This window comes from Raphanus sativus, chromosome 6, assembly GCF_000801105.2.
Source record: "Raphanus sativus cultivar WK10039 chromosome 6, ASM80110v3, whole genome shotgun sequence".
Lineage (NCBI taxonomy): Eukaryota > Viridiplantae > Streptophyta > Magnoliopsida > Brassicales > Brassicaceae > Raphanus > Raphanus sativus.
In genome coordinates this window covers 35,416,545-35,538,440 of record NC_079516.1, presented here as the reverse complement: position 1 = coordinate 35,538,440, position 121,896 = coordinate 35,416,545, and the positions used below count along the sequence as shown (strand labels likewise).

The following is a 121,896-nucleotide window of genomic DNA, read 5'->3' as shown; positions in this document are numbered from 1 at the left end:
CTTTCTAAGATTTTATTACACCTTAAGTCACTTTAAACTACTAACGTAGTTTTTGTGTGGTTGTTTACCTTGCTATCCCCAATTTATCTTTTCCCTTCCCTTTAATAATTAACTAAATAATTACTATTTCCAAAAAGTATGATTTGACATGATTTTATCAAATTTTCTCAGCCTTAAGATTTTTAGATCTATATAAAATAGATGAATGAGATTACATATGTTTTAAAGTAATTATTTACCCCACTCTCTCCACAACCTCCTTATTTCTTTCATCTTGACAACGATAATTAACAATACAAACTCCAGTATTCATAATCTCTGTGTCTACTCCTTTTCTTTCTCTATCAACAATAATCTCTACTCCGTCATCGTTTCCGCCTTATTTATTGTTGCTCGATTTATCTCCGTATCTTCTCCACTTTTTCTTTTGTTGCCGGCAATTCTCGTTTGCAGTGACTCTTATTCCTTTGTCGCTGCTCTGTGGTGGTCTAAATCTAACTCCACTTCAAATTATATTGAACCTATGCGCCAGTGACTCTTATTCCTTTGTCGCCATAAAATTCCCATAACCATTGTTTATGCCTCACTCGTCGTTGCTTGCCATCGGTTTAAGTCTGATTATCAATTTGCAATATACTGCACCATTGGTCAAAGTAGACAGGCGTAGACGATGTACATGTGGACATGCGTAGACGGTAGACATGCATAGACGGTGTACACATGGACGTACGTAGATAGTGTACATCAGCTTACGACATTATACTCAAGTGTCTCAAATATATCAGTGAAAGTGTAAAACATACCAGACTTCACTATGCTTTACTCTTTGATGCTCTCAGTTGCATTGAGTAATCACTTTTATCCATATTGCATTCCAGACGCACACCTACATGTTTATCCATATTGCATTTGGACACTCATAGTTGTGTACACGAGTACAATGGGTGACATGTGTACACAATTATATATCCATATTGCATTTGTACATTATAATTGTGTACACGAGTACAATGGATGAAATGTGTACACCCATTTTAAAAGAATTATACAGAGGATAAAAAGAACTCTAGTATTTGATGTATGGAACACAAAGCAACAAAAAGAAATAGTAGTATAACAATGTCTATAGGTACATTTTGTTCATGTACATGGTTCGCAAAATGTTATGTGTTCGTAGATGTACACATGTACAAGTTGCAAGATCTGTTTCTGTTGTTTTCCATGAGAATAAAAAAGGCAGAAGAAGAATCTAAGGAACTAAACTCAATTAGAATAAGACAAGAAAATTCATGACGAGATGTTCATGTCTTGTTTTTAGGCTTAACAGAGTTTAGCTTCTTCTCTCATCTCCATGTGTGATTACTTTCTTCAAAGTAAACTTGAGAAATATTTTTAAACAGGTCAGAACTCCACCAGCTTCGAACGAGCACCAAAACTTTGAATTGAGAATATTTGTAAAAATGTTCATATTTGAATTTCAGTAAAACCCAATACTCAATCCACAAACCCTATATATGAACTCTGCGGCAGTGGTGTAAACTCGTCCGGAAACTTCAGGAAGAAAAACGACGTCGCTTTTTGGTGCAGTCATGATAAAGTCTTCCAATTTGAGCAGCTGGTTTACATGGTTCACCTTCTTCTTTTCCAATTGCAACAGCAAAATCAAAATCGAAAATGGTTCCTTTCCGTCAGTGGTGGTTTAGTCTGCAGTTTTACCACAAAGCCGGAGATCAAGATGGTGGGTGTTTCGCCGGTCTAACGGCAAGAAGAATCGAGAGGAAAACCATCATCATCACTGTCGATGAAAGATTAGATGAGATTTTTTTTTGTCAGGAAATGGAGTATATTTTTTAAAAAAATGGAAGAGAAACTTGGGTAGAGATAAAGTTGGTAGGTAACCATCTCTCCATTAATTTTGATTTAATACTCACCGTAGGATTTGAGAAAGAGTACGACGACAACTGTTTTGTAGTATTATTATTTTTATAATTTAATATCAGTTTATTGTTGGAACAAAATAGGGTAGATTTGTAATTTCAATTTCTCATGTATGTGCAAAGAGACAGCAAAAGTGCTCCAGTAGCACTAAGTGACTTTTTGTGTAATACTAAAGTAGAAAAGTGACTCCTAGTGTAATTCTTTCTCTATCTTATTAAAGTATAAGTACTTTAAACTTTTGTTTGGATACAAGGATATGAATTAACAAAAATTATTTGGCAACTTTGATAGTACACTAATAATTAATAAGGAATGAGCCTATTGGTATCACGATAGTACTTGATTATCTATCTTATTAAAACAGAAACATTCTCTTGGACCTAACATTTATTTTGTAAGTTTTTAAATTAAATACACATTTATACTTTATAGTTAAACCTACATTAAATCATTAATGTTCCTTTCTTTATACTACTATCCATGTTTCCAAACAATATACTTATTTCTTACTACTATCAATGTTTCCAAACAATATATTTTATACTACTATCAATGTTTCCAAACAATACAATAATTAATCTTAATATTTTATATCTATCATTTTCTCTTTAAAATTTTGTAGAAACATCATAATTTCATAAATTGCAAAATAATAAACTTTAAAATTTGGATTATAAGATTACAAATTATGAAACTATTACAATTTAAATCAAATTAGATTACATATTGGTCATCCATCAGTTCAATCAGTTAGTCTCAAATTTTAGTGATTTTTGTTAATATGAATATTTTAAAAACCTAAATTGAATTGTTAGATCTCCGGATTAACCGGTATAATCACAATCGGGTTGAATTTAGAAACACTGATTTAAATGCAAAAATATTTTAAATAAACTCTTTAAAAGTTACCAAAATATTTGTTAAGTTATTAGTAAAAAATTTCATCGTAAAATATTCCGCGCTTCCAAAGCGCGGGTCATAATCTAGTTTAGACATTAAAACGAGTGGGCCTATAATTGATTTTCACATTAAAACGAATGGGCTTTGCCGCATCTGCTTGGATTCAGATATATTATCATAATTATTTATCAAAAAAAAGTTTACATATTTGTTCCTAAATTTTAGAAAGATTTCACTTGGAGATCTTCTCATTTAAATCAAAATTCAACACTTCATCCCCACGAAAACAGAATAGAGGTTACTAACACTCAATTGCCATAAATTATTCCTAAATATTTTCACATCCATTTAAATCTAACAATTTTGAACTAATATACACTTTAGTATATCATAAAAATAAAGACCCGCCCAGTTGGACGGGTTAAGATCTAATATATATTTAAAATTTAAGACCTAATTTTGTATAATTCAACAAACTAATATATATTTAAATATTGTAATAAAATTGCGTGAAGTAAAATAAATGGCTAAAACTTAACCCTATGAAGTTCATGGGCTAAAACTTAACAACATATAAACCTCATGGACTAATTATGTTTAGCCATTTTAACCTTGATTCAAAAGTCATGGTTTATAGCTAATTTTTTTTTGATACCTGAGTTAGCGCTAATCATGTTAAGTTGAGCCCATTTTAATATATTTATCATATGCGCGTTATTTTAATCCCATTGCGATTCACTATTCGAAACATAAGTTTGTTACTAGGAGCATTTTCATGTTTTCTCCTAATTGAACGGTATTGAAAATCATCATATCTTTCAGATCATATGTCGTATAATTTAATGAAGGCTAACCAAGTGAGCTCTAGAGTAATTTTTATAATAAAGTTTGAAAACTCAAATACAAATTAGTAATATAGATATTCATGTTAAATCCAACTTAATGTATTATTGATTTACTTATCGGAATTTGGAGTCAAGGAAATAAGGTTGCGCTTGCATATTTGAGAAACATTGTTGGAAGAATGAATAAAAATGGACAAGACGTTGTAGCCCAATGGTTAGGACGGGTCCCCGCCTGCACCCAGGTAGGGGGTTCGATCCACGCCGGAGGGAACTACCTTGCAACGCTCTTGTCACCCACACGGATATGGGCCATGCTTTCGGCCCATTTGAAAAACTGGGAGGGGCGTCTATCCGTGGGCATTCCTTCCCCTTGGGGATTAGTCTGGGCCTTCTGGGCCTGGGATACCCCCAGGTTAAACAAAAAAAAAAAAAAAAAAAAAGAATGAATAAAATGACTAAGAATATCATGAGAGCCATTTATATCATTGAGTGGATATGTTTTAATAATTTATTTTGAACAATATTTTATAAGTATGCAAATAAATAAATAAATAACAGTCTTGGAAATGTATTAAATTAATAACTATCCAAAACTCTGTGTATTCTAAAGAAGTTTTGAATTTGCAGTGAAGTAAATATTATATACTTCAAAATTAATATAAAACGAGATACACACTTAACTACAAAGAGCCAAAGAGGAGAGATATACTACACACTATCATGCATTGTTCCCATAGGCAGTCAATTTTTTTTTAAAAGCATTAGAAAGAAAAGAAAATAACTTTCTTCTCTCTTACAACTAATGTATCTATAAATAAGAAATCCTCCTCAGCTTCATTTCATCTTCCAATTATTGAGCCGTGCCTTGGTCAGAATGCATTCCTTCTAATTCTACTCTACCCATAAAAAAAAAATATCAAATTCGATGTATTCTGTTCAAAATTTTAGAGATCGGTCATAAGGTAAAAGACAGTCTTCTTCGTCTTATAGGTCGTAGTTTTTCTTGAGATTATTGTGTTCATCACCGGCAATGGAAGTTGTTGAGAATTCTAAGAATCCAAATCATTCGCCGGAGAGGAAACGTGGAGGCTGGAGAGCTATTTCGTTCATCCTTGGTATGCTCTTTTCTCGTTTCTTCCAATATTTAATTTATCAAGGTATTTCTTCGTATAGATCTCAACATGGTAAACTAGTAAATGGATACGAACTTCATCATCCATTGTAAGCACGCAGCTTTGATCCCTTTCAATTGGCAGTGTTATATATATAGAGAATTTTTGTATTCAAATTAACTCTTTCTTTGTTTTAGAGAGACTAACTCCATATGATCGATGATTTTTTGGATTGGTATATGAGAAAATATTTATTTTTAACAAATGAACAAACGGTCAAATACATAAAGAGGAAAATAATTTTTGCTAAAATTAATACTGTCACCATGCTAATATCATGAACACACTAACCACTTTTACGAGTCATGCAATACAATAGCCACAGAAAATAGTACCAGAAGAAATTATCCAAATTAAATAAATTTATAAAATAATATATATGGTCGACCGTTTCATGCTGTTTTGGCGTAAACCTTTTGATCATTAGAAGCATGAAATACATGAGCCTCTTCAGACAGATCATGAGTTATATACATTAGTTGTACTTAACGGTCAGTCCAACTTAGGTAACCGAAACTGTTGGTTCATAAAAATATTGAACAACATGTTTTTTGTATGGTGATATCATGTAAAGGAAATGAGACGTTAGAGAGGATGGGAACGATGGGGTTATCGGCGAACTTCATGGCGTATTTAACCAAAGTATTCCACATGGAGCTAGTGGACGCTTCCAACGTTTACAACTTGTGGTTAGGTCTCTCCAATTTAGCTCCACTCCTCGGTGCAATAATCTCTGACGCCTACGTTGGCCGCTTCAAGACCATCGCTTACGCCTCCTTCTTCTCTCTTTTCGTACGTTTCCTCCCTTTATTCTTTTTTCTACAATAACATCGCAACTTAAAAATGGACTGTTGGGTCACAATAACAAGTGATGACTGATGATAGTCTAGTTGCTTTGGTTAATTTGGGTACAGGTTTGTTCCTTTTATTCACTAAAAATGCATCGGTTATATATCTCGTATATTAGTTTCTATTATGTTTTGAGATTTTCCTAATTATACTTTGCATTATATACATGATAAGATTGCATGTGTGAACTTTTCACAAGCTGAACGTCTATACTTTAGATTTTATTCATAATTTCAGAAAAAAATCAGACGGTCCATCAATATCGCTAAGCTTGACAACACTAGACAAAAAGTGCATGCATTATATGCCATGTAGTTTTCTTCATCCTTTTCTTTCTTTTTCAACTTTACAAGTTGCTTTCTTAATGGCTTTACACATCGTTTCCTATTAATGAACTTCCGTTACTCGATGAAATTGCAACAAATAATTCTAATGTGTTTTCTTAAAAAGTGTACTTCAAATTTTGTTACTGCATTTTTAATAACACTAGAAATCAGTCAAGTTTATAAATAAATCCAAACAGGGACTAATGACGGTGACACTCACTGCATGGCTGCATCAACTCCACCCACCAGAATGCAACATCCACCATCCAGATAGTTGCCACCGTCCAAACAAACTCCAGCTCGGAGTATTGTTCCTCGGTCTCTGTTTTCTCTCCATCGGCAGCGGCGGGATACGACCTTGTAGCATCCCTTTCGGAGCAGACCAGTTTGACCAACGAACAGAGAAAGGCCTCAAAGGAATGGCTAGTTACTTCAATTGGTACTACTTAACTTTCTCCATCGTTCTCATCGTTTCGCATACCATCATTGTCTACATACAGGACAACATCAGCTGGACCGTTGGGTTTAGCGTTCCGACCGGTTTAATGGCTTGCTCGATCGTTTTGTTCTTTGTTGGTACGCGGTTTTACGTGTATGTCAAACCGGAAGGGAGTGTATTCTCTGGTATTGTTCGAGTCATTTTGGCTGCTCGTAAGAAACGGAACCTCGAGCTTCCGGTAGAGGATGGGACAGTGGAGTATTATGACCCGCCACTTAAACATGGAGTGTTATCCAAGTTACCACTCACCAACCAATACAAGTATCAATTCATATACTTTTCCAGTAACGTTTTGATTGTTTCTTTATCAAATTAAAATGTATTGGTTTACGTTTAGGTTCCTTGACAAAGCGGCGGTGATCAAAGAGGGTGATCTGACATCCGATGGAGTGCCGGTGAATAAGTGGAGGCTATGTAGCATTCAAGAAGTCGAAGAGGTCAAGTGTTTGATCAGAATCATTCCGGTTTGGTCGGCCGGGATAATCTCCGTTGTTACAGTGTCCACACAAGGAACTTTCATAGTCCCTCAAGCTAGGAAAATGGACCGACACATGGGACCGCACTTTGAGATCCCGGCAGGTTCCTTATCCGTCATATCTTTCATTACAATAGGCCTATGGTTGCCTATCTACGACCGCATCCTAGTCCCGTCCCTTTGGCGAATCCGTAACTTCAGGCTCACGCTCCTTCAGCGGATGGGGATAGGGATCGTGTTCGGCATCATGTCCATGTTCTCTGCAGCGCTTGTGGAGAGAGTGAGGAGGACGCAGGCTTTGGAAATGACGCAGATGTCTGTGTTTTGGTTGGCGCTTCAGCTGGTTCTGATGGGACTCTCCGAGTCATTTAACTTCATTGGACAGATCGAGTTCTTTAACAGTCAGTTCCCTGAGCACATGAGAAGCCTTGCGAACTCGCTGTTTCCGCTCTCTTTTGCAGCATCTCACTACTTAACCAGTGTGCTGTTGACGACCGTGCATAAGTTGTCAGGCGGAAAAGACCAGCCGGACTGGCTGGACAATAACCTTGACAAAGGGAGACTGGATTACTTCTACTATATGATTGCTGGTTTGGGTGTTGTTAACCTTGTCTACTTCTGGTACTGTGCTAGAAGCTACCAGTACAAGACCGGTTCACAAATGGAAGATTTGGAAGAGGAGAAATCATTAGTAGACTAGAACGAAACCACATGTATGTATGCATGACCAATTTACAAGCTAAGATCACTATGCTAACTGTTCGTGATGTTTGTATGAATATGTAACGCCTTATGCTTGGCTACCTAAACTGGCTCTCATTTGAATATTATCATTACTTCATATGAATTGTCATTTCCACCGCTACCACTACGTCCCCTTCCTCTGTTGTTGTAGTAGCTCCTTTGGTAACCGTTTCCACCAGAATTATCATAAAATTCATACGGCCCATTCGAGTAACCACCTCGACCTCCCCGGGGAATGGAATGGCCTCTTCGAGCATCTCGATGACCTCTCTAGCTCTGTTGGGATCCACGTGGCACATACTGTTTCTGGTAATATATCTTTGACTTCCCTCCTTCCACCTGCGTGTATAGTAGGTTTGTTCCTGCTGCCCATGGACAACCTCTCCTTCATTCACTGACTCCATCCTTCAAACCCAAAATAAAAACATCAGATTGAGCCTCGAACAACTAATTCATTTAAAGATAATTTAAAGCTCCAAATTCCGCTGGATTTACCTTTGGTTGCACAAATTGATCATTAACAACAGTTTCTTCTTCTTTAAGGTTTGATGCATCTTCTTCCTGAAAACAGAATAACAATCAATTCCTGATGCAGATAAGTATTTGGAATTCCAAATATCTTATTATTTATTTTGTTAAATATATTGAATTAGATAATTACCTTTTATTTGTATTTTCTATATTTTAATGGTTTTCCTATTTTAGTTAAGATTATGATTTTCTAGATTTAAGGATTTATTATAAATAGGCATTCAAGCCTAAAATTGTATTCAGACTTTGATAATTAATAAACGAGCTTTTGCTTTATACCTTGAAAGAGATTTGATTAAATTCATCTTCTTTGAGTTGCCTTGTTATTGATTCGATTAAATTCATCAATACAGGAAGTTGGTCTCAAGACGCTATCGAAAGAAACTCTTGATTGATCCAAGAACAGGTCTCTAGAACCCTAAAAGTTCTTTGATCGACCGTTCACCCTATCGGCCGCTGCATCAGTTGGTATCAGAGCCTCGTCTCTTTGATTTCTTAATCGAAGACGATTCTGGATGTCATGGTGATTGCGAACATCTATCCTATCCAGGACGAAAGTCCCTTTGTCGAGAGAGAAGAAGGCCATGAGATCAACAAAGAGATTTCAGGTGATCCAATCTACGACGTTTATGAAGATGATGAGATCTACAAAGAGATTTGTGGAGATCCAATCTATGATGTTTATGAAGAATATGATAATTTCGTCCGTGCAAAATAGGGCGAAATCTCGTCTATTCAGAAGACTTCAAGAATAATCAATTCCGTGCAAAATTCGTACAGGACGAGTTTCGTGCGAATTTCATGCAAAGTCAAAAGATCAGGCTTGTGTGCAAATTTCGGATTTGAAGATACATATTTGAAGATTTCAACCACAAAAAACCGATTTAAGATTCGAGGACGAATCTTTTCCAACCCGGAGAGAATGATGCAGATAAGTATTTGGAAAATTTCCAAATATCTTATTATTTATTTTGTTAAATATATTGAATTAGATAATTACCTTTTATTTGTATTTTCTATATTTTAATGGTTTTCCTATTTTAGTTAAGATTATGATTTTCTAGATTTAAGGATTTATTATAAATAGGCATTCAAGCCTAAAATTGTATTCAGACTTTGATAATTAATAAACGAGCTTTTGCTTTATACCTTGAAAGAGATTTGATTAAATTCATCTTCTTTGAGTTGCCTTGTTATTGATTCGATTAAATTCATCAATACAGGAAGTTGGTCTCAATCGAAAGAAACTCTTGATTGATCCAAGAACAGGTCTCTAGAACCCTAAAAATTCTTTGATCGACCGTTCACCCTATCGGCCGCTGCATCAATTCCACAGAAAGAAAGAGAAAAAAGAAATTGCTCAAGAGAACATATGGATGATGGGAAGGATTGTATGTTGTCTAACTCACATAACAAGACACTCAGAACCATTCTAAACATATATATTGCCACGGTTTGTAATCACCAGCCCATAATATATTGACAACTGAAGATATAGTATATTACACTACAAACTAATTATAACCAAGACATAATTCTCAAAAAACCATAAGAACAATCAACCAAGGCAGATGCAAAGAAGATACTGCCGTGGACTCATCAGTAACAGAACCGTAAACCAAGCTGCATCCTCTCTCTCGTCATCAAAAAAATCAAGATCCTTCATGTCGAAGAGAGATCCAAAGTAGAATAGATTCACTAATAATCCTCCAACTCGGGAGTGTCCTTTACGACAGTTTTGATCGTAGCGAGGGTGACTTCTTCGGAGCAAGTAGCGGTTGAGGTTGATTTTGGGTTGGTAAAATAAAATAACAATTAATAAAAAAGATGTTGTATACAAAAAATTGTTATTGATGGTAGATCTGAGACAGCATGAGAATTTTAAGATATCTAAATTCGGATCCTTTTCCGGTAAATCCGTGATTTTACTAAAAAACTGTATCTGATTTTTTAGATATTCGGATGTTGGATATTTTTCTAAAAATTATAATATTTGACGGATATTCGAATTTAAATTTAGATTGTTAAAATAAATAAAAATAATATTAATATACATAAAATATTAACAAAAATTTAAATACAAAATGTATATAGTGTTGGTCTCTTGGAGAAGAAGTTGAAGCTGTGTAACCAATATATATACACACACCTATAAGCACAGAAATCATGTGTATTATGTTTGTTGTATACTTGTATGCATTATTAATCCTTTCTGCATATATAGTAAGTGTGTTGTACACATTTGAACTTGCAACTTTCACACACAAAAAAACCTGAATATGATTTTCTTCGGTTCTTAAATTTCTCCTAACCAAAATCTAAAATAACCTATTCTAACCGAACCGTATGTATATTGAACCTTTTATTTGTGTAGTAGGAGAGAAAATTAGCCGAAGATTTTTGTTACGATTCAAAAATAGTTGAAGGCCCGAGAAAACCATCTTTTTGACTTATCTTAAATTTTTTTCTTGCAAACTTGTTGTATATAAGTTAGTTTTTGTAGATTTGATTGCTTCTATACTATTGTGATATATGTGCACTTTTAGTATTGAATAAAGGGATAAAATACTAAATTATCACTCTCAATAAAAAGTTGTTTTAAATAAAAGGTTTATGAGTTCATTTTTTTAATTTGTAACTTCAACTGATGTAAAAAGTTTCAAATATACAAAATATAAATGTATTTGTTTACAATAATCTTAGTCATTTAAAAATGATGTAAGATAAATTTGTATTCGATTAGATTTGATAATAAAAGAATAATTGTGTCCAAAATAATTTAATATGACTCAAAATTTTGAATGTTCAAAGATGTAAAATATTCTAAGGCTTCTTTATAAATCAGATGTATCAATTTATTTTTTCATTATTGGATATATTTGACAACACATTTGCATAAATTTCTAATAATATTTTTATTTGCATAATATTATTTAGATTGTTTGGCAATTGATATAATTTGGTATATGATTATTTTCTATTTTCAATCGAGTTAAATAAATAAAAGATAAAAAATCACTCAAATGAGTTTTTTTCTAATATATGCGCATGATGTATTTTCTACCAATGTTCAAATGTTAATAAGAAAAAAAAAAGTTGCATACTTAACTACATATGGAAAGAATATGTATTCCTACCAATGTTCAAATGTAATTAGGTAAGAATTTTTTTTTGATTTAAATGAATGTTAAATTTATTATTCAAAATGTTTTTAAAATAAATGCATCTCTATTTAGAACATCTATTGACTGATAAATTGAGATTATACGTGGAAGATTTTAATCATGTGCGAAAATCAACCATACAGACATTACTCTCTCCTATCCCTTCCTCCCTGTATTTTGCAAGAAATTATTCTACTTGTTTTGTTTTGACTAAATCTTCTTTTTTTGCTAACACGTTTTGACTATATCTTATAAGAAATTAATGTAAAATTATATTCTTACTTTGTCTTTGACCATAACAACTATTTTGAACATTCTAATAGTATATATATATATATATGTAATCAGTCTAAGTGATCTACTCAACAAAACTATTAAGAACATCATAAAATGGCTATAACCGCAAAAACTTTAGTCTCATTAGTTTTAACTATCTTTTTATTCATATCTTTTATTGACTGTCGTACATTAACTTCTGAAGCTCCTTCAACTACTTCGAATTCTCCGGGTAATACTTTATTTTAGTTGTAGATATGTTTCTCATATGAATATTGTATTAATGATTTCTTTTATTGATAAATAGGATTTGGAATAGGACAGTATTGCTTTGGAGGATTTTGGCCGTGTAAGGAAGACATTCTCTTTGGTTGCGTTAGATATTGCAATAAATATGATTACAAATTTGGCCGATGTACTGACGTCGGAGGATGTTGTTGTTATTAAAAAAAAGTTTAAGATGAAATAAATATAATAAAATGTGTTGTTTTATAACATCAATAGTTTTGATATGTTTTGAAAATTTATACAAAAGATCTAGAGTAGAATACACAAATTTTACCAAATCAAAATTATTTTGATGAAATTCAAAAATAGGTTTTGCAATTTGAACGAAATCTAAAATAAAATCGAAAGTACAACTTAATGGATACTGAATTGGTTGTGTGTTGAGTTTTAAAGCCGTGATTAAGTATGTGTCAAGCCAGGTCTGGTCATATATGTTTCATAATGGTTTATGTGCATAATAACATACTAGAGTTTTATTTTTATTTATTAAATTTAAGATCAATTATCTATTTATATATCTTTGTATTGTGTTGTTTTTATCCTTATTTTCAAAGTGGATTTATTATTTTATTAAAATTTCATTTAATAAATATTATCTTTTTAAATTATATTATATATATATTATATATATATATATATTTATAAAATTTATGTGTTTTATATTTTAATCAAAATGTTTATGTTTGAATAAAAGTTTATATAAAACTAGGATAGACCCAACCTACGGACGGGGATACTTTAGTTGTAATCTAAGTATTAATTTTTTACTTTACATTGAACCATTGGAAACAAAAACATGCAAAATGACATGTAGACCAAACACACTAAATAGCTTTCTTCATATGAGACACATAGGTGTAACTAATTATTGTATATTGCAAAGGGAGCAATATGAGAGCAGTGTCAATATATCTTTTGCTAAGGTCCATAGGTCTTGATCTGGGCTTGTGCTGCAACAGTTAGGCTGAAAAATCACACAACACGGTGTTTGTTAATCAACCTGAAGTCCTCAACCACATTTATATTTTTTCTTTTGAAGCCTTAGCTCCAGCTTTTGGGGCTTTTATGGTTTTAGTGTCAAGGACAACATATACTACTCTAGCCTAAGCGGTCACATGTATCTTCTAGCTTATATGTTGGATAGTTCCTACCTTTTTTTAGTGAGAATAAGAAGATTTATAAAAATAAAACTCAAGTGAATAGAGAGAAAAGTGTCCATTTTTCAGACAGTTTTGTGCATTTCTGATTTTTTTTGTTTAGGTTAATGAAGTCTACCGCACCTATCATTCCTAACATTTTTCGTTGTTTCGTAATTTGTACTGAACTTCATAACACTACAAAAGGTATAAAGGGACGAAGAAAAATATTATCCACAGTAAATATTATAACCATACGTTAAACTTCTAAAACTTTAGATTACTTGTCCTCCTTTGTGATTCATCTCCTACTGATATCTTGATGAAGACTTTGCAGATAAGTGTAACAGTGTCTGATTAGTACTCAAAACTAAGTTCAATGTAGACACTCATCATTCAAACCCCAAGCTCCAAATTCAATCTCCCTTAATTGTATAGACCCACTGAAAAGAACATAAGAACTTAACTAAATGACATAAGGTCATAGCCTTAGCTTCTGAATGCAGAAGAAGAGACAATAGTTTTAACAAAAAACTTAAATCATCAAAACACCTGAGAAAGATGGTGAAAGTAGAACCCATTGATCAAAGCAGATTGTATTAAAATGTTTTTGATCATTAGAGAGAGGGTAAAACACAAATCAGAACTTTTGATGGGATAAATTAAAAATCAGATCTACAACAGCTAGGGATCCAAGCATTGTGGCATGTCAATGATGTCTAAGTTGTCAAGATTGGTATCAAATCTTTCGACAATGCTTTTTGAGTTTCTTATAAGTTACTCACCCGCTCTTCTCGTTGTCTGCAATCTTGAAGGTTTCTCCTAGACTATGAATCTTTTCTTCGGAAGGCCAATGCTCTCTCTTAACTCCAATCGTGGCAACCTCCACTTCTGTTTTAACAATTGCTCATCCTTCCAGAAGCTCGAAGACACAGCGGTTGCTCCTGCGATAGCAGTAACAGATGCATCCACAGCTACAGAGACAGCAGCATGAATTTGAGCCTTATGTGCTCGAGTCTCCTATTTCTTCTTCTCCAGTGAACTGTTGTTTGCTCATCAAAATTGTTGCGTAGAAAGTCCTACCTCTGGAAACCATTCCTGCAAACAGATCATTTAAATACAAAATGTATACAGTGTTGTTAATTATTTCTATGTAATAATATTACAAAATTTATATATACTATTATATAAATGAAAATATAATAACTAAAATTAGTTTTATATATAGATATTACTATTTTGAAATAATTATTAATAAAATTATAGATATGGATATCCAGACTATAAAATCAAAATATCCGAATTGGAAACCGGTTTTAGCGGATCTAACATTTTACTATCTAGATCCGGATTTGGTTCTTTCGGATATCCAAATTTTTAGAAGGATCCGGATTAGATATCGGATAATAAGTCTCAACCTAATTGATGGTAACAGTCTTCTTCTAAATGTCAAGAGTGTTATGTTCACCTTGTAGTTATTGGTTTCATGATTAAACGTTGTCGAATATATTTTTGAAGTACTGTTTTAATATTTCTGAGCGGTTGTTCATTTTTGTGTGTGAATGTAATTTTGAAATGCTTCTCTAGCTTTCAACTGTACTATCAAACTACTCTTGGAACATGTATGTAGTACCTGGACAAATGAAACCATTTTTCAACAGATCTTAAATGGGTCATTCCAATGTGCATCTTAGAGAGATGCGCTGAAAATTTTGCACACACATTACACATAGACTTTACAGCTATGCATAGCGAATGAAGCCATTTATGCTCTTAGATGACTTCGCGGAATATTTTAACTTTTCGCAAGATTAAATTCATCTTATAGTGACGATTATGCACGATGAAGCTCAAACATGACGAGCTCATTTCATGACTAGGCACTGATACACTCTTGTTCTTCAGGCGTTTTGATATTTTCTTTTCCTTGTGTTTCAGTGGAAGCTCATTATGTCATCTTGTGATGATCGTTGCATGTCATTTCTGTTCTTTTGATTCAATCTTGTAAGGTCAACATTTACCTTTGATTTGAATGGATTCAGTGTCAAAATATCGTTTTCATAGTTATTTAATAACAGTTTCAGATGATTAAACAACTTGTAATATATGATATTATCCCCAAAACTATATTCAAGTTGTTATGATTATCAAAATCTTATTACGTTTTTATCTCTTACTAAGATTGATTATTGCTCAAGCGCAAAGAAGACTTTTTTTTATGTCAGTGACCATGAGTCATATACCGACTACCAACTCTTATTATCTTATTAATTTCGTATAAGGTTCGTATCATATGATTCATCGAACACTTCACCACACAAAAAACCTGTCACTAATTTGCCAATGGTGAATTTTAACAAAAACAAACAAGCCAAAGTTTCAGTAACTCTATATACGAGAGCTTTAAGTTAACATTAATTCTCACGTCTCTCGTAGAGGCTACCTTTGGAGGGTATTAAAACGAGATGGAGTATTCCATTGTTAGGAGGAAGTTGCAAACGAAGAGGAGTCAGATTGCCACTTAAGGGGTTACGAGTGCACACCACAACATCTTCCAAGCGTGTTTCTTCTCGTAGCGTCTGAGTCAGCTCTGCCACACTATTTCCTCTAAACGTAAGAAAATATCCAACACTTGATTTGTCTTCCATGTGTTTTTGATCAGCGATACTATAATAGATTGTTCGCCCATTTGGCTTCAATGGAGATTCAACAGACTAGGAAATATAAAATAAAAAAAATATTATTACAACAGTATTTTTAACTTTGCAAAAATATTTTGGTAATTACACGAAAGAAAAAACACTTACATTTGCATCAGATTTGTCTGAAAGAGAACATGAAGTCCAAACTGGCGACAACTTTTTATGCAGCAGCGGATGCAGCATTTTCTTTGACGACATAATAATAGACTCCATCGCCACATTATATGGATGATTTGTATGATAATCGACAGTTTGCACATCCAATTTTGATATAGACTCATCAGACTAGTCAAAATAGAAATTTGTTATGGTGGTAATTTTAGAATGGTGTTTTGGTAATTACAAAAATAAAAGGTAATCACCTCTGAGTTCATCGCCCCCTTGAAAGGTGGATTAGTATGATAATCGATGGTTCGTCCGTCTGATTTCGATGGAGACTCATCAGACTGATCAAACTATAAATTTGTTACTACGGTAATATTAGATTTATAAAGAGTTTTGTTAATAACAAAAATATACTTACATCTGAATCTGATTTGTCAAAAAAAGAAGACGTCTTCGAATGTGGGGGATCAGATGGCTTCTTATGCGGTGACAAATGCATCATCTTCTTCGAAGATGAAGTAGATTTCATCTCAAACTTAAATGAATGATTAATATGATAACCTATCTCATCTGGAGACTCATCAGACTAGTCAAAATAAAAATTTGTTATTGTAATAATTTTAATTTTAAAAGCATTTTTTGTGAACTACAAAAAAGGATACTCACATTTGAATCTGATATGTCTGAAATAGAAGACGGAGTCTTCGAATGAGGAGAAGAGTGAGGAGGTGGATGTAACATTTTGTTTAAAGATGGAGTAGACTTCATTTTCGTCTTGAATGAAGGATTGATATGATAAACGATGGTTCTCTCATTCGACTTCGATGGAGACTCATCAGACTGCTTAAAATAAAAATTTGTTATAGTAGTAATTTTATATTTAAAAGGTGTTTTGCTAATTAAAAGAAAAAGTACTTACATCTGACTCTGATCTGTCAAAAAGAAAAGACGGAGTCTTCGAATGAGAAGAATTTGATGGCTTCCTATGTGGCGACATATGCATCATTTTCTTCGAAGATGAAGTAGATTTCATCTCTTCCTTGGATGGTTTATTTATATGATAATCGATGGTTTGCTCGTCCGGTTTCGGTGGAGACTCATCAAACTAGTTAAAAATAAATTTTGTTATAATAGTTATTTTAATTTTAATTTTAAAAAGGTGTTTTGTTAATTATTAAAAGTACTCACATTTAAATATGATATGTCTGAAAGAGAAGATGGAGTCTTCAAATCTGGAGAATTCGACAGCTTCCTTTGTGGTGGTGGATACAACGTCTTCTTCGGTGATAGAGTAGACATCATTGCCGCCTTGAACGGAGAATTAATATGATAATTGGTAGCTCGCCCATTTAGTTTTGATGGAGACTCATCACACTGATCAAAATTAAAATTTGTTGCAGCGGTAATTTTAATTTTAAAAAATTGTTGTGATAGTTAAAAGAAGATACTCACATCTGAATCTGATTTGTCTGAAACAGAAGACGAGGTCTTCGGATGCATAGAACTCAGTGGCTTTTTATGTGGTGTCAGGTGGAGCATCTTCTTCGATGATGGAATAAACTTCATCTCGGTTTGCCCATCCGGTTTCGATGGAGACTCAGACTAATCAAAAAAAAATTGTTGTGACGGTAATTTAATTATTAAACCGTGTTTTGGTAATGACAAAAAAAGTACTCACATCTGATTCTGATATGTCTAATAGGGAAGATAGAGTCTTTAAATGTAAAGAATTCGACGGCTTCCCATGCGGCGACGGATAAAGTGTCTTTGTAGAAGTAGACTTCATCTTCGCATTGAATGGATGATTAATGTGGTAATTGTTTGTTAACTCATTCGATTTTGTTGGAGACTCATCAGACTAGTCAAATGAAAATTTTGTTATATATAATGAAAAATTTAATTCTGAAAATGTTAATTATAGATAAAGTACTCACATCTGAATCTGATTTATCTGAAAGAGAAAATGGATTCCAAGATGGCTTTCTATTTGGCCTCGAAGGAAGTGTCTTCTTTGATAACGGAGTAAAATTCATCTCCACTTCGAACGGAGGATTAATATGATGATCGACAATTCGCTCATCCACTTTCGATGGAGACTCATCAGACTAGTTTAAATAACAATTTGTTACAGCAATAACTTTTATTATAAAAAGGTGGTTTGGTGATTAAATGAAAGAAAAAAGTACTCACTTCTGAATTAGATATGTATGAAAAAGAAGACGGAGTCATGGAATGTGAAACTGACAGCCGGAAATTTGACGGTTTCCTATGCGGTGGTGGAGACAGTGACGTCCTTGGTGATGGAGTAAACTCCATCTCTTCCATTAGTTGAGGATTAATCAAGATCTCAACTACATCAACCTCCCACAAGATCGACTCCAGAGTAGCTGAATGAGGATTATCATGTGTGACAGATTTTCTCCGTGGAGGAGGTCCATCGTTAGCTCGGAGGTAGTTACCATAACTCGTCTTGAGCAAGATTTTAGACCCTTCTCTCACTGGTTCCCACTCAACAGACGAATCAAGTCGACTCGGCTTTAACTGCATCACTTTCTTCCCCGTAGCTCCAAGCAAGAACCGCTCGTTAGAAGCGGTTAAGTATTTGCCATAACAGCTTTTAAGACGGATGACATGATAGGAATGGCTAACCGGTTCGACGGTCCATTGAGTGTTTTCTATTGATCTGTTTTTACCTTGAGACACCGTTTCTTCGTTTTCATTAGCTGTTAGATACTTGTCGTGGATGCTTCGCATTCGAACAGCTTTTGCTTTCCGAAAAAACTCCACTGCCGATACTGTTTCCTTTTCGTTGAAGCTACACATCTTCTCCTTTTGTTTGAAGATACTCATGTTCTATGAACAGTAAACGAATGGGAAAATATGTAAGAAAAAGTTATTGTGGTCAGTTGATGCAATGAATTTGAAAAAGTTAGACTTTACTGATTGTATTTACCACGTTTTAATTTCCACATCAGCACAATATGAGTTAAAGAGTTGTATTCTCTAATGAATAGTTTCTAACAAAATGTGAAGCATGACTACATGGCTGACCTAAGTCTCAAAAAAAAACATGGCCGGCCTTTTTCATCCTAATAATGTGACTATGCCATTGAAGTATGGACTGCAAAAGATGATTTCAAAGAATATTAGAGAATATATGTCTAAACTCTTTGCCCGCAAGAATGAAAATTCATGAGTGTGGGACTCCCCTATTTGAGACCCATATACTCCACCGATTCTACACAGGTATTGTGTTTGTTGGCAATAGTTTTATTTATATAAAGCCATTATGTATATCAGTATATGTTTTATTGTTGGCCAAAAAGAGAACTTATAGTCTTTTTTCTTTCTTAATCTGCCTTTAGGTGTGTATAACTTCTGTCTAGAAAAGTCGTTTTACCTAAACGCCGCTTAGACTATGTATAGAACATTGCACTTAATTAAGCAACAAAGAGAATCAATCAAAGCTAGCACAAGTAAACTGAACTTTTGATAGTTAAAGACAATCAAACTTACAAGTTTTGGGGACCATCTCGGAGACGTTGAACGTAAACCCAAAGAAGCGAACCGACCTAAACTCTTCTTTGGTCTGCCGGAAACGGGTGACCCAGGCGCTGACCAGAAGCCCAAACCGGGGAGATGTGGGGAAAGTGGAGAAGAAAGAGAGCTCTTATATCCATCAGACATGTTGTCAAGATCAAAACCATCAACGGTAATAACATACCAGAGCAACCAGTTCTTGGTCTTCGACGTAGGAGGCTGCTCGTGAGTAACTGACTTTCTCCACGGCGGCGTTCCCCCGTTAGCCCTCATCCATTTGCCGCACCATGATTTCAGCTTCACCGAAACCCCATATCCCTCCGGTTCCCACTGTGTTTGGCAATCCATAGGGTTGTTAGACGACTGCGTTTGAGTCACTTTCTCGCCAGTCATACCTAATAGGAACGGTTTACTGCTAGCCGTTAAGTACGTGCCGTGGCAGCTTCTTAACCTGATCAGCTTCGGCATACCAACGACCGTCTCAACCGTCCAAATGGCTAGCCGTGAATATCTGTTACGGCTTTGCCGGATTGTTTTTTGGTCCTCGTCCGCGAGTAAAAACATATTATGATGGCTCAGTAACTTAACGGCCTTGCCTTTGGAGAACAACTCCATTTCTTTTGAGCTTTGAAGAAGAGAAACGAAATCGAAACAGAGAGTTCTGTTTTGGTTCTGTCAAGGAAGGAGAGAGATGACGATGAGGACGGCTTCAAGGTTGGTTATATAGCCTGGCTGAGAGGAAACTATTGTAAATTAATATTCGGAGGCATTATTCAGTGTGTAATTATTGAGAAACTTCTCAAATGAAACTAAACGACTAATCGTAAACTGATTAATACGTCAAAATATTAACTTGCAATAGTTTCATTGACCATTCATAATAGCTCTAAATATTATTTCTAAACTAAAAATGTTGGTTTTCAATCTAGACCAATATTGTTTATATTAGGAGTATAAAACAAGGTGATTCTTAGGTATTCACAAAATAATTAAATTGTAATAATTGTCTAAATTTGTTAGATAATACTGTCTTATTTTCTTTACTATACGTAGGTTCGGGACAGATTGAGTACTCTGGGGAATTTTAAGGTAACCAGATCCGGATCCTGATCCGACGGATCCATAATTTTACTATTTTTATCATAATTTTACTATTTTTATCTGGATCGTAGTTCTTGGATATCTAGGTGTCGGATATCTTTCTGAAAATTATAATATCTGGCAGATATTTGGATCCGAATTTGGATTGTTAAAATAAATAGAAAATAATATATATATATATATATATCAACAATAATTTAAAAATAAAAATGCATATAATGTTTTAAATTATTTCTATGTATAATATTACAAAATTTATATATACTATTATAAAAATGATACTCTAATAAATAAAATTAGTTATTTATATTACAATTTTGAAATATTTATCAATAAAAATTACGGATCTGGTTTTGAAGGATCCAACATTTTACTAATCATATTCGGATTCAGCCCCTACAGATATCCAGATTTTTGGAGCGAATCTCGGATCGAATCTCGGATCAAATCCAAATCTCGGATAATAAGTCTGAGGCCTAACTATATGTTTAATTTTGGATATTATAATTATGACTAGATCAGTTAATCATTTTTGGCTATATTTAATTGCATCCCAAAATATTTTAATTCTACATAGGTAAAGATAAAATTAAATTTTAATATATTTATTTTAATTTTATTTTCTTATATTTTTACACACATATATATATATATATATATATTATGAAATTATCTATAATTTGATTTTTTTTGAAAAAAGTAGAAACAAAATAATGTTGTAACATTCCAATTTGTGATATATGTCGAAAAATTTAAAATAATTGATTTGTTACCTATGTCAGCAAATTTACATTTTCCATTATGAATACAAAAATATTTTTAGAGTTAAACATGCTTGATCTTGAGTAGAGAAAAGATGAGTGATCTATTATGAAGTGATTAGCGATATCGTGTGAGTGAAACTAAAGCACGGGAAAATTTATGATTGCAAGATTAGTAAACGACACTTTCGAACTTCCAAAAAGTTAATGCATCATCCGTAGTACAGTATGGGATCCACATACAAGTAAGTGGGTGTGAGAAGCTTATTAGCCATGAACAATCAGAGCGTTATAAAAGTATTGATTGCTTTTGAGCTGTGTTAGTTTATGCAACCAGTAATATTTTAAAAACCAATATTTTGAAGACTAATACATATATATAATATATATGAATATATTCAAAAATAACTAAATATTGCTTATTGGTGGCTTGGTTGTTGTGGAAGTCAAAGCCTAGTATGGCTATCGGGGGGTTTTTTTTTTTTTCAAAAATGGCTATCGGGGTTGTTATTGGATAGCATTTGTAATGGTTCTTTGAACGTTTCCAAAGATCAATATATATTAAGAGATGACAAAAAAAAAAAGAAGAGGTACATGTAAGTAATGTAACTGCGGGTGGCCTATGACATGGAGATAAGCTACTTTAATGTTCACGTTAATAATTTGTGAAAAATGGTCGTTTGAAAAAGAACGATGGAAAATGAAGATCATGAGGAGGTACATGTAATTGCGCATAGCCTATGACTTGGTTTAGCGACAAGTATAAAATGTCAACATTTGACTTTTGTTTTTAATATTACTTTTTGTGGTCGACGCTTCACCAAATATTGCTTTTACCTAAAAACATGAAACCCCAACCATCACTAGGGTGATGCATCATGCATGTAATAGCTAACAAGTCATAACATTATTTTTTGTATATTAATTGCAGAACTACAGTATTAGACATCTGGAAATTTTTTAATTAGGTGATGCATCATGCTGGAAAAGATCATGTAAGCTTTTACAATATGATCTTTACTAAAATGTCTGTATATTCAAGTGGAAAGTTTACAGAAAAATGTTCAGGCGCAGCTTTTACATTGCCCATAAACGATCCAAACTATATTCAGCAGGGCGTAAAAATCATTTCTAAGGGATAAGTAGATGGTGCTGTTTTTTTTTGTGTGTGTAATCAAGCAAACTTTAATATGAAGATTCCAACACCTTCGTTTTCTCACATGTAGCTACAACAGCTCCTGTATATATTGCGTTGATGTACCTCTTCTCTTGCCACATAAGTGACATAACGTCAACTTTTCATAAACTATATAAAAAGGTGCATCTATCCCTCCATCGAGAATAAACAGTTATGCGCATATAAAGTGACTTAAAAGAATACCAGCAAACGCCACAAGAAAGGAGCACCATCTCTCTGTTTTATGCTCCTCTATAGTACTTGACTGCTGCAAATTCAGCGTTCAAGATGCAGAGTTAGCAAAAAAAAAAAAAAAAAAAAAGTGCAGAGTTAGCTAATTAGCCGAGTAAAAGAAGAACCAACCTAAAGAATAGTGTATTTGGGAGTAATAGTAATTTGTACCAGATTTCATCAAAAACATCTAATTGTAGATCTGATGCCCCAATCACCTATTTCGAGCAAAAGAAAAAGGCCAAACCATCAATGTATTAGGTTCGATAAGTAGTGATTTGACAAATTATAAATATCTTATCAATCCAAGATCATGCGTTACTTTATAGTCAGCAGCGTCAAAGTTTGGACATAGCAGTTCTATAGCTTTTTTTGTAATTTCCTTTTCCATATTCATAAAAAGCTTAAGCAAGCTGATGTAAACTAAGAACGACTATCTTATGATATATTTAAAAACTCAAATAATCCCAATAGTTATAACGCATAAGTAACAAGAACGGACCTGAATCGCTTTCCCCATCAACTTTTGTATCTTCTTGCTCATATTACATGTTCTGTTATAATTAGATGAGTCAGATGATAAGTCAAGAAACAAAACTCTCATTGAACAAAATGTCAGAAAAGAGAAAGTAGTACTAACCGGGACTTGAGACCTTCGAGCAGTACATGTGCTCGTGAAATGTTTCCAACTTTACTCAACAACCAAATTGTTGTAATGTCAAAAAGCCACTCTTGGTACCACATTGCCTGAACATTGAAATCGCGCAAACTTTAGAAGAAGTGCAAATAAATGTATAAAATGCAAGGCAAAGATAGACATTACTCACTTGATTATCATATATTTCTTGTACTTCACTTATGAGATAACCTCCTACCAAGTAACAGACAGTGACATGCCACCAGTTGATGTGAATACCTAGTTGAAACGTTGCAAATGTTTGGGTGTCTTTAATAATGTTTCCAGAAGATGTTTCTGATTTGTCTGAAGGAAGAGCAACAATGCCATGAAGCTGAGCATCCTTTCATGAAGTATACTGCTTCGTTGAAGCGACATTCAGTTTGAAGAACATGACACAACTGCCCAAACACACACAAATGAAAAGCTTTCGTACTACCAAGTAAAAAAAAAATGTTTGAAACTCTCGCACTGATGCGCCCAAAAGTCGTTTTGTTGATCTCATTTCCTTTCCTAGCAGCCTTCTCAGCTTCAGCTAAATGTCCAAGGTCCAACAAGGGGAATGCAAGCATACCAAAAACATAGTCTTGTTCTTGATTCTCCGGTAGAATCTAATAACCAAGTGAAGTAGACAAAAGATAATGATTGAATCATGAAGTACCTGCCATTTTGATCAACATTTGAAAGACCTTCTCGAAAAGAGGCAAAGGGAGATCAGGTCGGCCCATATGTAGAGACACAGAATCTCTACTCTCTTCCAAGATAGAAAATCTTTGGGAAACTTTTTCATAGTGAACGAGGCCATTCATGCTCACAGATGACTTGTTTTAACAAGATTAAACTCGTTTTCATAGTATAGTGGTTTAGTGACAATTTTAGATGATTTAACAACTTGTACTTTGTTTTTTGGCACCAATTTTTTTTTGTTGCCAAAAAAACTATAAGTAACTTGTACTATATCCCCAAGTTGTACGTTTTCAAAGTGTTTTTTTTGTTGATTTAACTACTTGTACTATATCCCCAAAAATGTATTTGAACTTTTTCTCGTACTAAGATTGATTAATGCTTAAGAGCAACGCCGACTTTTATCTCCGTGACCATGAGTTCTGTACCAACTCTTATATATTATCTTATTAACTTCTTATAAGGTTCATATCATATGCCTCACCAAACACTTCACCACATAAAAGGCCAGTCACTCATTTGCCAATGATGAATTTAACGAACAAATAAACAAGTCAAACATTCAGTAACTCCATATGAGAGCTTAAAGTTAAAAATTGATTGACTCACGTCTCTCTAGAGGCTACCATTGGAGGGTACTAGAACGACATGCAGTGTTTCGTTGTTAGGAGGAAGCTGCAAACGAAGGGGAAGTAACTTGCCATTTAAGGGACTGCGAGTGCACACCACAACATCTTCCAAGCATGTTTCTTCTCGTAGCATTTGAGTCAGCTCTGCAACGGTGGTTCCTTTAAACGAGAAAACATATCCACCAGTTGATTTTTCTTGCACGTGTCTTTCATCAGCGATACGATAATAGATTGTTCGTCCATCCGGTTGCAGTGGAGATTCAACATACTATTCAAAATAAAAATAAACATTACTACGACAATAATTTTAGTTTTACAAAGATCTTTCGGTAATTACACAAAAGAAAAGTACTCACCTCTGTATCTGATATGTCCGAAAGAGAATACGGAGTGCTAGAATGTGAAACTGGCAATGAAAAATTCCTATGTGGCGGGGGATGCAGCTTCTTCTTCGACTTCATCTCTGCTTTGAACGGAGATCCTTTATGATAATTGATAGTCTGCCCATCCAACTTCGATTGAGACTGATCACACTAGTCAAAATAAAAGTTGTAGCAGTAATATTAATTTTAAATTCTCTTTCTGTAAGTTAAAAAAAAAAAACTTACTTCTGAATCTGATATGTCTAAAAGAAAAGATGGACTCTTCAGATAAGGATTCAACGGCTTCTTATGAGGTGGGGGATGCAGCGTCTTCTTTGAAGACAAAGTAAACTTCACCTCCGCCTTGAATGGATGATTGTCGACGGTTTGCTCATCCGATTTTGATGGAAACTCATCAGACTGATCAAAATAAATATTTGTATTAGTAATTTTAGATTTATAAACTGTTTTGTTAAATTACAAAAAAAAATACTCACATCTAAATCTGATCTATCAAAAAAATACGACGAAGTCTTCGAATGATGATAATTTGACGGCTTCCTATGCGGCAACAGATGCATCGTTTTCTTCGAAGATGAAATAGACTTCATCTCCGTCTTGAATGGATGATTAACATAATAACCAATCTCATCCGATTTCGATAGAGACTTGTCAGACTAGTAAAAAGTAAAAATTTATTATAGTAGTAATAATTTTAATTTTAAATGGGTGTTTTGTTAATTACCAAAAATACTCACATTTGAATTTGATATGTCTGAATGAGAAGATGGGGCCTTGGAGTGAGGGGGATTTGACGGCTTCCGATGCATCATTTTCTTTGAAGACAGACTAGACTTTATTTTCGTCTTGAATCGATGATTAATACGGTAATTGGTAGTTTGCTCATCCGATTTTGATGGAGAATCATCAGACTTATCAAAAAAAAAATGATAGTAGTATTTTAGATTTTTTTTAAAAAGTGTTTTATTAAATATAAAAAAGTACGTTACTCACTTCTGACTCTGACGATTTGTCAAAAAGAGAAGATGGAGTCTTCGAATGAGGAGAACTCAATGGCTTCCTATGCGGTGATACATGCATTATCTTCTTCGGAGACGGAGCAGACTTCATCTCCGCCTTGAATGGTTGATTAATATGATAACCAATGGTTTGCTCATCTAGTTTCGATGGAGACTCATCAAACTAGTCAAAATAAAAATTTGTTATAATAGTAACTTTAGTTCTAAAAGGGTCTTTTGTTAATTAAAAAAAAAGTACTCACATTTGAATTTGATATGTCTGAAAAAGAAGAAGAACTCTTCAAATGAGGAGAATTCGACAGCTTCGTGTAATGTAATGTTTTCTTTGAAGACGGAGTAGACTTCATTTCCGCCTTGAGTGGATGATTAAAATGATAACTGATGGTTCGTTCATCCAGTTTCGACGGAGACTCATCACACTAATCAAAATAAAAACATGTTATAGTAATAAATTTAATTATAAAAATGTTTTCTCAATTACAAAAAAAAAGTACTCACATCTGAATCTGAAAGAGAAAACGGATTCGAAGACTGCCTCCTATGCAGCATTGAAGGCGGTATCTTCTTTGAGGATGGAGTAGACTCCATACCATCCGATTTTAATGGAGACTCATCGGGCTAGTCAAAATATTAAAAAAAATTGTTATAACATAAATTCTAGCTATAAAAAGGTGTTCAAGTAATTACACCGAACAAAAAAGATACTCACATATGTATCAGATATGCCTGAGAGAAAAGATGGAGTCTTCGAATGTGAAACTGACAATGGAGATTTCGACGGCTTCCTATGTGGCGGTGGATTCCGCTGTTTCTTTGGTGACGGAGTAAACTCCACCTCCTCCATGAATAGAGGATTCTTCAAGATCTCGACGACATCAACCTCCCACGAGATCGACTCCTGAGTAGCCGAATGACGTTTATTGTGCGTGACGGATTTTCTCAACGGAGGAGGTCCAGTGTTAGCTCGGAGGTAGTTACCGTATCTCGTCCTGAGTAATATTTTAGACCCTTCTCTCACCGGCTCCCACTCAACAGATGAATCCAGTTGAAACGGCATTAACTGAATCACTTTCTTCCCCTTAGCTCCGAGTAAGAACCGCTCGTTCAAAGCGGTTAAGTATTTGCCGTAACAGCTTTTAAGACGGATGACATGATCGGAATCTCGAACCGGTTCGACGGTCCACTGAGCGTTTTTGGTTGATCCCTTTTTTTTCTGAATCACTGTTTCTTCGTCGTCAGCCGCCGCTAGAAACTTGTTGTGGCTGCTACGTATTCTAATAGCTTTTGCGTTCTGAAAAGTCTCCATCGCTGATACCGTTTCCTTTTCGTCGAAGCTCCACTTCTTCTCTTTTTGCTTGAAGATAGTCATGCTCTGTTTAAAAGTAAATGAAAATGAGATGTAGCATTTATGTAATAAAAAGTTACAATAGGTACGAACACAACAAACTAACAAAGGACTGTGGTTACTGGTTAGTGACGCAAGTAATCTGGAAAAGTCAGACTTTGCTGATTGGATTTACCACTTTCTATTCGCGTATTATGTCTATTTTAACATGTTTTTAACACCAAATCAAGGTTTCTGTTGTAATAATTCTTTTACTTCCGAAGAATATAAATTTAATGTTTTATTATGTTTAATTGTTGGAGTTAAATCTGAGTAGAAAATACATTTTGTTATACAATATGAAACTTTATTCCAACTGTTTTCAGTTAAAAATACCGTCAATCAGACAATCACTCATAATGTTTTTTCTTTGTTGACAAAGAATCATTCATAATGTAAGGTTCCGATTCTCAACTAAGCTAAATATTGGGAGTTAGTGAGATGATTATTCTAATAACAACCAATAAATTGTAAGGTTCTGATTCTCTTCTCTTTCTTTACGTTTTTAAAAAAAATTGTGAGCCCACTCAAAAATTTCCTCAATGCTAGTGGAGTTTCCCAATAAGCATCATGTTATTTTTTACAAATTTATTGTGGTTCTCTCGATGTTTATTCATGCAGTTTATATGTTAAAACTAACTATCAACAGTTGGTATTATGATATGAATAGTGTTTAACAAAATGTAAAGCACAACTACATGGCCGACCTAAGCTGCAAAAAAAAAAAACATGGCCGGCCTTTTGTTCCTTATAATGCCACTATGCCATAAAAGTATTGACTGCAAAAAGAGGATTTAAGCGAATGTTTTTTTTTTTTAACTTAATCCCTCATCTTTTTCCATCTGATGCATGCCAACCAATTTTTTAGATGTACAACTTGTGTAAGTTCAGCCAACAATAACAACTCTTTGTTATACTTAATTTAAGCAACAACAAAATCAATCAGAGCACAATACAAAATGAGCTTACGATAGTTAAAGAGAGTCAAACTTACAAGTTTTGGGGACCATCTCGGAGACATTGAATGTAAACCAAACGAAGTGAACCGACCTAAACTCTTCTTTGACTTGACGGCAGAAACGGGCGACCCTGGAGCTGACCAGAAACCCAAACGGGAGAGACTTGGGGAAACCGGAGAAGAAAGAGAGCTCTCATATCCATCAGACATGTTTCCAAGATCAAGACCATCAACGGCAATAACATCCCAAAGCAACCAGTTCTTGGTTCTCGACGTATGAGGCTCATCGTGAGTAACGGAGTTTCTCCACGGCGGCGACCCACCGTTAGCTCTCATCCATTTGCCGCACCAAGATTTCAGCTTCACGGAAACCCCATCTCCCTCCGGTTCCCAGTGCGTTTGCATATCCATAGGGTTGTTAGACGACTGCATTTGAGTCACTTTCTCACCGTTCATACCTAACAGTAATGGTTTACTGCTCGCCGTTAAGTACGTACCGTGGCAGCTTTTTAATCTGATCAGGTTCGGTTTACCGACGACAGTCTCCACTGTCCAAACCGATAGCCGTGTATATCCTCCTTTACGGCTTTGACGGATGTGTTTTTGGTCGTTCTCTGCGACTATAAACTTATCAAGATGGCTCCGTAACTTAACGGTGTTGCCATTGGTGAATAACTCCATTTCTTTTGAAAGAGAGTTTTTTTTTGGTGAAGGAATGAGAGATATGACTCTGAGGAGGATGAGGAAGGCTTTACGGTTGATTATATAGATTACTGATTTAAATGGGACATAAAAGACCTGGCTAAAAGGGAACTATTGTGAGTTAATATTCGGAGGTATTATTCAGTTTGCATTTATTTAGAAATTTTACAGAAAAGACTAATGTTAAGTATTAATCAAGGTGTGAACGTTGGAAGGAATGATCAGACAGTAAAGAAATGTAAGTCCAGACCATATAAATTAAGAATGAAAATCTAAACTTGTTTGATCCATCATGATTATGCAGCATTTTTGAAAGATAAGTGCAGCTAGTTAACTATTTTAATTGTGGCTCCCGAACATAATTGAATAAATGATATATTTTTCAGTTTTGAAATATACGATGTTTTAAATGAAAACAAAATATAAAAATAACTTTTTTTTATAAAAAGTACTATCAAATTATATAAATTAAAAACAGTTCAATCTACAATAAAATACGTTATAAAATATTATTAGTTACACTATATTTTTAATATTATAAAGTCATTATAGCGTTCATATTAGAATGTCGTGAAAAAGAATGTTCATATATATTATATAGTTTAACCAATAGAGAGAACAATGGATGATGAGAGACGATCATGAGGAGGTACATGTAACTGCGCCTGGGCTATGCCAAGTCTCTCTTCTATTAAGACAAAAAGTCAAGATAGTATTTCTTTTAATATTTCAATTTTTTGTCAGCATATCCTAACTTGAGTTTTTATTTTATTTAATACAATGGTTGGCTTGTCAGGCTTTCAAATAAATAGTCACGAAACAATATTTGTCTTACTTAAAACTCATGAAACTTCAAATGTTAATAGGGTGATGCATCATGCAGGTAATAACTAACAATTCTTAACATGACTTTTTGTATATTAATTACAAAACTAGTAGACATCTGGAAGTTGTATGGCTAGGTGATGCTTCATGCAGGAAAGAAGATCATGGAAGCACTACATTATGATCTTATGAAAACGTCTATTAATATTATTGGTCAAATTTTCTTTTCATTTTTTGCACCAAATTTTAGCAAAAGAAAAAATATTATTGGTCAAAGCGCAAATTTACATAGAAAGTTCAAGGTCAGCATTTACATCGACCATAACTATATTCAACAAAGCGCAAAAGCATGTTTAAAGAATAACAAGACAGTGCTGTTTTTATGGTGTAATCAAGCAAACTTGAAATATGAAGATTCCAACACATTGGCTTTCTCACATTTAGTTACAACAGCTTCTGCATTGCCTTCCATGAGGTAACTCTTCTCCTGTCACATAGCATCAACGATTCATAAACTGTATAAACACAGATGCATCTATCTCACCACATAGACATAAAATGTATAGCAGCAAACGCCACAAGAAAGGAGCACCATCTCTCTGCTTTATCCTCCTCTCCAGTACTGTGATCGCTGCAAGTTCAGTGTTCAAGCTGAGTAACCAAAAACCCACGTTAAAGAATAGTGTTTTGGGGAGTTTACAAGTGGAAGATTGACCGGTGAGTAATAGCAATTTGCACCAGATTTCATTAATTATAAACATCTAACTGTAGATCTGATGCCCAATCACCTAATTTAACGCACGAACGAGATAAAATCATTTTGATCAAAAAAAAATAAAATAAAAAATCATTACCTTTTTTTTTGATCGTCTAATTATATTAATAAAAGGGTCCAAGCCCAGTAACCAAAATACATAAGTAGAGCCTTAAAGCTCAAACCCAATAAAAGGGTCAAACAAACAAAAAGGCTTTAAAGCCCAACTACAAACCCACTCGAGAACCCACACGGCTCACCAAGACGCGAACCCCACACGTGTCTCCATCCTCATCACGCTACACACGCGTCGATCAATCTTCTCAACGAGATCCGATCTGAGGAAACTTGCCGGAGAAGACGCCGCACACACCGGCTCCATCACCATAACATCCATCTTCGCCGTCTACACTTTCCACGGAGAGCTTTCACAGACCTGACTGGAAACTCAACCGTACTCATTTCAAAGCCCTTTGTAGAAACGATGAAACCCTCACCAAATACCATCAGAGAACCTCAACACATCTCCGACTACAGATCAAACACCACAACCAACCCGAGACCATAAAAACAAAAGGAAAAAAACCCTAAAATTATAGGGCCCCAGAACCCGACAACGATGGAGCCGAGAAAGCCTCTACCTTCCAGGGACTTGCCGGCGGTGCAGAGCTTAAGACGCCTCTACCCCCAGAACCTTGACGGCGACTGGAGAGCTATTGGAGCCTCTCCATCCCGGAACTCGCACAAACTGAACTGAACCATCACCTGAAGCCGCGACCCGTCATCCTTATCCTCACCGCGAAACCAGAGAGAGGCGAGTAGCCACCGTCACCGGAGCCAAACCCTAACCCAGATCCGCCAGTATATCGGTTAGGATCACCGGTCGGAAAGGAGAGAAAACCAGCTAGCTACACAAACAAACAGAAAATAAAACCACCGTCGCCGACACGCGCTCGGACGCGCGGCCGTTGACGGGTTCGCTCAGATCTCACTTCTCTCTCTTCTCTCTCTTCTCTCTCTGACCCTTACTAGATTTAAGAGCTTTGAGAAGTTAAAAAAAAAAAAAAAAAAATTCATAAACTGTATAAACACAGATGCATCTATCTCACCACATATACATAAAATGTATAGCAGCAAACGATTCATAAACTGTATAAGATTCCAACACATTGGCTTTCTCACATTTAGTTACAACAGCTTCTGCATTGCCTTCCATGAGGTAACTCTTCTCCTGTCACATAGCATCAACGATTCATAAACTGTATAAACACAGATGCATCTATCTCACCACATAGACATAAAATGTATAGCAGCAAACGCCACAAGAAAGGAGCACCATCTCTCTGCTTTATCCTCCTCTCCAGTACTTTGATCGCTGCAAGTTCAGTGTTCAAGCTGAGTAACCAAAAACCCACGTTAAAGAATAGTGTTTTGGGGAGTTTACCAGTGGAAGATTGACCGGTGAGTAATTGCAATTTGCACCAGATTTCATTAATTATAAACATCTAACTGTAGATCTGATGCCCAATCACCTAATTTAACGCACGAACGAGATAAAATCATTTTGATCAAAAAAAGTAAAATAAAAAATCATTACCTTAGAGTAATGATTTGACAAATAACATACAAACTATTAATTCAAGAACATGTGTTACCTCATAGTCAGCAGCTTCAAAGTTAGGACCGAGCAGTTCTAGAGCTTTTCTGTTGTTTCCTTTACCGTATTCATAAACAGCTTCAGCAAGAGCTGATTTTAGTCAAGAAAGACCATCTTATGATATACAAAAAGAACTCAGATAGTCCCCATAGGTATAACTTATAAGTCAGGATCAACAAGAACGGACCTTCATAGCTTTCTGCATCAACTGTCGTTTCTTCTTGCTCATGTTACATGTTCTGTTAAAACTAGATGAGTCAGATGATCTGTCACAGAACCAAAACCCTCATTTGAATGTCACAAAAGAGAAAGTGGTACTGACCGGGACTTGAGGCCCTAGAGCAGTACATGTGCAGATGTGCTCGTGAAGTGTTTTCAACTTTACTCAATGCCCAAATTATCGTAATATCTTAAAGCCACTCCTGATACCATATTGCCTGATAATTGAAACCGCGCAAGCTTTAGAGTAATGCATATTGTATAATAGAATAGAATATGGATATTTTATTGTGCTTATTGGCGAGATAACCATTTTTCAGTGTCAAATTCAGAAACTAATTTTGACATAATTCATTGTTAGGTTTTTTGGCTTCCTTCCATCCGGTTATATCTCTTAACGCAAGCGTTTGCCGGTTCCATATTATAAAGCAAACAACAAGGTGGTTTTGTGTCGTATGGTAACACTCACGTAACTTAGGGAGCGCGTGACACAATTCTTCAACACATGAGAAAATGGGTATGCATCGATATGAGTGGATAACAACTGTAAGTAGGTCTTGGTATAAAATCCGGAACCCTGAAATCCGAACCGAAAAACCCGACCCGTTATCCGACCCGAAATGTAAAAATATCTGAGCGGGTCTTGTAGGGTGGTATAAAAAATATCCGAATCCGAAGTGTTATTAACCGTACCCGAACGAATAACCCGAAAAATCCGAAACTAATAGTTAATATAAATATTTTTAAATATAAAAAAATATTTCAATTATTAAATTCAATATTTATGGTAAATGATATAGTACAATAAATATTAAAATTTTTATAAATGCTTTTAAATACACAATTAGTTATAAATAGATACTTTATAATTTGCTCATTGAAATAACAAGTCTACTATCCATAAGGTAATGTATATTGTTTACAAATGATGTTTGTTTTCATGCTTGATCTAATATTTTATTATTATTTTATCAATTTTATGTGTGAGAAATTAATTTTTATTTAATTTAGATGTTTTTATTTATGTTTTGTCTTAAGTTTTTGTTTTTTTTTTTGGTTATATCCGAACCGAACCGATATAACCCGAATCCGAACGATATATGGTTATTTTATGGGTTTTAGGAAGCAATACAATTTTGAATCGAACCCGAAGTGTTATTATCCAAACCCGATCCGTACTAATAAAATTTTAGTATGGGACCTAGAGGCGTAAACCAAAAAACCCGAAAATCTGAAAAACACGATCCGAACGCCAACAGGTACCTGAACGCCCATGCCTAGCTGTAAGTGTACGAGAAACTATGCTAACGTAACGGCGAGTTGAATATAGCGATTCTATACTGATTGTATGAGTTTCCATATAAAATATAGTAGATAAAATAGTATCATTACAAATGTCTATTCCAAGTGGAAGAGCATCAGCATTATTTCGATAGAGCTGAAATGTCAATGATGCAAGAAAAATACGTAATGGTTAGCTCAGATGCAAACCCAAACCCTAGTTGAAAATAGAAACCATAGCTACAATCATGAATTGAGACGCTGAAGAAGGTGATAGTATACCGTCTTGCGGTGAAGAATAATGAAAAAGATTATGTTCCATTCCACGTTTAATATATAGAATAGTATCAAAGTAAATGTAGTTCCAAGCAACATATGATCTAATGTAGATAGTAAGTCATATATAATATTTGTAATCACAAACTATGTGTTGGTTGTACGAAACATCCACGGTCCTATTTTGGATAAATAAAATGATGCAAATATTAATTTAATTATAATGTATGGCCGTTATATGATAGTAAACATTTACAATGGCTATTACGTGAGGGTCTATTCCATATTTCATACTATGTTATTTGCTATTATTTACATAGTACATTCAAACATTGATGTATGTAACATAGAAAATTAATAGAGAATTGGTAAGTGAAGACATTACAATATTATTACATTTTTGGGGTTTTCAAAGGATCCTTCGACATCGGATTGTAGGTAATATATAGTAGAATTTTGGATTTTACCTGGTTTTCTAGAATTTATAATAAAATTATTTTATTAAATTTGAGCTGGATTATACATAGGTCATGAGATATATCGGTTCAACTACAAGTCTACGTAAAATACTATTTGAAAATCAAATAGAACAATTTTCTTAAAATGCGGATCAAGAGTTTTAAAACTAGGATCAAAAGCTAGTTTATAAATGAAAAGGGTCATGATACAGATGTCCATCCATATGGTCTTAAATGTATGACAAAACAAACAACACTGGTTCAAAATGGATATATCTTCTCTTGTGCCTATTTTTTATGGCCGCGAATTTGAGTCTACAATCACTACTACCATGCGTGCAATCGTTTACACATAGTTCTTATTTTGTTTAATCTTATCAATAAATTTGGATGGGATAAATTGGATTTATCTTTTACAAGATTAAATGGTGGAGACTGAGATTCCAAAACATTTCTGTACTGATCTTGTTATTAGAGCATCTCCAATGGTGTACCACCATTGGAGTCCTTAAGATTATTAAACTAATTTAAAAAAAAAAAATAGTTAAGGACTATGATCAAAATAGAAAGTCCAATGGCGTTTTCCTATTTTGAATCCTTAAGAAAAAAAAATAAAGAGTCAAAGAGGAGGGAAGTTTGATCTAACATGCTTTTGTTGATATAGAACACTAAAACACACACCTCAGATAACTCATACTGCAAAACAAGCAACACAAGTCAAACATATATTCATCAATTATTTTGAGGGCGATACAAGGAACAAAGGTTGTAAAATTCTCCTGAGGTTTTCTAGGAACAGTGTGTTGGCCAGTAAGTCTTTCCAGTACCTTCTGCAGTTGTGGCCCTTGTGGACCTGCAAAATGAGCCAGAGATTCATTCAAGAGGTAATAAGAACATCAAATAAATCATTTGATAATTGCATTTTCAATCAACTGTTTTCAAACAGAGACACGATTACTAAAAGAAAATAATATAATTCTAGAAACAAAATCATAGTATAACACAGACAAAACAGAAAGATTAAAACAAGACTTTCAACAAAGTGTATACTAATGGAAACAGAAAGATGAAACCAACTCCAAAGGTAATAAAAACGCAATACTAATGGAAACTTCAAAGTTCTATAAACTTTAAAAAAGGCATTCTTTCATCCTCTATCTAAACCCTTGACATAAACGACAAGTCTAATCATCATAATCACTTGGATTAATCAAGAAAATCTGACAACGTACCAAGTTCATCCAATTCAATCACCAGTGGCTGAACTCCAAGTCTCTTGAACAATGTCTTCACTTCAGTACAGTATCTACAACACACACACACACCCAACACCAACCAATCATCAACGAACAATATGTTTAAAAAAAAAATTGAAGATCTGAAGAAGAAGAGCAAAAACATACGAGTAAAGAACAGAGAAAACAGAGTAGTGAAGATGAACACTTTTAGACTTTCATTAATATTCAACTTAAGAAACTTGATACAATGTCATCTCCTTTTATATACAAGACACAACCTACTTCTAGGGTTTTCATCACACGACACCGCATTGAGTAAAGCATCCAAAGCGATTGTATGTCGCTATCTTGCAAGCTGGTTTCTCCGTACACCTTGGACCACTTTGACGTTTACTGAGAGCTGAGGAGATGACCGTTGAATGATGGTGATTGGGCTTAGCAGTATTATCTTCATCGTGGGCTTTATCTTGAGTCTTTAAGCCCAACTGACTATTAACGAGCACCAAGTTTTGTGTTCTCAGTAACTGTTTTCCTCACGCTCTCCTCCATTCTCGATCCGGAAGAAGAAGAGAAGAAGCAGCCGAAGAAGAAGAAGACATGGCTCGAACAGAAGAACACGACTGCTTTAGACATCTCTTGAAAGGAGATCCGACGGAGTTTCTGATGCCGATGCTTGCCGGAAACAACGAATAAGAAGAAGAAGGAGAAGAAGGAATCGAATCTAGAGAAGACGAAGATGCAAATTTCAAAGGGTTGAATGCCGGCGAACCCAACTCCAATCTCCCCATCCAATGCCAAGCTGCCACGTCCATAAGGATTTGATCCTAAAACTCCTTATCTAAGGATCAATCCTTAGAGCATGTTTATTGGGGTCCCCTAAGAGGATTGCTTAGCATAATTGGGGTTTAAAAATAAAGAAAAAATGAGATTAAAGCAAGGGGCGTAGCTTAATTACGACACCGAAGGGGCGTCCCTTACGAGCCACGTGTCGCGATATTACAGAGGAGAGGAGAGGAGCGGTGTCGAGGTTTCGTGAATTTTTGTTCGTTCTCTCTTTCGTTCGTTTTCTCTCGAAAGCGAAAGGCGATTTCAATGGATTCTCTCCCTCTCGGTGGAAGTGAGATCGGAGTTTTTGAGGAGACAACTATCAGAAAGAGGATGGAAACAAGTTTGAATCCAATCAGGGAGAAGAAAGCAAAGAAGAAGTTCCATCAAAGGTTGTTGTTTTAGTTACGGCGTTGTTTTAATTAAATCCCCTTTCTACAAGTCCCTTCTCCTTCAAGTTGTTTCTAACTTCAAGCTATCTCTTTTGCTTTCTATGTTTCTTTGCCTTCAAGTTCCAACGAGGCCGTGCGATTGTTGATTTTTTCTAATTAGTTTCCCATAAATGAGCCAGGGAGATGCTCTGAGACAATGAAGAAGTATTGCAGCACGGAAGTGATTGAACGGTGACGGGCATAACTCGCAGCTTGAAAATCATGATCTACTTTTCGGTCACAAGGTAAGGTCGTTTTGTTCTTGGTCAAAGCCTATAAATATTCTTGTTGCAGTGAATAGCCTCAAAAAGAACCAAGCTTTGATCCTAGTAAATATCCAAAACCTCTAGAGTTCTTTGCTGCGTATGATTGATTTCAAAGTGAGTTATACCTTTTTCTGATGTTCATAAGCCTTGTCTTGTTCCTGTTATGTCCTAAAATTTTGTAGTTTAAATTGATCTTGTTCCTGTTATTGCTAAAATGTAGTTCTGTTTCTTGTTCCTGTTATTGTTAAAATGTCCAAGTGTTGTTCTGTTAAATGTTCCTGTTATTGCTAAAATGTCTAAGTGTTGTTCTGTTTCTTGTTCCTGTTATTATGTAAATGTTCCTGTTATGCTAAGTGTTTATATTGATCTTGTAATGCAGGCATACAAGAACATGAGACTACAAGAACATGAGACTGAAAGCTGAGAGAGTACACGAGAGAGGTCACCGGAGTCGGAGGCAGACAAGGACAGTGCTTGTCTTGTATCATGAAAGTCACGCTTGTGTTGTATACAAATGGTTTTGTTTTTTTTTTTTTTTGCATCAGAAACACACATATAAATTGTGTTCTCCAATCTCTCCATACTTGTAGTTTTTTACCTTTCCAATCTCCCATTGTTAAGAACCTTAATTAAGTAACCACCATTAAACCACTATAATTAAGTGTCCCTTAACAAAGTTGCTTATCTCAATTTTAATAGTTAAAAATTCATTAAAGTCCACTTAAGCAACACTTAAGGGTTTTACCAATAAACATGCTCTTAGGTAACTAAGTGTTTATATTATTTTTATATTGTTGATTCCCTAGGATTAAGAGCTAAGGATTTCTCTTCATCCCCCATTGCAGCTGCTCTTAGGTCTTTCATCAATTTAAGGCCGACTAAAAGGTTTGTATTCAACTTCTGAATATCTTAAAAACATGATTGGGCATTATTGTCTCCATATGAGCCCAAATATGTTGTAAGTACCATATGAACCAATATTTCAGCAACTGTGACCCCTTTATAATACTGTCAATTATTTCCCAGGGTCGTTTAGGCAGTATGATGATAGTCATGTTTCAAAAACTGGTCATTATTAATCATAGTATTGTTTACCTTACTTTGTAAGTTTAATGTCTCTTTTGACATTTTTATCACATTCATCCGTTTTGAAACTATTCAATTGAAGACTAGTGATCTCTCAAATTTTTTAAAAACATTAAAAGTCAACAGCCTAACTTTTCTGGTTGTTGTTTGGTCAATTGTTTAAACCTCAAGCCTAACTTTCATCTAAATTAAGCAGCAAGTCTTAAGTAATTTATTTTAGAAAACTATAATTCCCTTAAAAGTATCTAAATAAGCTGAATCTATGACCTATGTGTTTCAAAAATGGGACCCGTAATATTACTGATCACGCTTCGTATTATACATTGGAAGAAGAATTCAACAGTAGTTAAAGCAAATACCTTTTGGGTTTTGGCACATGCTACAGATCATAAATCATGGATTATTTCATTCTTACCCAATTTACTTTCCACCATTCCAATTTCCAGCAAAGACTCAGATAATTTTATAGCGAAAGTAAAATAAAATGTTTACTATTATTATTATATGGTATTTTGTATATTATATGGTAAATGGACACATGAAAATTATTTAAAATTTTGAATTTGGAAAATGAATAGTGGAAACGAAACTAGACGACAGGAAGAACTATTAAAAGGGATTGCAGCCGGGCATACAACTAAAGTTCTCACCGACATTACCACAAGTACGTTGTCACTCGTGGCCTAATTTCGCATAACTGCTCATAAACTAATGAATCATGTTAAACGAAATATAAAACTTCCTAAATCATAAATAAAATAATACAGTATGTTTTTTTTTTTTTGATAAAGGGCTAATAATACGGTATGTTATAATGACAAGAATGTGTGGGTGAGTATCCCTCTAGAAACTACCTGGCTGTCTTTATTTCAATCATTAAAATATTATTACAAACTCTTCTTTTTTTGTTACTATGATATTTCTCAGCTTGAAATTTGAGCCAAGAAAAAATATAACCGAAACTTTAACTATTAAAAACGCTATTGGGCTATTAGCGGTTATTTTGTACAAATATTTGGAGTTTTGCTACACCACCAAAAACGTTCAGTAATTATCACCGGTTAAGTTTGTGTTTCTTACCGTTTATTATCATTAGGAAAAATGTTAACTTAACTTCACAAATATCAAAAAGCTGTATAAAAAGGACAGAAGTTCATTATTCTATAAACAAATAAATAAAATTTTATTTTCCCCAGTTCTTCTTACTGAATTCGACAGAAAACGACGCAGTTTCGAAACTAACTGGCTTTCCATCTTCATATGCCGGTTACCGACCTCTCTAGCGAAAGCTTCCAAGTTTTGCTTTAAAGTTGGAACTCAAATAAAAAAAAAAACTTTTTCAAATAAAATTTTGAATCTTTCCTCCAACATTTCATTCTCCTCCTTTAGTAACAAAAAAAAAAAAAAAATCTTGCATTAATTAATGGCTTCCCCAAATCTGTGAGCTCTTTACCCTTCGTTGAGTGTTGTTTGTTTGAATTGAACAAATGAAGAAGTCTAAACTCGAAAACTCCGCCGGACATACACGGTTCGGTCTCGTTCAGTTCCTACTAGCTCTTCTCCTCTTCTACTTCCTCTGCATGAGCTTCGAGATCCCTTTCATCTTCCGAACCGGGTCCGGGTCCGGGTCCGACGACGGGTTGCCGAGACAGATGGTTGTCGTCGGTAGAGAACCAAACCGAGCTATCATCGGAGAAGAAGAACACCCGCAGCATCGACACTTCAAGAACCCGGGTCGGGTAAACCGGGTGGGTCAGTTCAAAACCGTCTCCGAACTCTTCGCCAACGAGAGCATTTTAGTAACCGATGAGCTCTCCACCTTCGACGAGACCGTGAAGCATGCGATCTCAACGGGGAGGAAAATGTGGAGCGAGCTCGAGTCCGGTTTAACCGTCGAACCGAATCCGGTTAAAGAAAACCGGACGGAGAAATGTCCGGAAACTGTTTCGGTTAACGGAGACGAGTTCTTGAACCGGAGCGGGATCTTGGTTTTGCCGTGCGGGTTGACGCTGGGATCTCATGTAACCGTCGTGGCGACGCCGCACTGGGCGCACGCGGAGAAAGGTGATGGGACGAGGATGGTGACGCAGTTCATGATGGAGCTTCAGGGGTTGAAGGCGGTGGAGGGGGAAGACCCGCCTCGGATCCTCCATTTCAACCCGAGGGTTAGGGGTGACTGGAGTGGGAGGCCGGTGATTGAGCAGAACACTTGTTATCGGATGCAGTGGGGCTCTGCTTTGCGATGTGATGGTCACGAGTCTAGTGGTGATGAAGAGACTGGTATATACTATATACTATAGTTTTTATTTCATTAATCATTATTCTAATTTATTATGAAGGTTTGTTTTTAATTCTGATGTGAAGTTGATGGAGAGGTTAAGTGTGAGGGGTGGAAGAGAGATGATGATTCTGATGAGTCAAAGAAGACATGGTGGTTGAATAAGTTTATGGGACGGAGGAAGAAGTTAACACATGATTGGGCATACCCTTTTGAAGAAGGGAAGCTCTTTGTTCTTACCCTTCGAGCTGGGATGGAAGGTTACCACATCAGCGTTGATGGAAGACATATCACATCTTTCCCTTACAGAACCGTTAGTTCTTTGGTTGTTGTCTGAAACCGATAGGTAAGGAATGGTTTGATGTTGAACGTTTTAATGGTGTTTTTTCAGGGGTTTGTTCTAGAGGATGCTACTGGACTAGCTGTCAAGGGGAACATTGATGTGCATTCTATATATGCTTCCTCTTTACCTTCCACAAACCCGAGTTTTGCTCCTCAGAAGCATCTCGAGATGCAGAGCATGTGGAAAGCTCCTGCGTTACCTGAGAAGCCTGTAGAGCTGTTCATCGGTATTCTCTCTGCTGGTAACCATTTTGCAGAGAGAATGGCTGTGAGGAAGTCATGGATGCAGCAGAAGCTAGTCAGATCATCCAAAGTTGTTGCCCGGTTCTTTGTGGCATTGGTAAGAGCACAAGTCTTGAAAGAGAAGCATAGTCATTGGTGTTAATCTGCATTTTGCTTATGTTGATTCATGTTGCAGCACGCAAGAAAGGAAGTCAATGTGGATCTAAAGAAAGAAGCTGAGTACTTTGGTGATATTGTCATAGTACCGTACATGGACCACTATGACCTTGTTGTACTCAAGACCGTTGCCATCTGCGAATATGGGGCTAGCACAGTGGCGGCAAAGTATATTATGAAGTGTGATGATGATACGTTTGTGCGAGTAGATGCTGTGATCCAGGAAGCAGAGAAGGTTAAGGGAAGAGGTAGCCTTTATATTGGAAACATTAACTTCTACCATAAGCCTCTGCGTACTGGGAAATGGGCTGTGACATATGAGGTAACGCTTTGCATTTTGTAGTACCTGAAACTCAATAGAGCTGAACATGTAACATGACAAACTTTGCTGCATCAGGAATGGCCAGAAGAGTATTATCCACATTATGCAAATGGTCCGGGTTACATCTTGTCATATGATATAGCTAAGTTCATCGTTGATGATTTTGAACAGCAGAGATTAAGAGTAAGTTAATTTTAACCTTCAGTGCATTTTGCTAGCTTTTGAGACCAAATCTAAGAAACATCAAAATGGTCATTGTTATTGCAGTTATTCAAGATGGAAGATGTGAGCATGGGAATGTGGGTGGAGAACTTCAACGAGACTAGACCGGTGGAGGTGGTTCACAGCCTGAGGTTCTGCCAGTTTGGATGCATAGAAGACTACTTCACTGCTCATTACCAGTCGCCACGGCAGATGATTTGCATGTGGGATAAGCTGCAGAGACTCGGGAAGCCCCGTTGCTGCAACATGAGATGACATAACATTGTTTTTTGGCCTGATTCTGGAATTTTGGAAGAAGCAGAGGAGAGTTTATGGAGCTAACTGTATTAGATCTTTGTTTATGTATAGAACAATCTATAATGTATCTATATATAATATCCAATGAAAGGCTCTTCAAAAGTTGACAGAATAGTCTAGTTCTTTTTGCAGTTCTTACAAAATAGTATGATCATGTAACAAAGTATGTGGCTATCTCTCAACTTCCTCATCATGTTGAGGGTTTAGAATCCCTTAGGTTACTTTGTTTCATCTATATGCTGACATGTGAACTTTTTTTGTCAAGATACTAGACAATTGTCTGCCTGTCCAGATCTTTTGGTGACTGTAGTAAGGGACTTGAGGGATATGTATACTCACAAGAAAGTTAAAAAGCACAGTTCCTTGATTTGTCCGGTTCCTAGGTAAGATTGGCCAACAATGTTTTGGAAAGTTATGATTTTAAAACCTTTTGGTGGTGATTATAATATATAGACAAGCATATGTTCCTGATCAATATGCTGAATGCTAATTATTGTGGGAAAGGATGCACCAAGCAGAGTAACAGCATTTGCTTTCTAAAACCGTTACCAAACAGAGTAACTGATTTTGCAAGCCATGTCAGATAGAATAAGCAATTAGCATCACATGATTAAAATCGGATGCTCTCACATGTTGTCTTAGTCACTACATTAATTGATCGGCTATGTAATGAAGGCGACTTAATGACAGAAAATGACTTCTTCCATGTTTTGCAGACATTCAGGACAGACGTGTGGCTGATAACTATTTTTGTTTGCTTTGCTATCAAGATGAGATTGATTTTACTATTGCATATGTATCATTAGTGAATTTGATTTATAAAGAACCTTGATTGTAGAGAGCTTTTGTTAGCCACACTAAATATTATTTGTTTGAGTGGTCAATAATATTCAACTCGTTGTTCTAATTATAATCATCCTACGTGAGTAAAATATAATATCAAAACAATTCAGCCATCACTATTTGTTGGTAGGTCAGTCATAGAAAATTCAAATACTTTAATAAGAACACCACATTTGACGCACCGGCCATGTGACGTGCCAATGAGAAACATGATCCTAGTTACATTCTTTATTGTTTTCATCTCTCTCGAGTATAAGTTATTGATAAATGTACGACTGACTGAATGATGTGCTTCTTCTATTAGCAATGTTGAATGATGTGCTTCTTCTATTAGCAATGTTTTGAATTTGAAATAATGTACGACTGACTGATGCTTGTTGTCTTCGAGATTTTTTCAAGTTCTCTCTGTATTTGCAAAAACTTAACATGCCACTTTCGTATCGATACTGTCATTTAAATATGGAACTTACTTAAATTTGCTAAAAAGAATATAGAATTTTCATTAATCCAAAAAATACCAAACTTATTTTGACAATTTAGATATGAGTTTAACCAAAGATAACAGTTGTTAGTCAGCCGTTTACTGTTCACAACGCCGGTTTAAAATTAGAATTATTGTTCACTTTTACTGTTCAACATCTCTTTGAAGTGTATTCGTGAGAATGGTGTTTGGCCAGGTCAAGGTAAATTTGGTATATTTTAGATTAACGAAAATTCTATATTTAAAAAAAAATATTTAAAGAAAAAATTTGAATAAGTTTGGTATTTAAATGCTTGTTTTCTTCTTTGGTATTTGTTTCTTCTTTCTTTTACATTAGGCTAAGTCCAACCGGACTGTGTAACGCTAAAGTAGTGTTATATTTGATGATTTCCCTCTCCAATCATACGGAAAAAGCAATGCCATTTTGGCGTGATTCCCTTTCTTGCTACAGTGTCATACCATATTTGGTGTAACACTTTAGCAACGGCAATAATCTTCTTTTTTCGTAAAACTATTTATTTCAATATTGTTTGACAAAAAAAATATTGTTTAATTATATTTGACAATATTTCTGTTACAGTATTATTTTATAATTATATCTGATATTTAATTAAAATAAATATATCATATTTATTTTTTATTTTTAACATTTATTCAATATAAAATATTAATTTATATAAAAAATCCCCTAGTCTATATTTGAGAAGTGATTTTGCCACATGTCATCTTCACAATCAATTTCACAAAAAAAATGATGACATGGTTACTAAAGTTGATGACATGGCTTATAGTTAAATATGACATGGACAATAACATTTATTGTTGATATATATTTTTGGTAAACTTTATAAAATATGACAATAATTCATACATTACATTTAATGTCAATTTATATTTTTGGTAAACTTTTTAAAATATGGTAATAACTCATAAATCATCCTTAAAATAAATATATTCAAATATGAATTATAAATTTCGAAATTTTATTTAATTTTACTTTTATAATTACAAAATTTTTATTATTAAAATTTTCAAACTTTTCTACATCTTTTAAAAAAGTAAATAAATTTTTAATTGTAATATCATTAGTTTTTTTTAGATATCTAAATTTTTTAAAAATATTGTTTAGTTTTAATCTCTATAATATTATTTGAGAAGTCAGTTTCCTATGTGTCGTCCTCACGTTAATTCTTATGATTGTTAATTATAATAGTACCCTTAATGAATCAAATATATCTATTTGTCATTATTAAAAAGAAAAAAAATTCCTTTTTATTTTGGTTTCCTTCTCTAAATAACCTATATAATGAAAATTTTTTGTAAATTTTAAAAACGAAAAATATCTTTTATATATAATGCGATTCATTAAAAGGAAACTTAACAAAATAATTTTGATTTTAGAGTAAATAAATAATTATCCCTTTAAAAGATAATCTTAAACAACATAATATATATTTTAATATAATTATTTTATTTTAATTAATCTATTTCTCAAATTTATTACAAAAAAAAACATAACACAAGATATTTTAATGAATAAAAATGCATCTTTTATTTTCTAATTAAGTATCCTTTTATATTTTTCCAAATCAAATATATAATAAAGAAAGTATTTAGAAAATTTATAATGAAAACATTTTTATATGTGATGTGATTTCATAAAAAAAAAAGAGAAAGTTCAGAAAAATAATCTTGAATTTATAAGTTTATAAGTTATTTTTATGAAACTTCGTACCGATCATGACTTTACTTTCTAATTTTGTTTTTGCAAATTAACATATACCAAATTATAAAAGATAGTAACATACTTACATATCTATGATGAAAAACCAAAGGAATACAATTAATTCAATTTGGTTGAGTTAAACTAGAAATAATATATTTTAGTTTGAAGGAATATATGTAACACAATATATCCACAAAATGAGTAATTGGACTAATCTAATTTTTAATACAAAATCAAACACTTAACTAAATATAATGTATTATTGTTAATATTAATATTCTTATAAATATAAACTATAGAACAATGTAACATACTATTAACTAATATGAGATCTCAATTAATATTATGAATATATATTAACCAACTATTGCAACTAAGTTCTTTTCTATAATTTATATATGCATGAGGTTTCATAATACTATCGTTGTTATATTAATATCAGTAACTTTGAATCAATTAAAACTTTAATTTATTTTTACTATTTAATTCTAAAAAAAATATATTAAATTATACATAATATTTCTAAAATATATTTACAAATCTAAGGCAATATCAAATTAAATGTAAACAACAAAATTAATCAATATTTTAATCTATAGAATAAACAAATTATGGTTGAATCAGAAAATTAGATATTATCTTATATATCCAAAATTATACCTATGATTAAAATAAAATAATATTATTTGAAAAATAGCATACTGATTACAATATAAATTACATAGTAATTTAAAAATAAAAAAATTATAGTAAACTATTTAATATATTCATTTTATAAATATTTATATCCGTGCATGCGCACGGGAAAACCACCTAGTAAAAAATTAGATTAAAAGTACATAACAAATTTTAATTCAAACACAAGAAATTTAAATTGAAAAAATTAAAACTAAAAAAGAAAAAATTCATACAACAAAAGAACTTTTAAAACATAAGCATAGAAAAATATCTAATAATTAGGAAAATTATTATTCATTCCATTAAAATAATTAGAATACGGGGTAGAAACTTCTAAATCATTTGGTGATATTTGATCTTCACCAGTAACTTGTTCTCATTCTTCATTGATTGAACATTTGTGGTCTGAATATTTGAATTCTTAAATTTAGTATAATGTAAATTAGCTTTTGTTATGTGTTTTAATTGTTTAATGCAAGAGTTTTTTTTTATAATAATATTCTAATATAATTTTTTCATATAATATACTGATATTTGAATTATAAATATATTTTATAAAGTGAATTAGATATATTATTTTAATTACAATTTTAGTATTAGTTAATATCTATTAGTCATAAAATAATAAATATTTTACTAAACTATTAAAAACCAAAGAATCTTTTTAATTTTTTTATCTTTTAATAATTTAATAATGAAGAATATTCTTTTTAGTGTAAGATTTGATGTTCAGGTTGGAGAGCCAAAATTATTTAGTGCTAAAACTACATTAAATTAGTGTAACTTTAACATTAAAATAGTTTGAACTATAATGTTAGTGTAACATTAACATTAAGATAGTGTTATGGGTTGGAAATGTCATAAGGAGATTACTTTTTAACACTATTTAAAAAAAATAGTTTAAACTATAATTGCATACAGAATATAGTTGACACATGAAGTATAAAGAGAAAGTAATATTTTTCACATTGAAATCATACTATAATCATTTTCTAATAGTTGGTTTTATGAGTTCAACTTTATTTTCCTTATTTGCAATAATGTTATAGCAACATAATCCATCTGTGTCACTTTACAATTCCAATGCAAATTATATTTATTTTTATCTGAAAATTAATTGCAGACTGCATTGATTTTATAAATAATTTTATTTATCTAAAATACTATTAATTAAAAATGTATAATTAATAATATTTTATATATATTTCTGTTACTTTTTTAATCTGCATGAAAATGTCAAAATGACACTTATTCAGAAACGGACAGAGTATATCCCCATACCGAGAAGTGAAAACAAAGATCTTTTTCTTCTTTCTGTTTAACTGTTAGGTTCTTTTAAGTTTGGGAACTTACCAAAGTGTTGGTGAAGAGTTCGTTTCCTGTATCCCGATTCAAAAAAGTCTTGGTACGAATATTTGTTCTTGAAATTGAAAAATTTAAAGCCTGATTCTGAGTTTTGATAGAGATTATGTATCCAATCTTAACCTAAAAAAGTTTTGGAACTTTACCATCGCATGTTGATGTATTAATTTAAAGAAAAACAATGTGCTTGATCAAAAAAAAAAAAAAAACAATGTGCTGTTAAAGAAAAACAATGTGCTGTATAAATAGATTGTGGTTCGGTTTTATTAGAGTTAAACGGATAATTTATTTATCCAAAAGGGAACACGTCACCTCCTGCTCCACAAGAGACGAGAAACTCGTGTTATTATAGTATTAACTTGAAGTCTTGGATGATTGATGAGTGACGACGACAAGGACAATACTAAATTCCTTCAAGTTTTCATCTTCTCTCTCAAACCCAATAACAAAGACAAAGCTGCGAGCTTTAAGCGACAAGAAGAAGCTCTGTTTTTTTGTTTGTTTTTTCGTTTGGAAATGGAGAAGACACCGAGATATGTCCGGTGGGGTTATGAGGTTAACGCCTCTTCCGATGGTTGCATCGACGCGATCGACTCCTATTTCCATCAGGTTCCTCTTTTGATCTGAGCATCCGAATGTTAACAAGTCTTTAGGATGCGAATCTGTACTCTGTTTAGCCAACGGTCTTTGTAACTTGATCTCATTTGTTTTCAGGTTCTTAGTTATGGGAGGAATAGGAAAGTGATCGTAGAAGCACCACTCCACGACAAAGATTGTGTCTTGGGAAACGTTTTAGCTGCTCATTACCTTTCCTCTTCTGATCATCACAGAGCTAAGTCCTATCTCGAAGCTGCCACATCCAATCTCGTGAGTCTTTCTTCTACTTGTGATTCTTCTTCTTCTTCTACTTGCGGTTTTGGAGAGTTTAATTCGTTCCTTTTTTCTTTCTTTACAGGAACAATCCACACCTTATGAGAAAGCGGTTTTCGAGGCTATTAGTTACCTGCTCTCTGAGGACAGGGATGACGACTTGGCTTTTGAGATGCATACCAAGGTTCCATTGCATTTCAACTTAAACTTCTCTCAAGTTATGTCACCTTAATCTTAACTGTGGTTTGCAGTTACTTGAAAGATTCCCAAAGGACTTGGTCTCTCTCAAGAGAGCTCAGATTTTGAGTTTCTACATGGGTCAGCCTGGTCCCTTCTTGGGTCTTGTTCTACAGGTACTTTTTAGCTCTCATAGACTTGTTGTTGGCTCACTTTGAATGATTCACTGTCTTAAGACTGTTACACATTGAAGGTTCTACCTGTGAATCGAGAAGAAAGTTACATACACGGGATGCTTGCGTTCCCTTTGTTAGAACTTGGTCGAATGGAGGAAGCTGCGGCAGCTTCCAGGAAAGGCTATGAGATAAACAAACAAGACGCCTGGGCTCATCACTGTGTGAGTTATCTCAAAACAAATTTTGACACTTTGAGCACTTTGCATCCTTATGTGATGCTTACGTTTTTCTGTTGCAGCTGTGTCATGTTCTTCATCATGAATGTCGATTTAAAGAAGCAGTGGAGTTCATGAAAGGAGTCTCAGAATCTTGGCCTTCTTGCTCATCCTTCATGTAAAGCATTCAAGGCTCTCTCTCTCTCTCTCACATACTATCAAGCTCTTCTTTTATCATCTAGAATATGTATGAAACTGTTAGGTATACACACAATTGGTGGCATGTTGCTCTCTGTTACTTGGAAGGAGGGTCACCGATGAGTGAAGTCATGAAGATATATGATACTCACATCTGGAAGGAGTTGGAGAAAGAAGACGCTGTTCCTCCTGAAGTAATAATCCTCTTTTCTATCGAGGATATATTTACTTCTTCTATCCAGTATTCAACCGTCTGCAACTCTCTTTTAGGTTTATCTCAATGCTCTCGGTTTGTTATTGCGTCTTGATGTAAGAGATGCTCTTGATGGTTCGTTTGAAGACCGTCTCAAACTCCTTGCAGCTCGTTTGACTGATCAGGTAAGCCATGCACTAGTGCTACGATTCTGTTCAATAGGCTTTACTAATTGATGTGATAAGTTTGGTTTCTCTGCCACTTGTGTGCTTTAACATTTCAGGCAAACTGGTATTTGGAGTGGCATCTTGATATATTGATAGTTTGGGCATTGGCGAAAGTTGGAGAGACATCAAGAGCTCATGAACTACTCCAGGGTCTGAAGTTCCGGTTAGCGTGAATCTTTTTTTTCTTATAAAGTTTGGAGTAGATATTAGAGTTGTTGTGAACCTGTTTTGTTCTTGCAGAGTATCGAAGATGACCAAGAAGAAACAACAAGTGATGCAGAAAGGGATTCAGGTTTGTTTCCCTGTCTTTTCCGTTTAACAACTCATCAATGTTAATTTTTTTTTTCTTTTTGGCTTTCATATCAGCTTGGAGAATCTGTTTATGAATACGCAAAGGGTAACTACAAACAGGCTTTATCACTACTTGGTTCAGATTTTAACGCCATTGGTTACAAGGTAAAAACAAATCTCCAGCTACTAAAGGATCAAACAAAAATGATTCTTTTTTTTTTTAAATAATGTTTGGTGGTTAATAACAGATCATTGGGGCATCAGATGAACAAATAGATGTTTTCAACGAAATGTGGTGCCAGCTACTGCTAAAGACATGCCAACCCTCCACTGGTGCGGCTTGTTTTAGAGTCTTGAAATCAGTTTCATTAAATATTCATTTTGTTTAGTATAGCAATAGACGCTCTTGGGTCTGATCTATGCAGCCAAAGAAGTGATCAGAGAAAGGATAAAGGTCAGAGATGGTGTTCCCTTCATGTGGCGTTTGCTGGTAAACATAAATATGATGCATACTTTTATCATCAATGGTTTTTTTTTTCTTTTTATGGTGATGAGAAAATCCATGTGGTGTTTCTGGTGGCAGGAGAAGAGCTATGCCATGGAAGGCAATGCAGATGCTGAGAGAGCAGGAGAGAGAGCTAAGAAGCTGGAAGGATCTTCTTATTTCTAACTCTGCTTCTTTATGATAATATAACTTAATGTGTAAAATCCTTTGGATTTGGTGTTACGCGTGTACATATTGTTTTATAGCAAATAGAAGACACTTTTACTAGGAGCCAACAAACAAAAGTGTTTCAGAACACAAACACATGCTTGTGTGTTTTTTCTGAACGTACATGGTTCAGTTGGCATGGAAGTCAAAAGCATACATCCTCGAAAGACGATGAATTTCCCATATTTTACATTTCTTTTTTCTAGTGTCACTAATGAACCAATGAACCAGTGAACCAATGTACCATTTTATATACCCAATAGACAACAATATATATTTTCCATTTTACTACATTCTGTAGAAAATAGGCCCAATTTCCAGTTCTGGCCCAGTGTAAAAATCCCAACAAGAAGTCCAGCAAGGCATTGTGACTTCCTTTTCCTGCAAGGAACTAAGATGTGTTATTGTCAATTGAAAAAAGGAAAATAACATAATGACGGTGGTGGTGGTGATGTGAGTATAAATAAAGGAGGTGATCTGAACTATTGAAGCATCCGAAAAACAAAGAGCTAGACATAGAGAGATTAAGTTTTATTAGTAGAAAAGAGAAGGCGTTCTTTTGCTATCTTGTTATCTCTATTGTTGTTTTTACCAAACACTTTTCTCTTGAGTGAATAAAGATAGCTTTGGTATCTGATTTCTATCTAAGTTTAAAGCACTAAGCAAAGGTTTAAATCCTAACACATTCTTTGATATATATATATGTTCTTTCTTCCTCCATGGTCTCTTTCACACAATATCAATCATAATTGAAACAGAGATTGTAACGGAGATGGAGAGAAAACTGAAGAAAGAAGAGAAAGCTAGAGAAAAAGAGATGAAGAAACTAAAAGCTTTTGAGAAAACTAAGTTTGGCCAAGTGAAGTCGACCAAACCCAAACCACTCACCAACAAGAAGATCAACAAAGACGAAGAGAATCCTTCGGACACTCCTCTTGGCCAGAAGAAAAAGATGTCTTCACAGATGGCCAAGCAGTACAACCCTTCTGCTGTAGAGACATCGTAAGTTATACTCTCCCTAAAACCCTAATTATATTTCACCAGTTTTTGGATGGTTTTGTAACTCTGTTCTCTCTTGTTCAACAGATGGTATGAATGGTGGGAGAGATCTGAGTTCTTCAAAGCCGACGCAAAGAGTACCAAACCCAAGTTTATGATTCTTCTTCCTCCTCCCAACATTACAAGAGTCTTACACATTGGTCACGCGCTGACATGTTCGGTCCAGGACACACTCATACGTTGGAAAAGAATGTCTGGTTACAACGCACTGTGGCTCCCAGGGTTTGATCATGCAGGTATAGCTACACAGGACGTGGTCTACAAGCATCTCATGCGTGAGAAAGAGAAGACCAGTCACGACATTGGTCGTGAGGAGTTCTTGGAAGAAGCCTGGGAGTGGACACACAAGTACAGTGGCACCATAAAGACACAGCTGAGACGTTTGGGATCGTCTCTTGACTGGTCTCGTGAGTGTTTCACAATGGACGAGCAGAGATCAAAGGCTGTGGTTGAGGCCTTTGTGAGGCTACACAAGGAAAGTGTTATCTACAGAGGTGACCAGCTTGTTAACTGGGACTGTTTTTCAAGAACAGCTAGATCCGATGAAGAGATTGATTACGTTGAGATCAAAGGAAGAACGTTAAGGGAGGTTCATGGCTATGAGAAGCCTGTAGAGTTTGGTTTGATGACTTCGTTTGCTTACCCTCTAGAGGACGGATCAGGAGATGTTGTTGTGTCCACTACTAGAGTGGAGACAATGCTCGGTGATACCGCCATCGCTCTTCATCCTGATGATGCAAGATACAAGCATCTTTATGGGAAGTTTGCTGTGCATCCATTCAAGGGGAGGAAGCTACCAATCGTCTGTGATGCAGACCTTGTTGACCCGGAGCTTGGTACTGGTTGTGTTAAGATAACTCCAGCACATGAACAAAAAGACTACGAGCTTGGGAAGCTCCACCATCTGGAGTCTATAAACATATTCACCAATGATGGTAAGATCAATAAGAATGGTGGGTCTGAGTTCGAAGGGATGCAACGGTATGCGGCTCGTGAAGCTGTTGTGGAAGCTCTTCGTAGCAAAGGACTGTTGAGAGGTGTGGAAGAGAAAGACATGAGGATTGGGATTTGCTCAAGAAGTCATGATGTTGTTGAGCCTATGTTAAAGCCTCAGTGGTATGTGAGGTGCAGCACAATGGGAGAGGAGGCACTTGAAGCTGCTGATGACGGTAGACTCGAGATTATACCAAAGCAGTACTCAGCAGACTGGAGAAGATGGCTAGAGAACATGCATGACTGGTGCATCTCTAGGCAGATTCTATGGGGTCATAGGATCCCTGCTTGGTACGCTACTCTAGAAGAAGACCAGCTTAAGAAGTTTGGTACTTACATCGACCATTGGGTTGTTGCTAGAAACGAGGAAGAGGCTAGAGAAGAGGCTGCAAGTAAATTTGGTGGGAAGAAGTTGTTGGATCTCTCTCAAGATCCTGATGTGCTTGATACATGGTTCTCCTCAGGGCTCTTTCCTTTATCTGCTCTAGGATGGCCAGACCAGACAGAGGAACTCAAAACTTTCTATCCAGGTTCTGTTCTTGAGACTGGTCTTGACATTCTTTTCTTCTGGGTGGCTCGCATGGTTATGTTGTCTATGAAACTTAGTGATGGGGTTGTTCCTTTTAGTAAGGTTTATTTGCATCCCATGGTACGTGATGCACATGGGCGCAAGATGTCAAAGTCTCTTGGTAATGGTATTGATCCGCTTGAAGTCATTAACGGTGAGACTCTAGCTGGTCTTCATGCCAGGTTAGAGAAAGGTAACTTGGATCCCAAGGAGCTTGTTCTTGCCAAGGAGGGGCTAGAGTGTGGTATCCCTGAGTGTGGTGCTGATGCTCTTCGGTTTGCTTTGGTTACTTACACTGCTCAGTCTTATAACATAAACATGGATGTCCAAAGAGTTGTTTGCTATCGCCAATGGTGTAATAAGCTGTGGAATGCAGTCAGGTTTGCAATGATGAAGCTTGGAGATGACTATAAACCTCCTGTGAAAACTCTCTGCCCTGGATCCATGCCTTTTAGCTGCAAATGGATTCTTTCCGTATTGAACAAGGCAGTGGCAAAGACTGTGGAGTCGTTGAATGCTTTTGAGTTTGCTGATGCAGCTAATACTGTTTACTCTTGGTGGCAGTATCAGTTTTGTGATGTGTTTATTGAGGCAATCAAGCCTTGCTTTTCTGCTGAAAACTCTGATAAGACACACGCACAAGATGCTCTATGGGTTTGTCTGGAGACTGGCTTGAGACTTCTGCATCCGTTTATGCCTTTTGTTACGGAAGAGCTGTGGCAAAGGTTGCCTTCACCGCAGGGTTTTGAACGGCCGGCATCTATCATGATATGTGAGTACCCATCTCTCATTGAGAAGTGGACAAACGAGAAGGTGGAAGATGAAATGGAGATGGTGATGGCGACAGTGAAGACTCTTAGGACACTGAGAGCTGCGGAGTCGTTAGAGAGACAGAGGAATCAAAGGTTACATGCGTTTGCTCTGTGTGGAAACGCATCAACGCTAGAGATTGTGCAGTCTCATGAGCTGGTGATCAGAACTCTTGCAAATCTTTCATCTTTTGAGGTTATGTTGAAGGGAGAAGACAGAGCAGCTCAATCTGGAAGTGAATGAGAACCTCAAAGTGTATCTCAAAGTGGATGGAGGAGCTATAGACAAAGAAGCTGAACGTGAGAAAATGAGAAACAAGATTGAAGAAATTCAAAAACAAAAGGAGAAGTTGCAGAAGTTCATGGACGTGAGTTGGTATGAAGAGAAGGTTCCTACAAATGTAAAGGAGGAGAATGCAAGGAAGCTTGAGAAGCTTCTTCAAGAGTTGGATTTTATTTCAGGAGAGTTGAATCTATAGCTTAGTAGACTTTCTTTTTTCTTTTTCCAGTCCTAAGTTTATTACGTTTCAGAATTATGCTAATCAATGAGCTTATTCTCATGACTTTGTTGTGAGAAGATTCTGACTACAATTGTTTAGTGACTTTTCAAAAGAAGTTCAAATGTTATAATGCAGATGATCAAACTTGGTACCTCCACCAACTCCAAGAATTCAACCTATGTACTTTCGTTTATAGTCTTAATGTAATAATAAGACTTATGTTAAACTGTTAAGACAAGTTTCATTCATGATATAGATATAGTCTAAAGCGAAGGACTAAGATCAATACAAGCCTTGACGCAGCCATGGAGGACTCGGCAGCCTCCATTGTTATCTTTTCCCCCTCGCTAATCTGACTCTCACTGGGGCTAGATGAGTTAGCTAAGTTCTGTATTCTGAGATCATCGCTTGACCGTTCGATGCTACCTATCTTCTATAAGGTTTATTGATCTCTCCCATGTACGCAAAGATTAGTGGTACAAAGGTGAAGCTTGAACTCGTAATAATTTTTCTCGTTTGCTAATTACGTTGCACCTTTTTCACAATTCTACGTCGATCGTTCTATATATACCCAGTTAATTTCCATTGTACTAAGAATGTTGAACAATGAAAGTTACATATTTTCACAGAATATTGATAGTTACATTCATGGTCTCCCAAAATGTTGAAGGCTTTTTCTTCTTAGGAAGCCGTAAACTAACGAAATATAAGTTATTCATCGTTGTGAATAAGGATGTTGCCTCGTATATAGTTATAATCTGGGTTTGGATTTAACTATTAAAATACAATTTAAATTTGATCATATATTGTCATGTTGCCGTTCTCTATTTGGTTCAATCTTCAATGCATGTAAGTTTTTTTTTTGTCATCTATGAATTATCATTCAACTTAAACATTCAACTTAAACGGAAGTACCATCGTTACATGACAAAGGTCGGCAAGAGTCGCAACTCTTCCAAAAACCATAGCTGGCGATTTCACATATCGAACATCCGAGAGACCCAAATTAAAAACATAAAAGAAACATTACTCTAGAGACTAACACAAAAGAAATGACTTGAAATATTTAAAAGATCAAGGAACTCAAACCAAACTCTATAACAGCACCAGGTCGGCAATCATAACCAAAAACCTGAAGACCCTTGAACTTAGAAACAGAGACTTGAGAAGACCACAATCCATCACAGGTCACAACCACAACCTCACGAGAAACAAATCGGCAGGAACAATCAAAAACCAAGGCGCAAACGGAGCCAATAACAACCACTACCGTGTCTGCACTAAGACCACAGGCAACCCAAGAGAGAAAAGGCACAAGATCGAACCTTGAAATTCCAAACGGGGAAAACGTCTAAAAGGATCAGCAGTTCTTGCACGCGGACCCGCGTGTACCCAAACTCAACCATCTACGAAGCAAGAGAGTGGTCACGTCCTCGCAAGAGAAGAGCCGAAGGTCGAACCCATTGCTTCGTCTTGATACCTCACACCATAGAGAAGAAGCAAGTAGATGCCTACACAACAGATTACCATCCAAGAGACGAACCCAACAAAAGAGACCTTGACAAACACAGATTACCAACTCGACCTTCAAGTTACCTTTCCAGAGTTATAATGTGTTATAGTCTTTGGAGATGTTTTTTCTTTTTTTAAATTCTTTGTTTGTAAAATGAAGCTTCGACCAACGTCAAACCATGGATCGGACAGCAAATATAGATGACGCGTATGCATATCTTAGGACCGTGAAGGATAATTTTTATAATGATTGTGACAAATATGACAAATTTCTTGTTATTAATATTCATCGTTTGTGTAAAATTGTAACCTTTGATAGGGTAACACTATAATTTTTAAGAGCTAACTAGATTATGATCCGTCCTTTGAAAGGATTCATATATTTTTTGTTTTTTTTTTAAATTTAATTTTTATATTTGTATTTTTCTTTGTAATCATATTTATGTTTTTTTAAACCATATTTGTGTATAAATCTTAATAAAATCTATTATATAAAATAACAGCAATTTAAAAGTTGACCCGACATGCTTTTTGTTTTTTATAATCATATATTTCTGTACCCGTTTTTTTGTAGTAATCATATTTGTCTATTTTAGATTTTGACTTGCGGATATAATATTAGTTTATAATTTTTTTCTGTAAATATGTAACATTTTATGTAATTTTTTCGTATATGTTAATATGGTCTGTAGCAGATTAAAATGATAATTTGCTTGAATAGTAACTAGAGTTTAATCCGTTTTAGTGGTAGAAAATAATTTAATTAAATGAAAATATTTTCAAAAGTAAGTAGGTTAATTTACCAATCTAATATAATTTATCATATTTAATTTATATAATACTTTTATTTTAAATTAAAGAGGTAATAACAAAATTTATAAAAATATTATATATTATATTTTTTTGTTTATAATAAAACTTAATTAATATGAATTTAAAATAATAATAAATTATTAATTATGAAATTATTTGATGATTTATTTAATTTTAAAAAAAAATTCAGAAGATTTTGTTAGATTATCTCTTAACAGATTTTGTTATAACTAAAATAAAATTTAAATTTATAGTTAGAACTATATATAATTAAACTTTATTGATTATTATGTCATATTATATTATGTAACTAATAAAATAGACCTACTATGACTTTTGTATAGTAGATAAAAAAAGTGACTCTATATTGTATGAAACTGTCCACTTTGACACAAGTGTCCGAAATTAAGGAAATCAAATGGAAAATTATAAATACAATTAGATATGATATATAAAAAGAATAATAAATAATCTATTACACTACTAAAAGGAAGATATGGAGCTCTATGAGAGCAGCCACATCACTTAATTTAATCGGCCAATAGAAAATAAGATCATCTGCCACGTTGGACAGATGGAGGTAAACAGGTTTCGCGTTGTGTTGGGCTGTTAAGTCTCTTACTCTTCGTCTTCTCCGAACGACGACTCTCATCAATCAATACAGTCCTTTACTTCCAATCAATACATTCATAATGATTTCGTTTCGCCTCCCTCTTCTCCTCCTTCTTTATATACAGTTCCTCTTTCGCTTTTTCCAAACCAAACTCTAGATCTCCTCCAACCTCAATCCATGGCGATGAAACCAAATGGATTAGCGAAACACCATGGCGTTTCATTTTTAATCCTTCATCTTGATTTCAATTACCAAAACACCATCGCAGGTTAGTGTTTTCAATGGGAAAAGGTGTGAATCTTAGGAATTGTTCTATGGGGATGATGAATAATTATATATCTTTTGATGTGTGTTTTAAAAGTGATCTGATAATAAGCTTGATTCAAATTATCTAACACCAATTGCTTTCTAGGGTTTATAACGATTGCTTTCAAAGTTATATCTATCCACATTTTTATATTAGATTCCTAATCTCTTTTGGACGTATTGTACAGTCAATCACTATTCAATGCCTTGAAACACTTTTACATGGCCTTGGACTTATAAACTGTGATTTGAAACCTCAGAACATATTGGTCAAAAGCTACAGCAGATGTGAATTGGTTGCAGCTGTTTCGAGACAGAGTACATATTCTACTATGTCCAGTCGCGGTCATATAGAGCACCAGAAGTAATTTTTGGGACTGGAACTCTTGGATGGCTTTGTTATCTCTCATCAGTAACTATTTTTCTCATTTCCTTTCCTCAGTATATCAATGTTTTTCTTTCATTTTTGACAGAAGCATGCATTTTCTTTTTCTTCTTCTGGTCAATCAGTTTCTTTGTCTTTATTTGTAAAGGATGGCGTGGTATATTATAGTTTGTATTGCAGGTGTGAATGGAGATTATGGTGGTGCTTGAGTAAATGAAGAGTGAGTTTCTATATGTTTTCCCAATTTTCATCTCTTTTGGTAATAATAAGATGGTTGAGCTTTGGTTTTAAGATGTTCCATTGCAGTCAACTCCCGAGCCAAACTGAGAATACCTGCAGAGGAAGGATGGTTGAGCTTTGGTCGTGATCTGGGATATAGACTCAAGTAATTTGACTTGGCGATATCTATGGACCTGGTCGCTGTCGACCTCTGCTTGTGCATATTATTGTATAAAAAGGGTTTTAAAACTGATCATCAAAAGGAATGCTTCTTGCTCCAGTGAGATCTTGAATGTTGAGCATTTGAAGCATGCATGTGTTTAGACAACGTATTGCACTAGCACTATTTCACAAAGTAACTGATCACATGATAAGGCGAGCGTAAGTTTTTGAAAGTTGGTTCTGTTCTTGCAGGAAGCACATACAGGAAAAAGGGAAATATGGGGATGCCGTGATTCCTGTGGCAAGGCGTTAAGGAGACTTAAAGTCGAAGCTACCACTATGCAGCCTCAATTGTTACAAGGTTATTTTAGGAGAAGATGCAACAACCTTTGATTTGTTGCTAATTACTTTAACATATTTTATCAAAAAGTAGCATTAACACGTAATTGTTTTTTACATGCCCAAATCTTTGTCAACCAGAGAAGGAACTCAATTGATATGTTTTTTTCTTTTGGTTTTCACTAAAAAAAAAGACAACTATTTTTTCATTGAAAATTTATTGGCATCAATAAACCTTTCAGTTCACATTGAATGTACCTCCGCCTGACGTGATCTCATAAGATTTTCAAAGAATTAAGAGTATATGAACAACACATAAGATTGTAAAATATGCTAAACTATTGAAAATGCTCATATACAATTTTTGAAACACCAAAAAAAATGATAGATCATCATCTTGATCTAATACTTTAAACTTATCAAGATTAAAAATATTATTTCAAAATAAAAATGAAAGTCAATATAAGGTAAAAAAAAATGAAAAATTGTTATTAATTGATATACATACTAAATATTTGAAAAGCAACAAAAATGAACAAAAATTAAAATTAAATCTTATCTAACAAATGCAAAAGAAGGCAATTTTTTTAAAAAATATGTATGTATCAAGAAAATGTAAATCATATAGAAAGATAAAATAACAAATTATAATCAAAAATTTATATCTACACGTTTTATTTTCCAATAGGTAGTATATATTTGATTTTTTTTTGAAAATTAGTAGAAATAGTTAGGTTAAAAATATAAAGAAATAACTTGATATGATATTCTTTGGAAGAGAAACAAAAAAAAACTAAGCAATATTATCAATATAAAATAAAAAATAAAAAATAAACTCAAATGAATATATTATTTTAAGAAACTTAACTTAATATCTATGATATCTCTTTAAAATTTTATATCAAAATATCATAATAAAAATATGTCATAAAGTATTTTTAAATCATTAAAAACATATTTATCCAAATAAGATAGATAATTAATAAAAATAGATTACTAATGAATTATAAAATATAATTAATTTGAAATTTTGTATACAGAATTTTCCCATTTAAAAATTATTGGCACCAACTAGAGATAATGGGGACAGATAATCATATATTTTATTTCACAAGATTATAAAATAAAATTAAACAATTGGAATATTTATCTCTTTTTCTACTGAATCCTTTTTACTTAGTTTTTAACAATTTTACAATTGATTTTATAAACAAATACCTGAGATAAGATTTTCACTGCTGGAAGAAATATATTGTTTAAATATAATTTATTTTCTACTTTTTCCATTAAAAAGAATTAATAAATATTTTTATTTATCACCATTTAAATTTTAGTTGCCTCTATTACATATTGTTTTCTACGTACATAAATTTAGTCAACTACAATTCAACATGTTATAAAAATTAATCACATAAGTTTATTTGACAAAACTAAATGTCAGTGATACTATGCACTAATCCAAAATATATAAAGGTAAAAAACATCATTTATTATGTACTAAAAACTCTGCTAATTTCCAAAATTCATACAAATTATTACTCGCTTCAACACCAACACCATTTTATTTCAACACCATAATTGGTATTATACAAAAGTTCAAAAGGATAAATAAACTAATTAATCTTCATACTTATATGAAGATAATGCTAAATATTTAAGCTTCATCCGTCAAAAGTTTATAAATTAAACTAAAAGAAAATAACAAGCAAAACCTATCACCAACCTCTTTTTTATAGCTGTTTAATTCACATCACTATTTTACACTAATACATAATTTAAATAGAGAAATAGTTTACATAATCCGCGGACCACAAATCTAGTACTTAATTAAAAGGAATATATAGTTGGACTTGGACTATATCAATATGTTATGTTACTAATTTAATAGAATAGATTAGTTATAAATACAATCTTTATCGTAGGATTGATAGGACTTACTGCATAACAGAAGTGAGAGAACTATTTAAAGGACATCAAGATATAATTTCAGGTTTCAATAAAATTTTGCTAGAGTGATTGGAGATCTATTGTGGCCCAACTTAGAGGGTCCTTGATGTGTTACCATCCATCATTTTCATTTTGGGATCTGAACCGACTTTGGTTTAGATTTGTTCCAAGTCGAATATGTTCTTTCTTCATAAAGGAATCATGTTTTGGATTTAACCATTAAGGCTTTAATAAAATAGGTTCTAAGATCTTTGATGTATCCAACCTTTAATGTTGGTAAAGTACATGGAGTTTTCAGAATGAAGTTGATGTCAATGTTTGATTTGATTTGTTTATTGTCTAGTTTCACAACAACAACAACAACAACAAAAAGAAAAAAAATTCTGTTATGTTTTTTGAGTAAGTTGCTTAAGGAATGAAATTAAAACATTTCTGCACTTCAAGAAAAGCTAACTTTGAATTATGAATAAAAACTTGTTGAGGTTTTGAAAACGAATTAACAGATTTGGATGGTGACAAATAGGCTCAGTGATTAAAAATGATCTCAAACTCGAAAAATCTGGCGCTCATAACCTTTTTCTTTTTAATGTCAAATGTAGACATCGAATGAAGTTTTAAAGGAACTGAACTACATGATCTTTTCAAAATATAAAGCAGGAAACTGCCTGAGCTTTCTCTATCATAACCAAAATGTAACGCCTTGACCGTCCACGGTTAATGGGCCGTTCACGTCCGCTTTCTCGGCCCGTGGATCTCATCCTATTCGACGGTCGGTCCGTTAATTTTTCCAAAGCTCTAGAGTCTTGTCCAGTGACACTTCAATCACCACATGACATTTTTCCGTACTTTGGTCTCACTTATACGATATCGCGAATCACTTTCCGTTAGATCACTCATCCTTTCAGTACTTTAACCCAAACACGTTTAACTCTGGAATTTTAAACGGATGTGCGACAGAAAAAATAAATCAACTTTGGTAACATAGGTAATCAAATCAATTCTCTTAGACTTTTTCACCTATCAGAACAGGATGTTACACAAAAAGTATAATATGCAGCATATTATACTTTTTGTGTGTGTGTTTAAAATTGCTACCTGTTTGTTGTTGTCTGTTTGTTGTTGTCTATGTTATTAAGTCGGTGAATGAACAAGTTTATATCATCGTCCAAGATTCTTACGTGGTTTGTAACCATACAAACCACGTAAGAATCTTGGACGATGATATAAAAAAAAGCAACTCAAACTTGTTCATTCACCGACTTAATAACATAGACAACAACAAACAGGTAGCAACTCTCCACCTGTTGATTTCACCAGATATATGCAAATTTCAAACTAAGTTCTACTGAGTCCAACAGTAAACAACATGATTTGTCACTTTGTTGTCTCGACAGCAAAGTTAAAAAAAAAAAACACACACACACACACACAAATTTGACTTTTTAGGTATGTTTTGTGGAAATGACCATTAAAGGCTTTGACTTTCTCATAGAGGAGGAACGCTTCTTTACATAACTTCCCTTCACTCCAACAAACCAAAAAAAAAAAAAAGAAAGTTGCGATCTCTGAACAAAGAAGAAAAGATCCAAAAACCAAATCGGGAGGAGATGGCGTTATCACGACTCTCTCTACGATCCAACCCTTTCCTCAAACCCTCGACCACCTCCATCCGCCGCCACGTCTCCACAGACACAACCCCAATCACAATCGAAACCGCCGTCCCCTTCGAATCCCACCTCTGCGACGCTCCCTCCCGCTCCGTCGTTACCTCCTCCTCCGAGATCCTCTCCTTCTTCCGCGACATGGCACGCATGAGGCGCACGGAGATCGCCGCCGACTCCCTCTACAAGGCCAAGATGATCCGCGGCTTCTGCCACCTCTACGACGGCCAGGAGGCTTTAGCCGTCGGGATGGAGGCGGCGATCACCAAAAAGGACGCGATCATCACGTCGTACAGGGACCACTGCACGTTCCTGGGGCGAGGAGGGGAGCTCGTTGAGGCGTTCTCGGAGCTGATGGGGAGGAAGAGAGGGTGCTCCAACGGGAAAGGAGGGTCCATGCATTTTTACAAGAAGGACGCGTGTTTCTACGGCGGGCATGGGATCGTTGGCGCGCAGATTCCGTTGGGGTGTGGTTTGGCTTTCGCTCAGAAGTATTCTAAAGAGGAGTTTGTGACTTTTGCTTTGTATGGGGATGGTGCTGCGAATCAGGGGCAGTTGTTTGAGGCTTTGAATATTGCTGCTCTTTGGGATTTGCCTGCCATTCTTGTTTGCGAGAATAACCACTGTGAGTGTTCTTCTTTTGGTTTGTTTTTGTGTTTTTTTTTTTTTTGATAAAGTTTGAGTCTTTGATTGAGTTTTGGTTTTTGGTGTGTTAGATGGGATGGGGACTGCTACATGGAGGTCGGCTAAGTCTCCTGCTTATTTTAAGCGTGGGGATTATGTTCCTGGCTTGAAGGTGAGTCTCAATCTCTCATCTTGAGTGTTTCTGATGTTTTACTGATATTAGACTTGTGATTAAATATTATGTGTTTGGATTATGAGGAGTATCAATGGCGTTTGTCTCCAAAATGTCTCTTATATCTTTTGTTGTCAGTGTGTGTTTATAGTTTAGACAAAATGTATTATGTATCCTTTGTTTTTCTGATTGGTGAGAGAGAGTGTGTGGGTGTGACCTTTAAGCTAACTAGTGTAGTAACTATCCTATGGTTTGTGTAGGTGGATGGTATGGATGCACTGGCTGTGAAACAGGCATGCAAGTTCGCCAAGGAGCATGCTCTCAAGAATGGACCTATTGTAAGTTTGCTTCATGCTCTCTACAAGTATTGCAACTTCACTCCTTTGTTTTCAATCTTTGCTTCTCTGAAATTGAACTTAATCAATATGACTCTGGGAATATATATTTGATTCTTTTAATCGATAGTGATTTGACCAATAAACCGTTGCTATTATGTGTGCAGGTCCTTGAGATGGACACCTATAGATACCACGGCCACTCGATGTCTGACCCAGGAAGTACCTACCGTACACGTGACGAAGTCTCCGGAGTGAGACAGGTTAGTTCTTTGTTTCATTTGTAAGTATATTTGCCCCAAAACGTCAAAAATTTCATTAAGTTCTTCATTGGTGGGGTACCTTTAGGTGCGTGACCCTATTGAAAGGGTGCGGAAGTTGCTCTTATCTTATGACATAGCTACAGAAAAGGAGCTTAAGGTACTTTCTTTCGTCTCTACCTTTCCATCCTCTTCCAGACAAACAGAGTTTTTTTAAAAAATGACAATTATCTCTTTGACTTGAAAAGGACATGGAGAAAGAGGTGAGGAAAGAAGTAGATGATGCTGTAGCTCAGGCCAAGGTAAATCTAATCTCATGACTCTTTCTACATTTATCTTTGTTATCGAAAGCATTTCTACAAATCCCTATTCGTTAAACTTTGTTTCAGGAGAGCCCTGTACCAGAGCCATCTGAGCTATTCACAAACATGTACGTGAAAGACTGCGGAGTTGAGGTACTCTATACTTCCCCACATCTTTAAACATTGTAGGTCTTTGCAAATATACGAATAAATCTAAAGATTTATGCAATTTTCTTCATTGCAATGTGCAGTCATTTGGAGCAGACAGAAAAGAACTCAAAGTCACACTTACATGAAACCTTGATCCATAGGAGATGAAGGTTCTCAATAAATGCATACAACAATTCTTGAGTCTTGCTACCAAAATTATTTCTGGTTTTCATTTTCATTTCAAGTGTAAAGCCATTGCTTTCTGCTAAAGCTTTTTTGCCATTTTTATACACACTTCTACAGTATTGTTACTGACACGAAGTAATAAGCTACGGACATCAGTTTTTCCTCTGTGTGAGAAATGATAAGAGAAGCAAGAAGAGAGCAGTTCATAAAATATCTCCTCTTCTTTGTATGTATTAAAAAGGATCGTGATGTGTGAGTTCAAAAAAATCATCAAGAACCCGTGTTTAATATCGTCATCTACAACTACAAATGACATATTTATAGTTAAAATAGATAAATTGAGAGAAGAACCAACTTCGTCGTCGGTAGCAATAAAGCTACTTGAATAGTCTCATCATCTCCGCTTCTACTACAAGTCCCCTTCTCATTTCCCAATAACACTTACCAAGTCCTTTTGGACCGGTAAACTCAATGACGCAATTGATCTTTTAGCTCTGCATTTCCTTACTAATTTTAGATTTCTCGTAACTGGTAATCACCAATAACATAGGTGGTGTGAAATAGAAACCAGCATTAGTGTTGATTTCTTTGTTACTTCTTGTTTTTGTAGCTCAAAATCAAAAATCCGTTTAAAAATGGTTATATATGATAATCGCAGGCTTGATGAGATGGATGTCGTTGTTTTACCCATTATCTTACCACGTTTAAAACAAAAGCAAAAAAAAAAGGGTAGGGTGTTGTCTTTCTGACGTTTAGAAAGTCTTTGCTGAGATATATGCTCAAAACTACCACAAGTCTAAGGGCAAGTCCAAAGCTGGTGAAGAAACATGACGCATATGAGATCAACGTAGAAACATCCTCAAGAACTCGTTTACCAGTGTCTTTAAAAACATGGGTTGTTCAAGGACTCCATCATCTGTTGTCTTTTGAGAAATACTTATATTTAAGAAACTCTATTTTGCATGTAATTATTTTCTGTGCTGTAAGAAACGGTTATGTATACTGATTTGGCCAGAGTGGGACATGCCACTATTAAAAGCTTCTAGTGATTCTAATAAAGTTTACTTTGGTTGTCGCTAATATTCTCGTGGAATTGTGGTGCGTGTATTTGTGATGTAAACCTACATGTTTAGTTCAGGCTCCAGCCAATTTGTTGCATTTTTGCTACCAAAACATCTTGGATGAGTTTTGGATTCTTGTGAACCATCCTCTATACATAGTGGATAAAAGGCAAAGGTTTGTTTGGAAACCAAGGTGTTCTCTTCCTTTTATCCTTACACATACCGTGGTCACTCTATATACACTTCAACATTTGTTATTGACACGAAGCAAATATCAATCTTTCTCTAAGAGAAGCATTAAGAAAAGATCACCATCTTCTTTGTCTGTATAAAAGAATGTCGACATGTGAAGACAAAATCATCCAGAACCCGTGTTTAATTAGTTCTCTACAACTACAAATGACACATTAAATTTTAAAAATAAATAAATGAAAAGAAGAACCTACTTCTTCGTCGGTAGCAGTAAAACCACATGAATGTTCATGTCCCTACCACCTAACTTCAATTATTGTTTCTTCTACTACAAGTCCCTTTTTTTTTTTTTTGTGAATCACAAGTCCCTTTCTCATCCTCCACATCAACACACCAAACGCTAACGAACCGGTAAACTCAATGACGCACTCACCTCTTTTTTTTTCTCCTTGCATTTTCTTAATATATAATTTGGATTTCTTGTAACTACTAATCACTATCAAGTAACGTTGATTCATTCTCCCCTTCTTTAAACCCGACATCTGGTTTTCTATAGGCCTTTAGGAACCTAACCATACTTATATTAACTCTAAAAATAATTCGTTTGACAAGTTTATAGAGTGTTCCAGTGTCTAACAATTCAAGAATATTCCAAACGTATTCGACGGAAATCTTACATCGTGTTCTCTTCTCATACCCGATAAAAAGTCCGAAGCCCATCACATATCAAATCACAGAGAAAGTGAATATATATAAACTTTCTTTATATTTATATGGTTACGTCGAGCTTGAGCTGCACTACCCAATGGGAATATTCGCTATAATTGGCTCAGTAGTCGCTACCAACAGCCCCATTTTAAAATACAAACTAGATTAGGACCCGCCCTAAATGGCGGAAATTGATTTTTCAAATTTCAATTAATAATATATGGTATATATAATATGTGTATAATATTATATATATTTTGTGTAGCATTTATATATATACATATTAGACATATATATAATATTTTATTAAATATATATAGAATTTAATAGTGTTATAATTTGTGTTGTACTTGTTATTAGTTTGTATTTAATCTTCTTTCATTTTTAGTATAATAATTTGCATTGTCACACCTTTTACCTTTTAATTTATACACATATATAGTTATCCCATTTTTCAAAAAAAAAACTTATACACATAGTCTCGTAAAATGTAATATATAAAAAAACATATTTAAAAAATTTACTGACCATATGCCACCATTATTTGGTTGTTTGAACAAAAAAAATCATGTTCTTGCATAACTGTGTATGTTGTGATATGATGTAGGCGAAGAGTAAATATATGGAAGTAAAGTTAGTGATACGAACATGAGCCTATGTTGGTCTATGCCACAATTATTTGGTTTTTTGAAGATCAATGAGCATAAGCATACACGGTCTTTGTATGCTTACGTTGTAAATGAGTCGGATATTTTTTTTTCTTATGTCTGGAATGATATGGAACTCGTTGATTTAAGAGTGGTTCAGTTTTATATGATCTAATTATATTAAGAGATTAACCAAATATATTATAAAAGTGTTACTGGTTAAGTTTAACTAATCTATGTTGGTTAAGATTTGGTTTAATTTAAGTTGGTAGGTTGCATTGTATAGGAGGCATGATATATTCTAGCAACAACTATGAAAGAGTCCAAAATTTAAATGAGAACTTCAAATAGTAGATAATCCCTAAATTAATAGATTAGACAAGAGAACAAAATTTAATTAAATATCCTAAATGAAATCTTGCCGACAAAAACATTTATTCTAATAAAAATTCGGATTCATGTCTTTATTTTTTTCATTTAGCTAAAATATATATTTTCCCTTTAACTACGAAATACTACGAATACACACGAGCGATGAAACGCATAAAACCAGACTGATTACCTTTTTTGGTAATGTTTCTATAAATTGTGTAAGATGATGCATTAAGTTTAAAAAATCATTATTAAATGATTGTGATATGTGAATGTTAGAATATGTAGTTTCCTTCTTTGGTTGCGCAGACATTCAATGCTAGTTTTCACCGTTTTGTAAGGAAATCTTACATGTTTTTTCCTTTAACATTAGTTAGGAACTCTCTTTTTTTTTTCTAACATTAGTTAGGAACTTTATTCCTTGCTTGGCTGTACAAAATCTGATATTTATAGAAATTTGTAAAGCAAAAAGGATATTATCTTATTCTTTTCCCAAAAACATTATTGAGACCTAAATATTTTCTGGGGTAGATGGTATTGCTTGCCAGTACGAAACTCTTAAATATTCTTTGTAAATAAAATGAATATCTTTTTCAACTGGCAAACCAGCATTTATTTGCATACATTTTTCTGGTATCTCAATGCCATTTTTTCATAAGAATTATTATTACAAGCAAATATATTTGTGCAGAGCACGTGACAAGTTGTGAACATTCAACTTCTCATCTTTCAATCTCACCCGTCCAAATCGCCACAATGGAAACAAATTTAACAAAAGCGACTCATCCAGCTGTTTCCCTCGACCTTCCTAGCTGGCACTGTCTTAATGGGGGACGGTCAAGACAAGTTTCCAAAACTAACCTTTCGTTTACTCTACGGTACACTCTCCCGCAGAGGAACAAGGCCACTCTTATTAAACTCACCAAATCTCGAAATTAACTTTTTTTTAGTATGGGTTAATAAAAAGTTTAGGGATTGCTCTTAGTAAACTTTCCCTTAACGACTAAGCCATGTCGCCTTCTCACGCGCTATCAACGGAGCGTGAGTTTCAGTCTCGTAAATAAGGAAAAACCAAATCATGAGAATCCAAAGTAAGACATCTCATTTAAAACCAATCTTTCTTCTTCTTCTTCGTCTTCCACTTTCCTTATCTCTCCATCTCTGTGGAGAGACAAAGGAACATTCTTGAAGTCTTTCTTGCACAATGCTAACTCATTAGCTGATTCAAGAAAACAAAGCTCAAATAAACGTGTTCTTGTTCTTGTACTGATAATGCCGTCAAACGCCGTCGTTTTAGCGGCGGTCTTGTGCTTGTTTCTTCTACCAACGTTCTCCGTCGCGATACGCACGGGTCCGGGGAGGATCACGACAGTCAGCGGCGGAAGAAACGCGTTCAGTAAACTCGGTCCGTTCATGGAAGCTCCGGAATACAGAAACGGCAAGGAGTGCGCGTCTTCACCTACAAACAGAGAGAACATCGTGTCGTCTTCTTCTTCTTCTTCCAACGATCCCTCTCTAGTCCACATCGCGATGACTCTAGACTCTGAGTATCTCCGCGGCTCCATCGCGGCCGTCCACTCCGTCCTCCGCCACGCGTCGTGTCCAGAAAACGTCTTCTTCCACTTCATCGCCGCCGAGTTCGACTCGGCGAGTCCACGCGTCCTGAGTCAACTCGTCCGGTCGACGTTCCCGTCGCTGAGCTTCAAGGTCTACATCTTCAGGGAGGACACGGTGATCAACCTGATATCGTCGTCGATCAGGCAGGCGCTCGAGAACCCGCTGAACTACGCGAGGAACTACCTCGGGGACATACTCGACCGGAGCGTTGACCGGGTCATCTACCTCGACTCGGACGTGATCGTCGTCGACGACATCACCAAGCTTTGGAACACTGTGCTGACGGGGACACGTGTCATCGGGGCTCCGGAGTATTGCCACGCGAACTTCACGCAGTACTTCACTTCGAACTTCTGGTCGGACCCGGTTTTACCGGGCGAAATCTCGGGTCGGGAGGCTTGCTATTTCAACACGGGGGTGATGGTGATGGACATGGTTAGGTGGAGGGAAGGGAACTACAGGGAGAAGCTGGAGAAGTGGATGCAGATCCAGAAGAAGATGAGGATCTACGATTTGGGTTCTTTGCCACCGTTCTTGCTTGTGTTCGGAGGGGATGTGGAGGCTATCGATCATAGATGGAACCAGCACGGTTTGGGAGGGGACAATATACGAGGAAGCTGTCGGTCTCTGCATCCTGGTCCGGTGAGTTTGTTGCATTGGAGTGGGAAAGGGAAGCCGTGGGTGAGACTTGATGAGAAGAGGGCTTGTCCGTTGGATCGTCTTTGGGAGCCGTATGATCTTTATAAGCACAAGATTGAGAGGGTTAAAGATCAGGCTCTGCTTTGGTTTGCTTCGTTGTCGGAGTTAGCTGATGATTGAAGCTTCTTGTGAGAGAGGTTAAAAAGAAAGGAAAGTTACATTGTTTATTTTCATGTTGTGCGTTTACAGGTTCTACAAATACATTTGTTCAGGTGATTCTTTGATTTTCTGGTGTATAAAATGGAATTAGAGAGGGAGAGAGTGAGATATAGAGGTTGATGAACCCCTTCTTTGAGAATTCTTTTTTCATTTTGGTGCTTCCTTCTTGTTCCTTAATAAAACTCTTCTTGAAGTGCATGTTGAGATTTTTCACTCAGACCATTTAGATTGCATAGTATAGAAAAGATTGGGTGACATGTAATAACGAATTAGATTGGTAATGATCAAAAGATATATCCTTCACCCTATGATTACTAGTGAAGCCCTAATAGTGTGTGCATGGCCAATCAATAATCATAGAGCCTGACTGTGTGCATTATGTTAGAAATGGTGAAGAAAGAATATGATCAATGCTTAGGTTTGTGATGACATTTAATTGTTTTGACAATGATCTCTTTCGAGACTTCTAGCAATGTTAATAAACCTGTTGAAGGATCGATTTTATATGTTTTCGTTATCAAACAATGATTAGAAAACATGATATAAACCGCACAGCGTTGTTATGGGATTACTAATGGGCTGGCCTGTTAAAGCCCAATACGTTTTTTTCTGTGCATAACTGGTTGTTGTAGTTTACAGATGACTCTTGGGAAGAAAGAATCTATCTACGTGGTGGTCACTGCATGCTCACATTTACTATTTGTCTTCAGTTAGTTCGATAATTAAAGAAGCAACAGAACTCGTGTAACTAATAAGTAGTGAGTACGCAAGTAGTACAGTGTTCTTATTTTCAATAACTGGTCCCACCGACTCTTGTCTTCATTTCCCATCTGAGTCTAATAATCACATCTCTTCTTCTTCCACTTCTTGCTTTTCATCCCTCTCACCCTTTCTAGTTAAATCTGCTTTTAAGATTTTTTTTTTCTGTTTAGTGCTAATTAGTAAGATTATTTAATTATTCATTCTTTTGTAAGGTCTTCTTTTTTTTGTCTTCTTCAGAGTCACTTTTAGAGAAACTGTATTTCAACTTTATGTGTGTGTACAAGTCCACTCCAAGCAGATTTGCAGACTTGTAAAAGGTGGATCATCATTGGGAGCTAACAAAAATTTGGTTTTGTGGGTTCTCTTCAGTTTTTTTTCTTTTCTGGTAAGTAGTTTCTCTTAGAGTCTCTCTCCTTCAAAGCCAAATTTGAGTAATATCAATCATTGAATAAGATTTAGGGGGGTCTTTCTTTGTTTCTTCAATTATTTGAATGCTTAAGTACACTTTTCCGAGAAGAGTCTTAGTTTGTTCACTAAGACTAAGAGGGGTTTTGTCTTGTGTTAAAGTAGCAACTAGATCCTTCTATACTTGAAGATGAAATAGCTAATGGCTGATACAAATTTTGTGTGAATATAAAGGTTTCTTCCGCTGACCACTAATGGGGGATATGCAAGTTGGTGTTGTTGCCGATATTGACGATAAGGTATTATTCTCTCTGTCTTCCTTGTAGATTTTGTCTGTTTTTTGACAAGATTGTCTATTTCTTGATTACTTCCTTTGTAAAGGCGGTGAACCGTACCCTGCAAGTGTCGGTATCATTAGGAAGGTTTGAGAATGATTCACTTTCATGGGAGAAGTTGGCTTTCTCTCCAAACAAGTACTTTGAAGAAGTTGGAAGTTTGCAACTCCAGGTTCCGTAGCTCAGAAGAAGGCCTATTTCAAAGCTCATTACAAGAAGGTCGCTGAGATCATGGATCATCAGGATAAAGAAATGGACAAGAACTCAGTCGTTACAGATCACGGTAGTATGGAAGGTGAAAATGGTGGGTCGGTGACAGAGAATGTGGTTGAAGAAGGATGTAATGGGCTATTATTATGCACTTGCAAACAAGTTAAGCATGTGACTGACATTCTTGCTACTCAAGTGATTGTTGGCAAGTTTAATGAAGAAACTGTCATTGTTGTCAAGGAATGTCAAAGCTTGGTTGATCAGGTGAAAGAAGAAGTCAACAACAGTTTGGATAGTCAAAGATTGGAGAACTTGGAGGAGAAACCAGAAGAGGTTTTACAAGTGGAGGATGTTGAAGTGAGAGAAGACATTCTATCAAATGATACTACTAGCAAGACGAATGAAATGCCAATGAAGAGTTGGAGAAAGAGACAACCAAGAAACTAACCAAGAAGGATGAAAAACGTACTAGAAACCCTCCCAAGGTAAAACTTTCGGATGTGTTTGAAACAGAGAGCTTAGTTCTTGTGTCTTCTAAACTGCTCTATCTTGTTAGTTCTTGTGAGGACAAAACCTACAACTAACACGAATAGGAAAACTCCACCGAGATGATGACGACAACAAAGAAACCTATGTCAAAAGTAGGCACACCAGTGTTTCCAACTCCAAGAGTGTACAAGCCAGCTTCAAAAGTTACTTCACTGTCTACATCCCAGTCTTCTGCAAAGAAAGAACATGTCTCGTCATTACTGAGAAACAAACAAACCTCTCCAATGTCATTGTCATTGCATATGTCTATGAGTCTTGGTCCATCTGCCTCAGATCCTTCTACACTAACAAGCACTAGAAAGTCATTGATAATGGAGAGAATGGGAGATGAAGACATTGTGAAACGTGCTTTTAAATCTTTTCAAAAGAGTTATGACTTCAAGGCTTCTGTCGACAAGCAAAAGTGGCATAGAGAAGAGAAGCAGTACCAACACTCGTGGAGTGGGAAGCAATGTGAGAGCTGAGAAACAACAAAAGGAGGTATTATCATCCATCTCATTGAGTCATGACCAAACTAAACAGTGGAGGTTTGTGAACTTGCGCTAATGCTTTTTCTTCACGGTGTTCAGCTTTCCAAATCTCTTGCAAGACCTGTAGAAGAAGACACGCTTGCAAAAGAACCCTAAGGCTGGAGTGATTGATGCCAAAACTCGGAGGGACTCTCTTAATCAGAACGCAAGTTCTCTTCCAGTACGTACCTTGCAAAGAGGCTCTGCAGCAAAGGTGTTAGGATAGTTATAATAGTTTCAGTTTTAGCTATGATCTTTGCCACCAATGTTCTTCCATTAGTCTTGAGGTGAAAAGCCAATGATCTTTTTTTTTTGTCATATAGAGAAGTCTTTAGTTGCTAAAAATAAAGCCTAACGTCAATATCCCCTGAGGGGATGATGAGTAGTTTATAATTTACATTCCTGTGTAAGTGTATAGACTACGAGCATGATAGGCCCATGAGAGTGTATGTGACGAGAAGGAAGAAGCAGAATACAGAGGGAGAGCATGAAGAGAAGAGTAGCTGAGCTGGCAGTTGTTTCTTAATGAATAAGTTTCCTGATTTGTTTGTAATTAGGAATAGTATAAATAGGAGCTGTATTGTCAATTACAGGCAGGCAGTTAGAGAATAATTGCTAGAGAGACTTGATATCTCGTGTGTGAGTATCAAGAAGGCTTAGAGCTCCGATCTGTGGAGTCTAAGAGAGGGTGGTTGGGTGGAACGTAATACGAATACACTTCTGTTCTTATCAAATTGGTGCGTCGTAAGTGCTCGGATCGAACAATCGCGAAGAATCGGAGATGACGAGACCTACGGTACCAAGTGTCGAATCGTTGGCGACGGCGATGGCGACGCAGTTCGCCGAACAAAGGGAGACGAATGCGAATCTTCGAGCAACGATTGAATCTTCAATCGAGAAGCTGGATGAGAGGTTTACGGCGAAGATGGATGCGAAGTTTTCCGAACTGATCGAGATGATGTCGAGGACGATTCGATCGTCGGAGGAGACGGCGGTTACAGCGAATCCGATTACACAACCATACGTAACTCAGGTATCGCACTTTAACACGGAACCTGGCCGTAGTCTTAGGGGAGATGACAATCGATCGAGTACTCCGTTGATGGATGATCGAGATAGTTTGATGAAGAAAGTTGAGCTGCCTACTTTTAGTGGTGATGATGTCTATGGTTGGATGGCGTTAGCCGAAAGATTTTTCAGGATCGGAGGTTACAACGAAGAGAGGAAGCTTGAGCTGGTTTCAGTGAGCTTAGGAGGCGAGGTATTGAGCTGGTTCAATAGTGAAGTTTTGAGGAGGCCGTTTCTGAGTTGGATCAATTTTAAAGAAAGGTTGATTGCTCGATTCAGCAAAGTGAAGTTGAGAGATCCTAGCCAACCTTTTTTCGCGGTCCATCAGACGGGATCGGTAGCAGAGTATATCCACAAATTTGAGGACTTATCCACTCAAGTTTCTGGAATCTCAGATACTCAGAGGGAAGGCATATTCATGAACGGTTTAAGTCCAGAAATGCAAGAAGTCGTGACTATGTGTAAACCATTTGATCTTCCTGAGATGGTTGCTACGGCATATCAGATGGAGAATAGTTCTTTGTTGAGTGTGGTAAAGAAAGATATGCAGTTAAGGAACAAGTTAAACCAGAGTAGCTCTCAAGAGACGAGCAAATCGTACTCGAGTTATCACACTAATTCGGGCTGGAAGCAGAAACCAGCTGCACAACCAGTTCAACAGAGTTCAGTTCCGGGTAAACAGAGCAATGCGACAAGACAAGCAGTGCGCTTATCTGATACTCAGATCGCAGAGAAGCGAAGATTAGGATTGTGTTTTCAGTGTGATGGAAAATGGAGTAGACAACATGCTTCCGTTTGTCCAAATGCTACTCTGAGGGTATTAACTGTGGTCAATGGCGTTGCAATGGAAGTAATTAATCAAGAGGCTTCTGAAACAGAGGAAGATGATATCGTGTGGGAACCACAGCTGAGATCGATATCTGTAAATTCTCTTTTGGGACTTTACTCACCAACGACGACGAAACTGAAAGGCTCGATTGGGAAGCAAACGATAGTAGTGATGCTGGATAGCGGTGCAACACACAACTTTATTTCACCAACGATGGCGAAGCAGTTGAAGTTGAAAGCAGATCAAAGAAGTTTGGAGATTATGTTAGGCACAGGAGCTTCGGTGCCTGGTGCTGGAGTGTGTAGAGATGTGTTGATAACTCTCCAAGGACTCACTTTTCAATCTGACTTTATTATGCTGGAGTTGGGAAATGTAGACGTGATTTTGGGGATGCTTTGGTTCAGAACTCTGGGTAAGTGTGAGATTGACTGGGAGAAGCATGAGTACGTGTTCTATTATCAAGGAAAGAAGGTGGCTTTAACTGGGGATCCATCTCTGCACCTGCAAGGCACGACGTTGAAGAGCTTGCAATCAGAGTCTGCAATACCAAAACAGTTGTGTGAAGTGCTTAACCAATACGAGTTTGTGTTCAGTGAACCAACGGAGCTACCACCAGTAAGGGGACATGAGCACAGCATTACTTTACAACCGGGTGTGGGACCTATAAGTGTGAGACCTTATAGGTATCCTCAAATCCATAAAGAAATTATGGAGAAGAGTGTGCAGGAAATGCTGTTAACTGGTGCAATACGACCAAGCCATAGTCCTTACTCAAGTCCGGTATTGTTGGTTAAGAAGAAGGACAGTTCGTGGAGGTTTTGTGTGGATTACAGGATGTTGAACAGAGCAACAATAGCAGATAAGTATCCTATTCCAATGATCGATCAGTTGCTTGATGAACTAAGTGGATCGAAGTGGTTTTCAAAATTGGATTTACGATCTGGATATCACCAGATAAGGATGAAGGAAGAAGATGTAGAGAAAACGGCTTTCAGGACACATCAAGGGCACTACGAGTTTAGAGTGATGCCGTTTGGCTTGATGAATGCTCCAGCGACATTTCAGTCGTTAATGAACGAACTCTTCTCGGAGTACCTGCGCAAATTCGTCTTAGTTTTCTTTGATGACATATTGATATTCAGTTCATCGTTGGAGGAGCATATTGAGCATGTGGCAGTAGTATTGCAGGTGTTTGAGAAGCATAAGCTCTTTGCCAATCGGAAGAAGTGTGCTTTTGGTCAGAGGCAAGTAGAGTACTTGGGACATATAATCTCGGCTCAGGGCGTTTCTACAGATCCGCAGAAGATTGTTGCAGTCACTAAGTGGCCGACACCGAGAACAGTGAAGGATGTAAGGGGATTTCTGGGTTTGACAGGGTATTATAGAAGGTTCGTTCAGAGTTATGGGATGTTGGCTAAACCTTTGACGGAGTTGCTCAAGAAGGAACATTTTCTGTGGTCACAGCAAACTCAAATGGCGTTTGACAAACTGAAGACAGCTATGACGACTACTCCGGTGCTCGCTTTACCTGATTTCACACAGGTCTTCATCATAGAATCTGATGCTTCAGGATTTGGATTGGGCGCTGTATTGATGCAGGGCAAGCACCCGATAGCCTTCTTTAGTCATGCTTTGACTGAGAAGGAACAGTTGAAACCGATTTATGAGAGAGAACTGATGGCGATAGTACTGTCAATACAGAAGTGGCGTCATTATTTGTTGGGAAGAAGATTCATCGTTCGAACAGATCAACAGAGTCTCAAGTACTTACTGGAGCAAAGGGAAGTTACTTTGGATTATCAGCGGTGGTTGACACGAATTATGGGTTACGACTTTGATATTGAATACAAAGTGGGAGCAGAAAACAGAGTGGCTGATGGTTTATCACGCATTGTGCAGTATAATGGATTATCGTTGAAGTTTCGTTGCTTTGCTTTGACACTTCCGGGATCATTGCAGGCACAAGACATCTATGCGGAAGTTGATTCGAGTGAGTGGGTTCAAGATCTGATTTCGAAGTTGAGCAGAGGAGAGAAGGTTAAAGAAGGATTTGTGGTCGTACAAGGGAGGCTCTTTAACGGGGGAAGCTTGGTTCTACCTTCTGGCTCCAATCATATTCCATTGATTTTGAGTGAATATCATGACAGTCTGTTGGGCGGTCATTCTGGAGTTTTGAAGACTTATAAAAGGATCAGAGCTAGCTTCTATTGGCCAAAGATGAGAAAACGTATACAGGAGTACATTGCGGCTTGTGAAGTGTGTCAAACGCATAAGTATACTACACTGTCTCCTGCAGGGTTGCTCCAGCCAATTGAGATTCCTCACCAGATATGGGAAGACATTTCAATGGACTTCATCGAAGGCTTGCCGTCATCACAAGGAGTGAATGTGATTTTGGTTGTGGTAGATCGATTGAGCAAGTACAGCCATTTTATGAGTTTGAAGCATCCGTTCACTGCATCTGATGTTGCTAGGAAGTTTGTGCAGGAGGTTATCAGGCTTCATGGATATCCTAAGTCTATCATATCAGACAGAGACAAGATTTTTCTAAGCAACTTTTGGAAGGACTGCTTTAAGGCTTCGGGTACGCGTCTGCGTTTCAGTACGGCTTTCCACCCGCAGTCTGACGGACAAACAGAAGTGTTGAACCGATGTTTGGAAACGTTTTTGAGATGCTTCGCGTCATCACATCCTAAGACATGGTCTAGATTCTTACCATGGGCTGAGTTATGGTATAACACATCTTTTCACACGGCAACTCAATGTACCCCATTCAAGTTAGTATACGGCAGAGATCCTCCTTCGTTACTGCGGTTTGAGGAAGGCTCAACGCATAACTTTGAGTTGGAATCGATGTTGAAAGAGCGTGATGCGATGTTGTGTGATGTGAAGTATCATTTGCTACGCGCTCAGGAGCTCATGAAGAACAATGCGGACAAGAAACGACGTGACTTGGAGTTTGAAGTGGGAATGAAGGTTTATTTGAAGTTGAGGCCTTATAGACAACAGTCGGTTCATCGACGTCTCTGTCATAAGTTGTCAGCGAGGTACTATGGGCCTTATGAAGTGTTGGAACGGATTGGGAAAGTGGCATACAGATTGAGGTTGCCAGTTGATTCGAAAGTGCACCCAGTCTTTCATGTCTCGCAACTTAAACCAGTCGTTGGAGAGGGTCGTATTGTTACTCCGTTACCACCAGTTTTATCAGAGAATGAGGAGTTGATTGTGGAGCCGGAGGAATTGTTAGACAGTCGTTATGATACTGAGGGTCATTTGGAAGTGCTTGTGTCTTGGAAGAATCTGCCTTCTCATGAGACGTCGTGGATGCGCATGCGGGATTTCAAAGCCCAGTTTCCAGGTCACCCACTTGGGGACAAGCTGGTTCTTCAGAATGGGGGTATTGATAGGCCCATGAGAGTGTATGTGACGAGAAGGAAGAAGCAGAATACAGAGGGAGAGCATGAAGAGAAGAGTAGCTGAGCTGGCAGTTGTTTCTTAATGAATAAGTTTCCTGATTTGTTTGTAATTAGGAATAGTATAAATAGGAGCTGTATTGTCAATTACAGGCAGGCAGTTAGAGAGTAATTGCTAGAGAGACTTGATATCTCGTGTGTGAGTATCAAGAAGGCTTAGAGCTCCGATCTGTGGAGTCTAAGAGAGGGTGGTTGGGTGGAACGTAATACGAATACACTTCTGTTCTTATCAGAGCATCATGTTCTGTATCTCAGTATGAGCAAAAGGAAAACAAACCAAATCAATCTCTTGTTGACGTTAACATAGTAATTGTACGAACCATTCTTTAGAATTGCAAGTCATACAGTTTGTTCTGAGGATGAGTCAGCTGTGATGATCTTGTATCTTGAAAGATATATTTGGGCGAAAAAAATTATTCACGGTTATATATTCGAAGAAGTAATGATAAAATTTTAGAAGTTACTAGTTTCATTTATGTTTTAACTTCTAATTAAAAATTGAGAAGTGTAATTAAAAATTTAAAGTTTTAGATCTTAATATATACTTCCTGTTTCATATTAGATGCTGTTTGCATATGCTAAATGCATAACAATAAGCTCGTTATAGCATTTGGCCTTAACTGTTTCCTCGCATAATCACATGACAAAGCTTTCCAAATTCCTAATAATGATGTTTTTGTTTTCCTTCGAATTTGAATTGACTGTATTGAATGAGATCCGTAATTATTTTCCTTAGTTACGAGAAGATAAAGAATATCAATAGTCGATAATCATTTACGCACGTCTCAGTAGGTGAGTCTCAACTATAAATTCACCACTCATGCAAGTTTTTGAATCTCACTTGAAATAAGAAAAGCTCATTCGAACTGTTATTACTACTACAAAAATGTTTGGATTCGGATGCTTCATGATGTTCGTCTCGTGTGTGGTGATGATAGTGCAGGCTGCGATAAGCCTCGCTACTGTCTTAGGATATGTTTAGTGCTTAAGTTGTAATCGATTGGGCTTGTAAGTAAGAGCTCACTATGAATTAATAAATTATTTTCTTTTCTTATTTCCGTAATCTCTCTTTTACTTACTTTTTTTGTGCTGTTTACACATGAAGCTATATTCCGAATTATTTACGTTCGAATTTTCCAGTTATACGTTGCTTTCTATGCTTGTTGGTTTCTCTGGTGTTTGCACGTAGTTAATGTTGCTATATTTCTCTCCAGCCGAAGATAAGATATAATCAGGGCTGTTGAGAAGCTGCTTTAGACTATACATTTAACAATATATATGCACAATCGTGTTCCCAATTTTAACACGACATAACAAAGTCCAAGATTAATGATTTTGTGTTCTTTACTAGACACTCAAGGCTACGTACGAGTGTAACTCAAGCTTTAGCATTTATACTTATACCCGGATACTAGTTTGTCTAACCGGGAAGAAGGGCAGCCAAGTTTGCTAGTTCATCTGCAGCAAAGTTCAGATTCTATCAAAGAAAAAGATGCCCACAAAGCCGGATATTTAGAGAAATATAATGTAGTAATCCAAAAGACCGTGATATGATCATTATTCACAGAGAGTAATGCATATAGGAACATACCCTTATTATAGTACATGACTGATCTCGAAAGAGATACATTTGTTGCTAGTTGTTTTGCTTCCTTGTGCAGCTTCCAGAGTACCTCATTATTTACCTTCCATTGACCTTTACTCTGTTCTTCTCAGAAAGCGTATATGACTGATTCATCATGAAACAAGCTAATTTCACAAAGATGTCTAAAATGATTCATTGACGAACCAGCATACAGATCAGCTTGGAGTCACCTTTCACCTTAATATTCTTGTAACCTCTTAAGCCGGGTTTGGTTATACCGAAATTTATTTGGTCTTGGTTAGTGTCCTGGTTTATGGTTTAAAGTGTTTTATAAGAACCTTGAAATAATATATTTACTAGAAAACAAGCATCAGGTTTCGTGGTGTAGTTGGTTATCACGTCAGTCTAACACACTGAAGGTCTCCAGTTCGAACCTGGACGAAGCCATTTATATTTTTCTACCCCGCCCCGGAAGGCTTAATGGGCCTAACTAGGGCTCGACATTTCAAATCAGATACAAAACAATGAACGCCTTGTACGTAATGAGCTGAGCTCGTCTGCCTGTTTCCTTTATGATTTCTTGTTATCATTTTCTTGTAGTTTGTGTGGTTATTTTCATTGTCAACAAAAACCAGTACAATAGCAAAGTGCATCACGAACACGTGATAAATACTGATAAAAATTGTGAGTGGAGTTAAAGAAACAAACAGTTTGTTCTTTTTCTTCTGTGTGGTGTGAAACTGCGATACTGCTCGTGAGTCACTAGCCACTCCAAACAATCATCAACGTACGTATTACACTATTAACGTAACCGACAAAGTCTAGCTAGGGCCAACCAAACTAGAAACAAAATGCCAATAACGAAATACAATAATATAACTAGTAAAAAAAACCATAGTGCTTATATTAGAGAAGCAATGCACATCAGAATCTCTCCAGAAGTTAGTTAGTATGGCTCTGTTTCTGAAGCCTCTTATCATCTTCCTACATGATTCATGTCTTGCCTTCCTCTCTCTACTGGTAATTAAGATATCATCTTTCTTTACACTCGCTAGCTCTGTTTCTCTGCTCTGACAAGTGACAATAGTTTCTTCTTTTGTCTCACGAGAAGAACCATGGAGCGAGTTTTGATGAAAATGCAGATGGAGTTCCAAACAGACTCCAAGCATTTATTAATGGTGTGGGGATTAGCATTGAAACAACATGGGGACGACAATTGAGGAGTGTATTTATACTTCCTGTATTCAACTGTTTGGTGGCTTCATGTTTGATAATCTCACTCTTAGTTTTCATAGAGGGTGTTTACATGAACCTTGTAGTACTCTACGTTAAGTTGTTTAAGAGAAAACCCGAAAAAATATACAAGTGGGAGCCTATGCAAGAAGACGCTGAGCTCGGACATGATTCATATCCCATGGTCCTTGTCCAAATCCCAATGTACAACGAGAAAGAGGTATGTATTTTGTATTTTGGACTGAGAGATCATAAGATTAATCTCTAAATCAACGATATGTTGACAATCAAAATAAAAAGATTCAGGTTTTTGATTTACTATATTATATTTATATTGTACTAAAAGATGTGAGATTCCTAACACTCATGATGTGTTCTTAACCCGCAGGTCCTTAAATTATCTATAGGTGCTGCATGTAGACTAACATGGCCATTGGACCGCTTGATTGTTCAGGTTTTAGATGATTCCACTGATGAAACCATCAAGGTCTCTTGCTAATCAAGTCTGGTCTGATTACTTAATTGGACACACATATATATATATATATATATAAAAGCAATTAATGTGATGGGGATTGAAACGCAGGAGCTGGTGAACAAGGAATGTGCAAAATGGGAAAACAAAGGCGTGAACATCAAGTGTGAGAGGAGAGAGAATAGAAATGGATACAAAGCCGGAGCTCTTAAACAAGGCATGAAACGTAACTACGTGAAGCTTTGCAACTACGTAGCCATCTTCGACGCTGACTTCCAACCGGAGCCTGATTACCTCCAACGCTCTGTCCCCTTCCTTGTTCATAACCCCACGGTTGCTCTCGTTCAAGCCCGATGGAGATTCAGTATGTAGACTATGGTATCTAATTTGTCATACCTATAAGAACTATTAATGACCTTTTTAATGAATATATTTCAAAACTCATTGAACAATAACAAAAGTAGTAATTATTTTAAGACAATTTTAAAATGAACTGAATGAACGATGTTCCTTCAAAATGAAATAAAAACATTTATTTCACCAAATTTCCCGCTAGCATAAACCAATTTCGAGTCGATATTTAACTTTGATATCATGTCAAAGTTGACATTAATATTTTTTTGCAAACTAATCATATTTCTATCTTCAAACAAAGAAGTAATAATGGGATATAAAATATCTCTCGTACAGTACGTAGATTAGGCCCCTTGCATTTTTTCTGTCTATAAGAAATTAGGAATCCTAACAAAAGTCTACTTTAAAATTGAGTGATTCTGTGTGTGGGGTTATCGCAGCGAACGCAAACAAGTGCTTGATGACAAGGATTCAAGAGATGTCACTCAATTACCACTTTATGGCAGAGCAAGAATCTGGATCCACTAGACATGCTTTTTTTTAGCTTCAATGGTGCATTTTTCTATCAAAACATATAACATGTTATATATATGCATTTTTATTACATACATACAAAATTGAAGTCTCTTCTAGGAACTGCGGGTGTATGGAGAATGGCTGCGATGGAAGAAGCTGGAGGATGGAATGATCGAACCACAGTAGAAGACATGGACTTGGCCGTTCGTGTTGGTCTCCTCGGATGGAAATTTGTCTTCCTCGATGACCTCATGGTAATTAATCATTAACTTGTAACAAAAGAAACCTTACCTAACAAATCTTTAAAACTTATCACATGTTAACTTTTACTCATCATAGTGAATGAATTATACCCATTAAGTAACACTCTCGTGTTGATGCTCAATGATGTCTACATTGAATTATTGGATGTATACACATATTGTCTATCAAAATCATTACATTTTGCACATGCACACTTTGTAGGTGAAAAGCGAGCTACCAAGTAAATTCAAAGCCTTTAGATTCCAGCAGCATCGATGGTCGTGTGGTCCAGCCAATCTCTTCAGGAAAATGATTATGGAGATTATTCGCAATAAGGTCTTTTCCAATTTGTTTATTTCATCTTGATAAACACACTTGCCTGCATCTGTTTGTCCCACGTACCACAACTCTTTTGTTTTTTATCCATCTTTTTACTATGAGAGACAAACGTGTCATCTGATGTTAGGCTGACGTACATGATTTTTGTTGATTGGTCACCCATTGATGTTGATTTTTTTTGGTGTTTTTGGAAAAGTATCTAAGATGAGTATCTAGATTGTTAATAATAGTATTTCAATAATTTTCAATTAATCATTTAAATTATAAAAAATTAAACAACTTAAAAAATCAATAAATTTCACAAAGTATCTCATGAATATGTAGAAGTATCTGATTTAAGATACCTTTCCTTCTTTGTCTCAATTTTTCTTTTCTTTTAAAATTAAGATACACGCAAAGTATTTTCTATCGGAGATGCTCCAAGTTCTAACTAATAGTGTATCATTGTTTGTTCAGTTTTTTTTCTTTTATGATTTAATAGAAAATATATATTCGATGCTGAACTTGATCAGCTGATGGGTTAGAAGATCAGTTTGGTTCAGTTTAGTGTCATTTGAATTATTGATTACTTTCTTTTGTTTACTATAAACAAATAACTAAGCTGAGTAGACATCTAACCTTAAAGCTACATTTTTATATGTAATAATGAGCAGAGAGTGACGTTATGGAAGAAGTTGTATCTCATCTACAGCTTCTTTTTCTTACGGAAGATCCTAGTCCACTTCTTCACTTTCTTCTTCTACTGCGTTGTTCTTCCCACAAGCGTCTTCTTCCCCGAAGTCAATATTCCAGCTTGGTCAACTTTTTACATTCCCTCTCTCATCACTCTCTTCATTGTCATTGCTACACCAAGGTTGGTACTACAATTCTTTATTCAATTTTTTTTCAATATACCACCTAGATAATGTATTAAACCTTTTACTATATGGTAGATCATTCTATCTCGTGATATTTTGGGTGTTATTTGAAAACGTGATGTCAATGCATCGGACAAAGGGAACTTTCATCGGCATACTTGAAGGAGGAAGAGTGAATGAATGGGTTGTCACTGAGAAACTAGGAGATGCTCTTAAGACTAAGCTACTTCCTCAGATTGGTAAACCTCGTGACGGGTGTTCCCAAAGGTATCTAGTTAATTAACTATTTCCTTTTGGCACAAATCTAGTTAATTAACTAATCAAATTTATTGTCGATGATTTAGCGGAAAAACTCGATTTCGCGGTTTGTGTGATAAAACTCTTTTATGGAAAAATCGAATTTACTATTTTTAGTGAGAAAAATCAATTTTGAGATTTTGAAAAAAACGATTTTAAGTTTTTCAGTGAAAATAACTCAATTTCAATAAAATTCTTATTTTTTCAGATTTGATTCAAGTCAAAACTCTATTTATTTTAGATCATTGGACAAACCATGTTCGTATAGCCCAAACCCATAGTTTGATTGGTCTTTTGTGATTCTTGTCCAATTATAACCAGCAATCTATTAAATATAACTAGATTAGGCCTATCTATTTGGACATGGACGACCCATGGTTACCCCACCTATATTACAGCCTTACTTAGAAGAGTGTTTGGTTTGTTGCAGCATAAACTCGAAGGAGATAATAATGGGGATATACATATTGTGTTGTGCATGCTATGGAGTTCTTTTTGGAAACACATTATTATATCTCTATCTCTTCATGCAAGCGGTCGCTTTTCTCGTCTCTGGAGTTGGCTTTGTCGGAACTTGAAAACATTATACTGAGCCATTCCTGATCAAGAACTTGGTTTGATGCTTGATGAGCCGTTCTCAAGTTATAGTTTGATAGTCTATTGTCTAGCTAGGTTAGTTGTATATCCCGTGTATTGAATAAGATGATGTAATAACATTAACAAAAACAAGAAGATGGTGTAAGCCACCTGAATTTCAATCCCATAAACTCAAGACAAAGCATTAATATCCACTGAAACAGAGGCTTTAACATTAGACACAATGAAATGAAAGTGGGGCTTACCACTTTCTTGACTCGGTTGTTGGCAGCATCAGTTCCTCCAAAGACGCAATCGGAAAAATAGGGGCTACGAACACGTACTTGTTTCATCACCAATATGTCAGAGTTTTCCCATTGCACAGGAAGCCTGTATTAAGAAAATCACATGTGAGATTCACTTGAAAGATTAAAAAAAAAAGCATTCTTCTACTATACTTGCATCCCTCGGAACTCATCTCCGGTGATTAGCTTGACGGAGTACATATTTCCCTACACCGAGTTTCTCGCCTTCTCCTCCGATGTCGTTGGCCACCGATGCTCCATATTAGCCGTGAATCGCGCGTTCTGAAACGCCCGTGTACTAAACGTTACTTTTTTATAGGCATGCCACGATATAGGCCTTCTATTAGCCCAACTAAATTAGTTGCGCTTTTGACGGATTAAATTAAACGCTGCGTTTTGTTTCGTTTCCTAACTTGTCTGAACCGGAAATTCGATCTAAACCAAATAACTTAGAATGGATTGTGATTGGCTCCACAACCATCCAAGAGCATGTGTTGTTACCATTCCTCTCATTGTTGATGTTCCAGTTTCTTGCAACTTGCTGTTTATATGATTGTAGTAGAGGTATGTCTCTGATCATATTCTTTTCTTAGTTACCCGTTGTCTTCTTCCTGTATTAGTATTAGACTGACTCGATTTTGTTTTTATATGTGCGTTCCAAACTTTAAGCATAATCCGGAAAGAGAAAACATAAAATCATTCACCCTTGAATGTATCTTTATATATAAAGAACTGTTTTCATCTCTCCTGTGATGTCCACATCAGCATCCAGCTAGATAATAGGCAAACTCACAGCATGACACGTCAGAAACACAAAAGCCTAATGTAATCTCTTCTCCTTCTCCAACGATGGTTGCCTACTCGAATTACTTGTCCGGCTTTGCCATAACTGAAATATAACGCTTTTCTAAGCCATATTAAGATTCACCATTAACTCTTTCATTCAAGCTCTCATGATTTAATTACCCCTTACCTAACTTCGATCACTAATCCCTAATTTTTTCAACTATAAATATGGATTCAGAAAACTCAGAATCTCACAGCTTCACCTAATACAACCCTTCTGCTTCCGTACGCAAACACTCAGCAACAGTGTTTCAGCCCATATATTTGATTTGGAGTCCGATCGTGTCTTGGCGTGAGCACGGAACGTTAAGAAAGTAGGGAAGCAGATGTAACTTTGCATGCTTTACTTGATGATAAGGGGGTTGACTCCTCTTTTTACATTGATTATGTAGTAAGAAGATTCGACAGATCTTTGGTGATGTACGTTTTCTTCTCCTTCCTTGATTGAGGTTATGAGTTTTTGAGCTCTGCATCATGGTTTAGATAAATCTTTCGTATTTGTTTTAACTGTTTAAGATGCTCTCACAAGTTCATTCCACACAATCTATAATTGTCTACCGATTTTGCATGTAAAAGTAACTTGCAAAATCTTAACTTCTTTTGTTCTCTATGTATCTTTAATGTTTGATTAATATCGTTCGCAGATCAGGCTCCTGCAACAACAGACTCCGACATTGAATAGATTCTCAAGAGGCTCTTGCTGCTCAAAAAGACCTCTGAATAGGTGCGTGATGCTCTCAAGAATCAGCCTGTTGACTTGGTCTTAACTGCTTATCCCACTCAATCTAATCATCGGTCTTTGCTCCAAAAGTTTGGAAGGTCTGTAGACTTTTTTCCCAAGTTACTGACACTTGATTACTGATGTGTTTTTTCAATGTTATCAGGATATGTGATTGTTTCTCACAGTTATATGCAAAGAACATTACTCCTACTGATAAACAAGAACTTGATGAAGCTCTGCTACAAGAGGTATACACCGACAAAGAACTCTCTGTATAGCTTTTTTATTGCATGAAATAATACTATTATCTCATTCAGTTTTCTTCTTCTAGGGGTGGAGACCGTGATGATACACTCTTATTTCTTTCTTTCTTGAATCGTGAAGGAGATGGAGTTGTGGAGTCCGAGAAGTGAAATAGAGAAACTAGAAACATCAAAGCAGAAGCCATAGAAGCTTCGCTTACCAGAGTAAAGGTTCAGTTTGAGCAATGGAGGAAAGCAACCGAGACGGAAACTTCTCATTACATTCTGTTTTGGTTGGCGACGTGAGGCAGCAGTCTAAAAGGGTATGCCCTATCTCGGGACAACATTAACAAGTTTGTACATAGTGGTAGCTAATTTTAATATAATCCTTAGTCGCTATCAAAATCAAACTTCGTAAACATATATTTTGTTTTGTTCTTCAAAAAAAAAAAAACATATATTTTGTTCTTTTAAGCAAAATGATTGTTGTTATAGATTTTGGAAATTAACTGCGCATAGATTGAGTAAAAGACGTTTGTTTGCTGCTTATCCCAAAAAGTTACGATCCAGTGTGTCTACTTGGTGTCCATGATTTGTATCTATGTGGCAGGTGATGATAGAGATAGAAGTAATTTGCAATTTTTAATTGTTTAATCTTGAATCTATTTTAGTTTTTTTCCAAACAATTATTCACTAATTTGTTATTCATCTGATATACCAAACACGCCATACAATATTTTTTTACGCAATGACTCTTGGCTATATAAATAGATATAAATTAATTGTATGTGTAGTTGTTAGATTGTAGAATATTTATAATAATTAATAATAAAGATAAATTAATTGTGCATAGATAATAAAAATTATATTTAACAAAAAATATAGTAAATATCAATATTTTTTTATTAATTTTTTTTGAACAGGAGATATAATATAGTTTTACTTAAAAGAATGAGTGTTTATATTAGAAGATCCCTTCTATTAGATTCACGTATTATAACTGTAATAAATATATTATAGTCGGAAGAAAATATGTTACTTTAAATGACATATAAGCAAAGTAATAAAAGAATATATGATCTACATAATATATATAACAAATTAACTAATTTTCTTTTTTCGGGTGAAGAGGTTTTGTTAATTCTCAAAGTGACTTTTCGATATGGTCCTTTTTTAAATTCATTTTTCTATCATATTTTCTTAACTAAAAGAATTATAATATTATTAAAAATCATATTTTCAAAGCAACGGGCTAAATTTTAAAAGAATATTAAAAGCTTAAAATAAATTAAAAAGTCTTATAATATATATGTTTTCATCATCTTTATTGTTAGTTAGGTATTTTTTATTCTTATAAAATATAATTTTATTTAAAATATAACCCAAATCAAAAGTAAAGAAATATTTCGCCCGTAGGGCGGGCCGACCCTAGTATATGATATATTTGTTTTTCTTCAATCAAAACATTATTGGCAAAGCTCACCATACACCCCTACTACTTGGTGCCTATGTAGTATATTTATCTACATAATTTATCGTCTTGATATTATTTGAGCAGCTGGAAAGATGAATTCAAATACCTCCATGTTCTTAATCAGGATTGTTTCTTTATCTTTTATCAAGTTTTTTTTTTACCAAATCTTTTATCAAGTTTCTTCAGCAACCTCTCATTTTTGGTGTTTAGAGTCTTCTCAATGTAGGGATAGTCCCACCCAAACCACCCTTCGAGTTTGCGTAGATAATTAGTTGCAGTTCCTTATCTCTATACGCATGCTCCCTTATGCGAAATCAGCAAGGAAAAATTCCTTAAAAATACACTGACTAAATTTCCTTTGCTGAAAAAATATACGAACTTTTTAAGCTTTCCGAAAAATACACAAACTAATTTTGGTTGTCTATAAAATACACGACCTTTTGAATTTTGGAGGTTTCACACATTGATTTTAACGGTGTAAACAATGACTAACAAAATAGTTAGACGCCGTTAGATGACGTTAACTCTAATTAAAAAGTTCATGTATTTTATAGACAACAAAATTAGTTCGTGTATTTTTCGGGAAGCCTAAAAAGTTAGTGTATTTTTCAGCAAAGGAAATTTAGTATGTGTATTTTTAAGGAATTTTCAAATGGAGTTTGGATATTTCATATCCTATTCAGATGCTAAATATCTGGACCCAATACAGATCCAAAATTTTATATTTGTAAACTTTCGGTTTGGTTTTGGACCGAATATTTTCGGATCAGTTTCGATCCAAGTTTTTGAATCCGGCTAAAATATCTAGACCTGATCTTGACATTTTAGCCGGATTCAAAAACTTTGATTGGAACTGACCCGAAAAAATATTCGGTCCAAAACCAAACCGAAAGTTTACAAATATTTGTTGGGTCCAAAACTTTTCTACTTGAAAGAATTGAAACCAAAAAGAACTGATCCGAATAGACCTGGGCCTAATAAAATCGACACGAATAGATTCAATCCAACAAGATCTTTCTGCTAACAATTTTGTTATTATTTTGCAATATTTTTTAGTTTTGTTTTTGTAACAGAAACATTTTTAATTAATATGAAACTTTCAATGTAAAATTTAGAGTTGGTTGTGAATTTTTAGATATATATGATAGATTTCGACTAAATTGGATTCAACAAATATTTGTAAACTTTTGGTTTGGTTTTGGACAGAATATTTTTGGGTCAGTTCCGATTCAAGTTTTTGAATCCGGCTAAAATGTCTAGCCGGATTCAAAAACTTGAATCAGAACTGATCTGGAAATATTCGGTCTAAAATTAAACCGAAAGTTTACAAATATAAAATTTCGGACCTGTATCATGTGATAGAGAATGTGTTTTTTTCAGTGTCTTTGGATCGGGTTTGGACCGTTTTTTCCGGATCTGGATTTTTCAGATCGAAAATATTTGGTCCAAAACCAAATCGAAAGTTTACAAATATAAAATTTTGGATATGTATTGGGTCTAGATATTTAGCCTCTGAATAGTATATGAAATATCCAAACTCTATTTGAAAATTCCTTAAAAATACACATACTAAATTTTCTTTGCTGAAAAAATACACGAACTTTTTAGGCTTTCCGAAAAATACACGAACTAATTTTGGTTGTCCATAAAATACATGAACTTTTTAATCAGAGCTAACGGCGTCTAACAGCGTCTTACTATTCTGTTAGTCACTGTTTACACCGTTAAAATCGAGGTGTGAAACCTTCAAAATTCAAAAGTTCGTGTATTTTATGGACAATCAAAATTAGTTTGTGTGTTTTCTGGGAAGCAAAAAAAGTTCGTATATTTTTTCAACAAAAGAAATTCAGTCTGTGTATTTTTAAGGAATTTTCCCATAATATGGCTATAGCTTCCATGCTAAGGAAGAAAATTGTTTTGAGTTATTAATATTATATACCTAAACATGCTGGGTACATTATCGTAAGAATGAAGAGCAAAATTTCAGATCTACTGTAATGTTGCAATCACTAGAATCTAGATACTTAAAAAAAAGTCAACTCCTACTAAAAAAGGTTGCAATCAAGGATACTATGTTCGAAGTGATTATATTACTTAAAATCGTTTAGCAAAAAAAAAAAAAAGAAGAAGTGATTATATTACTTAAAACCAATTGATGTCATCTCGATCACAATGTTGGTCCACATAGTTATGATGTTCTTTAAAGAGGTGATAAATGATATCCAATTGTGTAAAATGTGCTACAGTTCACTTACTTGGTCATTTGTTGAACTAAATCAATACAGTAGATGTTATGAATATTGTGTGATGTCTATTATGGAATGTTCTAGATTTACTTGTTCCCTACTCCAAGTTATTAGACTTTGTCTCCAAGTTATGTAATCCTATATAAGGAACTCATTACTCATGGAATAATAACAATTCATTCATCTCTAAGTCATATGACTCTCTCTCTCTCTCTTTAGTTCGATCTATTCTAAGACAAGAACACTAGGATTAGAACACGTTATCAGCACGAGACTCTAAACCCTAACTAAAATCCGGCGACCACAAAAACTCTAATTTCGGCCGCAACTTCAAACCGTCATATCTCCCTAACCGTGAGGATCCAGACGACGAGCCACCCACCAAACTGAAGCTCTTGACGAGACGAATCCAGCGCCGCAGACCACGCAGTGATCGGACTCCAGACGCGCCGTCACCTTCCAGTGCAAGCCGCACCGTCAACAAACTCGGAGATCATCTCAAAACCCTAACCGCCACTTCCTCTCTCTAGATCTTCTTACATCCGATTTTCTTTAATCTTGATACTAATTCAACTTTGAATATTTCTTTGTTGAATAATTAAGGTTTCTAAGAGAGGAACCAAAGAGAAAAGATCAGCAAAGATTAAGGTAAGATCTCAAGAACCCTAATCTTTACTTGTGGTTCAAGCAATTCGGATTTCAAACTTCTCTTCATCTTAAATCCGATTTAAAAGGTTTTGCGATTTGATTTGGTTGATTTTAGTTCTTGTTTTATTTTAAAATCAAAACCCTAAACTCTTAATAGTTTTACATGACTTTAGTTTTGTATGGACAACAAGTGATACCCCTTTAAGGATGACACGCTATATGTCCAAACAAAATTTAAGGTCAATGTTTAACCTAATCCTAAAATCAGATTTGAATTTTAAACCCTAATCCTTAAAGTTTAAGTCCGATTTTAAGAAACCCTAAACCCTAAAATATAAAGCATGTGATTACATGACTTTCGTTTTGTATGGACAACAAGTGATACCCCTTTAAGGATGACACGCTATATGTCCAAACAAAACATAAGGTTAATGTTTTCCACATCTTTTGGTCGATGATGCACACCATAGTGTGGCTAGACCATGATTCTCATCGACCATTGATTATGGTCTAATCGTACTTAAGAGTACGTATCATCGACCTTTACTTCATATGGTCTAGTCATACCTATTGGTATGCATCATTGACCTAAAAGAAAATCATGGTCTAGCCACACTATGGTGTGCATCATCGACCAAAAGATGTGGAAAACATTAACCTTATGTTTTGTTTGGACATATAGCGTGTCATCCTTAAAGGGGTATCACTTGTTGTCCATTCAAAACAAAAGTCATGTAATCACATGCTTTATATTTTAGGGTTTAGGGTTTCTTAAAATCAGATTTAAACTTTAAGGATTAGGGTTTAAAATTCAAATATGTTTTTAGGATTAGGTTAAACATTGATCTTAAATTTTGTTTGGACATATAGCGTGTCATCCTTAAAGGGGTATCACTTGTTGTCCATACAAAACTAAACTCATGTAAAACTATTAAGGGTTTAGGGTTTTGATTTTAGAAAAAACAAGAACTAAAATCAACCAAATCAAATCGCAAAATTTTTTAAATCGGATTTAAGATGAAGAGAAGTTTGAAATCCGAATTGCTTGAACCACAAGTAAAGATTAGGGTTCTTGAGATCTTACCTTAATCTTTGCCGATCTTTTCTCCTTGGTTCCTCTTTTAGAAACCTTGAATAATCAACAATGAAAATTTCAAAGTTGGATTAGTATGAGATCTAAGAACAATAGATATCGAAATTAAGAGAGATAAGGAGTTGGCGGCTATTAAGGTTTTGGATGATCTTTGACGGCGCGGCTTGCACTGGGAGGTGACGGCGCGTCTGGAGTTGGATTGATGCGTGGTCTGCGGCGCTGGATTCGTCTCGTCAAGAGCTTCAATTTTATATATTACTCGCCGTCTGGATCCTTACGGTTAGGGAGATATGGCGGTTTGAAGTTGCGGCTGAAATTAGGGTTTTTGTGGTCGCTGGATTTTAGCTAGGGTTTAGAGTCTCGTGCTGATAACGACTCTCTCTCTTTCTCTCTTTAGTTCGATCTATTCTAAGACAAGAACACTAGGATTAGAACAGTAGACGTTTTTTTTCTTTCTATCTAAATAAATAGACGTTAAAAAAAAATAGACGTTATAGATTCATTGGCCATCCAACTTCGGTTTAGCAATTTCAAACCCTAGTTAGAATTGGTGGTTCTCACCGCCACCGGGAGCGGTTAAGACTCCAGGAAAAGAGGCTCTCAAAATTTTTTACCGCCGGCTTTCTGTCTCCGGGAAAGGATGGTTCCTCTAACATCTCTATTGCTGGCTTTGTGTCTCTTGGAAGGATGATTTTTCTAGCATCTCGATCACCGGAACTTATGTTCTTGTGTGGTGAATTAGTATTAGTTTGAAGTCGTGGAAATACTGCTTTTGTTTGGTTCTTGCTGTTTCAGTCACTTCGTCGCATCATAAGTTGGCTTTTTGGGTTCGTTTTTTTGTGATTTATGTTCGCTGTGGAGGTATCTACTAGATCTTATCTTGGACCTTTGTGGTTTTGGGAGATGGTTTATAGACGAAGCAGTTAATTTGACCTTCAGTTTTTCTCTTGCGAGGAGGTGGGCAGTCTTTGTTCTGTAGGTCACTTGGCTGCCTTGCGAGTGTCCGCGTGTAAAAGCTGGTGGTCTTCTTTGACGTTTTCCCAAGTAGCGTTTCAAGGTTTTTGTCCTTGTATCTTAGTTTTATTGGTGGTTTCTGGTCATGCAAGTTTCACATGGATAGCAGCTGCTGGAGTTGGTGTAGATTTGATTTCTCGATTGTTTCTGATATTGCTGGTTCTAGTATGGCTTTGTGATATTCCCTTCAGGGTTGGGACTGTTCAAGACATTTGTTCTTTAGGTCAGCTCCATTGATATCGAATTCTTCTGGAAAGGTGGAAGGAATAGACTTGTGGATATACATGGGTTTCAGGCTCTGTTTATGTATTTGTTTTATTTTGTTTGGTTTATATTCTTTGTCTTTGGTTTCTTATCGATACTATGTATCTCAATTTTTTTCGAGTTAAAAAAAAAGATTCATTGGCCATCCCACACAATCAAAGCCATAATTAAGTATGAAGAAGAGAACTGAAGAGGAATAGAATCCTCCTTCAGATATTGAACCATTTTCACGTCAGTATTCCTACACATGGTGCATGAACTGAGTTAACAAATGATTGACAAACGTCAAATGAATTTGATGCGGTATTTTGAAAAGATATATATCATTATAGTTCGCTTCATTTCAACTGTATAAATTAAACTTTCTACATAAAATTGGATCTAGAACAACTAAGATAGATACATAATTCACAATAAATAGACATATATATAAGCAAACAGGGTAGAGATATTTTGGTATGCACACCAATATATTCATTTACCGACATGGTTGGGTGAGATATCAATGCAGAATGCAAATGCATAAGCTTTTGGTTAAATTTAAAAGGACCCATTGGATGAATAATTAGTTGGATGGGTTGCTGCAAAATTAAATGCAACTCGTACGGGTGTTTATTTTCATTTTTATGTATATATATTTTTAATTATTTATATAATTTTTCAAAGACCTAAATTGTATAGTTTGTTTGTTTTATTTAAATCATTATTTTAAACATATATTTTTTGCTTCTTATTATATATATATATGATTTGTTGGATTTGTGTTTGATTTTTTTGCCATCAGCATAGACTTTTTAAAGCTATTTTTAAATACTTTGACATTTTTTTAGTTATACAATAGAATATATATTTTCTTAGGATCATTTATATTTCGTTGTTGTGTTTAAAATATAATTTAGCATCTATAATTTTAATATAGAGGAGGTTTTTATAAATAAATATATTTTTATGTTCAATTAATTTAGATTATTATTTTAGTAAATTTAATACAATTTTAATATCCAGTTCATATAGTACTTTTATTTTTGTATAATATATACTATAATTATAAAGTTTATGAAATTTTTTTTATTATTGTTTTATAATAAAATTTTCATTTACATTGATTTGAATACTAATAATCCGAAATTAATTAAAACATTATCATATAAAATATTTAAATGTTTTTGTAAGATTTTGTTAGATTTTCTGTCAACAGAATTTTTTATAACTAAAATAAAATTAAAACAGTTTTATAGGTGAAATTGTTATATGTGTTGATTATATAAAATATGTATCTTAATGATGTCAACATGTTAAATAAAAATAAACGAAACATGATTTTCTAAGAAAAATCCATTTAAAAAAAATCACACATGAATAGAAGTTGTGACTTCTATTTTAATAGAATAAATTACTATATCAATTGTGCTTCTAAAAATCTCTCTATAAATATAAGCGTTCATTGACAAGGTTAATATCATACACAAATACTTCTAATAATAATTGAGTTTATTAAGTTAGAAAATGGGATTGACTGGTGTTCTTCATGTGGAGGTTGAGGTGAAGTCTCCAGCGGAAAAGTTCTGGGTAGCACTCGGTGACGGTATCAATCTCTTTCCCAAAGAGTTCCCTAAGGACTACAAAACAATGCAAGTTCTTGCCGGAGATGGCAACTCTCCTGGTTCCATTCGCCTCATTATTTATGGAGAAGGTATATTGTCTCATTTCTATTGTTAATTTGTTAGCATATATAACTATGATTCTTATTCAGACGTGACTGCAGAGGACCATATAAACATTCGCACCCGAGATTGAGTAATGAGTACGGTATTACATTCATGAAGAGATTTATGTATCACAATATGTATAAGCCAAATATTTTAACAGTAGAATCATTCATGTGTTCTTGATGGTTCTTATTTGGCAAAATCATCACATTTTCTCATTAAATTGTTTTACCCTTCCATTGTTTATTTATTATTATTATTTCTTGTGCACCACCCTTTCATTGTTTATTAATAAGCTATATTCTTTACCATATAAAGGATCCACGCTGGTGAAGGTCTCGGCGGAAAGAATCGAAGCAGTGGATCTGGAAAACAAAAGCATGACGTACAGCATCATCGGCGGTGAAATGTTGGAATACTATAAGACGTTCAAAGGAACCATCACCGTTACTCCCAAGGGCGGTGGCAGCATTTTGAAATGGTCTGCTGAGTTTGAGAAGACCGGCCATGAGATTGAAGATCCACACGTCATCAAGGACTTTGCTGTCAAGAACTTCAAAGAGATCGATGAGTATCTCCTTAAGCAATCCAGCGTCTAAAACTCTAGAAGCTCCTATTATATATAAGGGGGTTCGATCATCTCTATCAGTTTATTGTTGTCTAATTAAGAAGTTAAATAAAGTGGAACCTCCTTATGAATAATCATGTTTATGATTCCGAAATCTGAGTATTGGAGATACACTACGTGTCTTTCAATATACGTATATGCATGATATCTAGGTAGTACATTTTATTAACACACGATTTAAACAATTCAACAACGTTTTCTGTTGACAAAAAGGCTTGTAGTTCACCTATTTAGAAAAAAAGTTTCGGTTTTAAAATAGCCAGTAGGCCATGAGATAAAGCCTAACTAGAAAGAGTTTTGATCGCACATAATTGAAAAATACTAGAATAATTTAATCTAGTAAGAGTTTTTAAAACTTGAATAAGGGTTCCTAAACACGACGTTTTTAAATTTCCGAATATTTAAGATTTAATAAAATTAAAAAAATATTGCATTGCATGTTTCTTTTGAACGTCACTAAATACAATATATATGCTTAAAAAGAGTTACTTTATTGTTTTGTTGTTTGTGATGTAAGAAATAGTATTAAGCACATCGGAACTAAAGTTAGTAAGTTGAGTGACTTAAAATTCTTCAGATGTTTATTTTTCATTATATACTAGGGTTTGTCCCGTTTTACGGGCGGGTTAGCATCTGAAAATATTACATATATATATCATCAATTTTATTGAATATTTTAAAATATTTAGCTTATTTTAATTTAAAATAATCTTAAGTTTAGCATTTTATTGCATAATTCCAGTAGACCAAAGCTTGAACCTTGCAACCAGTACCTGAAGCAAGAGTATTAGTCTGAGGAGATATTCAACAGGAGAATATTAAAGATGAAGTTTGCTGAGATGTTTTGTATCAGTTCATAAAATATTACACGAGTTAGTACGAGTGTGTGTCATGAAAATGGATTATATTGGAATTCGTAGTTTGTGATGTACATGTGGGCTTGCTGAGCTTAGAAAAGAAAATAGAATATGTATTTGAAAATTTATTGACGTTTTTCTATAATGCAAAAGAAAGTTTGCTTGAAGATGAATTTTTTTAATTAAAAAAGTGAAAAGTTGCTATATGTATAGAAGATTTGGAGGGCAAATTGAATACTATATAAGGAGAGACGTGCATTATGAGAAAACCAGACTTTGGTGATATTGCTTGATGTGAAGCAGTTCTTGATGGAGTCCGATTTGGATTTAGTTTGGTGGCGTTAGTGCTGACACTTTTTGAGGTGGAGTTAGCCATTGCGTGGAGCTTATCGTAAGTTTTGTGTGTGCTGGATGATCAGGTGTTTTGGTGTCACTAGGGTGCGATGGGTGCTGACGTATTTGGTGAAGTATTTCTGAGGAGGTATAAGATTATAGTCTAAACTCAGGGGAGTTCAGCACATGCGGTTTCGTTGTCATGGTCGATGAAGATTACAGCTGTTTGAAGATATTGAACTCTGATGCACCCATATGGTGATCTATGTATTCGTTCTTGATTCTTATTCTTCATAGATGTCTATCTAGAAAATAGTGTATTAGGAGGGTTGTACCTGATGTATGCGTTAGCAAATAAGTTGTATTTGCATTCTTGTTCTAGTGATCAATTAAATATGGACAAGGTCCTGAGGATGTATGAAACGAACATGTAAGCAAATTTGATGTGTCTTTACTTTATGCATTTAATTTTGATCGCTTAATCTTCACTAACAAATAATCCTAGGAACCGAGGATTATCCCGTAGGCGACCTGAAGGGACTTTAGGTGAAGCGGGGTTGACAAGGTCCTGGTTCAATCATCACCCATCCTGGTTCAATCATCACCCAGAGAGGTCCACTCCAGACGTCGACAAGTCTCCAGAGAATAACCCGACTGCATTCTGAAACCCTCAACCGTTGAACAGAAGCCAGCCATTAAAGCGCGCAGTCACACCGGCATAAGCAAGAGGAGGTTAAAGGCACTCGACTCCAGTCACCACTCACGGGATGTAGACTGAAAAGGATTCCAAAATCCGAACAGGGAAGAACTGAAGGTTAGGGTCAGGGCCGTGCCTGACATTTGGCAGACTAAAAGCTAGAAAAAAAAATTGGCCCCCAAAAAAGTAATAGTCAGCACTTGAACCCAAGTGTGTAAGATTGTAACTCAAATCATATCTACTTACACCATTCATGCTACCTAATCCTTAAGTAAATCGGCCCCAAAATATTTTTTTTATTGTAATCGGCCCTCGAGCAAATGCTTGATGGGCTTGTATCCAGGCCCAGCCCTTGATACACCCTAAATCTGATCACTCGACCGGTATGAAAGATATGAACTCCGAAGAGAACTGATGGATTGAATGACGACACAAAGGGTTGCGGAATGACCCAATGATACTGTCTGGGTGCTTGAATGTCGCCTGATATGACTCACAGGTCCGACAAGGAAGCAAACTCGATCAGTTGCCGGATATGACGCACCGGTCCAACTAGAAAGAGGCGTTTGTTTGGAGCTAACCACACCAAAGAAACTAAAAGTGTTCTTGACAAAGAACAAAGAGTAAAAACTCAAATAAAAGAAGAAATTTCGTTGATGTTATTGCCATGATCAAAGATTACATTTTATAGTACTTTGAGTCAAAGAGAAATAAAAGAAAGTGCAGAAAACAATGCATAGAAAACACAAATTTGACTAGATCTAGTCAAAGTGTGGAAAACAAGAAAGACTGGTCAATGCGCGGTCTCAGATGTTGACTAGTCAAGATTCAGAAAGATGTCCAGGTTCATGCTGGTCGTACACACCATGCTGGGAAGGATACGGATACACGCGGGACGATCCACACATGTCTGAATTCGCGAGAACTGAACATCAACTGAGTTGTATATGGCATAACTCCCTCATCTGAACTCCGTTTGATCTGATTCTTCTTCGTGGAGTTCCATAATTGAATGGAGCACATTCTACATGTGGTTTCAAGTGAAGAAACATCATGGTTTAGAAGATATGCTTCGAACAATGAACATATATCTGTGTTGCTTCTCGGGTGGTTTGATGGTCGATCCAGCTCAGAAGGTCGAACCAACTTGCTCAGCTCGTCCGGGTGAGTGTTATTCCCGCTCAGATCGTCCATGATAGTGTCAGTCCAGCTCACTTGAGTATTCAGCTTATCCAAGATTGCATAATCTGATGAGAAAACCTCGGCTAGGTCTAGCTGGTCGACAAGGTCACCACCTTGGGTCGTGTCCATGAACCAAACAGGACGGTGCTCGATTTTGGGTGCATCATACTCTCCCTCTTCAAAAGGATTTGTCCTCAAATCCATTTTACCTGAATCAAAAGAGAATGAATCAGACAAAAAGAATTTTAAAAACAAGTAAAATTCAATGAAAAATAAACTTGGAGAGAAACTTCCTTGGAGTTTTGAACTTGCTCTCCTCAAGTATTTCCAGTTCCATGTTCCAATAACACAAGTGTTTGGTCGTCGTCCTCTGCTTGCTTCCATCTTTGGTTCAGTGCTGGCAGATTGCTCCAAGAGTTTCAGTTCCTGTGACAAAGAAACAAGACTACTCGGCTGTACCGGTTCAAGATGGTTAACTTCATCACAAACCCGTTTATTTTCAAGCACAATATCAGAATAAGAAGAAGAAAGTAAACACTTAGCTTCCAAGATGTTTCTGAGAAAGGTTTGGGTCATACCTGACTGTGTAGATTGATCTCCTGGTCGCCAAAGTCTGGTTTGAAGCTGATTGGATCGGCTAGCTTCCCATTGAAGCAAGTGTAGAATAGGTTTGGCCGGTTTTAGAGAATGGATCATAACTTCATGATTCCGTGGCCATTTTTCCTGATATTGAGCTTCCTGGAAAGAGGAGAGATTCATCTTGAATCCTATGATCGGCTTTGGCTCAGGCCGCTTCTTCTCAAGGCTTGAATCTGCTTCAAAAATCTGGGTACTCGCAGATAGATGGACTGGTAAACCGCATGTTTGAAAATTTCATAACTCCTTCCTCCGTGAAGCTTTTCAAGTGATTCCAAGCCTCAGTGAAACCTTGTGGAGTTGGCTTTCCAGGAAAATTGGAGTCAAGACGAAATACCTTCTGGACGCCGAGATATTTGCTTTGGACTGAACCTGTGTCGCTGGCATCTCCAAGGTAGCCAGTTTGAGTGGATGTATCAATGCATCTCCAAATTTCAGGCTGACAAGAATGGTCAATGCTTTCTCTTCTCTGAGGCTGAACCTGTTTATCCTGGACACTCAAAACAAACATTAAAATACCAGGATCATATGTGCAAGACATGTACTTGTGCAAATCAGAAATCAAGCTATATTTTCCAAGAACAAGTTGCACACATTTCAGCCTGTCAAGATGTACATCAAAGTAAACATTACAGACCAGAATGGTGTCAAGGTTCGTGATTTCATAGTTCCTAAAGAATAATTTCACAACATGCACAAGTTTCTCAGATTTAGAACACAAAAGATCAAGCTCAAACTGAGAATTACTTTTCCAAGGCTCAATATGTTTTTCAAAGAAGGTGTTGCAAATCAGAATGCTTTCAAGGCATGAAACACCATAGAACATATTCAAGACGAGCCTAGGTTGATCATATTCAGAACACAAAAACTTTAGATCAAGATCAGATTCAAAATAAGAAGGGGCAGGTTTCAAATCAGAATCACAACAAGAATCGGTTTCAGTTCTAAGTGATTTCTGTTCTAGCAAAGTCTTAACCATAAATTTGTCCAAGGCACAAGGGAATGCAAACAAATCACCAGTGATCAGTCCATGACTAGAGAAACTCAGATCAAACCAATTATCCTTGAAACAAACAAAGGAATCACAAAGTTTTCGGAAACAAAAATCTGGTTGTTGCAAAACAAGCTCAAATGATTTTTCAAGATGATCAAAACCTTTGTGATGTTTCAGAAACTGATCAAAACTCAAAACAAGACCAGAAGAGATGTCATTGTCATTTAGAAAACATTTTTGATCAAAGAGTTTATCAGATTCAAGTTTCTCAAAAGAATGAATCATGTTATCAAAAATGGAATTTGAAACACAAAATTCTTTCACATTGTCTAGACCAAAACTTTTGACATTATGAGAACTGATTCCAACAAACAATTCAGGCAGAGAATAAATCAAATCAAGTTTCTCACAGTGCTCTTGAATGTCAGTGGATAAAATGGGAGGAGTTGTGCCGGGATCAAAGCAAAGATGACTGTCCATGTTGATGCTTGGTGCTTCCTCATCAAAGACTGGACCAAGATCGTCTTCCTCATCAAATATGGGACCTAGATCATCATCCAAAGGTGTCCTAGTGCCAGGAAGTCGTCCATGAAGTGGTTGGTTGAATGGCTCTTCCTCAAAATCCTGTGAACTAAGAATAAGACTGCTCGGAAGCTCCGGCTCAACAGGTTAGTTTACTATCAAGCATCAACTCAGATTCAGGAGTAGGAAAATCACAAGTATCCTCACAATTCATCAGACTTTCAGTTGGCTCATCATCATATTCATCAAAAATTGGTAATGAATCTGAAAAATCTTTTAGATCTTCAAAGCTGCATTCAGATTTACCTTTGGGCTTTTCACTGATGAATATGGATGGCTCAGCTACAGGTGCATGTGTGGATGTGCTCTTCTTTTGGCTCTTGCTGTCGCCATCAGGGAACTCTCTTTCTCCAAAATCGTCATTGGATCGGTTGGTCCGCCTAGGGTGTTCTCTCCTTGCTGCGGGTTTAGGACGAGTCTGTTGGACACCTTGAATTTCGTCCAGCTTCTGATGGATCTGTTCTAGACCTGCATGTATAAGGTTAGCAACAGAATCATTGATCTTCCTCATCTGCAAGTTAGATAAACCAACAAAAGAATTTCCTGGTCGGCTCCTTTCATCCTTACTAGTCATGGTTCCTGAAAATTCTTAAACACAAAACGTTAGATAAAAATCTCACACACTCGAGTGTTTGATCCTCACCCACACACGTGTTTCTCTCAGTTTAAAGTGTGCACTCAAAGTCTTATACTCAAAGTTCTAAGAAGAACAACTCTAGGAATCCCCAACGGGTAGATCCAAACAAACGAAGGTGTTTAAAGATAGAAAGATAAGAGATTTAGAGGGAACCCGCCTTAACCACCTCAAAGGCTGGATTTCTCTTCGGCCAGCAGACTTTCTCTTCCACCACCACACCACAAAACAAATCAAACTTTGAAATTTCTTTTTTTTTATATAACTTTTTTTCTCTTTTTTTTTACAGCATAAACTTAGATCTTTTTTTTTTTTAACTATGGTTGGTAATGAGGGGCCCGGGTTCAAGAAAGGTAGAAGAATAAGTGTTTAGAAGAATATGGAGAGATGAGAGGATGGAATGATAAAGAGTTACCGGAAGAGTGGCTCTGATACCACTTGATACACCCTAAATCTGATCACTCGACCGGTATGAAAGATATGAACTCCGAAGAGAACTGATGGATTGAATGATGACACAAAGGGTTGCGGAATGACCCAATGATACTGTCTGGGTGCTTGAATGTCGCCTGATATGACTCACAGGTCCGACAAGGAAGCAAACTCGATCAGTTGCCGGATATGACGCACCGGTCCAACTAGAAAGAGGCGTTCGTTTGGAGCTAACCACACCAAAGAAACTAAAAGTGTTCTTGACAAAGAACAAAGAGTAAAAACTCAAATAAAAGAAGAAATTTCGTTGATGTTATTGCCATGATCAAAGATTACATTTTATAGTACTTTGAGTCAAAGAGAAATAAAAGAAAGTGCAGAAAACAATGCATAGAAAACACAAATTTGCTAGATCTAGTCAAAGTGTGGAAAACAAGGAAGACAGGTCAATGCGCGGTCTCAGATGTTGACTAGTCAAGATTCAGAAAGATGTTCAGGTTCATGCTGGTCGTACACACCATGCTGGGAAGGATACGGATACACGCGGGACGATCCACACATGTCTGAATTCGCGAGAACTGAACATCAACTGAGTTGTATATGGCATAACTCCCTCATCTGAACTCCGTTTGATCTGATTCTTCTTCGTGGAGTTCCATAATTGAATTGAGCACATTCTCCATGTGGTTTCAAGTGAAGAAACATCATGGTTTAGAAGATATGCTTCGAACAATGAACATATATATGTGTTGCTTCTCGGGTGGTTTGATGGTCGATCCAGCTCAGAAGGTCGAACCAACTTGCTCAGCTCGTCCGGGTGAGTGTTATTCCAGCTCAGCTCGTCCATGATAGTGTCAGTCCAGCTCACTTGAGTATTCAGCTTATCCAAGATTGCATAATCTGATGAGAAAACCTCGGCTAGGTCTAGCTGGTCGACAAGGTCACCACCTTGGGTCGTGTCCATGAACCAAACAGGACGGTGGTCGATTTTGGGTGCATCAGCCCTGGTTAGGGTATATGGTATACACGTATACCCTATCACCCAACGAGGACTAAGGCTACATGTGAACCACGTGGAGCCATGTAGATCAAGCGACGGGACAACAAACTCAGTGCATGGGAACTATACAAAAAAAAATAGAATAGAAAACGATCTTTTCTCTCTCCTCTATCTCTTCCCTCAACTCTCTCGACCTCAAACTCTGCAAAAGCTCTGCCTCCGGCGCGTCTGTGCGCGTGCGACCGTCGGAGGGCTCCTCTCTCTTTTATTTCTCCTTTGCTCTTTGCTGTCCTTCGTCTCTCTGTCTTCCTTGCCGATATACTTGTTGTTCTGGAGTAGGGTTTCACTCGGGTTAGAGGTCGTGTGCAAGGTAACTTAGATCCGGTGTCGTGACACTACAAGAAATATGTCCATTGTTAGCGGAGATTTTATGCTATGTTTGGGGTTTGATAGCGTTTTACCAAATGCTATGTATGCGGCAGCAATCATAGGTACCCCTTCAACGATAGCATTTTCGTAAGGCTACAAAAAATAGAGATACAATAACAATATTTGAATGATATTATTAAATTAAATAATGGTTCATATTTCGTGCCATGATAGGTCATTTAAAATTAAAAAAAAAAAATTAAAATAAATAAAATTAAACCCAATTTTTTTTATAATTAAAAATAAAATAAAATTTATTGATAAATAAATTTCGGTTTACAAAACTAAACCAGAAAAAATAAAAATAAAGTAAACCACAACGGTTTATCCAATTCGGTTCACACTAAATCGGAAAACCCTAAAAAAAAACACGAAACTAAAAAAAAAAAAAACTCCAGCCGCCCTTCTCCATGTGCGCATCTTCCATGTGTGCCTCCTCAACCAGTGCGCCTGGCCTTCTCCATCCTTGACCGGAGACGCCGTCGTCTCTGCTTCCGGCCTCAGGGTCTCCCCCACTACAGCTTCCGTGCGCCTCCTGCGACGCAGCTTCCGAGGATTCACCATCTCCGCTTTCATTGAAGTCAAAGAAGGAAGAAACTGAACAAATTAAGGAGAGTCGAGATGAAACAAGGAGAATCCAACAGAGGCGAGTCGAGAATCCAACAGAGGCGAGGTGGTAAGCTACCTGAGACGGGGAACTTGAACAATTCGATCTGAAAAAAAAAAGAGAGCAGAGAAATTCATGGTAGGGAGAATCAATTCGATTTGAAAAAAAAACAGAGAGCAGAGAAATTAGTTTCAATGAACTGCTTGATGAGAGAAATAACATAAGATGGCAAAAGGTATGAAGAGAAAGAGAGATTGATTGAGAATCCAGATTTTTTTTCACTGTAAAAGGAAGGAGAAAAGTCACGGTGGAAGAAAGAGAGGAAGGAGGAGATAGAAGAAAAAAAAATGTTTCTAACATCTATGCATTTGTGTCCATTAGATTAACTTTCATCAATGGTTGTGGTTACACAATGATCTGCACCCTTTAATGTGATTGGCTACATCTTTTTTCTCTTAAACTTGATTGGCCCCATTATCTTAACCAATCAGATATTTTGTAATTGTTTTTTTTTGTATCTATTATTTTTCTATTCATTTGTGTGTGTGCTTTAATATATAGATATTTATGATAAATTTTCAAAAATAAAAAAAAAATATTTTAGGAAAAATCTAAGATTTAGATTTTACAATTTAAAAATTCAGATTTAAATTTTGAAAGTTAAACTTTTTGATTGGTATTTAGGTATTAGAAAATAGGGTTAAAGAGTTTATGAAATAGAGTTTAGAGTTTACATTTTTAAATTTCGAAATTGAAATTTGAAAAACAGATGTATAATCTAATTTTAAGATTTAGATTTAAAATAAATTTTGATTATATCACTTTTAAAGAATATATAGAGTTTATGTTTAATTTAGAGTGAAGTTTGAGATTAAAATTTAAAAATTAGATTTGTAATTTATGTGTGTAGATTTATAATTTATGATACAATACAAAGGGTTTGACGTATATTTGAGGTTTGGGGAATAGGTTTGGAGTTTAGAGGTTAGAAAGTAAAAGTTATAAAACTAAAGAATTTTGGAAATTACAAATTGTGTTTAGATATAAAATTTATGTTTTTTTGTTTTAAGTTATAGATAAAGATTTAGAATATTAAGTTTTGATTTTAAATTTAAAATTGAGATTATATTATGAAATTATTAGTTTTTTAAAGTTTATATGTTTAGAGATTATAGTTTAAAGATAGGTTTAGGGTTTCAACTTAGGCACTTTAGTTTGGTATGATTTTGGAATTGATTTAAGATTTATGTTTAGAAAATTATAGTTTAAGATTAAGAAGATTAAATTTTGAATTTAATTTTAAGATTTGAAGTTATAATATAAAAAAGATTAGAGTTTTAAGGGTTACTAGATTTTGACCCGCCCTTTGAAGGGCGGGTATATGTTTTGTTTTATGTTTTTTTAATAATTTAATTTAATTTTTGTTTTTTTTATAATTATTTTAGTGTTTAATATTATTTAATTTAATATATTTTGGTGACTATATTCAATATGTCAAATTATATAAATAACAAAGTAATATTATTTTTGATCCACGTTTTCAAAGTGCAAATTTATTTGCCGAAACAAATTAAATTTATTGAATATAAATTTATATTTCTGACTATTTATTTACATTTAAATGTTACAAATAAAGCATTATATATGTGAATATTATAATAGGTTTAACGTTTATATGTTTATATGATTATATGTTTTTCACTAAAGTTTGGTTTCATATATAATCATAATAATACTACTATTGCACATAATAGCACACATAATATTACAGCAAAAAAAATATTACCCAAATTTGACTATTTCTGTCGTTTTTTTTCTTTTTCATTTTAATGAAAGGTAAAATAGCATGTTATCTTTTTCCCTATGCTCTGCAATTCTTCTCCCCTAATAGTAGCCACTTTTTTTTTGCTAAAAACAGCGGCCACTTTCATTCTTTTAATCATCTAATTCACTTGTTTTCATCAATTACTTGGTCAAACCTATCAGGCTATCACATAATTATATATTCAACTAATATAGACTACCAAACGTAAACTCAACGTAGATTCAAATAAAATTATATCTTCTTCTTTTCATCATGTTCAATGTTCCGTAACTCTGTGTCGCGGACAAAACTTTTTTTTCTGTTTCTGAGATATTAATAATGATCGTAACAGTCGTGATAAAAGTGATAAAGAGAAAATGGAAACCGTTTTTGGCAGATACAATTATAACATGGTGATTAAATTTAACAGTTATCTAAATTTAAATAAGGTATATTAAAGGTGTATTAATGAACAGTTATAAAATTAAAAAAGTGGACACAACTAATATCAATTGGTCATGCTGAAGAATTAATAGAATAGATTTTAGAATTTAGGGTTTAAGATTTAGGGGATCAAATAGTTTTTCTTAGCATTAGAAAAATGCTATTATATGTCTTTGATAGTTTTATTGAAGACACTTAAATAATATTTCGGCGCTTAAACCTAATTTCCCGATAAGCATTGGCGGAATCAGTAATTTTATTTTCCCGCTCAGTTAATTTTCAAAATAGCATTAATTAAGTGCTATTTTAGGTTTCACCCTATTATAGCGTTTATCTAATGCTATTATATAATACGGAAAATTTTAAGTCATCTACGATAGCAGTTCAGTAAAACGTGCTATAACAATCTGCTATCAATGTAGATTTTTTTTGTAGTGTGACTGCTATTATTAGCACCAGGGTGAGGTTCTGAAGCAGTTTGTTTGGTGAATGGTCGGATTTTAGGGCTTGCGGTGTAGATCGGTTTTACTTTCGATCTTCCCGGAGATATCGTCGTTGTTGAAGATCACGGTGGGGTTTGCTTTTTGAGCTTCTTGCTTGTCGGGATTTCTTAAAGCTGAAACCTTTCGGCAAAGGGGGTTGGTTTCTTGGGGCTCTCCGGCGTCGGTGTGTACCAGTTCCTCTGCCTCTTCGCCAAGTGAACTCCGGTGCTTCCTTAGATCGGAGGCGGGTTCTGAGCGGTTGTACGCAGGAGGTGTTGGTGCTCTGTTCAGTTGGCTTGTGTTTATGATTGTGTTGTTTGTAGCAAGTTGTCGTCTATGGCTTCTTGTGGACAGTACGGTCGGCGCTTCACTTCGGTTATCTTCTTCACGGTTTCGTACTAGCTATTCCTTGCTCTGGTTCAGGCCTCTGCTTGGTTGTGTCTCGAGGCATTATTGTTAAATCTTCTCTATTGACACCGGAGAGGTTCTTCACGGTTGGGTTCTTGGCTTTTGGTTCTCAAAGGTCACATTTGGCGAGGCTGTGCTCGGGAGTCATTCACGTCCTCGGTGTCTCCATTTGGTCTAGGCTGCTTCCGGGGACCACTTTAGTTCTTGGAGCTTTCGTGGTGGCATGCCTGACTTTCCCTATAGGTGTTGAGACTGGTTAGTTTCGAAGTGGCGGTGTATCCAGCCCGCTTTTTTGCAGGTTCTTAGGCGGATTTAGCGAGTACTTGCTCGATTTGGGATGTGGTTCAAAGCGTCGGTGGCGCTATATACAAGCCGGTTTTGGTGGCATTCGCAAGGTTCTTGGTAAGTATCTGAATTCTCCCCTATAGCCGTCTCGAGCTTCGTTGACAGAAAAGTTACAAGATTTGTTGAGATCATCGGAAACTAGCTACTCCGGAAATATCAAAGGAACTCCCGGCATCCGAGGTAACTTGGAGAACCTCACGTTCCTGAGAATCACGTTGATGGTTGAGAACGGCGACCGATATCGAAGAACTTCGAAAGACAAACTAGTGGAATGTGCCGGGTTTAGTGGGTGGACGAAGCTAGGCTTGTAATAGAATGACTTTGATACTTTTGTTCGAAACAAAGATTGTAACCGCATCTGATTCCCGATATATCGGGCAGATTATTATATAATATATATTGTTTAAATAAAAAAACTCAGTGCATGGTTATTGGTCACGTACTGCCGCTCTGTATCACTTCTTCCTCTGTTAAACGATACGAGTCTATTCTTAATTCGTTACTAGTTAGTAGTTTTTTTTTTTTGAAACCAAAAGATGGAATTACTAGTTAGTAGTTATGGACTCTTTTGAAACATTTGTTGTACTATTAGGTTCTTTTGAGACATTTAGTAGATGAAAAATAAATATGAAACATATAGTTTATCCTGCAATTGTTTTTTTCAAGTTGAAAATATTTTTTGTTGGAGGAGCACAACGTTTTTTGTTAATATACAGTTGTACATTAATTACACTTACATGAAACGATAGTTGTAATTTATAAATTTCCCCACAAAATTATAAATTCTTGTGTAAATTTAAACTGAACTAGATGTGTTAGTGGGAATTGGATTTATAATGATTTTTAGAATTTTCAAATCTAGTATTTATTGATTTATAGATTCTCACATTCTCATTGAAATCAAGTGTTTTTGGTTTGATGATTTTATAATTCTTTACAAAATAATTTGTTATTAAAAAGTAATAGATTTGAATGATTCTACAACTCTATTAAATTAAGTGTTATTGAGAGTTGAATCCTTAACATTTTAACTCACAAAACAAAATTTTGAGAATACTACATATTTCTCTTGAATTCTTAAAATATTACATTATTTGATTTTCATAGATTTTTACAATATATAAAATTTTCTACAATTATTTCCAAATTTAACAAATCAGTAAATCAGTGTACTTTTAAAATCAATAAACTCTATAAAAATCTAATTCGTATACTATACCTGATTAAAGATTCGAATTGGATCCTATCCAAAAATAAACTCGACCCAAAAGAAAAACCGACTTTGTATGCTTTTAGAAACCTATAACACAGATTCTTTTTAAATAAAATTTCGTAAAAGAGCCCTAAACTCGTGTTTGAAGATCAGCCGCCACGAGGAGGAATGACGACGACGGAGGAGAATGTTCCGGAGGAGGAGTATGTTTCGGCGGAGGAGTACGCAAGAGTGCGTGACGATTACTGGCGTGTTGTGCAAGAATCTGAAGTAAGTATTTCTATCATCTTCTTCTACCTAGGGTTGATGATGAGATTTCGATCGATTGCTTTTGTTTATGGACTGTTTATTTCGGTGATGGTTTAGGGTTTTGATCTCGAGGATGTTTCAATTCCATCATATATGTGTGGAACACCAATTCTTGTAATGAGGACTTATCAAGGCGATGGTCGTTATGCTGACCATGATTTGGTGAATGGTTATTGTATGGCGGGACTGCAGCGTTATAATATTATCCAGGTAACTAAATATATTCTAATTGGTGTTTAAATTGGTTAGCTCTTTCACTCCATTTCCTTTATTTATTCACCTGTCAGGGGACAAACTACCAGCTATCTTCCCTAATCAAATTCAACGTGACGCTTAACTGTGTGAGCTCGTACTACCTGACCTTGTTAGCACAAGATCCAGATGTTAGCCCATCGGTTAAGACCTTTCAGGTTCGGATTGATGAAAATTCTTTTGGGCGTTTGGATTTTACTTGTTCTGTTGCTAGAATCAAAGAAGAAGCTAAAGGTGAAGGTGACTCAGCCAAAGAGCCATTCGTACCACACTATCATGGTGGTCCAGAGGCCACGGTTCCCTTCGTAGGTGATTTGCCTCCATGGCCATCGGATGCTAACTTGAGTGATGGAAAACGATTTTACATGGTAAACTTAAGTTTTGTTTTGCACATTATCAATTAAGAAAGTAGTTATATATCTTCTTTTTGATTTTGTGCAGGTGAATCGATCAGAGTTGGAAGCCAATGATTGGATTTTGACGTATTTGGTACTTGTCATTTACTCACACGATAAGCGTATCCTAACAGTAAGTTTTGCATATCAGTTCATGATATTTTCACGAGTGTTATTGTTTGTTGTTCATAGTAATAACTAACACCAATACTTGTTGTTGGCTGTTCCAGAGGGACCGTCACTATCAGTCCAAGTTAGAGATTATTAATGTGGTCATAGAAACTAGAGCTGATGATTCGGAGCCGTCTAAAGAGAGACTCAAGGCCAAAAGTGCACACGTTTACATAACCTTCAAGGGCTTGGCTGAGCCTCATGCTCCTCGACAGAGTTTTGAAGTTGGTCTACATGTTGAGCGGAGAGCTATAGTTAGAAGAGTCATCTGTGAGAGCACAGGAGCAATGAGCCTCTTGGGTAAGCTCTGTGGTGGTACATTTACTGGAAAACAGCGTTTTGTGACACGCGGGAGTGGAGAAGAAGCCCAGAGTTCTAAAAAAGCTCGGACTCGCCGTCGTTCTTAGGTTATGACAGGTCCATTTAACAATGTGGATCAGATTATCAAATTATGCTATTTTATGCTTCTGGTGGATTTGTGTTTTTTTTTTTCTTTTCCTTCCGCAAAAGTCTACGGTTTTCAGATATAACAAGTTAATTTAGTAGTTGTCAAAAAAAAAACAAGTTAATTTAGTTTGTGCTTTTGACAATGGGATGATTTAGCTTTACTGTTCATTTCCATTCTAGTCCTAAACTAATAATCCTCACTACAGGCACCATTGAGGTTTCTGCACGTTTTTTGGTTCTAGCATGTCTTTTGTATCTATCATTGGTTACCAATTTTGGGACCCTTTTTATACATAATAAAACAAAGACATTGATCGAACGACTATTGTCCCAACAATTCCAAGGTTCTTCAAACAAGTTTGAATGAATCCAACCCACATAGGAGCAATTACGGATGCAATAAGACACAAGTCATTGTTTATAGAATATTACTGAGCAAGCTTGTGGCTAGAATGAGAGACACAAATGTTAGCTTTTACTACACAATGCTCTAATGATAGATACCACGACCAAACTGAGCAATTGCTGACTGTTGTAAATTCCTTTCATGGTACGGCACCTTGGTGTGAGCATGGAGGAAGGTTTAGCTTTGCTGACTTAAGATATTTGAACAACTGATATGACAACCTCTTCTGTCCCCAGCATCACCCTCCCTGTTTCTTCCTCTCTCCTTGGTCAAGCCTCTCCCTTGACATTGCCAATCTCCCTCTCTGATCAACTGATCCTCTCCATTGTTTTCTTTTTGTAAACTAAGAACCACTATGTGTCTGATTTACTTGAAAAACTAAGAAGATATATATGGACTGTAAATGATCCAACATTTGTGTATATTTGTGTGACATAACATACGGTAACATCTCCTTTCATAAACTATAGTATCAGATTCTTACAAAATCTTTTAGAAGTGATATAAAGCCAAATCCAAAAGATTAAAAATACACTTATGTAATAGGTTAATATAATTTCAGAATTAAATTATAGTTCTACCTAATTTTCCCAAAAACTTGAAACTGATGACGTATATAATTAAATAAATCAATATATTTTTTTCTATTTTTGGACAGTGCTATTTTTATAGTGCTGCGATTTTTTAAAACTTAAAAATACCATTAATATACATTCATGTTACCAACCAACTCATACATTCAAAAAATATCTAACCAAAAGATATAAAATTTAAAAAATATCATAATTCATATCAAACTTTGTTTATAATTTAAAATAATGTGTTTGATATATCATAATATATAAGAAACATGACATTAAACATATATCATAATATTATTATTTGATATAAAATCAAGAAAAATATAATAAATAATTAAACAGCATGAGAAAAAATAAATATATAATATAAAAATAGAAGTATTATATTCAAGATCTATCGTAATATTAGAATAAGTAAATATATAAGAAACATAATTTTACATTTAACATTTAATGTAATATTATCATTTGATATAAAAAAGTAAAAAAGTAATTAGAATAAGTAAATATACCATTTAAGAAAAAATAAACAAAAGTAAATATATAATATCAAAACGGAAAAACTATATTAAGCATCTATCTGAAAAATGTATAGTAAAATAAATAATTAGTAAATATAGAATATAAGAAATAAAAATATTACATTAAACATATATTATAGTATTAGAATATAAGTAAATAATAAGTATATATAATATAAGAAATAGAAAACTACATTAAATATCTATATGAAAAAATTATAGTAAAATAAATAATAAGGAAATAAACAATATAATAAATATAAATATTATTAAAAATCTATTGTAATATTATCTTTTTATATAAAAGTAAAATAATTAGAATAAGTAAATATATAATATAAGAAAAAACTATACATTATGAGAAATAGAAAAACTACATCAAACAGATATCTGAAAATACATAGTTTTACATTTTTATTATTTCCAAATATTTTTGTAAGTAAATATACATGAATAACCAAAATATATCATATAATAAACAAAGAATAACTTTGTATAGTTTGTATTAGTTCTCTATTTAGCATCTGGTTGTAACTATAAAACAATCAATCACTCAATATTAAAATTTTAATCGGTTTATGGTTCTTTTGGTAAGCAAAGACCAATTGTTAAGAATATATCAGCAACTTATCTGAATATACAGAAATAAACCGAATATACAGAAATAAACAAATGATGGTGAAAGTAATCCTCATGTGTAAGACACATGTAAGACACATGCTGTTTACTGATGTGATTTTAGATTACGTTTTTTCAATCAAATGAATTTAAATTTAATTACTCATCAACAATTAGATTTTGAAAAAAAATAATATATTATGTTTCAAAACAAATGTTATTAGAAAATTTTAATCTAAATCTTCATTAAACTAACCAAATAAGATTTAATAAAACAAACCTAAAAATCTAGGTGATTTGAAAATTATAACTCATTAACAATAAAACACGTACATGGTGACTATTTATACTTCTTTGATGTAATTTAGAAATAAAATTTAAAACAATCTATGTTTATGAAACTTTATTACTGTGATCAACGTAACATATAATGTTCAAATGATTTCACACAAGTTTTATCAAAAATATATTTGAAGAACAATTTTAATAAAATATATTAAACACACACAAATTCTAAACCAAATAAATTATTTAAAATTTTATAAATATTTTTAATAGTATTAACATTAGACTATAATCTCTGCGACAATTGATAAAAAAGATATGAAAATATTCATTATACATCAATCAATTGGTATTATATAAGAATATTAATGAATAAATTAAAAACAATGAAATTCTGACAAACTTCAAACAATAAGAAAAAAATATGTGAACTAGTAAACCATCATACTTCCGGCAACAATTTATATTATGACCAGATCAAGTAGAAAATATATCTAATATTATAAATTCATATTTTAATTAAAAATACAGTAGTTAAAAATCTATAATTATTTATTTTTCTTATATCTAACAAAACCAATTTGATATTATTTCAATTTTATCAAAATAAATATGATAAAAATAAAATTCTAAATATTATACTATCAAATATGTATTTAAACGAATAAAATTATATTATTTAAAATACATATACATTTATGCACACGATAAGTATATAATAATAGAAAAATGATTATGAGTTATATAAACTATATGCGACTTCATAAATGCACATCTAGGAAAAAGTAATGTATCTAAAATAAAATAAAGTATATGATTTATATGACAACATCTTTGAGGTGTTATGTTGCTTAATTACACCATGAACATCTTTCCAATAGTAAAAAATGTTTCAGATTTGAAATCTAGCAAGATTTGATAAGAAGTTTGTCAACATAACTCTTAGAAATAGACTATAACAAACATATAAGAGATCAAGAAAAATAAATACAAAAATCAATAATTCAAAAGTGATTTTATACAACCGAGTACATGTGATAATATGTTAAAACCTCATTAAAAATTGTCGGGTTTTAAATCAAACAAAACTTTTTAGCTATTAGATAAATTTTGATGGTGTTAACAACATAACACATGATAGTTTTGAGATGTGGTCATGTAATCATATAGTTCATGTGGATGGTTTTGGCAATGTAATGATGCATTATTTATGTAGCTGAGAATCTTTTTTTTGGTATAATAGTCATGCTTTATTTTTTAATTATTTTGTAATTGCAAAGAAAAGTTGTAAATTATGCATATGAAGTAATTTTTCATGACATTTTAAATGAAAATTAATAAAAATTATAGTAAAAATATTTATAATAGTATAGTAGTAACTAAGTTCCATCGAAACAGGCTATATAATTATTTCAAATTGTGATTAATAAAAAAAAATATACTATTATCAATAGATAAAAATATTAGCTACGTAAAGAGTATAATTGTGTAAAAACTTAAATAGACAAATAAAAAATCATAGTTTGAATACTATTTCATATAAAATGTTTATATTTTATTTTTAATATATTTAAATTAAAAATTTAAGATTATTAAAACAAAAACCTAGTCACCAAAATAAAAGCTTTGGTCGAAAATCGAGTTGGGAGAGAAGGAGAATGACGACGACAGAGGAGAACATTCCCGGGGAGGAGTATGTTTCGACGGAGGAGTACGCAAGAGTGCGTGATAATTACTGGCGTGTTGTGGAAGAATCTGAAGTAAGTTTATGAATTGATTCTAGTCGATTGTTGTTAATGGACTGTTTAATTTGGTGATGGTTTAGGGTTTTGATCTCGATGATGTTTATGGACTGTTTAATTTGGTGATGGTTTAGGGTTTTGATCTCGAGGATGTTTCAATTCCATCATATATGTGTGGAACACCAATTCTTGTATGAGGACTTTCCAAGGCCATAATGGTCGTTATCCTTACGGTGATTTGGTGAAGGGTTATTGTATGGCGGGACTGCAGCGTTATAATATGACACAGGTAACTAAATATTTTTTTTATTTTATTCTATCCTAGTTGTTGTTTAATTTGTTACCTCTTTCACTCCATTTCTTTTATTCATCTTCATCTGTCAGGGGACAAACTACAAGCTGTCTTCCCTAATCAAATTCAACGTGACGCTTAACTGTGTGAGCTCGTACTACCTGACCCTGTTAGCACAAGATCCAGATGTTAGCCCATCGGTTAAGACCTTTCAGGTTCGGATTGACGAAAAATCTTTTGGGCGTTTGGATTTTACTTGTTCTGTTGCTAGAATCAAAGAAGAAGCTAAAGGTGAAGTTGACTCAGCCAAAGAGCCATTCGCACCACACTATCATGGTGGTCCAGAGGCCACCGTTCCTTTCGTTGGTGAATTGCCTCGCTGGCCATCCGAGGCTGATTTGGGTGATGGAAAACGATTTTACATGGTAAACTTAAGTTTTGTTTGGATTGTTGTTATATATTTTTTTTTGATTTATTTTGTGTTTTGGTTAAAATTGAAAACGTTTTTTGATTTTTTAAAACGTTTTTTGATTTTTTAAAAATGTGTATATGATTTTTTTAAACGTTTTATTTTTATTTTTTAAAACGTTTTTTTATTTTTTAAAACGTTTTTTTTATTTTTCTAAAACGTTTTTTGATTTTTAAAACTATTTTTTATATATTAAAACTATTTTTTAATTATTAAACTATTTTTAATATATTAAAACTATTTTTGTAATTATTAAACTATTTTTAATATATTAATACTTTTCTGTAATTATTAAACAATTTTTAAATATTAAAAATATTTTTAATATATTTAAACTTTTTGTAATCATTTAATAATTTTTAAATATTTAAACTATTTTTTATATATTTAAACTTTTTTTTGTTATTATTAAACAATTTTAATATATTAACAAATTAAAAAAAATTGTATATATTAAAAAAAAACTATTTATATAAAGGTCTCAAGAGGAACAAACCCGCTCTCGACAGCGTCGTGGTCGTGGTGGTACGGGGAGCGGCTCCATTTCGGGTTCCGCATCGCCCCACAGCTCCTACCATACATCTCCCTCTCCATTTCCCTCTCATTCTCCTCCCGCTCCCGGTGTGGCACCCACTCCTGCTCCTGCTCCTGCTCATCCGGCAATTCTGAGAGTTGCAGAGTTTGTTCGACAGCCGGGTCGTGACCATCTTCCATATCTCACTCAGTATCTATGTGGACGGGGTCAGACATGGTAATTAAACATATTTTTTTCATTAAAATTTGATTCATTTTAAATAATTAGTTCTTTTTATTAGGTTCGACCGATCCGGGAATGGGATCAGAGGATGGATCAACCGTATGATGTACTCGGCCCTCGACAATGGACATCCGACTTTCACCGACTTCCCTCTCGAGAAGCAGCATATGTGGTTTCAACAGTTTGCGGTAAGTATTCTATTTTTTACTTATTTTTTTAATCTTTAATATTAATTTTCTACTAATTGTGTTTTATTTTCAGCAAGAATTCAACTGGAATACCGATGATACGTTGTTTATCTATTACCACTTCGTCCATAAAGTTATGGACAACTATGGGAAGCAGATCCACACGTGGAAGAAGAAGTGGGAAATAAACAAGGTTGGTTTTTATTTATGAAACAATTTTTTAATTTATTAAAATATTTTTTTATTTATTTAACAATTTTTTTTTTAAAGATTCCAAAGGGGATGGACCCCGACGTCTGGCGGGAGTTGGGTGTGCATTGGAGTAAAAACGAAGTGAGAGCAACTTCTTCCACCAACTCCACCAACCGCAAGAGCGACCGTAAGGGGAAGGGCATGTACATCCATAACTTGGGTGCTCAATCTTTAGCCAGTCTGGGGATCGCTTGGTAAGCTTGTCAGTTTTTATTATATTATTTAAGATTCTAATATTTTTTTTTGTGCATTTCTTTTAATTACTAATGTTTGTTTAATTTATTTTTTTTCAAGGCGGAAGAAAATGAGGGGGAGCCGGTTGATCATCTCACTCTAATAAAGACGGCGTATACCAACAAGAAGACCGGCGAGATTGATGATGGTGTTGTGAGGGATGTGGTCACCCTCATCGACAGTCAGATGGAAGAGGAAGTGTCTCAGCTTCAAACCAAGGATGACGATTCGACGGGATCGACCGGCTTGCCTCGGGTTCGGATCAACCAAATCGTTGAAGCGGTAAGTTCTTTTTAAAGTTCAATTCATTTTTTATATTATTTAAATTTGACACTTTCTTTTTCAGTCGGTTCCAAAGAAGAAGGGCCGTTTGTTCGGTTTGGCTCGTCGGTCCAACTCGGTTCCGTCTGCTTCTGCACCACCGTCCTTTGTTGATCAAGAAGTCCTTATGAGTCAGATGAGGGACAAGGATGCTCGCATATCTGCGTTGGAGTCCATGGTGGCGAGTCAAGAGGCGGGCTGGGAGGCACAGAGGAAGCTGAACGAGCAAATGATGGCGATGATGAGGAGCATGAACCCGAACGCCAACGTGGAGCTCCCGACCATGCCAGACCCGAACGTCCAAAACCCGTAGTTTAATTTCTTTCAAAAACTCGAAATGTTTTATTTTGATTTGTATGACTTTGAAATTTAGATAATATGTTTTCAATTTAAATTTTAATTTTATATTTTCGAATTTAAATTTTAAAAATATTTTTTTTTCAAAAATAATTTTAAAAAAAAAAATTATTTTCAATATATTCCGAGGAACAGCTGTCCTCGGTATATACCGAGGGAAGTTTTCCTCGGAATATTCCTAGGGACAGTTTCCTCGAAAATTTTCGAGGGTTACTTTCCTCGAAAATTTTCGAGGAAAATGTCCCTCGGAATATTCCGAGGAACTGAGTTCCTCGAAAATTTTCGGAGGGCTCTTCCCTCGGTATAATCCTCGGTATATACCGAGGGAATGGTTCCTCAATATATATCGACGACCACTTCGACGAATGTCTGTCCTTTAAATCTCCTCGGAATTTTTGTTCCTCGAAATTCTGTCACAAAATTTCGAGAAAATTTCGAGAAAAAATGAAATTTGAGGAGTTTTTTCGAGGGACTTTTTCCTCGGTATGTAGTCGGAGTACGGTTATTCCGACGACATACCGAGGAAAAAATCCCTCAGTATCAGCGTGTTTTCTTGTAGTGTAGTTATATATATCTTCTTGTTGATTTTCTTGCAGGTGAATCGATCAGAGTTGGAAGCCAATTATTGGATTTTGACGTATTTGGTACTTGTCATTTACTCACATGATAAGCGTATCCTAACGGTAAGTTTTGCATATCAGTTCATGATATTTCACGAGTGTTATTGTTTGTTGTTCATAGTAATAACTAACACCAATACTTGTCGTTGCTGCTCCAGAGGGACCGTCACTATCAGTCCAAGTTAGAGATTATTAATGTGGTCATAGAAACTAGAGCTGATGATTCGGTCCCGTCAAAAGATAGACTCAAGGCCAAAAGTGCACACGTTTACATAACCTTCAAGGGCTTGTCTGAGCCTCATGCTCCTCGACATAGTTTTAAAGTTGGTCTACATCTTGAGCGGAGAGCTATAGTTAGAAGAGTCATCTGTGAGAGCACAGGAGCGATGAGCCTTTTGGGTAAGCTTTGTGATGGTAAATTTACTGGAAAGCAGCGTTCTGTGACAAGCGGGAGTGGAGATGAAGCCCAGAGTTCTAAAAAAGCTCGGACTCAGCCGTCGTTCTTAGGCTATGACAGGTCCATTTAACAATGTAGATCAGATTAACAAACTGGGCTATTTTATGCGTCTGGTGGTTGTGTGTTTTTTCTTTTCCAGTCAAACTGGCAATATCGAGTTTTCTACCAACCTCCAAAGCCATGTTCTCATGTAAAATCATGTTTTTTGCCCGAACATATAGTTGTTCTATGACCACAAAACCTCATCTTTTAGGTTCTGGGCAAAAAAATATGAGTATGCTTTTGTATAGGTAGAACATAAACATGAGCTTTCATTGTAACACATATTAGCAAAATTTATAATTGTTAAAAATGTATTTTAAAAAATTAAACACTTATAAACTAAAATAATAAGCTGTATATGATACCAATGGCTTGACAAAAAAAATTATATTAGTATTAGTAAGAAATTATCAAATATTTATGTGGATGACAGTTATATATTTTCTTTAAAATTTTTATTATCTAATGTAAATATTATTAAATTTATTTATTAAAATTATTGATTCAACTAAAATCATGGAACTTCTTTTATATAAAAATAATTTAGACAATATCGAATATTTGTGTAAATGAAATATTGTAATTCTCATATTTATAAAACTGTTTATTTCATTAAAATGTATAAATAAAATGTTTATAAAAACTATTCTAAAGTTTTAGAGAAGGTGACAAATCAGAAAATTCAATTCTCAAAGAATACTATAAACTAAAACCAAAATTGTTATTGCTGCTGCTCCAGAGGGACCAAGGACAATCCGTCCAAGATAAAGATTGTTAATGTGGTCATAGAAACCGTTTGTTCTTTTTAATTAAATAATATTAATCATTACTTTTTAACTAAAATAATTTTGTTATTATCTTAGTATATATACTTTTAATTATGAGAAAGAGATTAACATTTGGTACATTCTTAAATATATAATTGATCATATTACAACTTTAAAGAACCAAGAAACTTTTCAGACAAAAACATTAAAAAAATTATAAAATCTAACAAGTACAAGAAATTATTTAATAGAAAACAAGAATAAAAACTAATTATTAAATAAATAATATTACTTTTTAAAAGCCTAAACAAATGAAAATTGTAATAGTATTCTTATTATTTTCTTATAATTAACTAACTTTCCTTTTTAATATATAATTATATATTAAACAATTATGACCAAAGAAGCTAAAAATATTTCACATCTATATTTAGGTTTCAGTTTCCACATATTATTTTTACAAAACACATTATATTTACGTGAAAAACATAAGTATTTTCTTTAAATTTCTTGATACAACTCAATTTTTTATTATTGTTATTAAATTTTATGATGCTAACATTTTTTTTCAATTATGAGGTTATTGTCGTACATGAGTATGTGTGAATATGATGAATATGTGTTTGTATATATAATACAAATATATAATTAATTTTTTTTAGCTCTGGAAATTATGCTATTACAAACTATGAGAATGTTACAGACGATTTTACAGCCGACAATTCTACCCGTCACTGACTGCATCACCTCATCTGAACTACCCTATCAGATCAATGTCTGACGGTACTCCTTGCGGGGAATAGTGTGTGTTGTACTCGTTTTTCTTCACCATGGTGTCCCAATAAATTTTCCTATTAAGGTTTTAATGAGGTAACATTAAGCATACTACGAACCTTGAACGGTTATGGCATCCAAGGGGGAGTGTTATAAATCATTTGGTGGACGATTAATAATCAGGCCCGATGATACTGATCCAAGCGCCAAGGAGAAGAGAGAGATCAAATAGATAGTTTCCATATTTCTATTTAATGTGTTCTTTCCCTTATTGTATTTACTTTTTTCTTGTTGTATTAGGGAAAACTAGTTTTCCATTTATCTTATGACGGTTTATAAAAATCTTAAAGAAAAACTAGTTATAAAATAATTAGTTTTCCTTTTTTAAACTCTAAATAAAATAAAACTGTAAAAGTAATTTTATTTTCTTATAACTAGCTAACTTTAGTTTCTAATAATTTTTTGCTGAAAAATTATAAACCAAAAATAACTTCAAATATTTCACCCATATCATTGTGACATGTGTAAATTAAAAAATAGATTGTGAACGTATCAATAAAAATTTGTCATTACTTTAAAATTGTAAAATATTAGTGATATATAAAAAGTGAATTTTGAAAATGGCAACTTTTAAAAATGGCAAAATAGTTAATATGCAGTAATTTTATTTTTCTAAATCCTAGTTAAATATAATTGTAAAATATTATGTAATATTAATTTCTTTTTCTAAAACCCTAAAACACTGTAAAAAGAATATTTGATAGTTGTTTTCCTTTAAAAAAAAACAAAATCTTAAGAAAAAGAGATTTGTATCGTATTTTTAAGCCATAACCAAAAGAGATTTGGGGCTGAAAATGCCGACAAAAAAAAGCCAAAAGAGAATTGTAAATACTTATTTAATAAAAATTTTAATAGAGAATTTGGTGATGAACATGATACTAAAGATTATTTAATCAACAAAAGAAATGTAAAATTAGTTTGATAGAAATTGTTAAAAGAGTAATTTTAAAATTATTTAGTAGTAAATATTTATTTTATAGGATTTTTTCTAGAATTCTAAGGATAAGATAATTATATAAGGTTATATAAAATTAATTTTCTATTTCTAAAATCCTAATAAAAAGTAAAATATTATTTAATAGTATTTTTATTTTTATTTTAAATAAAAAGGATATTTATAGAATAGAACATTTTTCTTTTTAAAAAAATTCTAGAAATATCAAAATTTTAAAAACTTATTTAATAAAACATTAAATTATTACATAAGAAAATGCATAATATTGCATTATTTGGCTTTCAATATTTCTTATTTTTCATTCAATTTCTTATTTTGGGTGAGTTCAATTTAAACCTTTAGGTATAATGTTTATATTTTGCCTAAGTAGAAAGTTGATAACAATTCATCTATGTATCATGACTATAAAATACAAATTTTAACTTGAACTATGAAAATGAGTTTTAAATTATAAAATAAATCTCACACAACATATGCAAATCAATCATAAAATAATAATAAAATAATAATTATTATGTGTTTTTATTAAATTAATACATCAAACAAAACTCGTTGTAACGCAACGGGCTCATATCTTGTAGAATATAAGAAATAAAAGTATTACATTAAACATATATTATAGTATTATAATAAAAGTAAATAATAAGTATATACAATATAAGAAATAGAAAACTACATTAAATATCTATATGAAACTTTTTTAGTAAAATAAATAATAAGTAAATATACAATATAATAAATATAAATATTACTAAAAACATCTATTGTAATATTATCTTTTGATATAAAAGTAAAATAATTAGAATAAGAAAATATACAATATAAGAAAAAAATTACAATATAAAAAATA

The 121,896-nt window shown here is 34.8% G+C and overlaps 14 protein-coding genes, 6 long non-coding RNA genes, 1 other non-coding gene and 3 pseudogenes across 30 annotated transcripts; 16 read left to right on the top strand and 8 right to left on the bottom strand.

Moving 5' to 3' along the window:
* The first annotated feature begins 4,478 nt into the window (after positions 1 to 4,478).
* Positions 4,479 to 7,726, top strand: LOC108809956 (protein NRT1/ PTR FAMILY 2.12). Its single transcript, XM_018582086.2, has 4 exons — positions 4,479 to 4,798; positions 5,430 to 5,647; positions 6,228 to 6,790; positions 6,867 to 7,726. Exons 1-4 carry the CDS (start codon positions 4,714 to 4,716, stop codon positions 7,702 to 7,704), a joined length of 1,704 nt encoding a protein of 567 aa, XP_018437588.1. The 5' UTR covers positions 4,479 to 4,713; the 3' UTR covers positions 7,705 to 7,726.
* Positions 7,682 to 10,056, bottom strand: LOC130496543 (uncharacterized). The gene is made up of 3 exons (XR_008935704.1): positions 9,843 to 10,056; positions 8,244 to 8,309; positions 7,682 to 8,153 (listed from the first exon to the last, which is right to left on the bottom strand). It is a non-coding gene; the product is annotated as an uncharacterized LOC130496543 (long non-coding RNA).
* Positions 10,057 to 15,385: 5,329 nt separating this feature from the next.
* LOC108811812 (uncharacterized) lies at positions 15,386 to 20,164 on the bottom strand. 3 transcript variants are annotated; one of them, XM_018583906.2, is made up of 12 exons: positions 19,467 to 20,164; positions 18,141 to 18,803; positions 17,885 to 18,055; positions 17,629 to 17,808; positions 17,403 to 17,552; positions 17,139 to 17,324; positions 16,870 to 17,055; positions 16,617 to 16,790; positions 16,369 to 16,536; positions 16,208 to 16,300; positions 15,951 to 16,130; positions 15,386 to 15,857 (listed from the first exon to the last, which is right to left on the bottom strand). In XM_018583906.2, exons 1-12 carry the CDS (start codon positions 20,103 to 20,105, stop codon positions 15,558 to 15,560), a joined length of 3,090 nt encoding a protein of 1,029 aa, XP_018439408.1. In that variant the 5' UTR covers positions 20,106 to 20,164; the 3' UTR covers positions 15,386 to 15,557. The 3 variants fall into 3 exon arrangements, with proteins under 3 accessions (XP_018439408.1, XP_018439409.1, XP_056844717.1); XM_018583907.2 differs by having other exon boundaries at positions 16,208 to 16,291; XM_056988737.1 differs by lacking the exon at positions 15,386 to 15,857 and having other exon boundaries at positions 15,994 to 16,130; positions 16,208 to 16,266.
* Positions 20,165 to 22,537: 2,373 nt separating this feature from the next.
* Positions 22,538 to 24,245, bottom strand: LOC108808326 (uncharacterized). Its single transcript, XM_056987321.1, has 7 exons — positions 24,126 to 24,245; positions 23,901 to 24,047; positions 23,588 to 23,779; positions 23,401 to 23,507; positions 23,263 to 23,314; positions 22,734 to 22,797; positions 22,538 to 22,620 (listed from the first exon to the last, which is right to left on the bottom strand). The coding sequence occupies exons 1-7, from the start codon at positions 24,243 to 24,245 to the stop codon at positions 22,538 to 22,540; spliced, it is 765 nt and encodes a 254-aa protein (XP_056843301.1).
* A 316-nt stretch (positions 24,246 to 24,561) lies between these two features.
* On the bottom strand, positions 24,562 to 29,191 carry LOC108809284 (uncharacterized). The gene is made up of 10 exons (XM_018581428.2): positions 28,526 to 29,191; positions 26,861 to 27,498; positions 26,650 to 26,769; positions 26,394 to 26,570; positions 26,126 to 26,314; positions 25,870 to 26,043; positions 25,609 to 25,788; positions 25,358 to 25,531; positions 25,106 to 25,282; positions 24,562 to 25,017 (listed from the first exon to the last, which is right to left on the bottom strand). Exons 1-10 carry the CDS (start codon positions 29,172 to 29,174, stop codon positions 24,736 to 24,738), a joined length of 2,760 nt encoding a protein of 919 aa, XP_018436930.2. The 5' UTR covers positions 29,175 to 29,191; the 3' UTR covers positions 24,562 to 24,735.
* A 6,037-nt stretch (positions 29,192 to 35,228) lies between these two features.
* Positions 35,229 to 36,715, bottom strand: LOC108809740 (glutaredoxin-C5, chloroplastic-like; annotated as a pseudogene).
* On the top strand, positions 36,673 to 38,068 carry LOC108809742 (uncharacterized). The gene is made up of 3 exons (XR_001942891.2): positions 36,673 to 37,120; positions 37,300 to 37,404; positions 37,805 to 38,068. It is a non-coding gene; the product is annotated as an uncharacterized LOC108809742 (long non-coding RNA).
* Positions 38,069 to 39,793: 1,725 nt separating this feature from the next.
* On the top strand, positions 39,794 to 42,483 carry LOC108806275 (hydroxyproline O-galactosyltransferase GALT4). The gene is made up of 6 exons (XM_018578344.2): positions 39,794 to 40,791; positions 40,876 to 41,102; positions 41,181 to 41,471; positions 41,550 to 41,852; positions 41,928 to 42,035; positions 42,120 to 42,483. The coding sequence occupies exons 1-6, from the start codon at positions 39,999 to 40,001 to the stop codon at positions 42,327 to 42,329; spliced, it is 1,932 nt and encodes a 643-aa protein (XP_018433846.1). The 5' UTR covers positions 39,794 to 39,998; the 3' UTR covers positions 42,330 to 42,483.
* A 5,285-nt stretch (positions 42,484 to 47,768) lies between these two features.
* On the top strand, positions 47,769 to 50,713 carry LOC108806215 (uncharacterized). Its single transcript, XM_018578265.2, has 14 exons — positions 47,769 to 48,070; positions 48,176 to 48,328; positions 48,417 to 48,515; positions 48,583 to 48,684; positions 48,762 to 48,905; positions 48,983 to 49,077; positions 49,162 to 49,291; positions 49,368 to 49,475; positions 49,574 to 49,680; positions 49,758 to 49,809; positions 49,884 to 49,973; positions 50,057 to 50,141; positions 50,234 to 50,298; positions 50,392 to 50,713. Exons 1-14 carry the CDS (start codon positions 47,840 to 47,842, stop codon positions 50,476 to 50,478), a joined length of 1,548 nt encoding a protein of 515 aa, XP_018433767.1. The 5' UTR covers positions 47,769 to 47,839; the 3' UTR covers positions 50,479 to 50,713.
* Positions 50,714 to 51,222: 509 nt separating this feature from the next.
* On the top strand, positions 51,223 to 54,573 carry LOC108809818 (valine--tRNA ligase, mitochondrial 1-like; annotated as a pseudogene).
* Positions 54,574 to 57,327: 2,754 nt separating this feature from the next.
* LOC108809733 (uncharacterized) lies at positions 57,328 to 58,969 on the top strand. Of its 4 annotated transcripts, none has more exons than XR_001942884.2 (4): positions 57,328 to 57,655; positions 57,954 to 58,298; positions 58,371 to 58,626; positions 58,712 to 58,969. It is a non-coding gene; the product is annotated as an uncharacterized LOC108809733 (long non-coding RNA). The 4 variants fall into 4 exon arrangements; XR_008935499.1 differs by having other exon boundaries at positions 57,329 to 57,655; positions 57,954 to 58,105; positions 58,259 to 58,626; XR_001942883.2 differs by having other exon boundaries at positions 57,331 to 57,655; positions 58,385 to 58,626.
* Positions 58,970 to 62,264: 3,295 nt separating this feature from the next.
* LOC108805636 (pyruvate dehydrogenase E1 component subunit alpha-2, mitochondrial) lies at positions 62,265 to 64,597 on the top strand. The gene is made up of 8 exons (XM_018577564.2): positions 62,265 to 63,031; positions 63,123 to 63,202; positions 63,463 to 63,540; positions 63,705 to 63,800; positions 63,886 to 63,957; positions 64,046 to 64,099; positions 64,187 to 64,252; positions 64,351 to 64,597. The coding sequence occupies exons 1-8, from the start codon at positions 62,353 to 62,355 to the stop codon at positions 64,393 to 64,395; spliced, it is 1,170 nt and encodes a 389-aa protein (XP_018433066.1). The 5' UTR covers positions 62,265 to 62,352; the 3' UTR covers positions 64,396 to 64,597.
* A 3,896-nt stretch (positions 64,598 to 68,493) lies between these two features.
* LOC108812139 (probable galacturonosyltransferase-like 8) lies at positions 68,494 to 70,088 on the top strand. Its single transcript, XM_018584314.2, has one exon. It carries the CDS (start codon positions 68,688 to 68,690, stop codon positions 69,849 to 69,851), a length of 1,164 nt encoding a protein of 387 aa, XP_018439816.2. The 5' UTR covers positions 68,494 to 68,687; the 3' UTR covers positions 69,852 to 70,088.
* Positions 70,089 to 70,232: 144 nt separating this feature from the next.
* On the top strand, positions 70,233 to 72,331 carry LOC130496012 (uncharacterized; annotated as a pseudogene).
* A 7,657-nt stretch (positions 72,332 to 79,988) lies between these two features.
* On the top strand, positions 79,989 to 80,062 carry TRNAV-AAC (transfer RNA valine (anticodon AAC)). Its single transcript has one exon. It is a non-coding gene; the product is annotated as a tRNA-Val (tRNA).
* A 419-nt stretch (positions 80,063 to 80,481) lies between these two features.
* On the top strand, positions 80,482 to 84,687 carry LOC108805705 (probable glucomannan 4-beta-mannosyltransferase 10). The gene is given in 11 exon segments (XM_018577639.2): positions 80,482 to 80,635; positions 80,727 to 81,068; positions 81,237 to 81,335; positions 81,435 to 81,687; positions 82,118 to 82,212; positions 82,214 to 82,229; positions 82,311 to 82,447; positions 82,659 to 82,772; positions 83,429 to 83,628; positions 83,708 to 83,899; positions 84,360 to 84,687. Coding segments are annotated over 11 exon segments (1,665 nt in total). The 5' UTR covers positions 80,482 to 80,566; the 3' UTR covers positions 84,508 to 84,687.
* Positions 84,590 to 85,077, bottom strand: LOC108805706 (uncharacterized). Its single transcript, XR_001942433.2, has 2 exons — positions 84,964 to 85,077; positions 84,590 to 84,895 (listed from the first exon to the last, which is right to left on the bottom strand). It is a non-coding gene; the product is annotated as an uncharacterized LOC108805706 (long non-coding RNA).
* Positions 85,078 to 85,577: 500 nt separating this feature from the next.
* On the top strand, positions 85,578 to 87,149 carry LOC130496212 (phosphoenolpyruvate carboxylase 1-like). 5 transcript variants are annotated; one of them, XR_008935328.1, is made up of 4 exons: positions 85,578 to 86,076; positions 86,306 to 86,475; positions 86,541 to 86,625; positions 86,709 to 87,149. XR_008935328.1 is itself a non-coding variant. In XM_056988085.1 (4 exons), coding segments are annotated over exons 1-4 (228 nt in total). In that variant the 5' UTR covers positions 85,578 to 86,074; the 3' UTR covers positions 86,828 to 87,149. The 5 variants fall into 5 exon arrangements, 1 of the variants encoding a protein (XP_056844065.1); XR_008935327.1 differs by having other exon boundaries at positions 86,301 to 86,380; positions 86,762 to 87,149; XR_008935329.1 differs by having other exon boundaries at positions 86,301 to 86,380.
* Positions 87,150 to 94,816: 7,667 nt separating this feature from the next.
* Positions 94,817 to 95,789, top strand: LOC108807421 (MLP-like protein 423). Its single transcript, XM_018579709.2, has 2 exons — positions 94,817 to 95,051; positions 95,386 to 95,789. The coding sequence occupies exons 1-2, from the start codon at positions 94,865 to 94,867 to the stop codon at positions 95,664 to 95,666; spliced, it is 468 nt and encodes a 155-aa protein (XP_018435211.1). The 5' UTR covers positions 94,817 to 94,864; the 3' UTR covers positions 95,667 to 95,789.
* A 3,982-nt stretch (positions 95,790 to 99,771) lies between these two features.
* Positions 99,772 to 100,979, bottom strand: LOC130496195 (uncharacterized). The gene is made up of 3 exons (XR_008935262.1): positions 100,805 to 100,979; positions 100,148 to 100,239; positions 99,772 to 100,002 (listed from the first exon to the last, which is right to left on the bottom strand). It is a non-coding gene; the product is annotated as an uncharacterized LOC130496195 (long non-coding RNA).
* A 2,728-nt stretch (positions 100,980 to 103,707) lies between these two features.
* Positions 103,708 to 104,619, bottom strand: LOC108809109 (uncharacterized). Its single transcript, XR_001942778.2, has 2 exons — positions 104,157 to 104,619; positions 103,708 to 104,068 (listed from the first exon to the last, which is right to left on the bottom strand). It is a non-coding gene; the product is annotated as an uncharacterized LOC108809109 (long non-coding RNA).
* Positions 104,620 to 108,838: 4,219 nt separating this feature from the next.
* LOC108810164 (UPF0725 protein At1g23970) lies at positions 108,839 to 110,388 on the top strand. The gene is made up of 5 exons (XM_018582293.2): positions 108,839 to 109,044; positions 109,141 to 109,293; positions 109,371 to 109,703; positions 109,777 to 109,863; positions 109,961 to 110,388. Exons 1-5 carry the CDS (start codon positions 108,943 to 108,945, stop codon positions 110,306 to 110,308), a joined length of 1,023 nt encoding a protein of 340 aa, XP_018437795.1. The 5' UTR covers positions 108,839 to 108,942; the 3' UTR covers positions 110,309 to 110,388.
* A 3,989-nt stretch (positions 110,389 to 114,377) lies between these two features.
* On the top strand, positions 114,378 to 118,678 carry LOC108808324 (uncharacterized). Its single transcript, XM_056987921.1, has 11 exons — positions 114,378 to 114,519; positions 114,636 to 114,790; positions 114,886 to 115,218; positions 115,741 to 116,013; positions 116,078 to 116,207; positions 116,281 to 116,400; positions 116,478 to 116,653; positions 116,754 to 116,975; positions 117,040 to 117,323; positions 117,968 to 118,054; positions 118,150 to 118,678. The coding sequence occupies exons 3-8, from the start codon at positions 114,980 to 114,982 to the stop codon at positions 116,794 to 116,796; spliced, it is 981 nt and encodes a 326-aa protein (XP_056843901.1). The 5' UTR covers positions 114,378 to 114,519; positions 114,636 to 114,790; positions 114,886 to 114,979; the 3' UTR covers positions 116,797 to 116,975; positions 117,040 to 117,323; positions 117,968 to 118,054; positions 118,150 to 118,678.
* Positions 117,816 to 118,518, top strand: LOC130495803 (UPF0725 protein At1g23970-like). The gene is made up of 3 exons (XM_056987320.1): positions 117,816 to 117,854; positions 117,968 to 118,054; positions 118,150 to 118,518. Exons 1-3 carry the CDS (start codon positions 117,816 to 117,818, stop codon positions 118,516 to 118,518), a joined length of 495 nt encoding a protein of 164 aa, XP_056843300.1.
* Positions 118,679 to 121,896: the final 3,218 nt, after the last annotated feature.

Bases quoted from the DNA above. Each gene is read 5' to 3' on its own strand.
- LOC108809956 (XM_018582086.2), top strand. From the start codon at position 4,714: ATGGAAGTTGTTGAGAATTCTAAGAATCCAAATCATTCGCCGGAGAGG. The intron at 5,648-6,227 runs GTACGTTTCCTC...AAATCCAAACAG, and splicing joins CCTCCTTCTTCTCTCTTTTC to GGACTAATGACGGTGACACT. The intron at 6,791-6,866 runs GTATCAATTCAT...GTTTACGTTTAG, and splicing joins CCACTCACCAACCAATACAA to GTTCCTTGACAAAGCGGCGG.
- LOC108811812 (XM_018583906.2), bottom strand. From the start codon at position 20,105: ATGGAGTTGTTCTCCAAAGGCAAGGCCGTTAAGTTACTGAGCCATCAT. The intron at 17,056-17,138 runs GTGAGTACTTTT...ATTTTTAACTAG, and splicing joins CAGACATATCATATTTAAAT to TTTGATGAGTCTCCACCGAA. The intron at 16,131-16,207 runs GTGATTACCTTT...TATTTTGACTAG, and splicing joins AGGGGGCGATGAACTCAGAG to TCTGATGAGTCTATATCAAA.
- LOC108808326 (XM_056987321.1), bottom strand. From the start codon at position 24,245: ATGAATGGCCTCGTTCACTATGAAAAAGTTTCCCAAAGATTTTCTATC. The intron at 23,508-23,587 runs GTGAGTAATGTC...TTCAATGTTCAG, and splicing joins AAGAAATATATGATAATCAA to GCAATGTGGTACCAAGAGTG. The intron at 22,798-23,262 runs GTCCGTTCTTGT...CTGAATTTGCAG, and splicing joins TGATGGGGAAAGCGATTCAG to CAGTCAAGTACTATAGAGGA.
- LOC108809284 (XM_018581428.2), bottom strand. From the start codon at position 29,174: ATGGAGTTATTCACCAATGGCAACACCGTTAAGTTACGGAGCCATCTT. The intron at 26,770-26,860 runs GTGAGTATCTTT...TATTTTGACTAG, and splicing joins CAGGCATATCTGATACATAT to CCCGATGAGTCTCCATTAAA. The intron at 25,283-25,357 runs GTAAGTTTTTTT...TATTTTGACTAG, and splicing joins TAGACATATCAGATTCAGAA to TGTGATCAGTCTCAATCGAA.
- LOC108806275 (XM_018578344.2), top strand. From the start codon at position 39,999: ATGAAGAAGTCTAAACTCGAAAACTCCGCCGGACATACACGGTTCGGT. The intron at 41,472-41,549 runs GTAAGAGCACAA...TTCATGTTGCAG, and splicing joins CCCGGTTCTTTGTGGCATTG to CACGCAAGAAAGGAAGTCAA. The intron at 41,853-41,927 runs GTAACGCTTTGC...TTGCTGCATCAG, and splicing joins AATGGGCTGTGACATATGAG to GAATGGCCAGAAGAGTATTA.
- LOC108806215 (XM_018578265.2), top strand. From the start codon at position 47,840: ATGAGTGACGACGACAAGGACAATACTAAATTCCTTCAAGTTTTCATC. The intron at 49,681-49,757 runs GTTAGCGTGAAT...TTGTTCTTGCAG, and splicing joins CTCCAGGGTCTGAAGTTCCG to AGTATCGAAGATGACCAAGA. The intron at 49,974-50,056 runs GTAAAAACAAAT...GGTTAATAACAG, and splicing joins TTAACGCCATTGGTTACAAG to ATCATTGGGGCATCAGATGA.
- LOC108805636 (XM_018577564.2), top strand. From the start codon at position 62,353: ATGGCGTTATCACGACTCTCTCTACGATCCAACCCTTTCCTCAAACCC. The intron at 63,203-63,462 runs GTGAGTCTCAAT...TGGTTTGTGTAG, and splicing joins ATTATGTTCCTGGCTTGAAG to GTGGATGGTATGGATGCACT. The intron at 64,100-64,186 runs GTAAATCTAATC...ACTTTGTTTCAG, and splicing joins ATGCTGTAGCTCAGGCCAAG to GAGAGCCCTGTACCAGAGCC.
- LOC108812139 (XM_018584314.2), top strand. From the start codon at position 68,688: ATGCCGTCAAACGCCGTCGTTTTAGCGGCGGTCTTGTGCTTGTTTCTT.
- LOC130496212 (XM_056988085.1), top strand. The intron at 86,381-86,540 runs GTGCGTGATGCT...CAATGTTATCAG, and splicing joins TCAAAAAGACCTCTGAATAG to GATATGTGATTGTTTCTCAC. The intron at 86,626-86,761 runs GTATACACCGAC...TGAATCGTGAAG, and splicing joins ATGAAGCTCTGCTACAAGAG to GAGATGGAGTTGTGGAGTCC.
- LOC108807421 (XM_018579709.2), top strand. From the start codon at position 94,865: ATGGGATTGACTGGTGTTCTTCATGTGGAGGTTGAGGTGAAGTCTCCA. The intron at 95,052-95,385 runs GTATATTGTCTC...TACCATATAAAG, and splicing joins CCTCATTATTTATGGAGAAG to GATCCACGCTGGTGAAGGTC.
- LOC108810164 (XM_018582293.2), top strand. From the start codon at position 108,943: ATGACGACGACGGAGGAGAATGTTCCGGAGGAGGAGTATGTTTCGGCG. The intron at 109,294-109,370 runs GTAACTAAATAT...TTCACCTGTCAG, and splicing joins AGCGTTATAATATTATCCAG to GGGACAAACTACCAGCTATC. The intron at 109,704-109,776 runs GTAAACTTAAGT...GATTTTGTGCAG, and splicing joins ATGGAAAACGATTTTACATG to GTGAATCGATCAGAGTTGGA.
- LOC108808324 (XM_056987921.1), top strand. From the start codon at position 114,980: ATGTTAGCCCATCGGTTAAGACCTTTCAGGTTCGGATTGACGAAAAAT. The intron at 115,219-115,740 runs GTAAACTTAAGT...ATTTATATAAAG, and splicing joins ATGGAAAACGATTTTACATG to GTCTCAAGAGGAACAAACCC. The intron at 116,014-116,077 runs GTAATTAAACAT...TCTTTTTATTAG, and splicing joins TGTGGACGGGGTCAGACATG to GTTCGACCGATCCGGGAATG.
- LOC130495803 (XM_056987320.1), top strand. From the start codon at position 117,816: ATGAAATTTGAGGAGTTTTTTCGAGGGACTTTTTCCTCG. The intron at 117,855-117,967 runs GTATGTAGTCGG...ATTTTCTTGCAG, and splicing joins TTCGAGGGACTTTTTCCTCG to GTGAATCGATCAGAGTTGGA. The intron at 118,055-118,149 runs GTAAGTTTTGCA...TTGCTGCTCCAG, and splicing joins ATGATAAGCGTATCCTAACG to AGGGACCGTCACTATCAGTC.